At 41.5% G+C, this 144179-nt stretch overlaps 1 protein-coding gene and 1 long non-coding RNA gene across 2 annotated transcripts; one reads left to right on the top strand and one right to left on the bottom strand.

Annotated features, from left to right (window-relative positions):
• Positions 1-28161: 28161 nt before the first annotated feature.
• LOC127584106 (uncharacterized) lies at positions 28162-30675 on the bottom strand. Its single transcript, XR_007958345.1, has 2 exons — positions 30643-30675; positions 28162-28451 (listed from the first exon to the last, which is right to left on the bottom strand). It is a non-coding gene; the product is annotated as an uncharacterized LOC127584106 (long non-coding RNA).
• LOC127584105 (hepatoma-derived growth factor-related protein 3-like) lies at positions 29996-134310 on the top strand. The gene is made up of 6 exons (XM_052040675.1): positions 29996-30446; positions 90675-90751; positions 98148-98286; positions 117544-117702; positions 126546-126701; positions 133817-134310. The coding sequence occupies exons 1-6, from the start codon at positions 30363-30365 to the stop codon at positions 133829-133831; spliced, it is 630 nt and encodes a 209-aa protein (XP_051896635.1). The 5' UTR covers positions 29996-30362; the 3' UTR covers positions 133832-134310.
• The last annotated feature ends 9869 nt before the right edge of the window (positions 134311-144179 follow it).

The raw sequence follows: 144179 nt of genomic DNA, 5'->3' as shown, positions 1-144179 counted from the left end.
AAGTTCAAAGATAAAGCATGATTATACTGGCCATGGCATCATCAGGCACTTTTGACAGGAGGGAAGACTGAACATTTGGCTTTTCAACTTGCTTTCAATCTGACAAATGTGGAGACTCCAACATTGGTCATTGGTCAGCAAATTACAAAGGAAAACAATTCTAAAAGATTTTAAGCTTATTGTCTGAGATGGATGTATAATTATAAGATATCTTTATTAGTCACATGTACATTGAAACACAAAGTGAAATGCACCTTTTGCGTAGAGTGTTCTTGGGGCAGCCCGCAAGTGTCACCACACTTCCAGTGCCAACATAGCATGCCCACAACTTCCTAACCCATACGTCTTTGGAATGTGGGAGGAAACCAGAGCACCCGGAGGAAACCCACACAGTCACGGGGAGAATGTACAAACTCCTTACAGACAGTGGCCGGAATTGAACCCGGGTTGCTGGCGCTGTAATAGCGTTACGCTAACCGCTACACTACTGGGTCTGCCTGTGCAATTCTGTGTCTTTGGGTAAGTTTGTAAATAAGAAACAGGAATCGTCCAATGATTGATCCTTGGACAGCACTCGTAACTGTGTGGAAGCTGGAAGAGAACCCAATGCTTAGTTTTTCTATGAGCATTAACAAGGCACAAGGACAACCACTAAAAGTTGTTGACAATAATCTCAACACTCAATGCGTTTCCCATGGTCAGATGTATGTTGGTTGCTCCAGAGTTGGAGATAATAATAATCTATATATGTTTACACTGGATTCAAAAGAAAGAAATACAGTGTATTTTGAACCACTTCAACATAGGTACATGACTACTTAAAGGGAGGTATATTAAATGCAATTTTTGTGTGTATATATATATATATATATATATATATATATATAGTAATTTTCAGTGTGTATTTTTATTAGTAATAATTAAACGACATAATTTTAACTGCTTAATTACATTATTCATAGAGTTGTATTTAAGTTAGATTTTATTTTATTTATAAGGAGTGTTATAAAACCTGATTAAGTGGAAATAAGTGCAAATATCGTGATTGCCAGCATAATGACCCAAGCAATGCCGGGTAAAGTGGCTCGTTACTTAATAAGAACATAAGAGAATAGGAGCAGGAGGAGACAACTTGGTCCCTCAAGCCTGCCCCACCATTCAGTATGAAGACAGCTGACAGGGTGCAGGCTCCATCTCTTCTGTGCCAGTTCCCCATAGCCCTCAATTCCCCGATTGCTCAAAAGTTTAGCTTCCTTCTCTTTAAATACCCCTTATAATCTAGGAAGGCATCCAAAACTTTACCACCCCTATTCTAACTCACAGCATGCTCTTTGCTTTAATGCTTTAATTTTAAAATTCTTCTTGTTTTCAGAACCCATTATGGTTCCCCGTCCCCATCTCCATAAATCTCTCCATCCCCACAACTCTCAAGATGTCTTCACTGTGTAGTTTTTGCCTCCACCTTTCAAGGCTCCACTGTTCATGGCTGTACCTTCAGCTGCCAAGAACTAAGACCTGGAATTTTGTCCCGAAATCTCCACCTCCATATCTCTCCCTCCTCCTGGTAGACATCCTGAAAATCCTTCAATTCATCCAAGCTTCCAGTCATTCATATCATATTTGGTAGCTTGGTGTCAAAACCTGTCAGCTAATTCTATTGGGAAATTCTTTGACATATACAACATTAGAGTCAGACAGAAATACAGCAACAGGAACAGGCCCTTTGGCCCACTGAGTCTGTGCTGACCGTCAACCACCCACTTACACAAATCCTTCGTTAATCCCATTCCATATACTTCTACGTCCTCATCAACTTCCCCAAACCACCACCCCCCCCACCCCCCACCAAACCCAGATTCTACCACTCACCTACACTTTGGGCAATTTGCAGTGGCTAATTAACCTACCAACCTGCACGTCTTTGGGATGTGGTAGGAAACCAGAGCACCCAGAGGAAGCCAACATGGTAAGATAAGGTATCTTTATTAGTCACTTGCACATCAAAACACACAGTGAAATGCATCCTTTGCGTAGAGAGTTCTGGGGGCAGCCCACAAGTGCCGCCATGCTTCCGGTGCCAACATAGCATGCCCACAACTTCCTAACCCGTATGTCTTTGGAATGTGGGAGGAAACCAGAGCACCTGGAGGAAACCCACGCAGACACTGGGAGAACATACATATTCCTTACAGACAGTGGCTGGAATTGAACCTGGGTTGCTGGCACTGTAATAGCATTACTAACCACTACACTACCATGCCTGCATCACAGGGAGTTTCCAAAATCCACACAGACAGCACCCAACATTGGGATTGAACCCAGATCTCTGGAGCTGTGAGGCAGCAGCGCTACTAGCTGTGGCCAAAGCTAGGTTGTTGTTGATGCAGTCAGCATGCCAAACTCCATCTGGAGAAATCCAGAGGACAAAGTTCAACCAGCAATGGGTGTTAAAGTGGATGGAAGAGTCTACCCAAGCCTCAACCCTGTACCCCTCCCCGTCAACAGCCATTCCTCATCCCTTCCTATGGCCTCACTCGTTACTGAGGCCTCAGGTTCCACCTTCACCTGTCACAATGATCCATGATATGCTTTGGATGGATTCATTCTATAGACACTCAATGGGTTCCTGTCCGCCTTCCTCAGACAGATGGACTCAGGCAGCAGGTATAGTTCATGTGAGCTTGGAATGGGGAATTCACTCCAACAAGGAGCGGTTGAGGAGAGAAGTATAGGTGCACTTGAGATCAAGTGAGATAGAGAGATGGAGAAGAATGGAATCAAGGTTATGTCAATCGTTGTTTGAAGAGAAGTGAAAGGAGGCTTGTATGGAACATTACTGATGCCATGGCCTTACAGCCAATGTCATAAATATAGATCCTGATTGCTTAAAAAATTTTTCTCAATCAGCAGCGTGTACATAGTACAGGCAAGCATTCAGCTCCGTTTCCAAAATGTTCTTAAAGTCAGTGGAACTGAACTTTGGAGACTACCTACTTCCAATACTACATAGTGCATTTGGAGCAACTGACCATGGATGACTTCCTAGGCAGATGTGGCCACAGTGGTGGTGCTGAGGACCATGATGCAGATGAGGAGACCTAGTATAGGCAGCAATGGTTGATTCCAGAGACTCAGGAAGGGAAACCATTGAAGGAGATTCACCAGGTGTCACTTGACCAATAGGAAAGGAACCAATCAAGGCAACAGGATGGCATGATGTTGTCAATGGTGCTAAAGGCTGCAGACACGTCAGGAAATATGATAAAAGTTAGTTTAGTACATTCACATTGGATATCCTTTGTGATTTTGATGAAATATTTTGATTTTGTGGTGGGCAGTAAGTTGATTGGAGGGGATAAAGCACGACAGTGGAAGAAAATGAATGTGAATTTGGGATTCAACGACACATTCAATGACTTTGTAGAGGAAAGAGAGGCTGAAAGTGGAGTAGTTAACAGCGATAGAATAGATAGCTGTGTGTACTTTTTAGGTCATGACAATAGATTTGAAGGAGAGGAGGGAAGTCCCTTTGGGGAGAAAAACATTAACACTATTGCTTAACATGCAAACCAGGAAAGAAAGTTTATAAAATGTAATGAATTATAAAATATTAAAATAGCATTTAGTCCTTTTTATTTTACTATTTATACTGTGTCAAGGCCATATCAACCAAAGATTAGTTCATTTGGTCTTTTTATGTGGCTGTGACTAATATTTATGAAATCTTTCTTTAATCAGACTGTAAAAACACTATAAAATTGTCAAATATCATTAAACCAAGCTATACATTGACAGTGCAGATAGTTTATAGTGCATAATTAAAGATTATAGGGTGAGGTCGTTGTGTAATGACTGAATCAGCAATTGCATTATGCTAGAGTAAGTAGCCACTTCTTAACTATTTCCACCTTACCCTCCACTGCTACAGGCTAGAAGACCATAAAACTAGTTGGGGAAAGGGATCTGTTTGGCCTCTGAAATGAATTTGAAACAATGCTTAGGAAACTCCTGCTGTTTAATCTAAACCAAAACAGCCTTTGCAGTTTCCGAGAACAAGCTGGCCACATTTCTGGTTAGTGCCTCCTAATTTGAGAGGTCCAGGATCTCTATTGGCTATCAAAAATATGAGCAGCAGCCAATCAGAAATGGACATTAAGCGGCACTTCCAGTTTAAATGCTGTATCATTTCTGAATTGGAACTGAAGTGGGTTTCTTGGTTAATTGTAGCTTTGCTCAAAGTTAGAGGAAGTCCATGGGATTGTTTAAAAGGAAAGGGAAAACTGTTTCTGTTTAACGATAAACGTAGCATGATTAAGGACATGATGGTTTTGCAGCCTCACTTCCTGAGCAGTAAAGGAAACCTGTCAGCTAGTATACACATGGATAAATTGTACAGTAGATTTCAATAAAAAAAACTATTGCTTTGTTAATTATTGTTCAAGTTAAATCTACTCATCCATTACTTTCATTAACAATTAAATTGATTACTATGCTTCAAACTTGATAAACAAAATAGGAATCACTATCAAAATCAAGCAGTGGAATCATTTATAATTCTTTTAATCATTCCATGAAATCACAAGTTATGTTGATATTTTTATCTTGCTGTCAATTTTTCCATATTACTATATCTGTAAAGAATCCGTTGTTTTGATTAAAGGTCATTAAACTGTTAGATTATTGCAGAATATGAATGCCAGTGCTAGCAGAACTGATCTGAAATGCTCCTTGCCATTTGACGTCTTTGCTCTGTAGAGGTCTTGTAGTTCATGCAACGATGAAGACAAATCTTTGCAATCTAAGACAGTCATTCCATTTTATTTTTATTTTGATCAGAATTTAAAGGAGTTTCCTAGGTAAAGTACTGAAGTGAAACAGTATCACTTTTCACCAAAGCTGAAGTTATGACCTAATGGCAGTCCAAATCCAAGATGAAGGTTCATACAAGAGAGAGAAAGGCATTGCAGGATTCTGTGCAAGAGGGAGTCTCACCCTGGAGTCACTTTGGACTTGCAAATCTAATTCACAATCCAAATCTATTTAGTGTAGTGGTTAGTGTAACGTTATTACAGTGCAGCGACCCGGGTTCAATTCCGGCCGCTGTCTGTAAGGAATTTGTACGTTCTCCCCGTGTCTGCGTGGGTTTCCTCCGGGTGCTCCAGTTTCCTCCCACATTCCAAAAGACGTACGGGTTAGAAAGTTGTGGGCATGCTATGTTGGTGTCGGGAGCGTGGCGACACTTGCGGGCTGCCCCCAGAACACTCTACGCAAAAAGATGCATTTCACTGTGTGTTTCGATGTACATGTGACTAATAAAGATATTTTATCCATGTTAGGGACCAAGGCCAGTTTTCTCTGCTTGTCCTTGATGGTGAGCTGACTTCTTGAAACACTACAGACCCTCTGATGAAGGTGCTTCCACAGTCTGTCTGGGAGGGAGTTGCAGCATTTAGACCCAGTGACGATGAAGGACAAGCGATATATTTCCAACAGAAGATGACGTGTAACTTGGATGGAATCCTGCAGGTGGCGGTGTTCCCATGTGCCTGCTGCCTTCTTTCTTTGCGAGAGAGGTCATAGTTTTGGGAAGTACTCTGAGGGCAGCCTGGACAAGTAACTGCGTCCATTTTGTAGATGGTCCCACTTGCAGCCATTGTTTGCCAGTGGTGGAGGGAATGAATGTGTAGCGTGGTGGATTAGGCTCCACTCAAGCAGGCTGCATTATCCTGGATGGTGTTGGGTTTCTTGAGAGTTGTTGATGCTGCACTCATCCAGGCAAGTGGGAGTTAACAGGTGAATGATACATAAGTTCATATACTCTGCATCTGAATATCCAAATGCACTTTAGTATCACTGTAAAGCAATGTTGTTTTTGACCAGATATTATGCTTATGAGGTGTGCTCCTTCCATGTTGTAAGAAAATGTGAGAAATTTCCATAGTTTACTATTTTTAAAAGGTTTTGAAAGCTTTTTAGCAGTTTTTATTTGTCAATTTTATACTTACATTTTCTCATTAACTATTATTATACTCAATGTAATTTGACTTTGAATTCCTAATATCCTGAATTCACTTAGAGTCCCATTGCAACTCTACCAGAAAATCAACTAAACCTCAGAGAAACTATAAACCACTCACATTTACCCCATTCACCTGGAGCATTTTGCAGGAAATCAACTGAAGCCTGCAAAAGATCAGGCCCTTGATCTTTTAGCTGTCTGGAGTACCACATTTTGTGATGAGGGTGCACAAGATGACCAAAGTAATACAGAAAGGATTAGCCAGTTACCAATAATACCTGCAGGTCTTGGCAGGCCAACTATCCATTGTTTCAGCTTGTCTGGTTCAGCAAGGTGAAGTTGCTCAGTGTGGTATACAGCATGGAAGAGCTTGAAATGGCAATCGCTGTTTCAGCTGTTGTGCCTGTTCCGTGAGTCTGCCTGCATTGGTACATCAAAGGGTATGGTCTCCACACATGGGTTAAACAGGTGGCAAATACGTACATTTGTAGAGCCTGTATTTGAATATCCAAACACACTTAATATGAGAACTGCTCAGTGTTTGTAATGCATTTTCCATGGTATTAGGTGAGTTTAATAAATCTTATCAAGTAACTGCTCTGTTGAGAGTAAGTGGCAAGGTTTGTCCTTCTGTATTCATGGGATCTATTGATATTGTACATATTGTATCTTGCTTCAGAGCTGAGGAATAGATAATACATGAGATGCAATTACATAGTTGTACAGACACTTCAGAGGTTTGCATGAACCAGCAGTAAAATGGAAAGGGTATTCTACGTGGCTTGACGCCTTGGGTTATCTCCCTAGTGCATGGTAATATTAGGTGTTCTTACATTGCTTAAACTAAATTATTTGCCCCCACACCTGTAGTTAACATGGAGTCAGCCATCACTTCCAGCCAAGAAAAGGAGCTATTATTCTCAGGACAGAGTGCAGTACACTAAATTCGAAGAAGTGGAAGTGAAGCACTGCTTCACCTGGGAGGAGTGTTTGGGTCCTTGAATGGTGAGAATGGAAGTGGTAAAATAGCAGGTGTTGCATCTCCTTTGGTTCTATGGGAAGGTGTGGTCAGAAGGGGAGCGGTGTTGGCAGAGATGGAGAAGTAAACCAGGGGGCTGCAGAAGAAAGGCTGAAAAGGGAAACAAAGCTACATCCAGTGGTGGCATTTCATCGAAGATGAAGGATTGAATATGGAGGAGATGATGAGGAAGGCAAACACAAGGTGAAAGCTCTCCTTGCTCTGGATGGAAGGGTGGGGGGGGGGGGGGGTTGGGAGTGGGAGCAGAAGTGCAGGGGATGCAACAGAATCAGTTGAGAAACCTGTCAAGTATGGTGGAGGGGAAGCCATGGTCATGGAAAAAGGAAGACATCTCAGAAACACATCAGAACAAATGCAATGGATTCAGAGAAACTGGGAAAACAGAATGGAGTCCTTACAGGAAGCAAGGTGGGAAAAGGTGTTGCTAAAATATTTGTGGGAGACTTTGGCCTGTAGGAGATATTGGTTGCTAATCCTTTGAGATGGAGAAATCAAGAAGGGGAAAGAAAGGGTCAGGGATGTGAAAGTGAATCCGAAGTGGGAATGAGGTGGAGAATTAAAGTGTCAGGCAAGCAGAGGTTCAGCTTCACACATCTTATGAATCATGTGATCCTGGTCTGTCTTATTCTTCTTCTTAGTAAGTGAAGATGCTGCTCTATATAATTTTAATTCTAATAGGACTGCAAAGGACTTTCTTGTAAAGAGTATAGGGCCCTTTAAATGCAAGACAAGGTTGTCAACATATTTTCCTCCCAAAATACTAGCAATCTAATCCAGAAGTGCTGTCTCCACACTAGATCACATTTTTTTTTCAGAGATCCTTTCTTGAATCATGTCTTGTGGCTTCAGTTGCCCTGGGATGTTTATGATCATCTTACTTAATCTGAAAATTAGTTTAATCTCTATCACACAGTAAAATTCATAATGTACAAATAATAATACTTACCATTAGTGGTTCTGCTTATTAAATGAACTGGGTCTTCTGGTGAATCAGTTACATGGTACTCATGTAAGTTCTACACTACAGAAGCTCTTTGTGTTGTCTTTCCAATGATGCCCTTTCCTCATGTCTAGTTGTTTAATTTATTACATTCAACACTTACCCTGTGCTGCTTTCATTCAAATGTTTATAAAGGCTTTCCAATATTAAGCTGTCAATGGCATGACCTGCCACCACTTGCTAGCGCCTTAGTCAACCTTCCTGTCTATCCATTGCCATGCACTAAAGGGAAAGAGGACCCTGTGTTGCACAAAAGTGTCCACCAACTCTTCAGATGACATCATATGATACTGCCATCATTACTGCTGACTGACATAACCCTCTCTGTGAAACTTCAGCCTCCCCTTCTCTCATCCTGGACTGTAGCATCACATTTCCTTTTTAAGGAACATAGAACATAGAACACTACAGCACAGTACAGGCCCTTCAGCCCACAATGTTGTGCAGACGTTTTATCCTGCTCTAAGATCTATCTAACCCTTCCCTCCCATATAGCCCCCTATTTTTCTATCATTCATGTGTCCATCTTTTTCATATTTCCATTTTTTGTTTCAATGTTAGAACAACATTTTTGCTCTTTGTACCTTTGCCAGGAATATTCTTATCCAATGTAGTGAATAGATCAGGGACAAAAGCTATCTCTTGACCCACGATGAGAAAACAGTTAATAGTCTGCATTAATGAAGCCTGTTCAACCAGGAGGAAGGTGATTGTCCCCTGAGAAAAGATTGTGTAGGACGGACTGATACTCTGGAGGTTATCGGAGTGAGAAGTGATCTCACTTAAAGATAACATCATCAGAGACACTTTGATAGACTGGATGTTGGAAGGTTGTTTTGAATGGCTGGGGTGCCTCTGGTTAGGGAGCAGAACAGGAGGTCAGAAACTTGGAACTGAAGCTGGGAGAAATTTCTTTACCAGTAAGGTTGTGAATCATTGGAGTTCTATCACCCAGGGGATAATTGACACCCAATCACTGAGCATGCTCAAGGCAGAGAGTGACTTCATTTTAAAGGGATATGGGGATCAGGCAAGAAATTGGACTTGGAGTTGAAGTCAGTATTTAATATAATAAATTGAACAGCTTGGTGTGAGTAAAAGGCATCATTGGAAAGACAACACAAAGCACTTCTGTAGTACAGAAATTACAGGAGTACTGTGTGCCTGATTTACCAAAACAGCTCGGTGCATTTTATAAAGAGAACAATAGCTTTGCCGCCAATGACAAGTACGATTATTTGTGCATTATGAATTCTACTGTGTGATAGAGACTAAGCTCACTTTCACTAGAATGGCAGAGCAGGTCCAAGCAACATGTGTTCAACTACTGCTCCTATTTCTTAAGCTCTTATGCAGAACAGGGGTGCATGCAAGAATTTAAGTTTGGCTACGTTTGGCAGCTTAAACATATTATACGCGTAAGCTCACACATACACATTCTTAACTTTCTTAATGGCTGTTGGAACTGTGTACCTCTGCTGCCCATCCTACCCAATACCATCACCACCACTGTGCATGTCCCTGGTACAGGAAAGGGGCAAGAAAAGCAGCAACAACAAAAAAAAGCAAGAACTTAAATACCTTTAAATCTTCTGCATGGAAACTAATCACAGGCAGCAGAGAATCATTCAGTCATCAGAAAAGGAGGAGAGTTTGGAGGCAGAAATTGATAAACATTGAAAAATTATCATCCTGGTGCTGATGATAATGAAATGAAGATAAATCTGTTTGAGTCTATAGCTAAGGGAAATAATGAAGGTGAGAGTCCTCATGTAGATAAAGAAGGAGAACGAGGAAGAGCAACAAAATACAAAAGATGGAAGTGAGCCAATGCATGTTTCTATTGAGAAAATCCTTCTGTTGTTTCACCTATCTACTAGAATGACAAAGAAAGGGTTGTGCTTCATAAAATTCCATCTAAAGAGTGATATGAAAGGAAATGTGCTTCCTCTTGTAGTTTTCTGCAAAACTCCTCCAAGTGAAGAGAAAATTGAATGTGACCGGACAACAGCCAGACAGCTCTTTATTGGGTCCCATGTCAAGGTTTCCAGCAGGATCCAGCAATTCAAAATTTTCATCCAACCTTAGCCTTAGCAATCCAATGGATTGCAGGTGACAACCAGCAGTGGCTGAGTAACAAAATCCATGACCAGTGACAAAGTAATTCACCCAAGAAATATTGTATAAAATTGTTTGATGCAAGAGGAGGATTAAATTGTGATAAAAACTTTAAGTTCTTAATTTCTCAAGATACTCACAGGTAAGAACTCAGTCCTGTTATTGTTTTAGAGATTGAGGATTATTGGTATTGGTATTGGTTTATTATTGTCACTTGTACCGAGGTACAGTGAAAAATTTGTCTTGCATACCAATCATACAGGTCAATTCATTACACAGTGCAGTGGATTAGCTTCACGTGCAAAAGCTTGAAACTCAATATTGAAAGTATCTTACCTTTTATTGAGCCATTAACCAATTGTGATGAATGACCACATTATTCATGTGAAAGAGATATTCCTGCTACCCCATTAATGTCAGCCAAAGGCTAGTATACAGGTACAGTAAAGCCAACAGACTATGGTCATTTGTTCCAATGGGAATGAAATACAAAGGAGGCTCTGCTTCAGTTACACATGGTATTGGTACAGTCTACAGTATTGGTCCCCTTACTTAATGAAGGTTGTGAATACATGGGAAGCAATTCAATGAAAGTTTACGAGACAAATACCTGGAATGGAGAGGTTATTTTCTGAGGAGGGGTTTGACAAGCCAGGCTTGTATCCACTGGAGTTTAGAAGAGTGAGATGGTTTTTGTTGACATATATGAGAACCCGAAGAGTCTTGGCAGGGTAGATGTGAAGTGTGGGAGAACTTAGAACTAAGGATCACTGTTTAAAACTAAAGAGTTACCCACTTCAGGCAGAGATGAGGCTTTATTTTCTCTCAGGGAATCGTGAATCTTTGAAAATCTCTTCCTCAAGAAGCAGTAGAAGCAGAGTCTTTCAATATTTAAAGGCAGAGATAGATAGATAAGCAAAGGGGTGAAAGATGACCACAGGTAGACGGGAATGTAGAGATAAAGCTTATTAAAACTTTGAGATATCTTATTAAATGGTGGAGAAGGATGAAGGGCCACGTAGCCTTGCCCTGCTCTGAATTCGTATGTTCACATATCTGAAGGTCAGGCCAAGGTGGTGCAGTCTCTAGCCTCGTTGCTGTCTGCAGTCATCCACCAAGGTAAACTGTAATCTGCTCAGATGAGGCTCAGCACCCTCTCACCCTCTGAAAACGTACCTTAAAAGGAATGATTGGGAGAGGGAAAGGAAAACAAAAGGTGAAGAGAATGAGTAAGAATGAAATGTCTGATGTCAAGTTAACCAAATTATTATTTTGGTAACATACGAATGAATTTTGATTTTGGATTTTATGTCTGCAATCTTATTAGGGAGATTAAGAAATGCATTGACATGAAGAGGAAAATGCAATGATATGGTCATTGAAAAGGATAGGTGAGTGACAGGGGGAGGTTATTTGAAGATCATAACGTTTGTTTGAGATCGACAGCGGTGCCCTGCCAAATAGAATCTGCCGGGGTGGATGCATCTTTCTTCCCCTCTCTCTTCATACTCATCTCTTCATTTTCTTAAAGAGGAAGACCACTGTTAAAGTAATGAAAATGATGAAAGGATTGCAGGGGCATAATTACGAAGCAATAGTACAGGAAACTGGTGGACAGCTGTTGTGATTCCTATATTAAAATAGAAAGTTTGAAACAATCCAAGGAACAATTGACCGATTAGCTTAATATGGGTAGAAGGAAAGATCATGTAATCTTTAAAATCAAATCAACATATAACTAGAAAGATCTCAAAAGGGAGGATCATACTAAGCCAAACTCACCAACTTCTTTAAAAGAAGCAATAGAAAGAGTAGATAAGGACAAGGCAGTCGTGTAACATTTTCAAGAGGTATTTAAGAAGTTGCCAAAAAGCAAAGGATACAAAGTATTTTGTAAGTGGCAGAGTGGAAGGCAAGAATCAGAAAGATTTTGCTTTGGGTGAGTACAAAGAGGAGATAGGATTGGGAAATTATGTCTCTCATGGGTACTGGGATTATTTTTGTTCACTGTCCACATCAACATTTTTGACTCAGTGTTAGAAGAACAAAGGTAAAATTTGTAGATGACTCCAGATTGAGAGATTAATACAGTGGAAAGGTAAGTCAAAATATGGAAGATATAAATAAACTTGTAGTATGTACGTGTTACTGTTAAATGAATTTCAATATAAATATATGAGGGGTGTATTTTAGAAGGAAGAATGGAAAGCCATATACTCATTGAGAAAAAATAGGATAAAATAGCAGAGAATTGTAGGAGTACAGGTATGCAAATCACTGGAAGTAGCAACACAAGTTAGGAAGACCACGGGAATGCAAACGCAGAGAAATAAAGGACTGCAGATGCTGGAATCTAGATGAAAAATACTATGATGCTGGAGGAACTCAGCAGGCCGGGCAGCATCCGTGAAGAAAAGCAGGCGGTCAACGTTTCGGGTCAGGACCCTTCGTCAGGACTGAAGATAGGAAAAGGGGAAGCCCGATATATAGAAGGAAAAAGCAGAGCAGTGATAGGTGGACAAAAGAGGGGGTGGGGTGGGGTGGGCACAGTGTGGTCATAGGTAGATGCAGGTAAGCAATAATGATAGCAGGTGCAGGGAGGAGGGGAGAGCAGATCCACCGGGGGGTGGGTCAAAGGTAAGGGGAGAGGAAAAAAAAGTAAAGTAGAAAAAAAGAGGCTAGGAAAGGGAAGAAGAGAAGAAGCAAGCTGTGGGGTGGGGGGGGTGTTTGTGGGGAAGTGGGGTGGGGATTACCTAATGTGGGAGAATTCAGTATTCATGCCGTTAGGCTGCAAGATTCCAAGATGGAAAATGAGGTGCTGTTCCTCCAGCTTGCACTTGGAATTCTCCCGGCAGTGGAGGAGGCCGAGGACTGACATATCTGTGGTAGTGTGGGGGGGGGGGGGGGGGGGAGTTGAAGTGTGGCCATGGGGAGAGGCAGGTCGCGGTTACGGACAGAGCGCAGGTGTTCTGCGAAATGGTCACCTAGTCTGTTAGGTGACCATTTTGCAGAACAAACGCAGACTAGGTGACCATTTCACAGAACACCTGCACTCGGTCCGTAACCGCGATCTGCATCTCCCCATTGCCAGTCACTTCAACTCCCCCTCCCACACTATCACTGATATGTCAGTCCTCGGCCTCCTCCACTGCCGGGAGAATTCCAAGTGCAAGCTGGAGGAACAGCACCTCATTTTCCATCTTGGAACCTTGCAGCCTAACGGCATGAATACTGAATTCTCCCACATTAGGTAATCCCCACCCCACTTCCCCACAAACACTTCACCCCCCACCATGCTTCTCTTCTTCCCTTTCCTAGCCTCTTTTTTTCTACTTTACTTTTTATTTCCTCTCTCCTGAGCTTTGACCCATCCCCCGGTGGATCTGCTCTCCCCTCCCCCTCACCTGCCCATCACTATCTCTTACCTGCATCTACCTATCACCGCCTTGTGCCCACCCCGCCTCCCCTCTTTTGTCCACCTATCACTGCTCTGCTTTTCCCTCCTATATATTGGGCTTCCCCTTTCCCTATCTTCAGTCCTGAAGAAGGGTCCTGACCTGAAACGTTGACCGCCTGCTTTTCTCCTTGGAATGCAAATACAAACCTGCAGTTAACTTTCTAAGGGATAGAAGTGAAATGCAAAGAAGTCCAAGTAACTTAGAACCTTGGTTAGATCTGCAGGCTGGTCTGACTTCAATATTATAAGGAAGCTATTAAAAAACTGGGTAAGATGCATAAAGATTTAGAAGGATTTTACCACAACTTAGAGACTACACTAGTTAGGAAAGTTTGAACAACATGCATTGTAGTCAATAGAAATGAGGTGGCTGAGAATTAGAATATAAGAACAGAAGGAACAGGAGCTGGGGCAAGCCGGACAGTCCCTCCAGCTATCTCTGTCATTCAGTAATATCATGTTTGTTCTAATCTTCACCTCAAAACCAAGTTTCCACCCTTCCCACATACCCTTGACTCCCTTGTAGTTTAAATGCATTCAATGATTCTGCCTCCACACTTCTCAGGGGCAATTAGGCCTTGCCAGTGATAGTCAGATCCCAAAAATGGATAAACAAAGAAAAAAGTCAATCTTACATTATATCAACAGACCAGAAATGATAGCTTTGGCACCTGGTGAGGAAGAGGAAGAATATCCTCCTATGGAGTGTGTACAACAAAAGAAGGAAGGGATGGAGAGCAAAAGGGACCGCCAGGTGGAAGATGGTGAGACAAAACAGAGTCTTAATAAAACTAAAAGATCTCAGCCTGCAAAATGCAACTGAAAAGCCAAGGAAAGAGGTTTTATCTCCCTTAACACTGTGAGCTATAAAAGGACAGAAAAGGAAGAACTTTTGGGAGTTTGTAAGAACTTGCAGTGAGCAAATTGATTACCATGTTTTAGAACATAAGAAACAAAGGAAACAGGAGCAGGAGCATTCAATAAGATCATGCCTGATCTAGCCTTGTTATCAACACTATTTTCCTGCTCTTTCCCCATTCTCCTTTATTCCCATGCAGTTAAAATGCTTGTCAATGTCCACCTTGAATATTTTTACTGACTCTCCCTCTACAACTGTCTAGGGTAGAGAATTCCAAAGGTTCAAAACCCTCTGGGAGAAGAAATTTGTCCTTATGTCCACGCTAAAAAGACAAACCCTTTTTCTGAAACTGTATATCCAAACAGTGCTGTGTTGTAGGTTTCTTCCCAAATAGTCCAAGACTTGTTTGTGGATACCATTCCTTTGTTCATTGACTTTCCTTATGGCAACATTACACTTACTGTATTCTAATTGGGTACATGTCCACACATTGCTGAATGGAATCTGGAGAGAGTAACCCCTGTCACCAATTAGATGGTCTCCAAAGTGAAATAAACTAGGGAGCAGATGACTGATGGACAACAGAGGAACGTTGACTACTGACAGCACACTGAATATGGACAGGCAATTTGCACTATGTTCACATGCTGACTGAACACTGAGAGAGAAGAATCACTTTCCATTGAGTAAGATTTCAGGGCTTGGATGAGGTGCACACAAGGCAATGCACATGCAGTCAGTCAATTGCACCCTCTACCATTGGGAAATTTACTATGCAGATGAAACTTCTTGCACACTCTTCCCGCTTCTCTCTGGCATTTTGGAATGCATTATAGGGATTTAATTTGGAGTGGTTCAGCAAGCTGACTAATACAACTGTGCACTACAGACAAGGAGATGTTACTTCCAAAATAAGCCCACTCCATATAAATTTAAAGCACCTATAACTTTTCTGGTTCTGGACTTGTCCTTACTCTGCTTTAAGTCTGCTTCTGTAACTACAGCAACTGACATATCACAGTTAAAACCCATATGACAAAGCAAAGGCACTTCATGCATTGATCTACACTGAGGCTGAGGGAGGATAATTGTTCTTTAAAGATCTTCTGTGGAGATGTGGCTTGAGTGCCCTCCCCTTACGTCTTCCTGTACCACTCTGCTATGTCCTCCTGCATGCTTTCAGCCTTCATCCACCAGGCTCCCTGCAACCATATTGTTGAATAATAGATAAGGTCCTCAGGTCTATCAGAACAAGACCACTCCCTATATCATTAATTGCTGAAACTTCCAACAACTCTGGTGGTCATCCAAACATGACTGCTAGCCAAGAAGCAGCCAGAAATAATAAACACATAACTGACTGTGATCCATTTAAATGCCTGGCAAGGGAATTCTTCCAGCCATTTTACAATATGTTCAGCTTTCTGAGGTTAAGACAGAGGATTGACTGGTGTGTGGGATGCCATATGGAGCTTCAAATCAGCACTATGCACTTACATATCAGGGAAGCAGGGAATACTTCAGTATGATAGAGATAACATATGAAAGTTCCAAGATGTTGTCCGACTGGGAGATGCTTGGTGAGATATTTTTTTAAAGAGATAGGTTTTAAGGAGCACCTTAAAATGGGAGATAGAGTTGGAGAGGCTAAGGGAGGGAATTCCAGAGCCCAGCATTCAGCAGCTGAAAGCATGCCAGCCAGTGCCAGGGAAATTAAAACTGGAAAAGTGTAAGGAGTTTTAAATGGAAGTGCAAAGATATTTCAAAGGACTGGGGGAGATAATTAGGAGAGGAGGGAGTGGAACTGTGATTGGTTTTAAAAGAAGAATTGGAAGCTTTGAAGGCAAGATGGTGGTTGACTTAAAACCCAACTAGATTCTAAGTAGGCAGAACACAGGGGTGAGAGGTGAATGGGATTTGATGTGACTTAGGAGACAAAGAACAAAGTTTCTGGTGATCTTGAGTTTACTGAGGTGAAAATAAGGGTCTTTGAGGGTTGAAATGGGCAATGCCTTCCATATGCCTTCTCTATGACCATCTAATGGCCCAAAGTGTTGGGCACACTTCTAACAGGAACTGTTCAGGATGCTATTTTGATGAAGGAGTTAATGTGCACATTCATTGACCAATGACAGAACTCAGAGCAGTAAGATCATGACACCCAGCATAAAGTTTGTCAAAATAAAACCTCCAAGATTTATTCTCTAGTTTACTTCAAATAATTTTGAAAACAAAATGAACAGATATTGCTGAAAGCTGAAGAGAAACCTTCCAACAGATTGTCTGTTGATACATTTTGGAAAATGGAACATGAGCCTCCAACTGGTCATTGACAAAATAACAAATCCAAACCCAAGCTTTTGGGAGGAATTTGAGTAAAAGTTTAGTGAAAGCAATTGAAAAAGAAATATGAATTGCATGGACTATTCAAGTCAGTAGTATCATTGTACAACAGTTGAGGCATTTTAAATACTACAGTGACGCTCCTTGACTCTGCCTTATGCTTGGCCAGTATTGTTAACTCAAGTCTCCAGCCAATCCAAGGTGAGTTATGTCCTGTAACTTTGCCTCATTGGTAATTCTTTAGGCAGAGTGACCTCGTGGTGTCCATCTTTTCAGGTAAGATTGGCCATTGGCTCACAGGGATCTGATCCACCCATTTCACAAGTTTTGTTTCTAACATTGTTGGATTTCCATGAACATGATGAGTTCAGGTTGGGCTACCGGTTCAGCCAATGACAACCCAACCTATGGAGCAGACTGTACAGGTTTATGGGATACCAGATAGTAGACTGAAGGGCCTGGCCTGAGCAAGAAGCAATTATCAGTGTTATAATTTTGCTTAAGATTTTAACTTGCACATTTAAACGTCATTTACTGGGGGAAAGCTGTCGGCATCTTCTGTTCAAAACCCCTTTGCGTGAGACATTTGACGTTCTCAAATGAATTGTTGATGAGAGTTTCCTAATGTTATTTGGGATAAGTATTTTCATAAGCTTCTGAGGGTTTCCTCGTTTAGTTTTATAGAAGTTTTCCCTGGAGTTCAGTCATCACTTCCCTTTCTCAGTCAGGACTAGAATTACTTCTTTTGTTCTGGGAGGAAAGGTATCACAAAACGAATGAAGAAAGAACAATTAAAAGTCAGGATCAATGTTAAAACCAAGGACACTGGAGGAAGTGTGCTTATGGATGAGGAGGAAGTTTGGATTAGGACATCTGAAAAAGAACTGGAAAGAACAGTTAACCTCACTACCAAAGAAATCCTCCCATTGTGCCTACTTGTCCAACATTTCTTTTCACAACACCATATCTCCACCTCCTTCTCCACATCCCACAGTCATGTAAAACATGAGGAGGGGATAGTCAGAGAGGAATTTCATCGAATTTTTGTTGAAGAGTGAACAGTGGACAAGTCTTTCCACACACCACAAACAATCAAGCAAAGGCCACGGTCCCTGATACAGGAACCACGAACAACCTAGCTTCTATAAATATAAATATCTTCAACTCACAGACACCTGTCCAGGTACTTTATTATTATTTGCAATATTTTGACTCTCACTGCAGAAATCGGTAACTTGTTCCATGAAGCAGTAACGTCCTGATGTTTAACCTAACCCTATGCTTTTGTAGTTCTTCTCCTTTGCCACCTAAACCAAGTAAATGAGTCAATTGGACAGAATCAATTCCCCTCTTATTTTAAAGACCCCAGTAATATCTCTTGAAGCCTCAATATTCCCACCCATCTTCCCACTACATGAAGAGACCACAGTACTGTCAAGTATTTTAGTGGCTGCCGAACCAAAGGCTTCTATAGTGTGCTCCAGTACCTCCTATCTTTATTTGTCCCATGACACACCATGACACCAGTTTGCTTTCCCAACAGCATCAAAGTATTGGTCATAGAGCTTCAATGTCTCAATGTAACTTCAAGATTGTTTTCCTCCTCAGCTACCTTAGGTAGCTTGTTTGGGTAATAAAGAGCACAAATCCCCATGAGACATCACCACTGAATCACAAGGAAGAGGCTGTATTAGATTTTTAAAGGCTTTGCTAACTTTCACAATATCTGGAATAAACAACCCAAGGCACTTCACAAGAGTATTTATGAAAAAAATTAAAATCTGATCCGCACAGAGAAGTGCTAGGACAGATAACCCAAAAGCTTGGTCAAAGGTATTGGTTTTTAAGGAGCTTCTTAAAGAAAAAGAATGTCAGTGAGGCAGGGAAGTTTGGGAAGGGAATTCTAGAGCTTGGGCTTGGAACGAGTGAAAGCACAGCTGCTTATGGTGAAGTAATTTAATTTGAAGATTCTGAAGAAACCATAATTGGAGGAATACAGGTATCTCAGAGGACTGCGGGAGGTAGGTGAGACAAGGTTATGAAGGGATTTGATTCAACGATAAGTATTTTTAAAACAAGAGTGGTACAGTGGCACAGCCGGTATAGCTGCTGCCTCATAGCTCCAGCAACCATTTTCAATTCCATTCTCTGGCGCCGTCTGTATGAAGATGAGGCTTTTCCATTCCAGGACACCTGAAATGTCCTCCTTCAGGAAACGTGGCTTTCCTCTACTGTGATTGATGGTCCTCACCCATACCTCCTCTATTACCCTCACTTCTGCTCTTACCCTGCCTCCCCACAGGACACAACAAAGATAGAGTTCCTCTGGTCCTTACCTTTCACCCTATCAGCACATCATTCTTTATCACTTCCGCCAGGTGCTACACAATCCCGCCAACAATCACATCCTCCTCTCCTATCTCTTCCTGCTTTCCACAGGGACCCTCTCTTGGTGAATCCCTGGTTTGCTCGTCCCTCCCCACCCACCCTTCCCTGTCTTCTGGCACCTTCGCATGTAACTGTAGGAGTTTCAGCACATGTTCCTACACCTCCTCCCCCACCCACCATCCAGGGACCTAAACAGCCCTTCCAGGTGAGGCAGAGTTTCACATGCATCGACGTAACTTTATCTATTTGCATTTGATGCTCTTGACATGGCCTCCTCTACATTGGCAAGACCAAACATAGTCTAGGTGATTGCTTTGGTGAGCACCTGCTCTCTGTTCATGATGGGCATCGTGAGGTCCTGGTTGCATGTTACTTCAACTCCCCTCTCCATTTCCACACCGCCCTGTCTGTTCTCGGCCTTCTTAACTGCCAGGGCAAGGCCAAATGCAAACTAGAGGAACAGTGTCTTATATTGCACTTAGACAGTCTACAACACAATAGTATAAACATTGAATTTTCCATTTTCAGGTAAGCCGCACCATCTCTGTTCATTTCTCTCTCCCTCTAATCCACCTAGGTTCTCTCAACCTTTCCAACCCCTCCCCCCAGCCTTCCTGCCCAGTTTCTCTCTCTCTCCCCATCTGGTTCCATTTGCCAATCACCCACACACTTAACCCACTGGGCCTCCTGTTCCCTTCCCCACCAGTTCCATCTGCCCATCATCCCTCCCTTATCGGGTTTCCACATCACCTTCCTACTTATCAGATTCCAGAATCTGCAACCTTTTGTTGTCTCCACTTATCCCTTCCGGGCCTCTGTTGCTACCAACTCCGTCCCCTCCCCTACCTGGGTCCTTCTGTCCATCATCTCCCTCCTCATCTACTTCCACCTATCGCCTGGCAGCTCCTGCTTCACCACTCCCCCTCACCTCTTTATACTGGCAATCTCCACTCCACAGTGTCCGTCCTGATGCAGGGTCCTGACCCGAAATGTCAGCTATCCCTCTGTCTCCACAGATGCTGCTGACCTGCTGAGTTCCTCCAGTAGTTTGTTTTTTGTCCCACATTCCAGCATCTGCAGTCTTATGTCCACATTTACTGGCAGCCCGTGAATGTGGCTGATCCCTGGTGTGGAGTTGGTTAGGTTTTGTTATAGCTATTCTGGTAAAAATATGTTGTCTTTTCTGATGAAGATCTTTTAAACTTGTATCTGCCTTTTGTCTTTCAGTATAGATGGATCTCAGATCATAAGGGTCGGTTATTTTATCCTTCTTGTAGTTCTAAGCAACTCCTTTCAGTCTCACAATTGGGAGTTGCATTCCCTCACTGTCAGTGCCATGTATGAACCTTAGGGTTCAATGAGGAGGGGTTGCCTTTAATCCTGAAGCCACTGTGAATATCGGAGTACCTTCAATGCCACAACAACTCTCCTCCTCTGCACCCGGCGCTCAGCATCTTTGTATACCTAGTCAGTTGAACCCCTATGTATTCATTGATACTAGTTCTCCAACCCTGCTTGGGTCTGCCTCCTCTCCTTACCTCGACAGCTTCTTGTATTATGGATTTGGTAGAGGTGGCCGTGCTTCACATGAAATCTGCAAGGCATAGTCACTTCATTCATTGCACAATCTTGAAGGACAGTTTTCATGTTCAAGTTGGTTAAATGATTTGCTGCATGTCAGACTCAGTGATCCAGTGCTCAGCATACAACACATTCAACAGCTTTCTGAAGCAACACATTTCAAATGCCTCACTTCTGTTTTCCAGCCTTTGGTCAAGTGTCCATGCCCCAAATCCATAAAACATTGTAGAAGTAACCACAGTAGAGAGGACACGTAATTTAGTGTTCAGTACAATATTGCTATTGTCCAGATTTTCATTGACCTGTTAATCGGCTGATAGTGATGGTCTCAATTCCTTCCTCAGATGTCTTCTGTGATGGTAGCCCCCAGATAATTAAAATTTGTTACTCTCTTTTAGATCTTTATGGTTCACCTTCATATCAACATGCTCTTCAGAAGGCATCATCACTGCCTTTCTCAATACTTTTATTCATTTCTGTAGCTCCTTGTAGTTTTGTTTAGCATTTCTATAAGTCCAGTCCAACAAACTTATGAGAACCTATGAGTTTCTCTAATTTTACCCCCTTGAATCTCAACCACTCTCTTCATTGGCTGCCATGTTTTCAGCTTTGTCCAATGTCTAGAATTCATTGCTTAAATATCTATGGCTCTCTATCCTCTTTAAGATTCTTCTTAAACTTACTTCTTTGACCAAGCTTTAAATCACCTATCATTTAATAACTACTTTTTTCAGGGGGATGACAAGTTTGTTTGATTATGCCTGAGTGAAATGCTCTGGGGTGATTTACAATGTTAACACTATATTGATATATGTTGTTATTGTAATGTTAACACATCTATGTAAGTAATAGAAATTTTGAATCTGTGCAAAAACATGCCTATCTATAAGTTTTCAACTTTATTCCCTCTATAAAAGTTAGGAATGCAGCAGAAGTTAGTTTTAGCTTCCAATAAAGTCAAAGTCGAGTTTATTGTCATATGCACAAGTACATGTGTGCACAGGTGCAATGAAAAGCTTTACTTGCAGCAGCATCACAGGCACAGAGCATCAGATACACAACATTCACAAGAAGAGCATAAATGAACAATATAAATTATACAAAATTACATAAGAAAGAATAATTAGGACAAAAAAAAAGAAAACAATGTTCCATTGGGTGCAATGTGGTCAAACTGGTCATAGTGTTGCTATACTGAGGTAGTGATTAGGGTTGTGCAGGTTGGTTCAAGAACCGAATGGTTGAAAGGCAGTAGCTGTTCTTATCCCTGGTGGTGTGGGACTCCAGACCTCCTGCCTGATGGTAGCCTCGAGAAGATGGCATGGCCTGGATGGTGGGGATCTTTGACGATAAAGGGAGGTTGAGGAATTTTTAACCAGACAGCTCCCTACGGTCCAGGTCCAGTTTTTGGGATAATTATACTACATAGGACAAATGGAACATCTTTGAGGGTGAGGTAAAGATTGTCATGGGGATAATTTATGGGTTAATGGGGGCAGTTTGAGAGAGAAAGAGAGGGACAGAGAAAGAGAGGGACAGAGAAAGAGAGGGACAGAGAAAGAGAGGGACAAATAAAGGGGGGGAGAAAAATGAACAGTAAGTACAAAGTGAGAGTGAGAAACACAAAGAGATGTAAACGTTGGGAAATGCGGGGCAGTGGGAAATGCCGAGCAGGGCTGGCTGTGCTAATGAGGAGATAAAAACTGAGCCAATGTCACATCTGGATGTCTCACAGTGGATGCAGTCAGTTCTAACGCAAACAGAAAAAGCAAATAACCTGAAGTTGTAGGAGTTGATAGTTGAGTCCAGGAGGCTGCAATATGTCATGACAGAAAATCAAGTACTGTTCCTCCAGTTTACTGTTGGCCTCATTATAACAGTGCAGAAGGAAACAGACAGATAGGTCAGCGAGAGTGGGATGGAGAATTAAAGAGGCAGGCTGAATCACCCATGTGAACTGAATGCAGGTGTTCCACAAAGTGGTTGACAAAGTGGTCTGCATTTGGTTTCTCCAATATAGAAGAGACCACATCGTACATAAGATTGGAAGAAGAGCAATAGAATTGCTGTCTCACTTGGGTCTCCGGATAGTGGGAAGGGAAGAAGTAAAAAGATGGGTGTTGCAACTCCTGTGGTTACATGGGAAAAGGCAGTAAGACAGGGAGTGACTGTTAGGGACAGAAGAGCAGACCAGGAACCGTAAAGGGAATGATCCCTTTGAAATACTGAAAGAGGAGGGGAGGGAGCAATATGTTTGGTGGTGGGATCTTGTTGGAGCTGGCAGAAATTGCAAAGGATGATCTGTTGAATGCAGAGACTGGTGTGGTGGAAGGTGAGGAACAGGGGTACTCTATCTTTCCATTATCCAGGAGGAGAGAGGACGGGAGCAGAGGTGCAGAAAATAGATGAGATAGGGTGAAGAGCTTTGTCAACAATGGTAGTGGGGAAGCTGTTTCAGGATGAAAGAAGACACTTCAGAAGCCCCTGTCTGGAAAGTCTCCTTGGAGGTAATAGAATTAAGACAGAGCAACTGAGAGATTGCATGGAATCCTTTGAGGAGGCAGAGAGGGAGGAAATATAACTGAGATAGCTGTAGGCTTCTAATGGATGTTTGTCACTAGCCTACCCCTGAGATGGAGACAGAGACAACCAGGCAGGCACAGGACACTTAGAAATGGACCACATCAAGGTGAGAGCTGTGTGAAAACTGGCAGCAATAACAGAATTCTATGATCAAATTTCATTGTTCCTTTAAGAATTCTTTTACAATTCTAAGTGTGTTAACCCGGCATAGTTTTATTATGCAGTTATTGTTAAAAATATGTAGTTTTAATAAGGCTGTCAAGTCCACTACCTTTGAGTAACCTAATTTACAATCATCGAAAATATTTTTTGAAGTACTGCACATTTATTTTAGTATTTTGATTGCTGTGTAGTTGAGAGTTGAGATATATTTTGATACAAAAAATATACCTTACAAAGTGCATATTGGTGCCTATGTAGATAAGAAAATCAGTACAATTTGAGGAATCCTTCTGAACCAATGATATTGGCAGATTCTCACAGTTTCAATCTGGGGGTGTGGCCAGTTCTGTAGGCAAGGCAAACTGAATCCTGAACCTGTGTAGTAGGTTGTAACTCACTTGCATTTAAGATTTTCCTGTAGCGATGGGCTACGCACTGAGCTAGGAATAACAACACGTAGTCAGTGGGTTGAACTCAAGACTGGTTTATTTGAATCTTGCCGCGCTGGCTTTTAAGCAGTTAAGTTTCCGCGCTCAACGCGCTGGCAATGATGTCAGAGGTGCGCCAACCGAAATCCTCTTCCCGCGTGCAGGCTTTCTCCCCTCGCTGTTGAAGAAGGCGGCCCAGCGCATTTTGTGGCTGGCCTGTCTGCCGACGCGAGCGCTGACTTTGGAGCCAGTTCGCTTGTGTTGAAGGTGGATCACCACATGACTCCCCCCCCCCCCCCCCCCCCCCCCCCACCCCACCCCCCCCCCCCCCCCCCCCCCCCCCCCCCCCCCCCCCCAGAACCGGCGATAAACCCCCAAGGTCCCACAGCCTGGATCAGTCGCTGTTTGGGCGGTCTGCCTCTGCACCGCAGAGCCTGAACCTCGACCAGCTGCGCCAAGTCCACATGGGCCGGTTTGAGCCGGTCCACCGTGAAGACCTCCTCTTTCCCCCAGTGTCTAGAACGTACGTGTGGACCCATGTTCCTGAGTACCTTGAATGGCCCCTCGTACGGCTGCTGTAGCGGTTGTCCAGTGTGCGCCCATCTGTACAAATACAACTTACAGTCCTGCAGATCTTTGGGTATGCAGGTGGGGATCTGTCCGTGCCGTGAAGTCGGTACGGGGGCCAGATTGCCGAGCCTCTCGTGTAGTCTGTCCAGGACTGCTGCGGGTTCTTCCTCTTGCCCCCTTGGGGCTGGTAGGAACTCTCCTGGGACGACCAGGGGTGCGGCATACACCAGCTCGGCCGACGAGGTATGCAGGTCCTCTTTGGGTGCTGTGTGGATTCTGAGCAGGACCCAGGGGAGCTCGTCCACCCAGTTAGGCCCTTTCAGGCGAGCCATGAGAGCCAATTTCAAGTGACGGTGGAGACATTCCACTAGTCCATTCGACTGTGGGTGGTAGGCAGTAGTGTGGTGTAACCGTGCTCCCAACAGGCTGGCTGCGGCTGACCACAAGCTGGAGGTGAACTGGGCACCTCTGTCGGAGGTAATGTGGGCCGTAACCTGAAGCGTGCTACCCAGGTTACGATCAGCGCTCGGGCGCAGGAATCAGCGGAGGTGTCAGTGAGCAGGGCCGCCTCTGGCCATCTCGTGAACTGGTCTACCATAGTTAGGAGGTACTGCGCTCCTCTTGACACTGGCAGGGGCCCCACGATATCCACATGAATGTGATCAAACCTCCGGTTGGTGGGTTCGAACTGCTGCGGCGGGGCTTTGGTGTGCCACTGCACCTTGGCTGCTTGACACTGCACACACGTTTTGGCCCATTCACTGACCTGTCTGCGAAGGCCGTGCCACACGAACCTGCTGAAGACCATCCGGATGGTTGTCCTGATGGATGGGTGCGCCAAACCGTGTATGGAGTCGAAAACTCGCCGTCGCCAGGCTGCTGGGACGATGGAGCAAGGTTGGCCGGTAGCCACGGCACACAGGAGGGTCCTCCGACCTGGGCCTACTAGGAAGTCCTGCAGCTGCAAACCCGAGACTGCGGTCCTGTAGCTGGGCAACTCGTCGTCTGCCTGCTGCACCTCCACCAGTGCTGCCTAGTCCACCCCCTGGGACAGGGCCTGGGTAGTTGGTCTGGAGAGTGCGTCCGCCATGATGTTGTCCCTTTCCCAAGACATGCTGGATGTCCGTCGTTGTACTAGGAGATGTAGGACAGATGTTGCTGCTGACGGGCCGACCAGGGATCGGACACCTTCGTGAATGCGAAGGTCAACCGTTTGTGGTCCATGAACAGGGTGAACGGCCTCTGCCCTCTAAGAAATACCTGAAATGTCGGATGGCCAGATATAGTGCTAACAGCTCCTGGTCGAAAACACTGTACTTGAGTTCAGGTTGCCGCAGGTGCCTGCTGAAGAACGCCGGGGGTTGCCAGCGCCCCTCGATGAGTTGCTCCAGCAGCCCACTGACTGCCGTGTTGGATGCGTCCACTGTGAGGGCGGTTGGAACGTCCATTCTGGGGTGCAACAGCATCGCAGCATCTGCCAAGGCTTCCTTGGCTTTGACGAAAGCGGCCGTGGCCTCTTCGTTCCAAGTAATGTCCTTGTCTTTACCCGACATCAGGGTGAACAAAGGACGTATGACACAGGCTGCTGAGAGGAGGAAATGGCGGTAGAAGTTGACCATACCAATGAACTCCTGCAAGCCTTTGACTGTGTCGGGCTGGGCGAAGTGGCGGATCGCGTCTACCTTGGCAGGCAGAGGCATTGCCAGTCTTTGGTAATCCTGTGGCCCAGGAAGTCGATGATGTTGAGTCCGAACTGGCATTTGGCCGGGTTGATTATGAGGCCAAAACACTCAGGCAGGAGTAGAGCTGGCAGAGGTAAGACAGACACTCCTGACGATTTCTGCTGGCTATGAGGATGTCGTCCAAGTAGATGAACGTGAAGTCCAGGTCCCGTCCCACCGCATCCATTAGCCACTGGAACGTCTGTGTGGCGTTCTTCAGGCCGAACAGCATTCGGAAGAACTCGAACAGGCCTAATAGGGTAATAAGTGTGTCTTGGGGATGCCTTCAGGGTGTACCAGGATTTGATGGTATCCCCGGACGAGGTCCACCTGGGAAAAGACGGTTGCCCCATGCAGGTTTGCTGCAAAGTCGTGTATGTGCAGCATGGGGTAGCAGTCTGGGGTTGTAGCCTCATTCAGTCGACGGTAGTCGCCGCATGGTCTCCAGCCCCTGGCTGCTTTGGGCACCATGTATAGGGGGAAGCCCATGGGCTATCTGACCTCCGTACAATCCCCAATTCCTCCATCCTCTTGAACTCCTCCTTCGCCAGGCGGAGCTTGTCCGGGGGAAGCCGTCATGTGAGGGCGTGGAGGGGTGTCCCTTGGTTGGAATGTGATGCTGTACTCCCGTGTCTGGGTATGGCTGCCGTGAACTGTGGTGCCAGAAACCGATGGAAGTCCGCCAGATTCTGGTGAATTCGTCGTCTGACAGCGTGACGGAGTCCAGGTGTGAGGCCGGCCAACTTGGCTTTGCCCAAAGAGAACGTGTGGAAAGTCTTGGCATGGACCAGCCTTCTCCCATGCAAGTCGACCAGTAGGCTGTGAGCTCGCAAGAAGTCTGCCCCCAGGAGTGGTTGGGCCACGGCAGCCAGTGTGAAGTCCCACGTGAACCGGCTGGCACCGAACTGCAGCTTCACTGTGTGGATGCCGTTAGGTTCGTATCGTGCTACCATCTGCAGGCCTCAGGGTGGGTCCCAGCTCCCCTGTTGCGGGTGTCATACCCTGTCGGGGGTAAGACGCTAATTTCTGCTCCAGTGTCGACCAAGAAGCAGCGTCCCGACTGTTTTGTCCAAGACGTACAAGAGGCTGTCATGGTGGTCAGCTGCCATAGCCATTAGCGGCAGCTGGCCTTGGCGTTTCCTGAGAACTCGCAGGGCGGGCGACCACCGGCGGGCTTCTGCGCCCCACTGTGGTGGCAGAAACACCACTGTACAGTGGCTTCCTCACTCCTGCCTCTGGGTTGTGTGCGCTCTGTTGCCGGGCCTGGTCTGGCCTGGCGTTGGGCACGTGGCTTGGTAATCTGGCCAACAGACGCCCTGCTTTCCTTCTTGGCCTTCCACAGCACGTCTGCCCAGGCCGCTACCTTCCGGGGGTCACTGAAATCTGCGTCAGCCAGTAGCAGGTGTATGTCCTCGGGCAGTTGCTCTAGGAACGCCTGCTCGAACATGAGGCAGGGCTTGTGTCCATCAGCCAGGGCCAGCATCTCATTCATTAATGCTGACGGCGGCCGGTCCACCAAACCGTCCAGGTGCAGCAAGCGGGCACCGCGCTCCCGTCGTGAGAGGCCGAAGGTCCGTATGAGCAGCGCTTTGAATGCTGTATACTTGCCTTCCTCCGGGGGCGACTGGGCGGCTGTCTCCTGGTCAAGGGAGCTCACCAACGTAATAGTAACACGTGGAATCAGAAGATATCTGCCGAATCTGGAACTGGGCCTCTGCTTGGTCAAACCACAAGTGTGGTCGCAGCATCCAGAAGGGTGGCAGTTTCAGCGAAACTACGTGAACGGATGAAGAGTTGATCATCTTCGGTCCAAATCCCGTTTGGACCGCCGGGGTCACCAATGTAACGATGGACTACGCACTGAGCTAGGAATAACGACACATAGTCGGTGGGTTGAACTTGAGACTGGTTTATTTGAATCTTGCCGCACTGGTTTTTAAGCCGTTAAGTTCCTGCGCTTGATGCGTGGCGATGACGTCAGAGGTGCGCCAACCGAACCTCTTCCCGCATGCGGGTTTTCTCCCCTCGTTGTTGAAGAAGGCCCAGCGCCATTTTGTGGCTGGCCTGTCTGCCGACTCGCACACCAACTTCGGAGCCGGTTCGCTTGCATCGAAGGTGGGTCGCCACACCCCAACTTTATCACTGTTTGGCACATTCGGGCTAAATTGTATGGATCAGACCAGCTGAAAGAAATGGAAACTTTATCACAATGGATTCTCTCCTTTGTTTGTTGAGGAGAAAGCAGAGTGAGGAAAATAGTGTAGAATGTTAACTGCATGTTATAATTTTCATATTTATGACAGGATAAGGTCAAAGCACTACTCCTGTTTCTCTACTCCTTATTCTTAGAAGGGTGAAGAAAATTTATATTTTTCAGATTAATTACAAAATATTAAGTGTTTAGCTGATTGAAAGGGTTGTGCCAGATTTGAATTTCTTGATTCATTGCTATCAGTGTACTTTATTCTACATAAAATATTATTTATTTCAATTAATGTTCAGAATCATATGAATAAAAATTGGCAACATTTTCTGGCTGGTCAAATACTTAAAAACAGTCTGAAGTCATATCTGTGTGTGCAATCAGGAAGGCTCCAAACTTCGTTCATTAATTAAGATGCTGAATATTAATACCATAAATTATAAATTGGCATGATATTGGACATGATTACCATGATAAGGCATTGATTATTCAAAATGGAGCAGCACTAAATACACAAGATCATTTTCATATTACAGCAGCTCTCTGCTTTTCCTGTGTGACAACATTATGGTGTTTCCCTCCTACTCTGATGTATAATTTAACTTTGCCAAGTTACAGCAAAGATTCGACATATAAGCAAATGAGTTGATAGCAACATGTAACAAAATATTGTGCAGGAATTATGCAAAGATTGAAAGCAAAAATATTCCAACTGGTGGAACCACAAAAAAAAACACAAAATACTGTAAACGTTCATACCAGGTAGCATCTGAGAAAGAGGCATGAAGTTGACGTTACTGGAAAATGACCTTTCATCAGAACTGGTTTTTACTATGTTTTATATTTTTGATTCAAATTGTCGGATAATTAATGTCGACACAAAGTTCCCACTTTCTATTATTCATTTTACTTAATTCAAATGATTGGATAATTCAAATGACCTCAGTGCAAACAAAAATGAGTTGGAATTGCCAGGATTTTGCCGTATTTGTGAGACATGTACTTCGTTCAATTACACCCCTGGAAGAGCAGGATTAAATGGATTATCCTGATCCTTGAGTCCTTAACCACGAGCGTTGCCTGCGCTGCCTTTTTATTAATTGCAATGCTTGTGTAAACATCGGTCGTTGGATCGTCAAACATGAACAAACAATGTTTGTTTTTCTGCAAACACAAACGTCCCCCTTTCCTGCTTCCTCCCCGGTTATTACGAATGCGTTCCACGAAAGATTTCTACGTAAGGGGTGGGATAAGGGGGAAAAAAATAATCCCCCACCTCTTCGCAGTTGAACAGTCACCATTATTTTTAGGACAGTGAGTAAACTTCCTGGGGGTGGGGTAGAAATGGCAACATTGTAACCAAATAGACGTGTTGCAAATAAAAGTAACTTTGCCTCGGTTACTTATTCTCTGTGTGAATTGCATTTGATGCACTTAATAAAAAAAAACGTGAAATTAAAGGCTGGCGTTTGAACTGTTTGCAAGCGAGAGGGAGAGACAGCGATTTCCGACCGCCTGTGCGTTGGGTTAAAGTGTGCTAGCGCCGACTTGGAACAGTTCGCCGCCAAGGGCACCGAGACCGCGGGAGCTTTCCGCATTCCGGGGGGTGGGGGGAGGAGGGTTCGTTTCGCTTTGCTTTCGGGGCGGAAATCAAGAAGTGGAGGAAGAACTTGTGTGATAATTTATATAAAAAAACAAATAAGGTGGAAGGGAGGTGTTCAGTCCGGGGCCTGCCTTCCTGCCCCCTCCCTCTCACTGCCCTTCTCCCCCCTCCCCAATCCTCCTCATCCCGCCGGCTTGGAGGTGGTTCTCGGTTCGTTTGAAGCCTGGTTTTTCCAGTCGGAGGTGGTCGGGGGCTGGGGAGGGGGCAGAGGCAGACGGAGAGGCAGCGATGGCTCGACCGAGGCCGAGAGACTACAAGGCTGGCGATCTGGTGTTCGCCAAGATGAAAGGCTACCCGCACTGGCCGGCGAGGGTGAGTGGAGCCCGGGACGGAGGACGGACGGACGCGGGGGCGGCGAGCGATGCCGCCGGGCACCGAGGCTCGGCCGGGAGGAAAGGCGGCGCCAGCTGCCCGCTTCCCCCGGGCCGCCGCTTGACATGTTTTTGGTGTGTGTGTGTGTGTGTGTGTGTGTTAATGCCATGAAACAAAACAAAAAGCGGGCGAGTACCTGAGATGTGTAGAACATGGAAGGGCCGCTTCCAAAGGATTATATAAACCCTCCCCCCCCCCCCCCCCCCCCCCCCGCATCTGTAGGGAATGATTGCCCGCCACAAGAAGGAAAGGCCGATTGAAAGGTTTCGCCGCCGATAAACTGCTTTATTTTTAATATAGATTCTAGAATCGTAGCTGGGGAATCTTAAGGGAGGGGGAGGGGGAGGGGGTGGTAAAGGGACCCCAGAATACAGCCATCGATGTATGTGGCTCAGTCCCACATGGGTTGACTAAGAGCACCGAGGCGGTAAATGAAACGATCCAGGAAACCTCCAGTTAAGGGTTTGTTGGTAGTTACTGTTCCCAGTTAGGGACTATGTCTTGGCAGCCTTCTTGTGGTTGGCAAGTCTTTTCATTGATCCGAGGGAAAAAGAAAGATGGTGATTACACGTTACAGCTGTGGTTTGGTGTGTGGAAGTGCATTGTTTGTAATTTGCTTGCTTTATGACAAGTGGTAAACAAAAAGCAGGGAATGATGCTCGGCATTCTTAAATCAATATCACGTTACTCTGACTCATGTAAGTCAGGTGTTGTTGACAAGGTGGCTCTGAAACGTGTTGCCTTTGAATGAATAATCAACGTCAACTAGCAGACACTTTTTGAGGCCAGATCTAGCCGATGTGGAAGGAGGCTTCCAATAGCATTGATCATGCGATGTGCCAGAACATTGTACCTCTCGCACTCCGTGCCGAGTCTAACTATGCGCCACGGAATTTAGGAGGCAGCTTTCTCACTGCTGTGTAACATTGTCACATAAAATGTGTGCACGCTTGCTTATGTACAATTAATTCATATCAGTATGTTGACAAGTATTATTTCCAGAATTTGATCATTCATCTCAGCTAATATTTAATTCGTGACCATTTTGAATGGGTGGAGAGACCAGTTTAATTTGTACAGGTTAGGAAGAGTTCTTAAATCAATATTAATATTTAAGTTAACTTACAATTGTGTCTTAATGTGAGCTAATCACTGTTATGCTTGAGATGGTATAGAATGAATACCCACCCAATCATTATGCCCAAGTTTATTTGTTGGTTGTGATGTCTATCTGACAGTGATAATACCATTGCCTCCATATGTGCTTGGGTAGTGCAGAGCAGTTGAAGAATTATTCCATTCCCTGTGAGGATTTCAGCAGATATTATGGACAACTTCCTGGTGAACAAATTTTAAGGCCATTAAATCCTTCCAACTGACAGAGTACATGACCAACGTTACACAACTTGGTATAACATTGACAGTCTTGAGCCTATTGTTTCACTACTGAATACCAAAAGGACTGTGTTGCTGCCCAATTCTATCACATTCTTGTGCTGGCTGCAGACAAAAGCAGACTGCAACAAACAGAATTATTAAAGAGCTTATCAGTAGCATCTTGAAATTGTACTTTGGATACTTTAGCACTGAAGGGTCTTCTGTCATATAATCCCTAATGATGATCTCCAAGGATGTCATAAAACACAGCAGGAGGCCAATTGGACCATCACGGCTGTGTCAGGGCTTTGAAGCAGTTATGTGTGCAGAAAAAATTCTCCAGGATGTTGCCGGGGTGAAGCATTTCAATTATGAGGAGAGACTGGAAAGGCTGGGTCCGTACTCCATTGTCTGGAGGAGATTAAGGGAGGAGATTAAGAGAGGACATTAGTGAAGCATATAAAATTATGAGAGTTATAGATGGGGTAGATTGCAGGAAACTATCCCATATCAGAGGTAGACCAAACAGGTTTAGGATAAGGTGAAAGTGATTCAGATAAGGTGGATCTGAGGGGACCTTTTTCACCCAGAGAGTGGTGAATGCCTGGAATGCACTGCCCAAGAGAATGGTTGAAGCCTGGTCACTGACAGCATTTAAGAAGCCTCTAGATGAGGACTTGAATTGCATAGGCATAGAAGAGTATGGGCCAAATGCTGAGAGATGGGATCAGTGCGGATGGATGCTCACTGGTCAGCAGGGATGTGGTGGGCCGAAAAGCCTGCTTCCCGGCTGTATGACTCTATCGAATTAGTCCCACTCACCTGCTCGACCCCATGGCCCTGCAGGTGTTTGCTTCTTAGGTATACATCCTGTTAGCCTTTAATCAACTGGTATGCAACTTTCCAGTACAGAGAGAACTAAGCATGGAATTTATAAACAAATCTACAGAGAACTTAAAAACTTTCATTTATATAATGCCTTTCATGACCTGAACATCTTAAAATGCTTTCTGTTGCAATAAAGTGTATTGACAGTTGAAATGTAGGATGCACTTGCTTAAAGGATGTTCCTTGAGGAATATCAATTATACCACGTGTTTGTAGAAGTGAAATTTCAGCCTTCATTTTGCAATAAAGTGGCCCAAACCACCAGCATCAACATTGTTGTTTATCTGTTTGAGTTATTGCAGATGTTGCATTTTGATATATTGTTACTTTATTCTGCAACATCATAAAGATTTTCCATGCATTTATTCCTCTTCTTTTAGTGCTTGTATGCAAATTCACTACTTTGTGCTTCTGTTTAATGTCTTATTAATTCTGTTATATTGCTACTTATTAGTACTTGCCTAATGGTGCAGTTTGTGAGGTAACTGGCAGCAGGAAATGAATAGGAGCTCCTTTGGATTTGGGTGTCTCTAGCTCCTCATGTGGCATCATCTTTATGGCCCTTAGTTGATGGAACCCCAGATATTATTGAGATCGGTGTCTGATCCTACCTGAATTCCTGTGCACCCATTCTCATTTCAGTGGCAGGGGAAAAGGAGACCAAAGGGACATTGAGGGTGCTGTTGGAGAGAATGTCCCCGCATTTCTGCCAACCCCTATTAATGCTGGACGCGGCCTTGGGGTATCCAGTGATCAGTGTGGTAGGAGCCCAGGGGATGGAGTAATGGCATGATATACTGTTCAGTAAATAGAATACGATCAAAATTCTCAAGTGGGTTACCCAAAGAAGAACAAATATGTTGCATGCCCACTCATTTAATATGATGTGCCATGGTGTTATTTTTGAGGTCCTGTTTTTGAAATAGCAAATGAATAAGTAAGGACAAGTAGAGGAGATAAAAGCAAGGTTGGCTCTGGCCCCTTGCTTCTTACAACCTACTGTCTTTAGGTTCTCTGAACTAGAGAGTGCCCTCCTCGAACAGAATCAACAGCTTGAAATTTTTGGGGCTGCCTTCTCTGTGTTCACACTCGTCGACTTTCATTGCAGGTCAGATAATTTTCTTGAGATGTTCTGAGTCGTGTTGTGACCTCCAAGTGCCCATCCTGCATCACAACATGCATAAACCAAACAACAGGGATGTTGCTGCTAAGTTGTCATAAAAGCATGATGTGGAGAATTCTTCAGTGTTACTATTGTTCCACTTGTGAGTGTAATGTGTAATATTTTGTTCAGATGACCTTGCTGAGTAAGTAGTGTAGAAATGTAAGGTTAATTTGATTGCTTAGGACAGGTCATTCTATAATATGTTGCAAAGAGACAACATGTGGTTTATGCAGTTTGCTCATCTTCTACATGGAAATGTTGACATGTTTGCATCATTTAGATTTAATGTTTGACATAGGAATATTTGTCCTCTCAAGCTTTGTGCTATTCAGAGCATGGATGATCTGTGACCCAACTCTAAGTACTTTTTTCTTGATGTCTTTGGTGAGCAATAACCTATCAGCCCTACATTTAAAATGATGACTGACCCAGCAACAGCTGTTGTTTCAGGAGAGAACTCCAAGCTTCTTTTATCTCTTTGTTAAGAATTGTTTCCTAATTTCATTCCCAAAAGACCTCACTGATTTTTTTAGGTGATGTTCTGCAGTTCAAGTTTTCAAAACCAGCAGGAATACTTTCTGTCTGCTCCATCAGCTCCCTGCAATCTTATGAAATCCAGGGGATATAACCCTAGTTTGAATATTTTTTTCCTTATACCCTAATCCTTCAGTCCTAACATTCTTCTGGTAAATAATGCTGCATTCCCTCCCAAGATGAATACAACTTCCCTGAGGTGTTATGAACAGCTCACCACAGTTCTTTGGAAATCATCGAACCACTTCTGTGAAACTGCAGAACACCATCCAGCTTCTTTTCTTGTTTTGTAGATATGAAGTCCAGCCTTCCATAAGACTCTCTGATCATTTTCTATACCTGTACATTACATTTTAATAGTCTACCTAGCCCCAAGTCAATTTGGATTTAATTATTTTCCATCTTTTCACAGACTTGAAAGTATTCTGATCCTCTTTGAGGTCCAAATATGTTAAATCCTCAATTGCTTACATTGAAATTGAGTTGCTGCAGGTTAGTCCATTTATTTAGTCAAGTAATCTTATTCATCCATCTACACTGGAAAGAAAGAAAGAGATTTGCATTTCTATTGCCCCATTCTCAATCCATTGATATCCCAATTCTCTTTACGGTTGGTGATGAACTTTTGTGGCATAGTCACTGCTTTAATGCAGGAAATATGGCAGCCAACTTTCATAAATAAACAGCAATGTAAAAGTAATCAGATAATTTATTTTAGTGTAGTTACATGAAGGATAACTATTGGCTAAAATACTAGGAACAACCTCCCTGCTGTTTTTCATTATTTTTTTTCATCTGAACTTGAGGGGGTGGATGGAGCCTTGGTTTAATATCTCATCCAAAGGATGGCATCTCTGACCTGCAGCACTCTCCCACCGCTGACTGAGGCAAGGGTGCTACAAATTGGGCCAAACCTGATAAACTGCTTACAGTGTTGCTCATTATTATGACATCTGCAAATTCGGACATATGGCGCTCTATCTTATCATCTAAATCATTAATAAATATAATGAGTAGTAGCTGTGCCGACACAAATCACTGTGGGACACCACTGGTGGCATTCTGCCAATTACAGTACCTGACCATTATCTCTATTTCCTGTCTCCTGCTGCTTGCTAATCTTCTAACCAGGTCTAGAATTTGTTCTTAATTCCATTAGCTTCAGCTTTAGCTAACTGTCTTTTATGAGGGACTTCATTAAATGTCTTTTGAAGTTCATATACATAACATTCACAGGCATTCCCCTGAGCTGTATCTACTTGAAAAAATTCAAAATGTTTTGTCAGACATGGTGGAACTCTGCATATTTATAATGGGGCTCTCTGATTAGCTGAGAAGTTTTATGATCCTTAATTATAGTCTTTAGTGATTTCTCAACAATTGATGTTACACTAATTGGTCTGTAATGGACTGCTTTCCCATGCTCACCTTTCTCAAGAAGCAGAGTGTATTACTCAGTCTAAAGGAACAGAACCTGAATTGAAAGAACTTCAGAAGATCATGGTTAGGGCACTTAGATTGTTCTCATCTACTTCCTGTAAATACGTGGGAAGATAACCCTCTAAAAATGTCACGCTTAATTGTCTTTTTTTTCCACTGATATTATTTGCATATGTTGTTTGCAGTGAATCCTCAACCTTGATTCAGTATTTGTTCCCTTGGAAAGCCCATCCTCTCGTCTGTTGTAGTTATTTCAATAATTGTTTTCGATTTCTGCCTCTTCATCAATTTTGTTTATTCGATCATACATAAGATTATCTAGGGGGACCACACTATAGTTCACTATCCTAACTCACCTGACATTGTAAAGTTTTTAGTGTTGGTTTTGCTATCCCTTGTAAACAATAACATAAGAACAGAAACAGCAGTATACCATTTAACCCCTTGTAACCGCTCCACCTTTCTGTAAGAATGTGTTGACCTTTTACCTCAGAACTGCATTCCTTTTACCTCAGAACACATATCCATTGATTTTCTCAACATCCATAAACCTGTCAAAGTGGAGTTTATTGTCATATGCACAAGTACATGTACACACAGGTGCAGTGAAAAACTTACTTTCAGCAGCATCACAGGCGCATTCACAAGAAAAACGTAAACATAGATTATACATTTTTACAATAAGAAACACAAGAACAAAAAAGGTCCATTTTAAAAGTGATCAGAGTGGTCATAGTGTTGCTAAACTGTAGTGGTGATCCCAGCAACTGAGCCTCAGCAATCCTCTTGAGCTGAAAAATCCAAATAGATTCAGTACCCTCTGGATGAAGAAATCTTTTCTCAACTCATTCTTGAAAACCAACCCCCTAATTTCAAAACTGATCCCTCTGCTTGTTCTAGGCACCCCCAGCTAGTGGAAGCACCAACCTGCATTTACCCAATAGGATTTCAATGAGTTCACCTCTTATCCTTATAATTACAGAGAGTAAAGTGGAAACACAAGAGACTGCAGATGCTGGAATCTGGAACGAAAATGTCTACTACATTTATGTTCCTGATGTGGCCTCCTCTACATCAGCAAGACCAAGCACAGACTAGGTGGCCGATTTGCAGAGCACCCATGCCTTGTCCGCAATGGGCATCCTGAGCTCCCAGTTGCATACCATTCCAGCTCCCCTTCCTTTTCCCCCCCTGACCTGTCCGTCCTCAACCTTCTCCACTGCCAGGGTGAGGCTCAATGCAAACTAGAGGGACAACACCTCATATTCCACCTGGGTAGTCTACAATCCATTGGTATGAACAATGACTTTTTCAATTTCAGCCTAACCCTTAGCCCCTGTGTTACCCCCTCTCTCTCTTTCCAATCCACCTCTGGTCCTCCTATTTTGTCCCCTTTCCCATACCCCCCTCCCCCAGCCCCTCATCATCCATTTTCACCCCCTCCCCCCCTTCTGGTTTGATCCATGTACTATCACATGTTTCACCCACCAGATCCTCTTCCCTATCTGGTTCCACTGCCATACATCTTTCCCCTCGTGGTTCCCATTATCACCTTCCTTATTTATCAGATTTCACTGGTAGCCTTTGTGTTCCCTCTTATTACCCCTCAGCAGCTGTTTCTATCCTCCCAACCACCCCCCCCCCCGCCCCCACCGGCCTGGCTCCTCCTGCCCATCATCCTTCACCTATCCTCAGTACACCAATCACCTTCTGGCCCCTGTCTCACCCCTCCCCTCTACTCTTTATACTGGCTATCTTCCCTCTCCATTCTCAGTCCTGATGCTGGGTCTACACCGGAAACGTCAACAATTCCTTTCAACCTCCAGCAGTTTGTTTTTTGCTGTAGAGAGTAAAGGCCCAGTCTGCTTAATCACCCCTCCTCACTCCCCCTCCCCCCCCCTCAAATGCCAGAAATTATTTGGTGAATGCTTATTGCACCCCCTGTATCCCAAGTATATCATTCCTTACATCGGGAGGATATATTCCAGGTGTGGACTCACCAGAGCCCTTTAATTGTGGTAATACATACTTGATCCTCCCTTATTTCTTGCTGTACCTGCACATTAACAATTCTTATATACAGAGACCCAGGTCCCTCTGAACATAAACACAGTTAAGTTTCTCAACATTTGAAAAATATTTTGCTGTTCTGTTTTTTTTTTCCCCAAAGTGGATGACCTCCCATTTTTCCTCATTACATTTCATCCGTCATGTTCTTGCCCATTCACGTGACCTGTTTATATCCCTCTTTGCAGCCTCCTCACCCCAGTGCCATCTGACTATCCTCAACTAAAGATATTGATTGCAAACAACTGGGGCCCAGGCACTGATCCTTATGGCAGCACATCAGTCACACCCTCTCAACCAGAAAGTGATCAGTTTAATCCTATTTGTACTAATATTTGTACTTGTACTTGTTGTGCTTATACAATTTGTACTTGTATTTTTAGGGCAGGCACAGTAGTGTAGTGGTTAGCATAATGCTATTACGGCGCTAGCGACCAGGGTTCAATTCCGGCCACTGTCTGTAAGGAGTTTGTACATTCTCTCTGTGTCTGTGTGAGTTTCCTCCGGGTGCTGCGGTATCCTCCCACATTCCAAAGATGTATGGGTTAGGAAGTTGTGGGCATGCTATGTTGGCACCGGAAGCGTGGCGACACTTGCGGGCTGCTGCCGGAATACTCTACGCAAAAGATGTATTTCACTGTGTGTTTCAATGAAAACATGTGACTACTAAAGTCATGTTATCTAATAAGGCAGAATCTTTAATTAAGGAAGTGATAATAGGGACACTTAGAAAATAATAGGATTTGGCAATCAAGGAAGAGGGAAATCATGATTGACAAATCTGTTAAGTTTCTGAGGTTGAAACTAACTGTGAATAGGTAAGGGAGAATTGGTGGATCTGGTATTTTTTGACTTTCAGGAGACCTTCAATAAGGTGCGACACAAAAGGCTACTAAACAAAATTAGAGCACATGGGATAATATACTGGTGTGGATTGAGAATTGATTAATGAACAGAACATCTAATGTCTGATTTTCTTCCTCACAAGTTTTTTAAATATTGCGGTTACATTTGCCACCTTCCAATCTGTGAGAACCATTCCAGAATCATGAAATTTTGGAAGATATTAACCAGTTCATCTATAATCTACACGGCCACCTTTCTTAAAGCCATTGAGATGCAGGTCATCGACTCCTGTGGATTTTTCACCTTTTAGCCCCATTAGTTTCTCCAATACTTTTTTTTTAACTATTGCCTATTTTTTTTCATTTCTTACTCACTCTAGACCAGTTGCTCTCCTCTATTTCTGGGAGGCTGTCTTCCATGAAGACAGATACTAAATTTTCATTTTATTTCTCTGGCATTTCCTCACTTCCTAATATAATTTCTCCTCTCTCAATCTGCATTATAACAGATCTGCAGAAGCTTTTGCAGTATGTTTTAATGTTTATGACAACTTACTTTCATTTTCTGTTTTGTCTTTCCTTATCATTTTATTGGTCCTTCTCTGCTAAATTCTGAAATTTCTCCAATCCTTAGGCTTACCAATCTTTTTAGCATCATTATAGCCACAGTTGGACCATCTTTTCCCAGTTTGTGCCTTAAATTAATATGTACTTTTTGTAAATGATGTATTAATTCAATATTATTCTGTACTCATTTTTTGTGGCTCCTATTAACTTCTTAATCATTAGCATTTCTGTCCAATTGGCTTGGAGTTAAGCTACTTTTTGCCATTTTTAGTTTTATTATGTTTTTACCCCTTTGTTCATCATTCCTTTCTTGCAAGTGAACATTTGCCCATGGGGGTAAAAACTGGTTCTTTTTTGTATTGAGCTTCTTTTGAAACATTTCCCATTGGCCTCTTGTCATTTTAGCCATTAACAGTTTATTCTGGGCAATCTTTGTCTCATCACATTGCAGTCAATCTTATCCAAACATGGAATCTTAATAACAGAATCCACAGTTCCACTTCATCCTTTCCCATATCTGACTCTTCAACCAAAAGTTCTTTTTTCCTTTACTTCCCTCACAAACCTTCCCAAACATCTCTCTACCTCTCCCTTCCTCTGGAAAATTTTGATTTCTAAATTTTGTAAATCTGGTGAAAGTTCATCAACCTGAAATATTTCTCTTTCTCTCTCCAAAGATTCTGCCTTGGAGTGATTTTGTTATAGAATCTTAGTAACTTTTTTTGCAATTGTATCTTTCACGTACAACATTGGAGTCATTATATCGGTTATTATACGTTGTTAAGTGGTTAACTGAATCTGGTTCCTGAACTTTTTACGGCTGATCACTGAGACTGCTTTGAAGGATCCTAGGACTTGATTACCGAGATGATCTAGGCAGTTCTGACTATGGCCAATTTATCTGTTCCTTAAACAGCTTCACTAGAAATAGATACTCTGATCATAAATACTATTCATCTTCTGGGAAATTGCTGTGTGCTACTTGGCAGCTGTGTTTCCTCCATCCTATCAATGACTACGCTAAAAAAAACTTCACTGGTTGTAAAGCATCTTGATGTCACAAGAGGGAAGTATATGTGCATGTGTTTTTATATGATATTTAGATCTGTAAAATGTTTTGTTCCTGTGTTTCTTGGATGGTGCAGTTGGCATTTACTTTTGACACATTTTCCTCCTGTCTTGATGTTCTGATCTCCCAAAAGGTGGGTCTAATAAGATGGCAAACTGTCTATTTCAACTTTCAGGTCAACACTGGATATAGTCTTGGTTTCAACATTAGTGAGCTTTCTCTAAATAGCTTCCATGCTTCCAGTGGTTACAAGTTTTAGAATGCTCCCTGTTTCCACTCCCTTAAGGACTGGTCTGGCTGGACCATGTAAATCCCTGTCAGATCCTGCTGCCAAGCTGTTCCCAACTCCTGTATCATCTTGGAGTGCAACGTTAACCAATGGCTCCTTTGCTCCACAGTCAATCATCCTCTTAAAATCCCCCCCCCCCCCCCCCCCCCACCACACCTCTCTATCCTCAATCTGTGAGGAGCTCGAGGGCTTCTTTAGGGGAAATTATAAACCCTCATTTCGGTTGGATGGAAAAAACTTACCTTGTTACACACTATTGAATTATATAATAATTTAACTAAATTTCAACTTGTGCATATAGTGACGTTGCACATGCTCTGCTACAACTATTCTACCTTTTGAGAAATGATCTGGATCAATGTTTCTGGTAATACAGAATTTTGAATGTAAATTTAGCAACTCCAGTTTTGCATATTTCTGGCAAGATGTTCTTGCGGCACAGTGACACAGCTAGTAGAGCTGCTGCTTCTCAGCTCCAGTGACCTGGTTCAATTCTGACCTCTGGTTCTGTCCGTGTGACTCCGTAGGTTCCCTCCCCCCACCATTCCTCCCAAATCCCAAAAATGTGTGGGTTGGGAAGTTAATTAGCCACTGTAAATTGCCACGGTGTGTCGGTAAATGGTAGAGATCTTGGGGGAGTCAGTGGGAATGTGAGGAGAATAAAATGCAGTTTGTTTAGAATTAGTGTAAATGGTGCCTGATGGTCAGTGTGGACTTGGTGGGCTGAAGAACCTGTTTCCGTGCAGTACGACTCTGTGACGAAGGGTATGAGCGTAGAACAGTGCAGCACAGGAACATTCAGCCCACAATGTATGTGCCGACCATAATGCCAAATTAAACTAATCCTATCTGCCTGCATGTGATCCAATTCCTCCATTCGCTGCATGTTCATGTGCCTGTCTAAATGCCTCTTGAATGCCACTATCGTGTCTGCTTCCATAATACCACCGGCAGAGCAGTCCAGGTACTTACCACTGTGTGAGAAAAGAACTTGCCCTACACATCTCCTTTGGCGATGGTGGCAACGTGATTAGTTATGTGGAATTGTCTGGATATGTGACCCTGACCAAAGGTTCAAATCCCACTATGGCAGTTGGGGTATATATATAGTATATATCTGGAATTTAAAGAAAAAGCTAGTATCAGCATTTTTGACCATGACCATAGTGCTGGATTTTTGTAAACATCTATCAGGTTCTCTGATGTCATTCAGGGAGGGAAATATGCCAAACCAGCCCTCTTGAATAGTCTGCTAAGAGGGCAATGAAAAGAGATTTCAAATAAAACTGCAGATACTGGAAATCTGGAACAAAATTTGGAGGCACTCAGTATGTCAGTGGAAAGACAAACAGAATTAATGTTTTGAATTGCAGACCCTTCATCAGCCAGTATACACCTGGCTTGATATTCAGTTCTACACATTATAGATGTAGTGGCATCTATAATGTGTAGAACTGAAGAGCAGAAGAACAGCAATAACAACATCCATTTCAAAAAAAGTTGCCACCTGACAACTGTATGTGTTATCAGTTCTCAGATGATGGTAAAGGGGGGAAAAGAGGTTTTTTTTGACACAATGATACCTGCTCTGGACAGATGTGTGCACCCAGCTGTATTTAAGGAAATGAAGGAAATAAATTGATGACTAAAGGTGAACCTTGGGAAAGTTGGCTGATGTTATTCAGATCAACCAACTGGGAAAAGCACCAAATGTACAAACTATATTAAACACATGCAAATATATTGATCAGGGTAAATGCACAGAATGCAGCCTTGACTGAGATGACAGCTAATCAGTATCTCAAGCTCAATGTCTCTTTGCAATGAACATGATTACAATGAGGCCAAAAATAAATTAGCACAATAGAATGATGGAATTTTTGCCTTTTTGTCTTTTGTATCCATTCTTGAATTCCACCATCAATGTGGAAGGGATGTTCTTGAAGCTGCTGCTTTCTATCAGTTATTCAATTATCTGCTGCCTGTAATAACTGGATCTGATAAGACTGCAGAAATTTCATCTGATATTTGATGGCAGAATCTCTTGCCCATACTATTGTTACTTTTGCTAGTTATTGTGCAGCCAGCCCTTCACCAGGTTGGCATCTCATTTTGAGGTATAGTTTAGTGATGCCCTGAAGACAGAAGCACAGTTTCTTGAATTTGATCCATCAGAAGAAAGGAAGCAAAAGGGGAAAAAGAATAAATATTCAAGAACTCGTCACCTTTCAATATCTCAAAACCTTGCTGATTTATGACATTGAGCCCCTCAGCAATATCTGCCAGAATATCTGAGAACTTCCAGGATTGCTCTGTTCAATTCACTGACTGTCCTGCTTTAAGCAAGTAACTGAGTTCAGGATTGCTCACCACTGTACCCTTTCATGGCTGCTGATGTAGTGTTTTTCTATGGGAGTAATCAGAGTAAGCACCCCTACGCCTATGGCTGTGTCTTTTCACAACTTAGAGGCTTGATGTTCTCAATTGGAAAATTAAAAATGAGAAACCTTAGCCAAGAAATTATTGATGTCATGGCTTTGATCCCTTGCACTGATCACCTATCAAAGCATGATGCATAGAGCCTTTTACTTTCATATACTGCAAAATTCACTTTGATTGAGGTGGCTTTTATAAGCTGCAATGGTGAAGAGATTAATAGAAATTGAAATCCCAAAACATTATGTAATAGACTATCTAACTTGTTTTGTCTCTTCCCCAGCTGCGATGAAGGATCTTCAACCTGAAATGTTAACTCTATTACGGATGTTGACTATCCACTCTATCTATGCCTTATATACTTCTGTCAGGTCACTCCTCGGCCTCTTTTACTCCAGGGAAAATCAGTCCAGCCCATCAAAGCTCTCCCCACAACTTAAGTCCTCCAATCCAGGGACCATCTTAGTGAATCTTGTCTGCACTCTCTCCAGCGCAATCGAGTCTTATAGTGTGGCGACCAGAACTGCACACAATACTCCCAAGTGTGGCCTAACCAGTGTTTTGTCATGTTGCAACATCACATACCAACTCTTATATTCTACACCTGATTTATGAAGGAAAGTATGTCACATGCCTTTTTCACCATCCTATTGACCCATGTTGCTACCACCAGGGAACCACAGACTTGGACCCTGAGGGCTCACCGTTCATCACATTTATTAGTGCCCCACTGTTTACCGTATATGTTCTATCCCTATTTGATTTCCCAAAATACCTCATCTCACTCTTGTCGGGATTGCATGCCACCTGCCAATGCTTCATCCAAGTTTCCATCTGATCCACATCCTGCTGTAGCCTTAAACAATCTTCATCGCTATCCACAACACTGCCAATTTTCATGTCACCTGCAAACTTACTAATCATACCTCCTCCATTCACATCCAAGCCGTTAATATATACCACAAAAAGCTAATGTCCCAGCACCAATCCCTGTATTATACAACTAGTCATAGACTTCAAATCATAAAAACATCCCTCCACCTTCCACCACCAAGCCAATTTTGGATCCAATTAGCCAGCTCGCCTTGGATCCCACTTGCCTCAACTCCTGTGGACCTGCATACCATGGCGGGCCCTGTCAAATGTCCCACTAAAGATCAACGTCTATCACGGTGCCTTCATTAATATCCTTCAGTCCCCCCCCCCCCCCCCCCCCCCCAATATACACAAATCCCTTTCCCTAGAACCTTCTCCAACAATTTCCCCACCACTGCCATATGGCACACCAGTCCACAGCTGCCCTGCTCATCCTTGCTGCCCCTCTCAAATAAAGGAACAACATTAGCCATTCTCCAATCTTCTGGTAACCTGCCTGTGTCTAATGCAATTACAAAAGTCTCCACCGGGGCCCCAGAGATCTCCTCCCCTGTCTCCCACAGCACCCTGGGACAGATCTCACCAGGAAACCCATCCACCCAGTGCTCCAAGATGTCCTACACTTCTACCTCCCTAACACTGACGTGCTCCAGACCACCAACACATCTCTCCCTGAATTCACCACTCTCTATGCCCCCTCCTTGGTGAATACAGACAAGAAGTACCCATTTAGGATGTCACCCACATCCCCCAGCTCCACACATAGATTACCCGTTTGACCCCTAAGGGACCCACTCTTTCCTTACCTACTCTCTTGCTCCTAATGTGCTTATAGAATGACTTTTTTTCTTTATTCACATCAACTGCACAATACTGAAATACACTGCATTCACAGAGTCCATTTAATGCTGTGATTGGGTGGGCTGATGATCGTAAAGCAGCATATTATAAGGTACAATATTGCTCAGGGGCAATGGCTGTGCATTTGTGTTCTTCCACTCCTGAGAGGAGAGAAGCAAAATGTCCCAATGCTAATCATCATAAAGCATCTGCCTTTGCTGTCTTCTGCTTTCCATTATCTTGAAGGTGACTGCTCATTGCTGCCAAAAAGTTCTATTTTAACTTCATCAATCTACAGAACTTGTTTCCAAAATGCATCAGGCTTGTTTAGATGTTCCTTTGCAAACTTCTGATGCTGAATTTTGTGGTGAAGATGCAGGAAAGTTTGGAGAAAAAAGGGTGCAGAATTTCATGAAAAGAACACCTCTCCAACTGTTAAGCACGCGGGTGGATCGATCATGCTTTGGGCTTGTGTTGCAGCCAGTGGCACGGGGAACATTTCACTGGTAGAGGGAAGAATGAATTCAATTAAATACCAGCAAATTCTGGAAGCAAACATTACACCGTCTGTAAAACAAAAATGAAGATGAAGAGGATGGCTTCTACAACAGGATAACAGTCCTAAACACACCTCAAAATCCACAATGGACTACCTCAAGAGGCACAAGATGAAGGTTTTGCCATGGCCTCATAGTCCCCTAACCAAAACATTGTCGAAAATCTGTGGATAGACCTCAAAAGAGCAGTGCATGCAAGATGGCCCAAGAATCTCACAGAACTAGAAGACTTTTGCAAGGAAGAATAGGTGAAAATCCCCCAAACAAGAATTGAAAGACTCCTAGCTGGCTGCAGAAAGCGTTTACAAGCTGTGATACTTGCCAAAGGGGGTGTTACTAAGTACTGAGCATGCAGGGTACCCAAACTTTTGCTTCAGGCCCTTTTTTCTTTTTTGTTATTTTGAAACTATAAAAGATGGAAATAAAAAAGTAAGCTTGCTTAAAATATCGTCTTTAACTTTATGCCTTTTGGAAATCAGGTCATCTTTTACTCGCTTAGCTATTCACAGTAACAGAAATCTTGACCAGCAGTGCCCAAACCTTTGCATGCCACTGTAGCTACATTGTAGGTATGTGAATCATGAATAATTCTTATTTTACTAGTGTGCATTAAGTCTTGCCATGTGCTAGACTCCCCTACAGGTCTTGTATGCAGAAGGTAGTATTGGCTTATCTGTTATTTCTCTGGTTCCTGACTCTCAATTCCTGTCGCTAAATCCAGTTTTCTGTTAACAGAAAGGCTCCATCGTAATAGAGCATTGTCAGGTGAACAGCTAACTTGGTTACCCCTTCCTTTTTAAAGGGGGCTAAATAGTTTCGTATAGAGCTATCAGCAGATGTAGACCTGAAGTATTGTGTCTGCTACTGCATTGCCTGCTTTATGAGTGATAATGCACATGTTGTTATTGTTCAGCGAGGGTTTAAATGAAGGATTAATGAGCATCCTTAATACAAAGATTCATCAGTACTCAGTGCCTCAGAATGGCAATAGTTTCTCGGCATTTAATTTAGTCTTGTGACTGAAATGCAAAGCTATCATAAACATTGCAGTGGCATCATTGCAACAGCACTGCTGTCTGATCACTGGGTTAGATTTCCTCATGTGAGAGCTAAATACTCAATGAGTATTGGCAGACTACTTCAACGCAAGGCGAATCAGCAAATCAGTCTGTCCTCGCATGCTGTGTACATTCCAGAAAGTGGTTGCAAATAGACTTGGCAGATTATTGCCCTAGTTCATTTCAGGATCATAGAGATAAATTTCCAGTGCTAGCTGCAATATTCCAGATAAAATCATTAGCAGTTTTACAAAATAACATGATTGCCATGATAACCATGAGGAAGAATAGCTTCATAACAGTGTCATAATATTTAAGTTATTTGTTCATTGAAAATCTTACGTATTGTTAAGATCACATTATCTTAAAATCGAAAGGACATTATGCTTGTAATTTTGACAGCCAGAGCTGTGTTTTGAACCTATAAAACTTGCTTTTTTAATGGTCAAAACATAGGTGTTCTTTGCCACTATGTCATTTTGCCATCTTAAATTAAATTTTCTTGATGACAAAAACAGCTCTTTTTAAAAAAAACAATATAAACGTTCCAAAGGCAAAATATTCAGTGAATGAATTTTTAAGTTTTTCTGCAAACAATGTAGGAAAATTGATGGTAGGTGGGATTACCTTGTCCACATCCTCTGCTGTTGTTCCCCACCATAGCCCATCCCATTTGGAATATTTTGCAACAGGACAATAGTAGAGTGATTATTATGAGGATGCCTTTCTTCAAGCCCCTGATAATTTGTAAGATATCCATTAGTTTCATGGCTTTTCAAGTTGGTGCCTTGATCTTGTTTAAAGCTGCATGGTGCCAAATAATGAAAATCAAAGAAAATTGAATTGAAAGAAAGTTTGCATTTATAGAGCATTATTCATGGCCCTAGGATATCCCAAAATGCTTCTCAGTTAATTCTTCAGAAGTGTAGTCACTATTGTAATGTAGGAAGTGTGTGTTGCTGCAAGGTCCTATCATACCAATGCAATGCTTCCAGAATCTGGATATCTAATTTTTAGCAATATAAACTGGGGAATAATTATTGGCTTAGATTCTGGGGGAAAAAAATTGCTCTCCTCAGAGTCACAGAAGGAATGAGGCCATTTGGCCCACTGAGTCCATACTATCTGTTTGCATGAACAATCCACATCGCATTCCTCTGCCCTCTTCAACAACGTCATTACGTCCTTTATCTTCTATTGACGTAAGCACGCCCCACACACATATACACACACTCTCTATCTTAAAGGGACTTTCACTGAGTCCGTAACTGATTACTAAGCGGAGGAAAAGAAACTAACAAGGATTCCCTCAGTAACTGCGAGTGAAGAGGGAAGAGCCCAGCGCCGAATCCCCGGCCGCTTGGCGGTCGCGGGAACTGTGGCGTATAGAAGACCTCCTTTCTCCGACGACGCTCAGGGGGCCCAAGTCCTTCTGATCGAGGCCTAGCCTGTGGACGGTGTGAGGCCGGTAGCGGCCCCTGGCTCGTCGGGATGGAGTCTTCTCGGAGTCGGGTTGCTTGTGAATGCAGCCCAAAGCGGGTGGTAAACTCCATCTAAGGTTAAATACCGGCACGAGACCGATAGTCAACAAGTACCGTAAGGGAAAGTTGAAAAGAAGAGAGAGAGAGAGAGAGAAGGGAGAGAGACACCAGCCTGCTTGTTTTCTCTATCGATGGATGAGAAACAATAACTGTGTTTGCCACTGAAATCCATGTATGGAAGTTGGAAGTAATCCGGTGGAGTTCACTTTGTTGCTGACCTGTAGAAGGAAACAGGTATTTGTGTGTGGACGACCACGGTTCGGATGCTTTTCGGGGTGAGGAAGTCACTACCGAGTAAACACTGAAGTGTCGTTTGGGTTCCATCGTGGAACATTTGGATTTCGTATGTACTCTCTCTATGTTTTTCTACATCTACATCTTATCTTTGCCTCCACTACTACCTCAGACAGTGCACTTCAGACCCTAACCACTCGCTGTGTAAAGTAATTCTTCCTCATGTCATTTTTGATTTTCTTTTTTGCCAATCACCTTTATTCTATGTCCCATAGTCCTTGATCCTTTTATTAATGGGAACAGCTTTTCTTCTCTTTTATCTGTATGCTTCACTATTTTGAATACTTCTATCTGTTCTCTGACAAACATCCCTGTGTTCCAAGGAGAATAACCCCAACTTCTCCTCCTATGGAAGTCCATATATGCCATATCGAGGCATATGCCATGTTGAGTTGATAGTAAGGAAGGCAAATGCAATATTAGCATTCATTTCGAGAGGACTAGAATATAAAAGCAAGGATGTAATACAGAGGCTTTATTAGGTGTTGGTCAGACTACATTTGGAGTATTGTGAGCAGTTTTGGGCCCCATATCTAAGGAGGGATGTGCTGGCATTGGAGAGGGTCCAGAGGAGGTTTACAAGAATGATCCCTGGAATGAAAGGGTTAACATATGAGGAGCATTTGATGGCTCTGGAGTTTAGAAGCATAAGGGGGGATCTCATTGAAACCTACCGAATATTGAAAAGACTGGATAGAGTGGACGTGGAGAGGATATTTCCAGTAGTGGGAGAGTCTTAAGACCAGAGGGCACAGCCTCAGAATAGAAGAGCGTTCCTTTAGAACAGAGATGGGGAGAAATTTCTTTAGCCAGAGGGTGGTGAGTCTGTGGAATTCATTGCCACAGACGGCTGTGGAGGCCAAGTCATTGGATATATTTAAAGCGGAGATTGAAAGGTTCTTGATTAGTAAGGGCATCAAAGGTAACGGGGAGAAGGCAGGAGAATGGGGTTGAGAGGGAAAAATAAATCCGCCATGATTGAATGGCGGAACAGACTCGATGGGCCAAATGGCCTAATTCTGCTCCTGTGTCTGATGATCTGATATCAATTGCATTTTCTTCATCAATCCTGTCCATTGCTTCATTAAAACATTTTATCTAGTTAGGCAAAATTTGCCTTTCAATCCACACTTACCCAAATGACTGTTAATTCAGTCACTGATTATTGTTTCTAGAACTTTCCTCACCAGAGATGTTAAATTAATTTGTCTATAGTCACTGAGTTTATCCCTACACCCTTAATCTGTGGATGTTTAGAAGGTTATGACCAGGATCACTGCAATTTTTCCCTTGCTTCCGTCAGCATTCTAGGGTCCATCTCATCTGGAGCAGGTGACTTATTCACAGTAAGTGCAGCTAATCTTTCTGGAACCTGCTCTCTATCAATTTTTATCTCACCCAAATTCTTAACCACTTCTTTGTTTTCTGAGATTCCAGGAGCGCCATCTTCCTAAGTGAAGATGCATTTACTATTTTGGATGTGCCCTCTGTCTCTATAAGTAAATACTCATTTTGGTCTTTGTCTTACAACCTTTTTCCTGTTCCAATGCCTATAGAATAGTATTCCACTTTATGTTTGATGCCAGATGTTTTTCATGCTCTCTCTTTGCCTCTATTATCTCACTTCTTCTCTGAACTTTTTGTAATCAGCCTGTTTTTCACTTGTGTTAACAACCTGCCTTTTATCTTATGCTCCTGTTATCTGCTCTATTTTGCTCTCTATCATTTTGATCATGCATAGACCTCTGGCTTTAACTTCCCTACTCTTCTCCCCCCTGGGAGTGTACTTGGATTGCAGCTGAAATATCTCCACGTTTCATTGTTCAATTACATTTCTGTCTGCCAAGTTTTGATTCCAATTTACCTGATCCAGATGTGTTCACATCCAACTGAGATTGGCCCTTCTCCAGTTGACAAATTTTACTTAGGAGTGGTCTATAAATGTTTCCATAATTGTTTCTAATCTTTCTCAAAATAGTTCCATAGGACATTTTACATCCACCTGATAGATGAGATGGAGAATTGACAATGCGTTATCTGAAAGATGGAACTTCAGATATGTACTGTTTTCTCAGGACTACATTGGAGCAGTTGCCTTGAATTTTTATGCAATATCTGATCTGAGACTTGGATCAAATCAATTTCAATCAACAAGCTGCACAGAATAAATTTGAAAAGCAAGTTATCAGGACAAGAACAAACCCTTCAGAAAATGTGCATATTTTTAGGCGGTTGGAGTACCTGCCAACTATCAAGCCATCTACTGGAGCTTTGCTGATGTGACTGCATCTTTGTGAATCTGAAACACTGAAAGCTGTGGGCAAAGTTTTTCCCTTATCAGGCAACAGGAACGATACCAAAATCAAACTGGTGCTGTATATGAACATTACTAGGCTTCAGTTTAGTGGAGTTGCAAAGTCAGTTTGGAACGCCACCCAACATCTCTATATTGTTTGACCCATGGATCAAGGTTAACCTAACTTGCCAGGATTGGATATAATGCCAACCTCCATCCAGCCCAATATTGCTGTCTGTTCACTTCAGTGGAGGGTTAAATCAGCCTTTCATGCATCTCCTGCCATTTCCCCAACTGGCTATTGAGTTTAAAGTAGTCCATTTGGCCATTTCACTTTAATCTGAGGCAGCTTCATTTAAATTAGCTAACCATTAAAATATTCCTAGCACAAATATGTTTTTGGCTGGTGCTATCTCAGCACTGTATTTATAGCCTGTTATTTCTATGGTCAATAGATAGTCAGCCTTTAAAGCATCTCCACAGCCTTGGTGGGTGATGACGGTTTAACAAGTAGTGCACAAAATGCCATTGCTCCCACTGTCCACAAGATGCCATAGCCTTACTCTCTGGATAATGAAACATCTGAGTCTTCCTGTAGCCCTGCAGTGAGATGGGGTGTGAAACACATGAAGTCAGACAGGTAAAGAACAAAGTTAGGAGGTCTGGAGCTGTTTCCATCTGTGCTGTGGTTAAAAGAGCAAGAAACGCAGCCTAGATTTTCAATTAGTAGCACTGTGTATTCCAGTGCAACCTGATATAAAATAGACCTGTACTGGAATGAAATGTGAAATGGTCATGAGTCCATCACTGCTGAAATTCAATGGGCATTTCCTGCTATGAATTGAGCTTGTACATTCTGATGCAACTTCGTCATCGGATGTGCATCAGATGTCATCAATTCCTGTGCAAAGCAACTTGTGGAGAGTTTCTGGGGAAATTAGGTCACATTGTCTCAGGAAAGACAGTTGTTGGTCATTGACAGGACCATGCGTTTTCAAAGCACAGTCCATGATGTGTACCCCATTAAGGTAGCCCTAAACTTACCTTCTACTCTTCAGTCATCATCACCCCCCCCCCCCCCCGCACCCCCCAGCCCTACTCCATCATGGTACCAACCCCCTACCCACTTGTAGATCTCTACTTTCTCCTTAACCCTCCAAAGCCTGTGATAATGACCTGATCCTGATCCCAGCCGTGATCCCAGACAACACATGGATGGCACAGTGGCATAGCTGGTAGAACGACTGCCTCACAGTGCCATGGACCCATCAACCCTGACCTCAGTTGCTGTCTGTGTGGAGTTTGCGCATTCTTCCTGTGACTACTTAGCTTTCCTGAGTTCTCTGGTTTCCTCCCACGTCCCAAAGATGTGCTTAGTAGGTTAATTGACCGCTGTAAATTACCACTAGTGTGTAGTTGAGTGGTAGAATGTGGGGATTAAGGCAAGATTTGTATAAATGGCTGGATGATGATTAGCTTGGATTTGATGGGCTGAAGGGTCTGTTTCTGTGCTGAATCTCTCCATGACATGTTCCTTCAGATCATCCACACACTACAGAGTTGCATCCAAGCTACTGAAATGTAGCATGCTGGAACCAAAACCAAAGTGGTCAAGGGCACATTGGCCATCTTATGCATTCATACTGCTGGACTGCATGTTTCTAGGTCAGAGTTTTCTTCTTTAGGAAAGGTTACCAACCCGTTGTAATTCTTAAATATATTCAAAACAGAAAAGTTCTTCATCCTCCTGAGTATTGATGTATATGTCTGTACATGGAAAAAGTGTTTTGCTGCCTCATTTATTTCTGTGTCTCACTATGACAGCAGTACCTACAGAATTCTTTTATTCCAGTTCATATTTTTGTTCCACAGCTGCTTTTATTTTTGGTTTAGAAGTTATTTTGTAATGGTATATGTTGTTGTCTTCTGACAATGTTTATTCTTCAATGTAATTACTTTTAAGCTGAAAATCTCACGAGTGGCTTGCTTTATTGACAAAGGCCTAGAAACTGGACCCATTCATGCCTTGTTCAATATTATAAATGGCACAAATAAAATGCTTGACGTGTGTTTTGCCATCCATTTCCCGTTGAAGGCCCATCCACTGGAAAATTGGATTGGGCATTTCCTTTCACAGTTCGCCCTAGCACTGATGTCATCTCCCTGTTCTATTTTGCACACATGATGGTGTCATCAATGTGTGAGGTGCCCAGCAATGAATTGGATCCATAACCTTTGTGATAACGTTCATTCAAACAAAGTGTACATCATGCTGAAAATTGTGTGATTTAAAGTGTTCCTATTGGGACATTGTTTCTCGATTTTATAAATCTTATCAGTCGCTTCAATATATTAAGAACCTCATTGCTAGCAGCACTAAGCACAGATGGAAATATCTGAGCACTGATATCTTCAGGTGACCGATACCTCAATCTGTGGCCCCAATTCGCCATTCCTTGCTTCAATTAGAGATTCCCATCTGGAGATCCATATACTGTTACCCCACTCCCATCCTCCACATTATCCCCCTTTGCCTCCTGTTTCTCACAATGCCCCCACCTATGGCTGCTATGGAGAAGGAGTTCATGACTAGAGTTAATGCAGTTGCCATGAGTCAGTGTGAATGCCACAGCTACTGTCGACTTAATTGCACAGGTCGTGTTTTAATGCTTTTCAAATGGGGGAAAGCCACAATAACGACTTTTTAAATCTTTTGGGCAACAGCCGATTTGGCTTTTGGGCTGAACATTGGGACCATTTAATGCACTAAAGACGTGTGAGATCCAACTTCTAAGCCAAGGTTTCCTACCCAAGTTAGTTATTTGTGCAAAATCCTCAAAGTGGTAATGTTACATTTATCGTAAATCTTTGATTACCCTGAAGAGTTACTGTTGGGGTCTTCTTGTACACTGCTGTAGTCCTTGGGCTGATAGACTCCTGAATGGTGTTAAGTTAGGAATTCCAGGAATTTAACCTAGTACCAATGAAGAAATAACAAATTCACAAGAGTGTATGAATTGGAGGAGTATATGATCCTGGTGCACTTGGCTTTTTTATGCCAGGGTTCAGGCCTTAGGAAGATATTGTTAAAGCAAGATCGTACCTTCATGCTCGTTCATGCTGAAACCAGAGGGACAGGTGCCAAAAGAGGGCAGACAATGAGTTCAGTGGTGGGCATGTCAGAATCAGGTTTATTATCACTGACGTGTGTCGTGAAATTTGTTGTTTTGTGGCTGCAGTATAGTGCAAGACATAAAAGTTACTATAAGTTACAAAAATAAATAAATAGTGCAAACAAAGAATAACAAGGTAGTGTTCATGGATCATTCAGAAATCTGATAACAGAGGAAGAAGCTGTTCCTGAAGCTGTTCAGGCTCCTGTACCACCACCTCGATGGTAGTAATGTGAAGAGGGCATGTCTTAATGTAGTGAGGGTCCTTAATGACGCCACCTTCTTGAGGCACCGCCTCTTGAAGACGTCCTCGATGGCGGGGAGGGTTTTGCCCATGATGGAGCTAACTGAGTCGACTGCCTCTTTTGATCCTGCACATTGGAGCCTCCATACCAGGCAGTGATGCAACCGGTCAGAATGCTCTCCACTGTACATCTGTGGAAATTTGCAAGAGTCTTTGGTGACAGACCAAATCTCCTCAAGCTCCTAATGAAGTAAAAATGTTACGTAAAACATGGAGCATTATGCTCCGTTTTAAAAAAAAAATCTGTTTAAAATCTAATGATGTTCTGGTAATTAGCTTCATTGTATAAGTTATTGAAGAGTATTGTTTGTACTTTTGTGTGTAGGTAATTTGATTTGACAATCTTTTTTAAACATGATGTTAAACATGAAGGGTAAAAGCTGCATTTACTTGCAATGATATATATGCATTGTACTCTGCTTCAATGGAATTTAAGGAGTACAATCATATTTGTCTGTAATTGGATGTTTGGTGTTTCCAACTGAGGATGAATTTCTACCCCGAGTTCTCTAGAAGTAGTAAAGCAAAATATAATGGATACTGAGACTCTCCAATAGAATTTTTGTTTTCTCTCAACTATCTTGTCTGGCATTCTTTCCCCAGATATTACTTCTTGGTGAATAGCAGCACAATTTCTTAACATTGCAGTCAGTTCATATAAAGGTTTCAGAAAAACTTTTAGTGTAAAGAAATAATACTTCTAGCAGTTGTGGTGGCAATCTGAACTTTAAGGATTAAGCTTTATCATCTTAATCCTGACATGTGTTACATTGACTTGGAATAAATAACATATTGTCTGATTCTCTATAATATAATGCCATTGATCATAGTAAGTTGGATAATGTCTTGCTTTGTAAGAACTACTTTACAGCGTTTAATGTAAACTATGTAACTCCGTTGGTGTGGTGAAACCACGTCAGAACATGCCATCGAGATAGATTGTACTGAGGTCTTAGAAAAGATCCAGTGGAGGGCCAATAGATTGATGTCATAAATATTGCGATTACCAGTGTAAATTTCAAGAGCTGTGCCTTTTTATTCATGAAAAACATGGACATAATGGAAATCCAATTGAGAACTTTAAAATGATAAAGAACTAGACTGTGTCCCCAAGGATAAGCAATTTTAATTAGATTAGCTAAAAAGAACAAGTGAACGTCATTTCATCAGATACGTCTGCTTAGAACTAGATTAGAAGTCAGAAGGTTTTCCTTTTTGCAGAGAATCATCAATCTTTGAAGCACGTTGCCAGCTAATGTAATGAGTCGGAATTCATTGCAAGTATTCAGAAAGGACTTTGATGAGTTCCAGGCTCTGGCTGATATCACAGCGAACAAAAGCTGGTGACGAGTAAACAGCATGGTCAGTGGTCATTGTGGTCACCAGAAACAAAACAAAATACTGCAGATGTTGGAAAACTAAAATCTGCATGGTGTTGCTAAATTTGTTTCAAATGATTTTTTTCTTTTTTTCTCTGTCGGGGGTAACTGGTCAGCTGGTGAGTATGGATATATCAGGGATTACAATGCTTGCTTGCACTGTTGAAATCAATGGAATACATTTTATAGGTAGGGCATAACATACTGATGCAACTGCTCAGCATTTCAGTGCCACTAACCAGGACTTGCATTTTTAAATTTATTTGTGTTTTGAGACGTGGGCATGGCTGGCAAGGCCAGCATTTACTGCCACTTGCTAATTGCCCGGAGAAAGCGGTGGTATGCCATTGCCTTTAACTGCTGGTGAAAGTACTTCCACAGTGTTTTGGGGAGGGGGTTCCAGGATTTAGATCCAGTGATAATAAAGGAATATTAATGGTTTCTGATTTGTGGTGGTGTGCAACTTGCAGAGGAACCTGCTGGTAATGTGCTCACCTACACCTGCTGCTGTTGTCCTTTGTGGTTGTGGAGCTTGTGGGTCGGGTAGTGCTGTTGGAGTATCTTAGGTGAAAAGTGCAGTATATTTTGTAGATGGCATGGTGGTGCAGGAAATTAATATTTATTTGTTTGTTCCAGTACCATGTCGGCTACTTTGTTCGGCTACTTTGTCCCAGACAGTGTTGAGCTTCTTGAGTGCTGTTGGAACTGCGCTCATCCATGCAAATGGAGAGTATCCCATTACAGTCTTAACATACATTGTAGATAGTAGAAAGAATTTTGTGATGTCAAGAGATTCTGGTCTTCCCCTTCATTCTCATTCTTCCTTTCCTTTAAGATAATAATTGATAATGCTATTATGGAAATACTAGATCAGTCAATTGCACCTAAGGTTGTTAATGCTGGTGTTTGGTTTGCAAACTTTCCTTCTCCAGTAATGATTTTTCAACATGCGACTAACAGGAAATTTGTGTTAGTTTACCCTTTCTATGATGTTGTAGATAACAGTATATTTTACTCAATAACAGCATATTTTAATGACTCTCCCTGGCGTTGCTAACTGGAAATCAGATGACCTGGTGGCTTTTATAGGCAGGATGCCATGTATTGCTCCCCCTCTGTGATCTCTGCTGCTCTCCAGTGTTCTGTGATGCCATATATTGTTCTGCTGCTAAGGTTGAATTGTGTTCTTCTGAGATCAAAAAAATAACTGTGTGAGGGAAAACATCTGCTCAATGTCTAATTGAGGAGGGAGGATAACGTTAATCAAACACAAGTTTCTTTTCTGAATACAAGTCATGGCACTGGATATAATGTGTAGCTTTACTTGTCTTGTTGTAAGTGCTAAAACCATTCTGACTATTGTGTTTAAGGAAAAGCCCAATACTTGGTGATGGGTTGGAGATGGGTTTCCTTGTATTTGAAGTGATTGGCACACCTATAATCTGAATGACCTTCTGTTGGGTTGCATATATTGTCTTATAGTTTTCTTTTGGTTTGAATTTCTGTAGCAAATTATACAAGAGCTAGGGAGATAAAAAAAACTTGCCTTCCTCCTGCCTGCACTTCCCACAGTGTATTTTGGAACAAACATGATAGCACTAAAGCACAAGATTTTCACTGACATATCCATTAGGGTAAAAGGACAGATAGAATTTGAATTGAGAGTGTTTAACATTTGGCAACAATTGCTCATGGGATGGAAAGAAGTTTCAGAAGAAGCACTGAAGAATCTTTTATTGGAACATTCACAAATATGTATTTTGGATTTTTTTTGTCCACATGAATTATTTACAGCATTTAATTAAGAAATTTGGAAAGCAAGCAAATAATTTAGAAATTGGTAAATTAATCAGGGTTTAGTTCTGAAAACGTGATATAGACATTTTGTTCTCTAGGTGGTGAATTGTAAGGAAGAGTATTTTAGCAAATAAAGGTGAATAGGTCTATGATCACAAAAATTTGCAGAGACATCAGAGATTCATAGTTTGTGAGGAGGCCAGTTCCCTATCACATACTTCCACTCACATGGGGTTACAATTTCTTTGTACCCATTAGCTTAACCATTATTAACATGTGGCCCTGCAAGATGCAGTGCAAATACTTCATGGAAGTTAGCAGTGGAAATGGACCATTGGCCAGGAAACTAGCTTTGGTAAATTATGTCCAAGTTTTGTTTTAAAAAGTTGAGTAAGATGCTTTTCAAACCCTCTTGATTAGCTAACGCCCCTTAAGAGGTTAAGTAGATATTTAAGCAAGAAGATGGTTATCGTGGTGTGTCCATGAGCTAAAAGGTTGAGCTTGCTATCTATCTTCTTACAATTGGAGGGGTGAGTTAGGAAATATACCGGTGTTGATGATTGATTTTAGAGGTATTCTCTTGCCCCTAAAGTCAATTATATAAGCAGGCAGTGCAGAGCAGATTCCAGGACCACAGAGGTAACTGTGTGGAACTCCTTGAAATGGATCTAATGCCATTCTGTACCTATTTTGGCTTAAAACCTTGATTAATTCAAGAAAATGACCAAAGAGAAGACCCTCCTGCTTGCTGTCAGAATTGAACTATGTAATCTCACTGTTGCTTCCTTGCCTGATGAACTAAGCCAACATCAGTTACCAGTTGCATATTCATTCTGTGTGCCTTGCACATCAGGTATTATAAAAATTGTGGCAACTGTTGTTTCGTTGTGAGCCAACTAAACAGAATATTATGCAGCCCGTTCTACGTTAGCTGTATTGAGAGTAAATGCCTTCTAGGTTCCAACCTGCCTCAGTAGCAAAACAATTCTGATCAAATGACATCCTTTGTAACTCTTACAAAGGCAAGCTATTTTTCCTCATTCTTCTTGAATTGCTGGCAGCCTTTGGCATGGTTGACCACACCCTAATCCTCCAATACCCCTCCAGCATTGTCTGGCTGCTGCCAATGTACTCATCTGGGTTCATTCTTGCCTATCCCATCATAACCAGAGAATTATCTGCATTGGGTTCTCTTCCAGCTTCCAAACAGTTACTAGTGTTGTCCAAGGATCAACCATTGGACGATTCCTGTTTCTTATTTACAAACTTAACCAAAGACACAGAATTAGTGTCCACATGCACACAGGTAACTCCCAACTCTACCTCACCACCAACTCTCTTGATGCCAACACCACCTCAGATCTGTCAGAATGCTTGTCTGACAATAAGTAGTAGATGAGCAGACGTTTCATCTCTCTAAATATTGGGTGCATAGCCATTGTCTTTGATTCCTGACATAAGCCCAAAAGCAACACTATCCTTCTACCTGACAACTGCCTGATGTTGGACGAGACTTTTCACAACCCCAGTGTTGTGGTCTTCTCAGGATGAGGTTTGCACAGATGCTCGATATGCACACTAATGGCTACTTAAATTTCCAGAAGTGATTTGATGAGGTACCATAGCAAAGGCTATTATGGAAAATAGAAGCTCATGATATAGAATGGAACTTATTTATTTGGAAGATTGGCTAGCTAAACATGAAACAGAGAAGAGGTATAAATGGGTCTTTTCCGCTTGGCAGGATGTTACAAGTCATGTGCCACAGGAATTGTTGCTGCACCCTCAACTTTTTACAATTATATAAATGCCTTGGATGGAGGGACCAAATATATGCTTGCTAAATTTACTCTTTACACAAAGATAGGAAGGTTTTTTACACAGACAGTGGTGGGTGCGTGGAATGCACTGCCAGGTGTGCTGGTGGAGGCAGATACAGTTTAAGAGGCTTTTAGATGGGCACATGAATATGCAAATTACAGAGGGATATGGATCATGTGCAGGCAGAAGGGATTAGTTTAATTAGGCATCATTAGCTTAATTAGTTTGGCACAACATTGTGGGCTGAAGGGCCTTTTCCTGTGCTGTACTGTTCTATGTTTTCGAAACTGCTACAAAGGGATATAGATAGGTTATGTGAGTGGGTAAAGATCTGGAAAATGGAGTATAATGTGGGAAAATATGAAACTGTCCATTTTGGCAGGAAAAATAATAGAAGTACCTACTCTCTAACTGGTGGGAGAATGTAGAGAGTTCGGGGAGCCCAAGTGCATGTTTCACAGAAGGTGATGGGCGTTGGTCATACTTACTTGCTTTTAGTTCTCTGGGTTTTGGGTGGAGTCCAGTGAAAATATCAGCACGAGCTCCTGCAGTTATTTGAACAGATTTGTTCTGAAATGGGATGAGCGTTGTCAGAGCCAGAAGCCTGTGCTTCAATAACCTCCCCAGTACGTTCTCTGCATTCACATTTAAACTGCATCTCCTTTCCGAGGAATTCCCCTCCTTCCCACTCTCCCACCACCACATTATTTCTTTTGGGAATACCTTTGAAAAATTAATAGCTGGATCTTTTGTAGTTTTTCTATCTTAGAATACAACTTCTACTTTGTTAGGATTCAGTGGGTTAATTCCTCTGTGCTCTCTTTGTTCACTGCTGACATTCTAGAAGAATGCTGTTCTGTTCTGCTTTAAGTCTAGAGCTATGTCTTCTGTGCTAACCTCCATATTTGTAAGCAAGTAGACATTTGGGACTAGCAAATATGCTGTATTCCATTTGTTGCAGCAATATAAAATGGCATTTGATGAGTGCAATCTATAACACATGCCTCATGGATAAACTGCATGATTTATTTTCCCTATTTCTCATATCTTTGCTGTTTGCCAGTAAAAGGAGATTAGGATTAACGTAGCATTTGAGAGCAGTTTAAATGATGGGTGCTAATTATGATTTTAGAGTCACAGAGTACTGCAGCACAGAAACAGGCCCTTCGGTCCATCTAGTCCATGCCGACCTGATCTTCTGCCTAGCCCCATCTACCTGCACCCGAACCATATCCCTGCAAATCCCTCCCATCCATGTACCTATCCAGACTTCTCCTAAATGTTACAATTGGATCTACATCTACCACTTTGGCCCAATCTTCTTTTGATTTCAACAGATCTTTACAAAAGTTGGAATTATGTCAAACGATAACACAGATATAGTTAACGTAAATAGAAACTCAATCTTGCAAGCAACAAAGATATATAAATTAAGTAGAAATAATGGCATTGGCACCATCTAGAATTTGGACAGCTTGCTCAGCCAGATGTTTTAACAATTTTAAGAGGTCAACACTTTTTCCTTAACCAAAATCAATTGGTCTTAATCACATGGTTATGGCCAGCATGGTATCCCTCTTGCTAATGAACAACACTTGCTATAGTTTAAGTGAAATTGTGCAGAAATTCACTTAAACTATGTTAATTGAGAGACATAATGTGCTAAATAATTACAAATCTCATATTTCCCCAGAGAATGTTAACTATTTTGATATTATGGCATTGAGCCAAAAACTACTTCGATTCTTCGGTGCAATTTTCAAAATACTGCTGAAAGAAGGGTACTGATCTTCTTGTTATGTGTATCAACATATTAAGACATTTAAAAGCATTTTAGAACTTTGGGTATATTTGCAATGTTGTTGAAAATACCAGTTAAAGAAATTTCATTGTGAATGTACTTATTTCATGCTTATTACGTCATTACATGCTTCAAAGTATTCCTTGCCTTGCAAAATTTTATTTTGCTTGATGTACTCTTGCAATTAATTTCTTCAGATTAGTATTGTCAATATCTTTTCAGTAAATTGGAAGTAATTGAAGTGGAATAAACATATTGATCTAGTACTAAAGATTTGGATTATATATCCTGCATTTTGGTCATTTTGCACTTAGATTAATGACTGCTGCCATATACCCACTGAAAATACACAAACCATTCATCCTGGACAGTCTTTCATTTTGTCCATTCTTTGGTAAATTTGGTTTATTATTGTCACATGTACCAAGGTACAATGATAAACTTTGTTTTGCATGCCATCTGTACAGATCGTTTCATCACATCAGTGCATTGAGGTAGTACAAGGGGAAAACAATAACAGAATGCAGAATAAAATGTTACGGTGTTTGATTGTAGTCACAAGGAAATGAGGAGCCAGATCTTTGGACCAATGTAGTTCACTTTGGCCAAGATTAGGAATGTTGTCTAATGAGGAAAAAGAGGAAATTGTACACTAGCAGATTTTTCAATAGCCTGTGATTAATTATTGAATTTATTCATGACTTTTGTTCTGATTCTGCATGTTAACAATGGTCTTGAATATGTTTAATGTTTACCTGTCAACTCTTGTTGCATGTACTCCTAGTGTGGTTAGGACTGGGTTACAGTGGTCACTAATACCTTTCACTTTAGGAATTCAGCCATTGATTGTTATTGTTTATGCTGCTGCTGCTATGCAGAGGAATGTATTAAAGTAGTTGTATATTTAAACATGCCATGAGTCACATTCGTGATAGCATGCTGGATTATAAATTGATTGAAGTCAAAAATATCCTGGAAATGCACTGGAAAGGCCCTGATAGCTCCAGGTATCAGCAAGTGCTATTCTAATAGTGGGATAAGCCTATAGCCCTTTCTTCAACTTATCAACCAAGTATTGTATCTCAAAATTTGTACAGTTGAACTTGGATAATTAGCTATGCCTCTGTGTTGAGAGTGCTTTGTTATATTGTGAAACCCCATGTATCTGCCTCTTCAAATAAATGTTAAAGACCTTATCTCACTATTTGAAGAAACTAACGTTTCTCCCTCCTATAAGTGGCTCTATTCTTGAACTGTCGGTTTACTCAGTGTCAATATTTCTTTGCGATTGCAATAGCTTTCTCCCAAACCATCTCATAACCCTCCACCATGCTGATTGAATAAAATAGTTGTTGAGCTCTATGTATCATCTGCACTACCAACTTGCACAAATCTAGTTGCAGAATCTGAAGTAAAGTCAAGAATCACAAACAAGTCTTGGGTTCTGTAAATTGAGTATGAAAGTCCAAAGGGAGGATTGCCCCTCTGAGGAGTCCATGCTGTGGTTTCCAGACAGGTATCAGCTCTAGATTCAAGTGCCTTTTACTCTCTAACAGCACAATTGATGCAGCACAAAATGACTTTGCCATTGAAACCATAATTATAGTATGAATATGTCCTTCAATAGAATTTCATCCCAGTTACCCAAATATCTACTTGAAGTTCTATTGGTACAGAAGCAAATGGCATTTCAATAATTGAATAAAACCAGTAGGAAAATATATTTGTCATTCATTTTAATTTAGAGCTGTAGAAAATGTGCAAACAATGATATGTCTATTAATGGTTATTATAGCCTTACCATTGCACACATTTTCTGCATTACCTTAAAAAGCAATGAGAAAAGAAAACTTCAGTCACATTATTCTGTCGGTCAAAATTAATAGTCTTTCTTTGGTGAGTGTAGTGGGATCAAGTTCAATATTTAAATTGCAATGATTAGACAGTAACTATGTTATCACGGTGACATGAACTATCAGGATGGGGAAGGCAAACCAAATGGACCATGATCTTTATTCATCCAGCAGTTCCAATGTTGTACAGCGATAGTCACCTGAAAAGGCGATCATGAACTAGTTCCTAGGGAGATAAGTAATGCCTCAGTATGGCATGATGTGACTGTTTAAAGCTTCTCCTCTTTCCTTGAAGGGAAAGTATCACTGGATCTGTCCAGATGGCTGAGACTCAGGATTGGTTCTACACTGCATCTGTCGTGAATCACGTCTGTAGCCATAGCTGATGCATCAAGTTGTAACATTGCCGTTTCTGCTTAGTAACTTGTTTTCACCAAGTGACGGCTGCAATCTTTGGCCCCCAAATGTAGCTCATTGACAGCGGAGAGGAGGAGCATAAAGAGCATCACCATCAATTTATAAATGTGTACCAATCCAAGCTAGAGTAATAAGTGCAGCAAATAATAATCAAGAAAGCCAGAGTAAACCTATGCATCATATAATGCTCCCATAAAGGGGAATACATCTTTACTGCATGCAGCTGAATATCACAGGATTACATCCTCAGTATCTCTAAGATAACAAAGTGACTTTTGGCACAAATGAGGAGGAGCAACTGGGGCTTCAAGAGTTGAAAAAATATCAAATGCGAATTCTAGAGGACAACGGTATGATAACCTGCAGGTTCAGATACCAGTAGTAAAATGAATGCCATTGGAAACAGTACACTACAACAACAACCTTTTGTTTATGTAGCATTTTTAATAGAGCAACACATCACAGCATGCTTCTGAGAACTGATACTTAACCATTTATTGAAATATATTAAGGCAAATGATCAAAGGATTGGTCAAAGAGGCAGGTTTAATGAGGAGAAAAAGCCAGAGAGTTAAGTCAGAACATTCCAGGCCTTGGTGGCCAAAGATATGGCTGCCAATGGTTGGCAGTTAAATTTGATCAAGACACCAGCAGTCAAAGAGGGCAGATATTTCAGAGATGGTGGAGTCAGAGGAGATTAGAAAGATGGGAAAGGGTGAGACCACAGACCATCGGACAACAGGAGTGAAGATGTAAAACTGAGACATTGTGTAATGGGGAACCAATATGATTACTGGATAGCAGACACACATAGAAGAGTTTTAGGATGATCTCAACTTTATGTAGGATGATGGAGGCCAGTCAGAAGCATAATACTTGTCAAGTCAAAAAGTAACAGAGTCCTGGGTTTTCTGCAGCAGGTGAGTTGAAGCATGGGCAATCAAGCCATCTACTGAGTGAAAGTAGGTCGTCTTGGCAATGGTGCTGAAATACTGTACAAAATTCATGTCTGAGTCCAGTGCAACACCAAGGTGTGAACTATCTGGTTCAATTTCAAATTGGGAGGAGGGATGAATTCGGTGACTCTGAATTAGAGTTTGTTGATAGGACCAAAGAAAATGACTTCAATCTTCATCATATTTAGTTGGTGGAAATTTATACTCAGTGCTAAAGGAGGATATACTAGAAAGTGGGTAGATCCCCTGATCCAGATGGAATGCATCCTGGGTATTGAAGGAAGGGAGAAAGTTGCAGAGGTCATGGAGTTATACAGCCTGGAAAACAGGCCCTTCAGCCCAACTCATCCATTCCAACCAAGGTGCCTACCTGAGCTGGTCCTGTTTGCCTACATTTGGTCCATATTCTTCAAAACTTTTCCTATCGATATACATGTCTAAATGTCTTTTAAACATTGTACCTTCCTATGCCACTTCCTCTGACAGCTCATCCACATACCCACCACCCTCTGTGTGGAAAAAGTTGCCCCTCAGATTCCCCTTTAAATCTTCTCCCTCTCAACTTAAACCTATGCCCTCTAGTTTTAGACCTCCCCTATCCTGGAAGAAAGACTGTGACCATCTACCTTGTCTATGCCCCTCATGATTTTATAAACCTCTGGAAGGTCACCGCTCAGCCTCCTATGCTCCAGGGAAAACAGTCCCAGTTTATCCAGTCTCTTCTTGTAACGTAAGCCCTCCAGTCCGAGCAACATCCTGGGATACACCTGGTCATTCTTGGTCAGCTGTGGATGGCTCATTTTGTTTGGAGTAAATTTTTATTTATTTATTTATTTTTCTTTTCTGGTAGTTTCTGGCAAGACCAGCGTTTCTTGTTTGTACATGGTAGGACAATAACCATCAGTAAAGATGATGTTGGTCACATTCTTGAACCAGTGCAGTCCTTAAATAGTCTGACAAGTTGTACACAACGGAGTGAGATGGTGGTGACTGTAGCTAGATATGATCTGGGTATATGTGCAAACGGTACTGTGTTTTCAGGTGATGTTGCTGAGGAGCAATATGTAAATAAGAAACAGGAGGGCCCCATAAGTAGATCCTTGGACAACACTAGAATTATTGGTGGGAGTCTGATTTTATACTCAGGAATGTTACACTCAAACTCAGCATGAAATTGTAACATACGATTACTTTCCCTGTGTTCTTCAACCATTACTCTTGTGTGCATAGATAATAGGAATATGGGAAGAGAAGCCATTGCAAGTGATTCTTGCTATAGATTTGCTGCAGGAAGTAGAGAAAGGTGCAAATTCAGAGCCAGAGTTGGGGAAACCTCAGAAGTTGGCCTGCAGGACTAGAGGAAGGGAGGTAAGAAGCAGAGGCAGCACAGACCATAATGTCTGTCTTGGTGACATTGACCTCCATTAATTACTTGTACTAGTATTTTTGATGGAGGTGATTGTAAAGAGAAGAGGGTGATGAGTTTCAGAAGATTACTTGCTGTGAAGAAGTTGGGGTTAGATTTGCATTCCAGAATGAGCCTGGAGCAGCTTTGGGACACGAGGGTAATGGTGAAAGAGCTTCTAGGACAAACGACTCAGAATTTCATGCTATGTTCGTGAGGGACCTTCTGTAGTATAGAATGAGACTCTTAAACTTATCTAAAAATATTCACGTGGAAGAAGAATGAGCAAACTAACGTAAATTGCAAAGTTAGATTGGAAGATTTGACAGTGGTAGAACAATAGTATATTGCAAAAGTCTAAATTTTCAACAAAGTTAAATTCCATTGTGAGAAAGCTCCACGGTAACTTATAGAGAAAGAAACTTATAATGTTTCAAAGAAGAATAGTAAGCCAAAGGATCGGAAGAATTTAAAATTAAAAGAATGACTGAAATGAAAATGATGCAAATGAATGAGAATAACTAGCAAAAATATAAAAGATTATAAAAGCTTTGAAAAAGTATTTACAAAGGAAACGAGCAGTGCACATGAGCATGGATTCCTCAGGGACTGAGGCAGGTGAAACTGTGGGGAAATGAAAATGTGGCTGAGAGATACAATAAGTACTCTGTATCTGTCTTCATGGTAGAAGATGCAAAAAGCCTTCCAGATGTAATGGGGAATGAAAGGACTAATAAGTGTGAGGAACTTAACGTAATTCATCTCAGTGTGGCGGCATGGTAGCGTAGCGGTTAGCACGATGCTATTACAGCGCCAGCGATTGGGTTTCAATTCCCGTCGCTGTCTGTGAGGAGTTTGTACGTTCTCCCATGTCTGCGTGGCTTTCCTCCAGGTGCTGCGGTTTCCTCCCACATTCTAAAGACGTACGGGTAGGTTAATATGGGAGTTTAAAATGGGCGGCACAGACTCGTTGGGCCGGAAGGGCCTGTTACCACGCTGTAAATAAAATTTTTAAAAAATTTTTTTAAAATAACAGGCACACTAAAGAAACTAGTGGAATTTAAAGCTAATATATTGCCAGCATCTAAAATATCCGGACTGGAAAGAGTGGGTCCATTGGATGTGATCTACCAGAATTTCCTAGATTCTATGATGGTCTTAACAGTGGAAAATAAAAGGTGGGATAAGAAAGAAGTGGTGTGAATTATTATTTTAAAAATATTACTTAATTCATTAGAAATCTACATAGCCAGAATCTATGGAGTCATTATTTCAATGCAAACCACATTATTCCATCTACATTGCAGAGCATGACATTAGTCCTTCCTTCTTATATAGTATTTCTACATGGGTTTCAGCCCCTCATTTTGCAACTGTGGCCTTTCCTCATTGCAATAGCTGCACCAAGCTTCAGCATGTCCCTCAATTGACAGTCCTTGCCCTCAGAGTGCACTAGTCAAAGACAGCTCCTTACATTGGAAGACCAATGAATTGCGGCAGACCTGAGGGTGTCTTTCACTGAGTTGATTGTCTTCCACCAGTGGATGATATTTGTCAGGTGGAGTATAATGTGGGTCAATATGAGATTATTCACTTCAGTTGGAAGCACAACAAAGTTATTTTTTAAATGGGGAGCATCATTTAAGTGTCTATTTTCTTTTAAAACTGCAGATGCTGGGAAGTCCAAAATAAAAATACAAAATGCTGAAGTAGTCAACAGGTCAGACAGGTTAGAGAAAAAGAGTAAACATTTCAGGTCAAAGACCCTGTATCACCAGTTAAGTATTGACATTCAGAGAGGTGTCCCCATGCAAACAGCCAAAGGAAGTTAGTATACAGTTGAGCAAGCAATTAGAAAGGTATACAACATGTTAGGTTTTACACAGGGTGTGGGGTGGGGGGCTTGTAGTGCAAGATTAAAGAAACCTTGCTACACCAGTACAGGGCTTTGGTAAGAGTGCTGTGCATGGTTATGTCTCCTTATCTTGAGAAGGTTGTTCTTTTTGTTGCAGTGCATCAAAATCTCACTAGATTAATACCTGAGATGAGGTTTCCCACTGAGGAAGGGTTGAGAGGAATGGGCCTTTATTTTCTGGTATGATGGAAAAATAAAAGATTATTTCAGGATCCTGAAGGAGCCGATGGATTGAATGGCAAAAGGTCGTTTCCCATGTCTGGAGAGTCTAGAATCATGCAACATAGCCTCAGGTCAAGGATCAGTCACTGAGGATTGAAGTCAGGAGGGATTTCTTCCCTCAAAGGCTGTGAATATTTGGAATTCTCTACCACAGAGACCCTGGATGCTCAGTCATTGCACACGTCGGAAGGAAATTGATTTATATAGAGGTCAGGAAAGTGGAGCTGTGGTAGAAGTTCAGCCATTACCATGTTGTAAAGTAAAGCAGTCTCATGGGAGGTTGGGCTGGAGCTTATTGTCTATTCTTGCTTTGATTTCTTACATAAGAACAGAAGCAGAATGCTTTAGTGAGATCTGATAATGATACAAGACTGAACTTGTTTTCCATCGTATTTGTTCAAACCTATGTACTCTGGGCATGAAGGAATGGAGATGTGATAAGAGATGATATCTTTATTAGTCACATGTACATCGAAACGCACAGTGAAATACGTCTTTTGCGTAGAGTGTTCTAGTGGCAGTCCGCAAGTGTCGCCAAGCTTCTGGCGCCAACATAGCATGCCCACAACTTCCTAACCTGTACGTCTTTGGAATGTGGGAGGAAACCGGAGCACCCGGAGGAAACCCATGCAGACATGGGGAGGACGCACAAACTCCTTATAGACAGCGGCTGGAATTGAAGCCGGGTCACTGGCGCTGTAAAGTATTACACTAACCGCTACACTACCGTGCCTGCCCAATTATTAGGGTATGAGGGGAGTAATGGTTTCAAATGGGACTGGGATATTAAAGTTGCAGGTAAGGATGTGGTTGGGTCAGAACAAATGGCTAGGCAATGAAGATCAGAGCAGAAAGTATTGAAATGACCTGAAACGTTTACACTTTCGCTTTCTCCATAGTTGCTTCCAGATTGGCTGAGTACTTAAAACATTCTGTTTTGATTTTGACCGTCTTGCCTTTGGCAGACAGGAACAGCCGTAGATGAGCAGTTGATATTAAATGTTCATCAATTAATGTTATTCCTGAAATCTATTCAAGCTTGATTTTGTTTTAAAGTTTATTCATGAGATGTGGGCATAACATGACCAATCTGGACAAGCACTTGAATCATCCAGGCAGAGAAGGCTACGGACCAAGGGCTGGCAGATGGGATTTATGTGGATGGTGCCCACTGGCCAGTGTGGACATGGTGGGCCCAATGGCTCTATCGCTCTAACATTTATTGTCTGCCCTTAATTAACCTTGAACTTCATGGATGCTAGGTCCCTTTAGTTAAGAACTAACTGCCTTGCTGAGGTTCTGGAGTTGCACATAAGCAAGACGGGGTAAGAGTTGCAAATTTCCTTCCTTAAAAGACATTAATAAACCAGCTGGGATTTTATGACTATTCAGTCATTATGTGGTTGTCATTACTGATGCCAGTTTTTTTAATTCCAAGTTTACTTAATTAACTGAACTTAAAGTCTCTAGCAGGCATGGATGGCTGGATTGCTACTCCAGCAGCATATTCACAATGCTCTAAGTTGCTACTTATTTTTTTTAATAAACTGAGTATCTGGTATTTACCAGCATTCTGCTATTGCCCATTGTTTCTAGTTAGCTTTATTTATAAATCTGATTCATGTTCTATAACCTGATATTTGTGGAATGTTTAAGCATTATTTGTTCGTCAGTTGTTAATCTCTGGTGTAATTATTTGTGTTAGTTATCACTGTTTGCTATCCTATCATAGAATTGTTGAGAAGGGACTCTGATATGATAAGGTTTTAAGGCTTTTCATTGCCCAGATTCATTCATATAGTGCCAACCTTTACTTTTCTAAGACCTATGATATGAAAGTAGTTGATTTTGGTTTGAAATACTGTTTGCAATTTATGATGTCTCTTCTACTACACTATTTTAGTCTCTGTTTCCTCAAGTTAACATAAAAGATCTCACATCATTATTGAAAATGAGAGGGAGTTCCCGCCCGCCCCCTCCTCCCCCAAAAAAAAACAACCACTACCACCTCCAGAGCGTCCTGGACAATATTTATCTGTCAACAAACACACTGGACTGCACAGCAGTTCAACGAGGCTGCTCACCACCATCTCCTCCAAGGCAGATGGAACAGACAATAAATGTCAATTTCCTGAAAATTAAGTTAAAAATACATTGATGAAGCAAAAAAGCTGCATCTGCTGGAAATCTGAAACATAAACAGAAAATTTCAGTAACACTCAGCAGGTCAGACAGTATCTGTGTAGAGAGAAACAGAGTGAATACTTTAAAGCAGATGATCTGGTCTTTATTCTGATTTGCTGTTTGCAAGAGCTTGCTCTATCTTTTTTCTGATTAATTTAGTGAACGTGTGTATTGCAGGAAAACCTTCAATACCAATCATTAATTGCCCCTGAGAAGGTGGTGGTGAGTTGCTGTTTTGAACCTAACGTGAAGGCATTCCACCAGAGCTATTGGGGAGAGAGTTCCAGAATTTAGACCCATTAGTGGTGAAGGAATAGTGAAATGATTCCCAGTCTGGATGTTGTGCATCTTGGAAAGGAAACTGCTGCTGATGGTTTTCCCAAGTGCCTGCTGTCCTTGACCTTGGTCATGGAGGTCACAGATTTCGGAGGTTCAGTTGGAGAAGACTTGGCATGTAGCTGCAGTACATTTTGAAGAAGGAATGCACTGCAGCTACACTGTCCCTGGTGGTGGAGGCAGGGAGTGTTTAGGATGGTGGATGGGGTGGCAAGCAAGCAGACTCTTTTGTCCTAAAAAGGTGTCAAGCTTATTGACTCTTATAATTGCAATCATGTAGGCAAGTATAATTGCAATTACAGTTATACTTGAGAGCATTTGATTACACGCTTGACTTGTGCCTTGCAGATGGTCGAAAGGCATTGGTATATCAGGAGGTGAGTCATTCAACAGAGGTTATCTAGCCTCTGACTTGCTCACGTGGCCACAGTATTTATGTTCCTGGTCCAATTAAGCTTTGGGTCAGTGGTGATATCCTCCATGACAAGATGGTCATTGCTGCCGCTGATGTGGTGCGAAGGTTACTTCCTTTTTATTGGCTCATGCCTTAGTGTTTGTGAGGTCTTGCTTTAAGATTGTTTCATTGTCTGCAGAGTTGCAAATAGAATTGAACATTGTGCAGTCATTAACTCCTCCAGACTAATGATAGAAGGAAGATTATTGAGGAAGTATTTGAAGACCATTGCAAATATTTGGAAATTGGTTGCAGTGTTTTTTTTAGATTTTCACTAGATTTACGAAGTAAGTCATAAAGATTTTCTGGCATCTGTATATAAATGCTGGTGTTTCTTTCTCAGATCACTTTATGCACACTGTAATGTTTTCATTCAAAGGAGGCTTGAAATGTGGCATTTTACACAAGAATATCTACCTGTCAGTGCATAAGTTGTATCCTATCATGTGTGGTATTTACATTCTTGGATCTCAACAAAAGAATACATTTTATAATGCTAATAAGGCTTTGGGGTTGTTTAAGGTTCTTAAGCCATAATTTTCTCTATTCACTGATTTTAGTAAATAGCATAAATGCAATGTGATAGTCTCCTTCTTTGCATTTACTTGTATGTCTAATTTTCCACTAACTTTCATAAACTGAGAAGGTTTGAGTCCCCATTTCGTGATGGATTGTTTAGCCTTGAGATAAATGATCATTTAATGTTGTAGATATGTTTAATCGTGCTTCAGCACAGGAATCGGAAGCAATGACAAATTATACTTTCCCGGTGTATTTTAGATTCCCATTTGAACCTTGTGTGTAAAGTATTTTGAAATGACTGAGTTTTCAGAATTCATACTTTTGACTGGAGAAAGCTTCAGACTCGTACCATTAAGTGAAATGTAGCTGGGAACTATAGTGTGCCACGGCAAAGAAAATCCAACTTGTTTGCCCTTAAGCTATTAAGAAATTAAAACCATAAAAAATAGGAGTAGGATTAGGCCAGCCAGCCCCTTGAGCACGCTGTGCCATTCATCAAGTTCATGGCTGATCTTCTGCCTCAGCATAATTTTCCATTACTGTCTCTATATCCCTCGATTTCTTTAATATCCAGAAATCTGTTGATTATTGTTTTCAATGAATGCAGCGATTGAGCTTCCATGGGCCTCTGGGATCAAGAACTCAACCGGTTCACCACCCTCTGAGTGAAGAAGTTTCTCCTTATCTCAGTCCTAAACAACCTATCCCCTTTTCTGAAACTCTGCCCCCCCCTAGTCCTAGACTTCTCAGGCAGAGGAAGCATTCTTTCTGGATCCAGCTTGTCGAGTCCTTGATGAATTTTATATGTGTTAATGAGATCTCGTCTTATTCTTCTGAACTCTATACAGTCCCAGCCTACTCAATCTTCCCACAAATGTCACATCCATCATCCCTGGAACCAATCTAGTGAATCTTCCCTGCACTTCTTCTATGGCAAGTACATGTTTTCTTAGATAAGGAGACTATAACTTAGCAATCTTCCAGGTGCTGTCTCACTGAGGCCTCACATAATTGCACAAGCCTTCCTTACTCCAGTGTTCAAATCCTCTCATAATAAAAGCTTTCAGAAAGTGTGTACAAGCTCACCTGTTAACAGATTGATGATTGAAATTATGTGGATACCCACAGCTTGTTGATGTCAGAGGCAAATGTGTAGAGCTTTTGGCCTGATAATAAGAAAATGATCAAAGACATGTTTTGCTTCCTTCCCTACCATAAATTTATTTTATGCTGACTCTGTGTGATTGCCTTTCTTTGGACCCCACCACAAACTGAGCTCCCTCTTCCCAGACTCCATTGGTGTCTATGGCAACTGTCTGAGACTCAAGCAGGCTGTCTCAGTGCCAGTGTCCACTTTGACTTTGAGCTAAGCCTCTAACGCTGATGCTTGCCTATCAACAAGACTGCATACTTCTATTTCAGTAATGCTGCCTATTTCCGTCAATGCCTTGGTTATCTGTTGTTGAAAACCATGTTTTTAACACTTCCAGATGTAAACGGACACAACCTATGCACTGCCAGCCAGCCTTGCACCTTCCACCATCCATAAACTTCAGCTTTCCTGAATCTTTGCTGTCAAGTCCCATTTACCCACCACCTTTGTTTGCAGACCTGCATTGGCTTTTGGTCAGGCACTGCTCGTCCTTGTATTTATTTGGCATTGTGACTGTGAGCTTTCCTTTCCCTGCAACCTCCTCAATCCCTCAACCCTCTGAGGGTTCTACATTCTTCAATTCTCGTGAATGCACATCCCAACATCCACTTGCAATTAGTGTTTTCCTACCTAGGCACTGATCTCTGGAATTGTCTCCCTTCTGCCTCGACCTCTCTCCCTCTTTTAGGATTCCCTTTAAACTTGCTTCTTTGAACAAGCTTTACGTCATCTCTTTTTGTAGCTCAGTCCTGGTGATTTTTCTCTTGCAGAATGCCTTGGGATATTTTTACCAGATTAAAGGCTCTCGATAAATACAAGTAAATGGGTAGAGGGAGAAAAGTAGCCTTGGTAATTAAGGATAAAGTCACATCATTGAATGGGATAATGAGAGGTGAGCAACCAGGGGAGCTTTAAGCAATGGAAAAGGATTCAACTCTCATGGGAACTGTGTATTTTGTTCCCAGCAATTCTGAAAGTGGAAGATTGTGCAGAGACAGAAATAGGTAAGAATGCAGCAAAACACGCATGATTTTAGCTTTCATATATAATGGCATTAACAAATGGGCTCTTGCCTTGAAAAGTAGTAAATCTCTGGAGTGTTTTCTGTAACAAAATGTCCCAGCACTAGTAAGGAGCAAGTCATATTCGATTTTGTGCCGAGTATTGAACGTCACAAGTTAAAACCCTGATGATGCATTGCCACTTAGCATGGATGTTTATCTAAAAGCCATCATAATATGATCAGAGTTCAATGTAGTGTTTGAAAGGAGAAGCACGGTACAGCTTCTATGATTTTAGATTTGTGCAAAGCTGACTTCAGTGCTTTGAGTCGGGCATCATCCATTGTAAACTAGCCTAATGTGCTAATTTGTAAAGCCACAATAGGGCAGTATATAGTAGCTCTAGGAGCCAAAATAAAACTTGGAGCCTTAGATGACTATAGAGGAAAGGAACAACACAAAGTATCTAACATCTGTTGTCAGCATATTTTAAAAAAAAACAAAGACCAGTGAAGATCCTAGTGTCTGGGAGAGATGCGGCGTGACAGGAGATGATGAAATGGATAGAAAGAACTTCATCAAAATAGCATGAAATGAAGCTTGCAAGGGAAATTAAAATGAATGTAAGCGAATCTTAACAATTATGTGAAGAAGAAGGATTGTCATGAACAACGTGGTCATATTGTAAATGAAATTTTTATGAATGGCAGGCAGATTAAAAAATTATTTAGTATCAATATTTACAGTAGAGGAAGAGGATGGTACTCCAACATTACAAAAAAACTAGTATGGAACCAGGGGCAGTAACCCACTGTAATTAATTAAACAAAATAACAGTAATAAGGAAACAATGGCACCAAGACTGACAAATCCCTAGACAAGAGCGTTTCCACTTCAGGGTGTGAAGGAAGTAGATAAGGACATGTGGTTTTTCTAAATATAATTTCTCAAAGGTCTCTTGATTCGGGAACTATCTCCAAAGAAGGGAAAATCGTGCTTATTGCTCTGCTATATAAGAAAATGTGAGGGTACGAAGCTGGTGACTGTAAGCCAGTTGGACTGACATTTGGTGTCAGTATGGTAAGGTCTACAATTACAGATTGGGTGACTGAACACATTGGCAATCCTCAGTAATGAGAGACCTGGTATAGATTAGTAAAGGCTACTTCAGGGCAGAAAAACCTTGTTGAATGCAGGCCGTCCCTAGCTTACGAACACCCAACTTATGGACACCCATACATATGAATGAGCTCCCAAAGTATTATTAAATTCAAAAGTCTGACATTTGTGCATATATTCATTTTTATCAACATCAGAACTCTCTCCACTTTTAGAAATTGTTCTTTCAAATCATTCTTGCGTGTTTTTGATGCCATTCATTATAATACTGTGGAGGTATGATTACCATATCGAGTGATTTTAGTGTATTTTCTGACATGGACAAAATCAGCTTCTGGTTATCTGTAAAAACGGAACGTGTCCATTACCTGGGGATGACCTGTATATTGAAGGGTGACTAAATTAGTGGACAGAGGAACGTCCCTTTGTGTTATTTAAATTGACTTTCAGAAGAATGCCATCCCCACCACCACCATTATAAGACAACATTAGCTAAAGTTGTAACTCATGGAATTGAAGACCTTCTATTGATCTGGTTAAGAAAATGGCAGAACAGCCAACAGTGGAGAGTAGGGAAAGGGGTCAAATTGGCAGGATGTGACTGGTGGGTCTCAACACATATTGGGACTGAAGCTGGTCGATATTTTTATAAATGACTTAAGACAGAAAGCCACTTATGCAGGTTTACCAATGACATAAAAGTAAGTTACATTGTAAGTAGCATAGATTAAACTATGTAGAGATATTGACAGTTTGAGCAAATGGGCAAAATTGTGGTACATGGCATAGGTAAGTGATACAAAATGGTGAAAAGCTAGAAAAAAAAATAGGGGTTCATGCACATTGTTCAGTAAAATGTCATGCACAAATACAAAAAGTGATCAAAAAGTTAATGGAATGCTGGCCTTTACACCTAATAGATGCAAATACACAGGGCTGTACAAAGCCCCAGTTGGACCATACCTGGAATCTTGAAGCACTTCTGGCCACCGCATCTTATTGGCCTTGGATTGAGTGCCTCAAAACTCCAAAGGTTAAATGACAAGGAGAGAATCAAGAATTATATTCCCTGGACCTTAGATGGTTAAAGGGTTAAATGATTGAAGTTTTCGAGATAGGAAGGGGAATTGATCAGATAGATGGTGATACCACACGTGGAGAACTGTGTGCAGTTTTGGTTTCTTTACCTAAGAAAGGATATACTTGCCATAGAGGGAGTGTAACAAGGTTCACCAAACTGATTCCTGAGATGGCAGAACTGTCATATGAGGAGAGATTGGGTAAACCAAGTTAGCATTCACTACAGCTTAGAAGAATGAGAGGCAATCTCATTGAAATGTATGACGTTCCTCTTGGTGGAGTCTCTGGAATCATGGGTCATAGTCTCAGGGTATGGACTCAATCAACAGATTTCCAGTATCTACAGTGTTTTGCTTTAGAATTATGTTAGATATGTGACCTCCATAAACCAGCCTTCTACCATTATGGCTTAGAACATTTGGTTATCAAAAATCTATCAACCTCAGACTTAAAATTAACAATTGACCAAACATCAATGGCCATTTGCAGAGAGTTCCAAATATCTACCAGCCTTTGTGTAGAATTCTGTTCCACAGAGGCCATGGAGAATGAACATATTCAAGAACGAGGTGGATAGAATGTAGTCACAAAAGACATAAAAGGGAATGAGTGTGATATGATGTTGAGATTGAGAATCAGCCATGATTGGGCAGCAGGACAGAGAGTAGAATTAAAGGGCTGAATTGTCTTCTCCTGCTCCTATCTTCTATATTTTTTTAAACTATAAATGCTAGGTGTGGGTGGTTCAGTTTAGGAGGTACAGTTTAAGAATTAAAGACAGACATTTCAGGAGTGGAGTTAAAAAGCACTGCTTTAGACAGAGGATGGTAGATGGTAGTTATTTGGAACACTCCACAAACAACAATTGATGTTTGGTCAAATGTTAATAGATTTTTGATAACCAACGTGCTAACCAAATGCTATAATGGTGGAAGCTAGTTTATGGAGGTCACACATCTACCACTGTTTTAAAGCAAAATATCACAGGTATTGGAAATCTATTGATTGACCTGAAGCATTAACGATATTTCTCTCCAGATTATTTTGAAATTTCAGTTATGACCTGTTGATTGGAGGTGCAACTTAGATTAATCAACAATTCCTGTTCCCTTGACTTGTTGTTAGTCTAAATCAAAATATATTTAAGACATGTTGCCAACTTGCCATTGCCCATTTTTCACTATTGGAAAGTCTAGATGTATCCCCGCTGCCTTTCATTTCTACTGTACAGCTCCAATGACCTGGGTTCAATCCCAACCTCCAGTCAAAATCGAGTTTATTGTCATATGCACAAGTACATGTATTCACAAGTGCAATGAAAAACTTACTTGCAGCAGCATCACAGGCACATAGCATCAGAGACACATTTACAGGAAAAACATAAACCAAATATAAATTATACAAAATTATACAAGAAAGAATTGGAATTGGTTTATTATTGTCACATGTACCAAGGTACAGTGAAAAACTTGTCTTGCATACCGTTCATACAGATCAATTCATTACACAGTGCATTGAGGTAGAACAAGGTAAAACAATAACAATAAAGTGTAACAGCTACAGAGAGAGTGCAGTGGAGGTAGACAATAAGGTACAAAATCATAAGGTAGATTGTGAGGTCAAGAGTCCACCTTTTTGTACTAGGGAACTATTCAATAGTCTTATAACAGTGGGATAGAAGCTGTCCTTGAGCCTGGTGGTACGTGCTTTCAGGCTTTTTTATCTTCTGCCCGATGGGAGAGGGGAGAAGAGAGAATGTTCAGCGAGGATGGGATCTTTGATTATGCTGGCTGCTTTACCAAGGCAACGAGAAGTATAGACAGAGTCCATGGAGGGGAGGCTGGTTTCCATGATATGCTGAGCTGTGGCCATAACTCTCTGCAGTTTCTTGCGGTCACAGGCAGAGCAGTTGCCATACCAAGCCTTGATGCATCCAGATAGGATGCTTTCTGTGGTGCATCAATAAAAAATGGTAAGGGTCAATGGAGACATGCCAAATTTCTTCAGCCTCCTGAGGAAGTAGAGGCGATGGTGAGCTTTCTTGGACATGACGTCTACATGGTTGACCAGGACAGGCTATTGGTGATGTTCACTCCTAGCAACTTGAAGCTCTCAGCCCTCTCGACCTCAGCACCGTTGATGTAAACAGGAGCATGTGCACTGCCCCCCTTCCTGAAGTCAATGACCAGCTCTTTTGTTTTGCTGACACTGAGGGAACCCAATTAGTGTCCATTGTAGTACAATGTGGTCATAGCATTGCTATACTGAGGTAGTGATTAGGGTTGTGCAGGTTGGTTCAAGAACCTGATGGTTGAAGGGAAGTAGCTGTTCTTGAACCTAGTGGTGTGGGACTTCAGGCTTCTCTACCTCCTGTCCGATGGTAGCTGCGAGAAGGTGGTATGGCCTGGATAGTGGGGATCATTGATGATGGATATTGCCTTCTTGAGGCAGCGTCTCATGTAGATACTTCCGATGGTGGGAAGGGATGTGCCAGTGATGTATTGGGCTGAGTTCATTACTCTGTGCAGCTTCTTACATTCCTGCACATTTGAATTACCGTATCAGACCATGATGCAACCAATCAAGATGCTTCCAACTTATACAGATGTACTGTTGGTTATAGTGTTCATTGTCATGCAAACCTCCTTAACCTTCGAAGAAAGTAACGACTCTGGCTCACCTTCCTTGTGATTGCATCTGTGTGCTGGGCTCCAGTGGTGATTGTGTCAAGTTTGCATGTTCTCCCTGTGACTGCATGGATTGTGCTCAGGTTTCCTCCCATCTCCCAAAGATGTACTGGTAGGTTAAATGGCCATTGTAAATTGACTCAAGTGAGGGTAGGATTGGGGATTTGATGAGCATGTCGAAGGGAATATGCAAAAGGGAAATAAATGACGGAGTGGGATTAATGGGAATGCTCTGGGAGCCAGCAAAGATTCGATGAGCCGCCTCCTATGTTATTGGAAAATATACAGTAAAAATCCAATAATCTGGCATCCTCAGGACTTTCTTGTCAGACTGGCAGATTTTCCGGACTATTGGATGATATTCTATTAATACTCCAGCACACTTCTTATTGACTTTTTTAGATGTTACACTGCAGCATGATAGATCTTCCAGTGAACCTGATAAGTTTAAAGGAAGCTAGTGAGTTTAAAGGGAGCACTGGAAGTGGGACAGATGAGCTTAAAGGAGTGCAGGAAACAGGTCCCCAGAGTGTTTAAAGGGAGCATGGGAAATGAGGTCTCAGTGAGTTTGAAGTGAGGGCAGGAACCAGGGCTCAGTGAGTTTAAATGGCATGCGGGAAACAGGGCCTGCTGAGTCTAAAGGGAGCTTAGGAAATGGTGCCCTGGTGAGTTTAAAGGGAGGCTCGAAACAGCAACCATTGAGTTTAAATGGAGCATGAGAAATGTGTCCCGGTGTGTTTAAAACAAGTGTTGGAAACAGCCAGGTGAGTTTAGAGGAAGTGCAGGAAGCTGGGCTTTGGTGAGTTGAAAAGAAGCACAGAACCAGCATGCAGTAGGCCACATTTCGGAACATTGGGATTTCCAAACAGTTGGCTAGTAGATTATCAGAATTTTATGTAACATGAGAAATTTCTTCTCTCCTATAGATATAAAGGGATCCAGATGTTTTATTGGTTCTTTCACATCATTGATACCATACATGAGGGAACATGACATAATATATTTTATTGCACACTACCTTTAAACATCCCTCCTGCTTGCTGTAGGTAATTTCAGTAAATCTGCTGTTTAAAAAACACACAGCAGGTCTGCTGTCATGATTCTTGGAAGGGCCACTGAGAATGATGTCAGGCACCTCTGCTTGTTTGTATCTTCACTGAGTTGAATTAATTCTTAAGGATATTTTTCCTCAAGCTTTATGGATGAATAAACAGAATCCAGAACAGTGCAGTGCAGTTGTGCAGATGCATTTGTTTTTGCTAAATGTCACACTGGCCAGTTTTGAATAGCATATAAAAGATATTGAAAGGACAGCACCCTGATATGATCAACAGGAAAATAAAAATAATATCTGTTGCAACTTTCAACAAAGGATTGAAATTCTACTTGGAAGTTATTGCAGAATTGTAGGCTAATAATTGATAATGCAACCTAAAAGGTGGATCAGTCAGCACTCAACTTTTAAAGCAAAAATGATGCAAAAATCTATTTTGTCCAGAATAGATTGAGTCAGCCATTATTTCTGGATGGAATTGTGGCCTTTGTGAAATTGGATCAAGTACTTCCAGTTGCAATGCACACTAGCATGACTGACTTCTATCCAGTGACAGACATGCATGAAGTGACAACTCCTCATGGGGATTGCACATTTAACCTTCTTCTGACTGGAAATGGAGCTCTGACTTCGATTAAAATTGGCACAAATAAACAAGGAGGACCATTGCAGTGTGATCACCTTGCAGCAAATTAAAGGCTCTCTGTTCTGACTTCATTGCCTTGATCACAACATTTGATGCATTCCAATGGTCAAAGTATTTTTACAATCATTTTCTTTGCCTGGTCATTGATATCACCCTTTTTATTTTGTGCATCCCAGTACCATATACTGTGATCTCTGCCTTACTGATTATCCTGAACCCACAGCACTGGGCACAGGACTTCATCAGGGCAGTTCATTGCATGGGGTGGTCCACGTGCACAAAAGACCACTTTGCCTCCATCCCCCCCCCCCAAACAGACACATTCCCTCCCCATCCCACCCCCACACAGTTTCCATCACTCCCCATCCCTGCAATTTCCCTCGTATGGTAGCCTTTTATGCAGCTTGTCTGTGGCTGCCACCTGGGTCCTTTATGGTTTGATGCCCTTCCCTGCATACAGCTCAGCAATGTTGTTGCAATTGTGATGATTCTACGCAGCTCTCCTTGTAAAATGCACAAATACTGTTTTTGTTTGCATACCCAGGTGTGAACCATCCAGGCACTGCTTGAAGCATCTTTTTGACCAATTTCACAATTATTTGTAGATGACCCAAATTGGAGTTAGCACTAAACAGAAAAAAGGCTTAATATACCAACAATAATCAGGAGTGAAAGATGTGATGCAAGCAAAGTGGTGTCAATTCAAGTGCATCTGACATTGTGAAGAGATCAAAAGTGGATCAAGAATAGATGTACCTGGTCCAATTTCTGGGCATTAAAGTTTTTAAGACATTTTTTTTAAAACGTTCATCATATATTTCCTTTTGCTTAAACTTCCCACCTTCAGACCAAACTACAAGGCAATACTTGGAAAAGCTTGTTACACAGGAAACAAAAGGATGCAAACTTACTTAGTGGAAAATTAGTTGAAGAGACAGCGGACAAAAAAATTCCTTTGTGCAATCCCCGCAAAAAATGGCATTGTGCAGTTGAAAATTGTCTTAACCTGGAGCAGAGGGTTCATTTCTGGGTGTCAAAGTGCCCCACGTGAAATTTGACTGCTGATTTTTGTATTTTTTCTTCTCCAGTGTTAAATTCTGCCAGATGGTGTCAACAGTAATGCTAGATACAAAATCAATCTGTAGTGTGACTTTTTCAGTGTAATTTGTTTGAAAAACAACAGTTCTTTTTTACTCACAGAATGACCAGGTTTTCCTGATCTTATTTCTCCTGAAACCATGCCATTTAACAGGCCAACACTCAAGTGGTAATCAGTGTCCTCACCCCTTGCAACTTCAAATACAGGCTCACACAGTTGACTAGACTGCTTTGCTTGTGGAGATCAGGGTCACAGTCATTCTCAGTTTGCAAGATCACAAGACAAGACACAGGAGCAGAAGTAGGCCATTCGGCCCATCGAGTCTGCTCCATAATCATGATCATTCCAGCTGCCTCTGGTGATCTCTACAACATGCACACACAGTTTGCTTTTCATTGTTCATTAGGCAGACAATCCATATTCAAGTTGAGGAGATGTCATCTACTTTAGCTTCAGTCCAAGGGAGGCGGGTACAATTACAACATTTGAAAGGCATTTGGATAGTTACGTGGATAGGAAAGGTTTAGATGCATATGGGCCAAATAGGCAAATTGGACTACTTCAGTTAGGCAACTTGGGTCCGCATAGATGAGTTGGGCTGAAGGGTCTGTTTCCATGCTGTATAGCTCTATGTCTCTGTGCAGAGAAAGCACAGGTGGTGGAAATCTTCAGAAAAGGCAAAATGTATTGCATTTATGTCTCAGCCATCAACATCTATAAAACCCAAGGCCAAGTTAATCCTCTTTTTCTCTAAATCTCGAGAAGCAGAAGTTTATTTTTCTCTATAATGTTGCCTGTGCCAGTGCTCACTGCCAACTGATGATGATATAAGTATATATGCAAGTTGGCAGGGTACTTAGAAGCTTCAAAAAAATTTTCCTACACTACCATCCAGTGGCCAGGACAATCATTGATATTCTAAACTGAAAGGGAATAGTTAACATAAAAATTTACATCAGTAAATGTTGTCACGAACCATGACCAAAGGTTGGCACAACTAGGAGTGACAAGTTGAAAGTGTGTACTGTAAACAACATTTTTAATTTCCCAACACTATTTCTCTCCTGGGGTTGTATATGGTAACTCAAGAATGTTAGTTGTTGTGATAAAATTGGAGGGAGGGATCATGACATAGGGTGTAATTTGACCAAAATACATTAATGTTACCCACTCCTATTCTTAAAGTCATATGTTCTGCCCTTAATTTTATATAAAACAATCATTTTATATTACTAATTAAATGGCTATACCTTTACCTAATTTGGCAACTAGATTTGTTTGAAGCACAGAATTTCTTGACAATAGATGAATCATTCCTGTGAGAACCAAGCTGAATATACAAGTATTCCTCAGTTTATGAATGAGCCATTTACAAATTTTTGCTGTAACACTGTTGACTCCCTAGGGTATGTTTTGGTAATTGATAATCAGTTTATTATTATCACATGTACTGAGATACAGTGAAAACTTTTGTTTGCATGCCATCCAGGCAGATCATTCCATACGTATGTACATCAAAGTAGTAAAAAAGGAAAAACCATAACAATGCAGAATATAGTGTTACAGTTACAGAGAAAGTGCAGTGCAGGTAGAGAAATAAGGTGCAAGGGCCATGATAAGGTAGATTGAGAGATCAAGAGTTCATCTTTATTGTACAAGAGGTCCATTCAAGAGTCTTATAACAATCTTAGCATGCCCCTTTCTACACATAGGAAACTCTGTACTGAGATTTACCAGGGATAGTAGTGGAAGCAGGCAGTTTGGTGGAGTTTAAGAGGCTTTTACACATGAATATTGAAGGAGATGGAGGGATATGGATGATACACAGGAGGAGCACATTTAGTATAAATTGGCATCAAGATTGGCACAACATGGTGCACTGAATGGCCTGTCCAGTGCTGCACTGCTCTATGTTCTAAACACCCATGACGCATTTTGCCCAGCCTTTTTCCAGGAGCAAATTCCTTTCATAAGTTGAGGAGTGGCTATAGTAAGCTGAGAGAGGAAGTCAAAAGGTAAGAGAGAGCAACGAAAGAGTATGAGAAGAGAATGCAATTAACATAAAAGGCAAGCCAAAGGCCTTTTCTAGATGTGCAAACAATAAGCAGGTAGTGGAGCAGGGGTAGGTCTGGCTGGTGATTTCTGCCAAGAGATATGGTCATGCTGAAATACATTGAATATATTGCACCAAGGAAGAGGATACTGTTGAATCCCAGTAGAAGGAGAAATGATGAATGGGGTGAAAATTGTTAAGGAGGACGTATGACAAATAGGTACTATTTAGCACAATGCAATACATCCTACATTGCAAAGGGAGGCAGGAGTAGAGATTGCAGAATATTATGATAAGATAATAGAGAAGGTTGGTGAAGGAAATTCAGTCAATGTCACGTACATGAATTTTACGAAAATATTAAAACCCCACACATAAGAGTGGATGGCAAATTAGAGAACTCTGGAATTAGAGGGTTAGCAGAGTAGTTGTCAATGGTTAGTTTTCATATTGGAGGAGAGTAGTGTTCACCAAGAGTCACTGCAGGGTAGTTTCCAAATCTTCAGCTGGCACTAAGCTTGATGGTGTGATAAGCAGCGAGGAGGACAGTAATAGACTGGGGGAAGATGGATAGACTTGGTGAATGGGCAGATGAGGTTATGGTGAAATTTAATGCAGAGAAGTGTGAAGTGAAACACCTTGACAGAACAAAAAGGGAGACAATTTTGGTCAATGGCACAGTTCTTAAGGGTTTGGAGAACTAGAAGGGGCCAGGTGTACATGTACAGAAATCATTGAATGTGGCAGGGCACATTAAGAGAATGGTGAGTAAAACACATGGGGTCCTGGAATTCATAAGTAAGGACACAAGATACAGAAGCTGGAACTTATATCAAAAAACTGATTAGGCTTTAACTGGAGTAATGGTCCCAATGCTGATGAGTACTCTTCAGGAATGATGTGAAGGTCTTGTAGGGTACAAGAAAGATTTACTAAAATGGTGCCATGGAAGAGGGATTTCAGCTGTATAACTAAACACAGAAGCTGAGTTTGTTCTTCTTGGAATAAGGAGGTTTGAGAGGAGATTTGATCGTTTAGAGAGAACTCTTTTCCCATTAGCAAATGGTTTAAGGACCAATGGACACAGGTCAAATTTTAGACCAAAGGTTAGTGGGGCTAGAATCCACTGCCAGTGGGGAAACAGATTCAGTGCCTTTAAAAAGATATGGATAAACATTTAGAATCATAATTCAAAATTTTCATGACTCACTAAACTCCAGGAGAGTACCAGAAGATTGGCAAACAGCCATTGTAACTGCCTTGTTCAAAAGAAGTCAGAAGGCAGGGAACTAATGGCCAGTTAGTTTAACAGCTACTATTGGCAAGATGCTAGAGTCAATAATCAGAGGAAATAGCTAATCATTTAGTAAAGCTGAATATAATTAAACCAAGTTAACATGGTTTTATGAAAGATTCATAATATGTGACAAATTTGCTTGAATTCTTTGAGAATGTAACAGGGGAAGTTGACAGGAGAACCTGTAGATGTGGTGTATTTAGATTTCCAAAAGGCATTTGACAAGGTACCACATAGGAGGCTGTTTAAATTAAATAAAATAAAAAGCATAAAGTAAAACCCCATGTTATTGGAGGAAGTGTGTTATAATGAATTGAAAACTGGATGTCTCATAGAAAGCAGAGAGTTGGAATAAATGGGTCCTTTTCAGACTGGAAGGAGGTAACTAGTGGAATACCACTATCTTGGCCTGTAATTGTTCACTATTTACATTAGTGACCTGGAGGAAGGAACTGTATTTAAGGTTTCCAAGTTTGCTGATGATATGAAAACAGGTGGAAGTGCATCATGTGATACAGATTCTGTGGTTCTGCAGCAGAATATATATAGATTGAATGAGTGGGCAAAAGACTGGCAAATGGAGTTTAATGTGGAGAACTGTGAGGTCATGCATTTTGGTAAGAGAAATCAAAAGGCATATTATTATCTAATGGAGAGAGACTGCTAATGAGTGAAGTACAGAGGGATCTAGGTGTTCTAGTGCATGAATCACAAAAAGCTAGCAGGCAGATCCAGCAAGTTGCTAAGAAGGCAAACAGCATTTCAGCATTCATTCCAAAGAGGTTGAAGCTAAAAATAGGGAGATGCTGTTGCTTTTGTACGAGGTGTTGGTGAGGCTGCACCTGGAATACTGCATATAGCTTTGGAACCCTTACGTAAAAAAAGATATTGGAAGCAATACAGAGGAGATTCATCAGGCTAATTTTTGGGATGAGGAGGTTGTCTTGCTAAGAGAGACTAAATAGTTTGAGCCTATATTCCCTGGAGTTTAGAAAAATAAGGGTGACCTTATTCAATCATACAAGATCCTAAGGGAGGTTGATAGGGTAGATGCTGCGGTGTTTTCACTAGTGGGAGAGTCATGAACAAGGGGACATAACTGGAAGATAAGTTAAAACTGAGGTATGCAGAGTAGGGGGTGATGAATCTTTGGTATTCTCTGTCCCAGTGGGTGGTGGAAGAAATATTTAAAGTGGAGATGGATAGATATTTGATAGATTGAAAAGCTGAGGGGTACAAAGAAATGTCACAGAAGAGGAATTGCCTGACCACCTAGTTTTCATCTCCCTTTGCTCATCCCTCCCCCATCTGCTCCCATCTGCCCATCATCCCCTCCCCATCTGACTCCACCAATCACCAACCAGCCTCTGTCCCATACCCCTCCCCCCCATCTGGTTCCACCTACCCATCATCCCCTCTGCATCTGGTTCTGCCTATCACCTACCAGTCTCGGTCCCAACCCCTGCGTACTGACGTGTATTGGCAATCTTTCCCGATTCCTCTCAGTCCTGATGCAGGGTCTTGACCCAGAACGTTGACCCTCACATTTTGCCTCCACAGATGCTGCTTGACCCTCTGAGCTCTTCCTTCGATCTGTTATTGATCTAGATCCCAGCATCTGCTTTCTCTTTTGACTTTGGTCCTTCGTATTTGTTTTGTTGCGACCCCTTGTGCTTTTGTACAATTTTTTGCTTTTTGACAAGTTGCTGTTTCTCAGTTACCCTTGCATTTCTGTATTCTGAAACTGCCTGAAGTCAGATTCTCTTGATTATTAAGGTAACCAGTAATATAACAACCACATCCCATCTTCATTTATTAGTGCCCCCCTCATTTCCTCTGACACCAAAATTTCTTTCAGATTATTCACCTCCTTCAGGCCATGAGTACCAGACCTTTACCACTGTCTGGGTGGTAGAGTTTTTACAATAATCCTGTGCAGAAATTGAGCACTAATGTGGAGTAGGTTGCAGAATTCACAATAGCGAATGGTGGCTTGAGAGATATTAATTTGACAGGCTATGATGAAGGGAAGAAAGCGAGTGATAGGGTTGCTTAACCAGGAACTAGCACAGACTCAGCAGGCTGAATAGCCTCCTGTAACAACAGTTTTGTGATTCTGCAGCTTGAAGAGCAATGTGATGTTATGTTGACAGTTAATATTGTCGTTAATGACAGAGGTGTTTGCAGGAGTGATTGCAATATGACAGTCCACACAGATCCGATAGCAATGTTGCACAGTTCTTATTATGTACCAAAACATTTTAAGTTCTAAATCCAATTTATATAGCCTGTAATTGCAAGCAACTATTCAACCATTTAAATTAAATACAGGGTATAAAGGAAGAGCAACAATTAAGGCATTTTCTATCTCTGTAATGTCCTGTATACCCCTAATGCTGATCCCTTATGCATCCTTGATTTCCATTATAGCTGCATTGACAGTTGTGCCTCCATCTTTCAAAGTCCAAAGTTCTGCAATTTGATCCTTAAATTTCTGTGGTGCTGAATTTTTCTCTGCTCTTTTGGACAAGTTTGTGGTTATTTATCCAAATGTTTTTGTTGTGGCTCATTGACAACTCCTGTGAAATGACTTTGGACATTTTATTACATCAGAAGTTCTAGGTAAATTCAAGTTGTTGCCGTTTAAGAGCTCTGTGGCATTGGTACAAGACATAAAGCAGCTTTTCTGCTAGTCCTTAAAGGAACCAGCGGGAACCGTTCCCTCAAATGTAAGATTCTGTTTTTTTTGAAGGCCAAGACTGTTCCTCCTTATCCCAAATTACTCTTCCCACCTGCTTTTGATGTTTGCACCCTGCCTTATGTGTTTTTACCTGTACTACCTCAATGCACTCTAGACTAACTCAATGTAACTACACTGTGTAATGGATTGATCTGTACAATCGGTATGCAAGACAAGTTTTTCCACTGTACCTCAGTACAAGTGACAATAATAAACCAATACCAATACCAATGAACAGATAAGAACCACTTCCTTTCTGCAAATGGATCTTTTATGGAATTAAAATCAGACAGTTTTTAAAAAAAGGGTAATCTCCAGCATATCAGCACCTACATGGAGGATACAGAGATGGACCTCGTATCTTCTCTCTGTAACTGATTGGCCTTGTTGTCTTTTGGTGAATGACGTGAAAATAGACCTTAGAATGGAGATAAACAATACAGCCTGGTCAAAGTGATGGTGTAGTTGGAACGCTTGGCAGCAACAGTATCCATAGATTGAAAGCTATTGAGCCACATTCTAATAATAATGGTTAGATATCAGAATGAGTTAGATCTCACTGGTAAAGTACTAGCATTTAATCAGTGAAGCAGTTGAGGCCATGAGTACTTGATGAACCAAACACAGATTCAGAAGCAAAGGGAAAGGTACATATTTAATTAGTTATTTCACTTTAGTTTAATGTTTTAAATTAATTATTGGGTGTTTTACTTAAACTTAATTATTGTTTGCCAGAGCTATTTTAAAAATTATAAAATTACCCCTGGAACTTTGACAGCTGGCAAATCAGGGGATAGGATTTTGCTGGGTGTCAAGGGTTTCTGGATAGCGCTGCTTCACTCTGCTGACATAGACCTTGTTGCTCACATCTTTCTCTTGGAGTCAGTCTCATGATAGCGTCTGCACATCCAACCAAGGTACATAGGGGTGTGGGAATACAGCAAGCAGAGTGACTGAGCCAGTTAGATCCAACCCATAGCTTTCTCTTAAAGAAGCTCCCAACAATGGAGTATAGAGTCTAACAGTATTCCGACCAAAAGATCTTGAGCCCCCCTAAGTCCACCAATATTCAAGCTTGGTTATTCAGACAATTTAATCCATTTAATTTATAAAAAAGAAAATCTCACACGAAAACCAGTTTGAAAAGGTAATTTGTCTTTGTTAAATTGCTGTACTCATTAAAATGTGGTTTAATATTATGATCTGAGCGTAGGAGTAGTTTTACAGACCACATATGGTAAGATTACCATGGATTCTATGGATTTGATAAATTGAGAGAATGGCCTTGCATGGAATTGCCTGCATTTAGTGTTAATTGGGAGTCTGTTGTAACTGAGTACTCTTTTTACAATGCTGCTTTTATATTTTATGCTTGCAAATTAGACCCAATGAGTATGCATGTAATACTGCTTTGCATATGAATCTAATTCAGTAATACATAATGATCGTAGGTTCACAGGATTGGTAATTTATCAAATAAAGTCTCACACTATATTTTCTTTTATAATGTGATTCTTGCCACTTGCTTAAACTCATGTTTTGCAACTTTATTTCCATATTAATTGCTGGCAGACTTGACTGCACTCATAAGGTTCCAATAGTAAGAATGGTGGGGGTGGGGGGCAGTTTGCTAGACAGAAGTAAGCACTTGGGGTTGTGCTAACTTCCAGAGCTGAGAAAGTGCTGGTGGAACTGTATCAAGCAATCAGTGTGGGCTGTGGGGAGGAGCGCAAGGGTCATGTTTGGAGGAGGTATGTCTCGCATGTCCAACTGCCTCCTCCATCCCATCCCTCAGAATTTCTTTTGGAAAAAGGCACCTTTGCTTAATAGAACTGGGAAACAAAGGGAATTGTTCACTGGGAGATCAGGAATAGTAGTCAAATTATTGACTATATCCACATTTAAATTTGAGTTTTTTCCAAAAAATGGCCTGTTTTATCTTTTCATTTGCTTTGTCTCAGTTTGGAAGATGATGAGATAGGATATTAATCTGGTTCATATCCTACCTGGGATTACTCTCAACAGTAGTTAGTAATGTAATATTGGATGCACTAAAACACCGGTGTTCTACCCAGTCCCATATGTTTAACATCCAGTGAGTCAGAATAAGATTGCACTACATTTGACCATTTGAACCGCAGCAAAAAATTTCTCCTTGATAGTTTTGAAGTGATATTATTTTAGTTGGTTTGGGAAACTTACATTTAAAAAGATGCATCGCACACATTGCAAATAATGTGATGATTTTCAGTGATTGATGGTGTATACGTGTATGTGTATATGATGGTGTTCAGAGTGGTGACCTGCACTTTAGTGTCCTTTGGAAAATGTGAGAATGACAGTAAATTTTGGTCTTTAATGGAGTGTGGGGGGGGGGAAGCAAGTTTTGGTTTGATTACTTATGCAGGATAATGTTGAATGGACACGTTTGGAAGGAAGTTGAATATTAACAGGAGTAAAAATTTGTAGAGAGCTCTGAGGTAGCATGAGATGCATTATATTATAAATACAAGCACCAGCTGATGGGACCACACTGGTCTTCTCAAGTCCTGTTTGTGTTTCTGCTTCTGCTTCTTTTCTGTTCTACCATTTCTCAGTGAGGTATTTGATGAATCCTGGCTGAGACTTTCACTTAATATTTATCAGGTAGTTGGTGGCTGTGTTGACTGTAAATACCAGCCATGTCTTTGAATTCCCAGTGCTCGGCAAACCCATTAGCTGAAGGCAAACTAGAAAGACCAAGTTCAAACCCCAACCCAAAATACAATACCTCTGATACTCGGGAGCCGACATCCCAGGTGGAGGCTGGAGGTAGATAAACCCAGTGCTGGAAGCCTAGGAAAAGAAGCTCCTGAGCAGATAAGAAAGGAAAGGGCGTTCGGCAGAGGATTAGGAAAGGGAGCCTAGGTACTCTCTCTTGGCAGGTAGGAGCTCTTTCTTCAAGCACATAAGAAATTTTGGAAATTTTTTAAAATAGCTTAAATTGGACCTCCTATTGACATGTTCCTGGCTCTGAGGATCTTGTCAACAGGAGGTACAATTAAGTTATTTTTGTTTAATTATTTTTAAAAAAATAATAACAGGAAGGGGTGGCACAGTGCCACAAGTAATAGAGCTGCTTCCTCATGGTGACCCAGGTTTAATCCTGACCTCCAGTGCTGTCTGTGTGGTGTTTGCATGTTCTCCCTGTGACTGTGACACCCAGTGGCTGCATAGTTTCTTCCGGGTGCTCCAGTTTCTGCCCACATCCCAAAGCTGTATTGGTTGGTAGGTTAATTGACTCTCCTTCCAAATCCTCTGCTCAACTGGGGAGTAAAATTGATGGGAATGTGGGAAGAATAGGTTACAGGGAAAATCAGTAGGGAATGGGTTTGCTCTGTGAGTGGGCACAGACTTGATGGGCCAAATGGCCTCCTGTGTTGTAAGGAATTATGGATAGATTTGCCTTTTAGTTCCTGTTTGATACCGCAAAAGAGTGCAATGTTGAAGATCCTACATCATCTACTGAAGCTTCCTTTCGTGATAATAATCTTACTTAAATACTCTTCTCTTTTTTAACAGATCGATGAGCTCCCAGAGGGAGCTGTGAAACCACCAGCAAATAAATATCCTATTTTCTTCTTTGGAACTCATGAGACGTAAGTACGCTCAAAATATAAAGGATGGAAGTGGTCAGTGATTTGGTTACAGGGGAAAAATATTGTTAAGAAACTGAATCCTCATGGAGAGTTCTGGAAGTAGGTCTGAAAGAAATCCTTTTGAAGAAATTCCATCCAGATAAACCAAAAAAATGTGCAGCTATGCTTTGTAGATTTTGTATTATATCAATTGAGTCAAGAAAATATCTTTTTTCTAGATGGCTATGGAAAATAGTCCAGATATGGATAAGAATTGTTTGAGCTCTTTGTTAGCTTCAGGATGTGTCATTTACTGTATGTTTACAGCCATCAGGGGTAATTGTACATTTATGTGTTTTACACATACCCATTTTTTAACTTAATCATTTACAAGATATGGACAAGGCCAGCATTTATTCCCTATTCTTAATTTCCCTTGAGAAAATGATGGTGATCTAACTTCTTGAACCACTGCAGTCCCTCTGGTGAAGGTTCTCCCACTGTGTTGCATAGAGAATTTCATCATTTTGAAAACAAACTGGGAATAAAGAGGTCATTTATAGGTTGGCAGGAGATACAACTGGGATGTCACATGGTTCACTATTTGTATAAGAGGCTTTACATGAAAAATTGAATCATAATTTGACAAAATTTGCTGATGATAGAAAGCTGGGTGGGCAAGTGAGCTTTGGGGACCATATTAAGAACGTAATTTAAGCGAGTAGTCAGGAAGGTGGCAGATGGAATATAGTGTAGAAAATACGAGGTTACTCATTTCAGAAGGAAGAATGTTTAAATAATACTTCTAAGTGCTGAGAAACTGGGTAATCTTGGTGTATGGAGGGGGACGTATGTGTGCTGCTTCATGTGACTCATAAAGTAAACATATTACAGAAGGTTGGGGCACAAAGGTAAGAAGGCTTGTTGAAATTGAACAGCATTTTGGTGAGAACTTGTGGAGTACTATGAGCTGTTTAGGTTTTCATACCTAAAGAAGGATGTACATGCCTAGCGGTCAGTGCAATGCAGATACCTGGGATGAGAGGGTTTGTCCTATGATGAGAGCTTTAGTAAGATGCACACATACTCAGTAGAATTTAGACAGATGAGGTAAACAAGATCATAAGAAGGATTGACAGGACATTAATTAACCAGATGGGATTTTGCAACAATCCAATATGGTTCCAAGGTTACCATTGCTGATACAAGGTCTTTGTTCCAGATTTTTTATTTGAATTTAATTTCTGGTTGCCATTGGTGAGGTATGAACTCAGATCTCCAGAAATAATCAAGGCCTTTGGATACTGGTCCAGTAATTTAATCACAAAACTATCATACCACTTGGTAGATTTTTATGCTCAAGAATATGAAATTCGTCTTGAACCCAGAACCTTCTCACTTGGGAGTGGTAACCACTAAGCCTTGAATTCAGCATCTGCTTTCAGTCTGTTTATACAATAACAAGTCAGAGGGGAGAATTATTCAATTTACTTGAGTTGTGAGATCTGGAGATAAAATGGACTGGAGGCACAAGATCATCTGGTGTCATACAAACTTTCCCTCAAGTAATTCCAGCCCTACAATGTCCCTACTCTCCATTCATCTTACTCAGCTCTATCAGGCATCTCTCCTCTATCTTTGCTCCACCTTTGCTTCACCTACTTGGGGTCCATACTGTGGAGTCCCTCATAGAAAATCCCTCCCTCTCCTTAAAACCATCTCTTTGTTCTTAGTAACAACTACTTTTTCATTCACTTTTCCATTAATTTCACTGAAATTCATTGAAGCTTTTTCCCTCTATTAAAGAAGCTGTACGTATAAAAGATGTTCTTCCCCAATAGAGCACTCACTATATCAAGTCTCCACCAAAAACCAAACATGGAACTTTAAATAAATAGCAGAGAATTGGTCTACGGGCGTACAGTTGTTCAACTTGCAGATAATGAGAAATGGCCCCAGCAACCTATTCCTGGTAATGTTCTGCTGACCCATTGATGATGCACAGTCTGTGACAGGAAGGGTAACCTGCAGCATGGTGTTCTCATACACCAGCTGTCCTTGAGCATCTGGATGGCAGAGCACATAGGTTTGAGAGGTGATATTTTAGACAGTGTGCACTCCTTGCTGGTGAGAGTAAAATATTCAGGCTGGAGGATTGGGGGCCAATCAAATAAGATGTTTTGTCCTAGATGGCATCAAGCTTGGGTGTTGTTGGAAATGCATTCATCCAGAAAAATTCAGGGTATTCCATCATAGTTCTGACTTGTGCCTTGTAGGTAGTGGAAATACTTTGGGGAGTCAGGGAAGGAGTCACTCACTGCAGGATGCCTACCTTCTGACCTGCCTTTTCACCATGATATTTACTGTATGTGGCTGGTTCACTTAACCTTTCATCAATGATGAAGCCCCCAAATACCAGTGGTGGAGAACTTTGCAACAATCATGCCATTAAATGTCAAGGGGAAGCAGTTAACCCTTCTCTTGTTGGAGATGATCATTGCCTGGCATTGTGGGGCACAAAAGTTATATACCACTTATTTGTGCATGCCTGATTGTTGTCCAGGCCTTGCTATATCCAGACATGGGCTGCTGCACAGTCTAAGGAGTTGTAAATGGAATTGAACATTCTGCAATCATCAAATATCCTCAAGCCTTACTGTATCAAGGAGGGGAGGAAATTAATAAACCAACTGAAGATGATTGGGCCTGGGAATCTGCCTGAGGAACTCTTGCAGTAATATCCTGGTGCTGGGATGATTAACTTCCAGCCACCATAACCATCTTCCTTTACATCATCTGTGGAGAGTTTTCCCATGATTTTCTTGATCAGGTTTACCAGGGCTGCTTGTTCACAAGGACAATCATCTCTGAAACTCAGCACTTTTATCATGATTGGAGGCCAAGGGGTCCCAGCGAAAACCAAACTCAGTGTCAGTGAGCAGGTAATTGATGGTAAGCGTCACTTGATAGTACTGATGATAATATCTTCCATCACTGTGCTGATGCTTGAAAGTAGACTGATGAGATAGTAATAAGCCAAATGAGGTTGGTCTTGCATTGTGGAGGGCATTATTACACATTGTCAGCTATAACCTGTGTTATAGCTCCACCAGAGCACCTTGGCTTTAAGCATGGCTAGTTCTGGAACATTACAGCCAACATGCTTTTGAGAGCCATGATGTTTTCTGTGTCCTATTTCTTGATATCACAACTAAATTAGCTTAAGACTGGCTTCTGTGATAACGTGGATGTCACAAGGACTCAGAGATTGGCTATTTGTAGTGGCTGAAGATAATTGTGAATTTCCTCTGGGGAGCTGGCACACGAGGAGCTGAAGCCTGGGGCAAGTAAGCCATGGTCATGTTAAATGGCGGGGCAGGCTTGAAGGCAGGTGCTCCTATTTTCTTGTGTTTAAGTTCAACACTCCACTATCATTGAAGATGTCAGTGTTTTTGGAGCTGCACCTTCTTCCATCAGCTGTCGCAGAGCAGAAGAATCACACACACGAGTACGTTTTCAGGTCAGACAGAAGCATGTTTGTTCAATTGATCTTTCACCTGCAGGAAGAGGAGGGATCCAATCGCCTTATAGGTGGGGACACGCACACATTTTCTCTGATTGGACAGAGCATGCATTTTTATACACATTATGGAGATGTACAACAATTCCATAGAATGCAGAAGTTCAGTTATAGTCTTTTAACCAGGAATGATCAGCTATCATCCTTTGCCCAGCATGACCATAATATGCCTTGGAGACTCTTGCCTCCAGTCGCTATCCAATCATAGCAAGTTATTCTTTTGATTGAATCAATCAGTGCTAGATTACCAACCACATCTTTTCAAAAGGCCATCTGTAATCAACAGGCCTGTTATCCCTAACCACATTCCCTCTGATGATCATCTACTTCCAACAAATGCCACCTCTCCTTGCTTCTCTGCAGAGGTTAATTGTCTCAGGAACAAGCCTGTGCCCATTTTAAAACATTGGTCCTTTAGTATTGGGAGTGCAAAAAAACCAAGTAAATAAGCCCTGTGTCATGGAGAGATACAGCACAGAAACAGGTCCTTCGGCCCAGCGAGTCTGCACCAACGATCAACCATATATTTTAAACTAATCCTACATTAATCTCATTTTTTTTTTATTTTCCCCACTTTCTCTTTGACTTCCCCAGATTCTACCACTCACTTACACACCTGAGGCAATTTACGGTGGCCAATTAACCTACCAACCCAGTTGTCTTTGGGATGTGGGAGGAAACCGGAGTACCCTAAGAGTCAAGAAAAGAACAGTGAATAGGCAGGACATCATGGGCTTGAATTTGCAATAATTAATGTGGGTGATATATCTTTAAATTAAGTCCCTTTTAGAGTAATGAAAAACACGATAATGCTGGAGGAACTCAGCAGGCCAGGCAGCATCTGTGGAGAAAAGCAGGCGGTCATCAGATGCTGCTTGACCTGCTGAGTTACTCCAGCTTCATTGTGTTTTTCATCTAGATTCCAGCATCTGCAGTCCTTTGTTTCCCTTTAGAGTAATCTTGTCCTCATCAATATAGTATCTGCAAAACCTTTTTACTGGAATTATCTGAAGATTATTACTAATTAGAATTGGAGAATGTTACAGAATATGTTACAGTTTATTATGTTTATGGAATAAACTAACTTGCATTGTATTGTTGAAATTCTATTTCAGTCGTCAAATAGTTAAAACTATCTTTAAAACCAGCAATCTCTTGCCAGATCTGTTATCAAACTCAGAACAGCTAGTGACAAGAGTTCAGCAATAAAATCTAACCTTTTTCCTAAAATATGTGTGAAGTACTCATTTTCATACTGCAAATCCAATAATAATACTTTTGTAACTAAATATAATGTGGAATGATTAATGACTAGGAGAAAAAGGTTTAGAGATCACCTTGTCCACAGAGATCATGCCCTTATCCTCAAGCCTAAACTTGAATCACTGTAATATTTAAGTGTACAAATACTCAGAATGTCAAGATGAAGTTATATTTCCTCCACTTTAAGGCAATGTAAACTGCTTAACACAAACAGATTAGTGCCCTATTTATATAGGGGACTATACTCGACTATTAATAATGTGTTTAACATAAACAGCATAGATTAATTCTAGAATATATGTTTCTGTAGTGTGCTTGAATTTCCTCTTTAGTTATTGATTCATGTATTGCTTTAAAGTTCTAAATTAGGCTTGCATCATTGAGTCAATTCATTTAATGAATGGTTAAATGTATCACTAACTTATACAAACAGGGTAGGTCTCAGCTTTGATCTCCTGTCGCAGGTTAACTGGTCTTGGCAGGGCTGGGAGCATCATAGCTCGAATTGGTCTCAATAGCAAAAGACTTGGATGAAAAAAAAGGTCACTGGTGCCTCCCTTGTTTGCTCTTCTTGATTCCAGCTGAAATATGGTTAATGATTAATGTTTTGTAAGGCCCAATGTGCTGCCAAGCTATGAAGACCAGTAGTTTGTAGTGAAGTGCAAAGGTTGGCTGAATCCTGTGGAACTGAGGTTCAGAATGAAGCAATGATTTCGGAGAGAAGAAATATGGACAAAACACCATGTACCTTCCAAAATTGGACAGAAAAATAATTGTCAAGACTAGCTATATCTAGGAGATCTTTTACTCAACATGTCTATTTAATGTGTGAAGATTGAGACAGAAACCACAAAAAGAAAACGTAAAATTAAATTAAAATTTTAAGGCAATAATTGGAACTCAAAAACTACAACAAATAAAGGCTAGATACAATATTAATGAACAGCTCTTAATGGACAATTCTCTCTGTTTATTACATTAAGAGAAATGTTAAGCCATTTATTTTGAATCAGTTAATGCCTGTTAAAATGGCAGTAGGAAAATGGTTAACAATAGTGTCTATCCTAATTTGTTTAATTAGCTGTGAATTATTTTTGGATCTCCTGCAGATGATTTTATGCATAATGTGTAGTTGTAATAACTTCTGTAATACAGCCTACCTCCACTGCTACCCCTATGCAGTGGCCCATGTGTGCTGAAACTCACCTATCCCTTTGGCACCTCCAGGTTCCACTGTTAATGGCGTGGATCTTCTGTTGGCCTAAAATGTCTAGCAATTGTTCCAGCAAGGCCCCCAGCTCTGTGTTCTGTGGAACACCTCCATGCAGCCCAGCACCACATAGGCCCTGTCTCAGTGCAAGCAGCCAACTGCACGCACACAATGGCACTGACAGCTAGTGAGATCCCACCTCCCAAATACATGGGCTACCATTTTGGTCTGGGCCATTGAATGTGAATGCTGTTGACAGTCACAAACATTCAGTAACACTTGGAACACACAAAAAAAAATTTTTGTTGCATTTCTTTATCTATCTCTAACACCAAAAAATGCACAACCACACATTGAACATCAATTAAAATCATTAAATCCAACTTAAAAACTTAACCGTTTACATTTCTCCTGGGAGCAGTGTCACCTATTTTTTTGAACTGAGGCCACCATTCTTGCACCAGGTTTTACCTGCACAGAACTAGTGGTCAGATTTCCCAGCCTGAGAGGTGGCAGGCCTGATTGAGCTCTTGCTGCTCCATTGGACTTCATGAAGGGTTCACTGAAGCAGTGTAGGATCAGGTGGCTGGGTGGAATAGACACCAGCACTGGAAATCACGACTTCTGTAGGAATACCAGGCATGTCCCACCTTCAGTGTTGGCATAAGGGCAGAAGCTCAGCCCCGATATTCTTTGTTCTGGCTAGATACCCACCATTCTCCATATACTTCATCTTTGCCGAACCTTAGCTACCAAAATACCATCCTGCGCCAACCATGTCCTTGTTGATCTATATTCGTTTAAAGTCCCTTTTTAAAAATTTTCTTAACTTTAAATCCGTCCATGCCCACCGCTCCATATTTCCTCCAAGTTCTTCCAGCCCTATAATCTCCTTCCTCTCCATTCATCTTACCCTGCTCTATCAGGCATCTCTCCTCAATCTTTGTTCCACCATTGAGAGACAAGTCATCACCTGCTTGGGATCCATGCTCTGGAGCCCTCACTGAAATTCCTCCCTCGTTTAAAACCATCTCTTTGCCCTTAGTAACAACTACTTTTCATTCACTTTTCTATTCACTTCACTTAAATTCACTGATGCTCTTTCCCTCTTTTAAAGAAGCTGGAGAAATGAAAGATGTTGCTACCCCAATAGAGCACTCACTGTGTAAAGTCTCCCTGAAAGCCAATCGTGGAACTTTAAATAAATGGCAGGGAAATTGGTCTACAGGCCTACAGTTGTTCAACCTGCAAATGATGAGCAAGGTGTTGCAACCAGTCATCACTGTGTTCTGATGTGTACTTTATTTAACCCATAAAGCTTGAAGAAAATCATTTGAGATCAGTAATTGAGTTTTCTATTCTAGTGCCTTTCTGGGACCAAAAGACCTTTTACCATACCAAGAATATAAAGAAAAATTTGGAAAGTCTAACAAGCGAAAAGGTTTCAACGAAGGTCTGTGGGAGATTGAAAACAACCCTGGTGTCAAGTTCACAGGATATCAGGTAAAGACTGTTTGTGGCTGCCTCAATATTTTAGTAATAAAATGTTAGGCCAACAAAAATTCACTTTGTATCAGCAAATTATAAAAGCTGATATATAATTACAATCGGTGTAACAAGGAACAGTTTACATATATCTACAACGTGCCTTCTTGTGCTTGTGAGTTGGGAGTTGAACTTTACATTTGTGACATGATTCACAGCTGTGCATAATAAACCAAATATTTATTAGTGCTGCTTTCCCAATGAAAATATGGTGGATGTTCTTACAAATAGTGAAATCATTAAACTCATGAAATTAGAAGCTTAATGTTATTCAGCAAAATGGGTCTGTTCTTTTCAGATGCACATACTGTTTTCCCTCTTAAGTATCTACTCTGTCTAGTTCAGCCTTTTAAGGGAGTTAGTTGACTGCTCACCCAAGTTAAACAGAAATAAAAGTTCTGTGAAAGTTAGTGCTGACATTCTGTGACAAATATTCTCAGTTTATGAATTAACACTGGGGCTATTCAATTCTTTTTAATAAAAATTATATTTGCTGACTTATTTCCACAGTAAATTACAGCGAATCTGATCACCTGTTTCCTCACTTAACTTACAATCTTTAGACCACTTCTTAATTAGAAATTCATGTAGGAATTTATAAAAGATCAACTAAACAATGCATTTACCATTTTTACTGGGACCTTACTCCAAAAAGCAGTGACTGAGTGGGAATAACACTTTATCTAAAAGCATGCAAAATTCATAACAAGATTTGCATCAATACAAATAAATGGTTTTCATCTAATAGCAATTACAGAAACCTGATTGCAAAGTGACCAAGGTTGAGAATTAAATATTCTAGGATACTTAACATTTAAGGGGTAAGCATAATGGAGAAAGGTAATTTGATATTAAAGAATGGGATGAAAGGCAGCAGGGAGGAAGGATCTTAGCTCAGAAAACCAAGGGGAGTCAGTTTTGGTGGAACTAGGGAAAAGTAAGGAGCAAAAGACATTAGTGAGAGTTGTACCTAAGTCCCAAACAGAAATAGCAATGTAATGCATCATATAAATCAGAAATGAAATCAGAAAACAATGGATATACCCAGCAGTGTCAGTGGATGAGGTAGAGACTTAATGTTCCAGATCAATGAACTTCCATTAGAATTGTCATCACCTTCAATTTTCTCTCCCCGCCCCCCTCCCCTTCCCCCCCCACACCCCCCCCTCCCCTTCCCCCCCCCCACACCCCCCCCTCCCCTTCCCCCCCCCCCACACCCCCCCCTCCCCTTCCCCCCCCCACACCCCCCCCTCCCTTCTCCAAATGCTGCATCACTCACCAAGTATTTCAGGGAAATTAGACAAGCATGGGCAATACGTAATCATGAGAACTATAATCTACACATAGACTCAGAAAATCACACTAATAGTGATAATGAGGAAGGTGAATTGAAGGGGTATATAATAGAGAGTTTTCTAAATCAGTCTGTTGACGAATCAGCGAGGCAACAGACTATTTTGCATTTCATATTGCTTAATGAGAAGTGATTAATTGATGATCTGATAGTTAAGAGGTCTTTAGGGAACAGTGATCATAACATGAAAATTGAATGTGGTTCAGTTCCGTCAGGAATCTGAATAAAGCACAAGTTGGCTGTGGTAGATTGGAATAGCAAACAAGCAATAGATAACATTTGAAGAATTAATACATAATATACAAGAAAGATGTATATCTCTCCAAAAACCCATGAGGGAAAAGGTCACCAAAGGAGATTTGATAAAGAGAAAGCAGATTACAAGAAGGATAGCCAAAAACCCAAGAGCTTCTGCAGATATGTCGAATGGAAAAGATTAGTTTAAGTTAATGTGTGTCCCTTACTGACTGAGATAGAAGAAATTATGCTGGGGAATAAGAAATTGTGAGAGAAAGTAAACAAATATTTTACATCTGTCTTCAAAGAAAAAGATGCAGAAAACCTTCTGGAAATAATGGATGACTATCTTTCAAGAGTGAATGAGGAACACAACAGGAATAGGACAGTATCTTCACAGGGGTGGGTTGCTTGTACTGTTGGGGAACGTTTAACCTAATTTGTCAGGGACATGGGAAATTGAGAGTAAAATCATAAGGAGAAAAGTTAGCCTGGAAATATGGGAGGTTTCAGGTGAGGAGGTATTATAGAAAGGCAAAGAGAAAGAAGAGATGATAGTACAGGGCAGTGAGGGGCTAATGATGATCAGAGTGTATCAGGAAGGGGTGGATCACATGCTTAAAAAGTACGTTAGCAAATGTAGTTAGAGTAAATAAAATGATGAGATAAAATTAAATGTTGTTTATATTCTCAATCAGATAAATGTGAAGGTACAAACGAACATAAATAGTTATGATCTGATTACCGTTACAGAGACATGGTGGCAAGGTGACTAGGACTGAGAACTGAATGTTTGGGAGTATTTTAGCTTTCAGGGGGATGCGTAGAAAGGAAAATGAGGAGGAGTGGCTTTGTTAATGAAGAACAAGACCACTGCAGTGATGCAAAGATGATATTGGCTCAGAAGCTCAAGATGTAGAATTAAAAACAGAAAATGCTGGAAGCACTGAGTAGGTCAGGCAGCATCTATGGAGGAAGAAGCAGTTAACGTCTCTGACCAAGGGCTTGGGACCTGAAATGTAAACTGTTTTTCCTTCCACGGATGCTGCCTGACCTGCTGAGTGTTTCTAGCATTTTCTGATTTTATTTTTGATTTCCAGCATCTGTAGTTTTTATTTTATTTTCTTCAGCTCAAGATGTGGAGTCATATTGGGTGGAGATGAGAAATAGAAGTATAGGAGGGAATAGTGTCTAGCCCCTAAAGTAACTAAACTGTAGGACAAAGTATGAATCAAGTAATATTTGGGGCTTGTAAGAAATTACTGCAATAATCATAGGGTCATACAGGAGGGAAAATAGGCCCTTTGGCCCAACTTGTCCAAGATTCCTATCTAAGCTAGTCCCACTTGCCTATGTTTGGCCCATATCCCTCTCAACCTTTCTTATCCATGTACCTGTCCAAGTGCCTTTTAAATGTTGTTAATGTACCTGCCTCAACCACTTCCTCTGGCAGTTTATTCTGTATACTGACCACATGCTGGGTAAAAAAGTTGCCACTCGGGTTCCTATTAAGTCGCTCCCCCCTTACCTCAAACCTATGTCCTCCAGTTCTTGATACCCCAAACCTGGGGAAAAGACTGTGTGCATTGACCATTTCTATGCCCCTCATGATTTTATACACCTCTATAAGATCACCCCTCATTCTCCTACGCTCCAAAAAAATAAAGCTCCAATGAATAAAATCATGTATGATTTTAATTATCATATAGATTGGACAAGTGAAATTGGTGAGGGTATCTGGAGGACAAATTCATTGAGTGCATTTGGGATAGTTTCTTAGAGCATTACATAAAAGGACCAAATAAGGAGCAGGCTATTTTGGGTCTGGAAGCAGGATTGATTATTACTCTCTTAGCAAAGGATTCCATAGGAAAGAATACTCATAGCTGGTAGAATATCAAATTCATATTGAAGATAAGAAACTTAGACCTGAAATTAGTGCCTTATACTTAAAGGCAATTACATTGGTATGAGGGCAGAAATGGGTAAAGTGGCTGGGAAAATAGGTTAGAAGGTAAGACGGTAGATCAGCTATAGCAGACATTTAAGGAGATGTTCCATAAATGTCAGCAGGTGTATATTCCAGTGAGGAAGAAATACTCTATGAGAAGGATAAACCTTCTGTGGCTGACTAAGGGAATCATTGATGGTATCAAATTGAAAGAAAAGGTATACAGTGTTGTGAAGACTACAGGTGGACTAGAGGATTGGAAAAAATTTAGAAACCAACAAAGGATGACTAAAAACTGTATAAAGAAGAAGATAGAGTATGAGAGTAAATTAGCAAATAACATAAAATCAGACAGTAAAAGTTTCTACAACTTATGAGAAGAAAGTGACTCACTTAAGTAAACATTGGTCCTTTAGAGAATGAGACTGGGAAATTATTCTGGGAAATAGAGAAATGGCAGTCATTATAAATAATTGTTTTGGATCAGTCGTCATGGCAGAATTCATAAAAGCATTTTAATCATAATAGATAATCAAGGGGCTATAGGGATGGAAGAAACTAGGAGAAAGGGTCAGACTAACCAAGGGGGCTAAAGGTGGACAAGTCCCCTGGATCTGATGGCCACATCAGGGGGTCTTACAGAAAGTAGCTACAGAGATAGTGGATACCTTGGTGGTAATGTACCAACCTTCATTGGCTTCTGAATAGGATTGGAAAAATTTATATGTAATTCCATTATTCTAGAAAGGATTGAGACTGAAAGCAGGAACCTATAGGTCACCTAGTCTAACATCTGTCATTGTGAAGCACTGAAATCATTATTAAGAAGGTACAAGCAGGACATATAGAAAATCACCAGACAATCAAGTGGAGTTGATACAATTTTATGAAAGGAAAATCATGTTGACAAGTTTGCTAAAGATTTTGCCAACAGGATAAATAAAGAAGAATCAGTTGATATGGTGTATTTGGGTTTCTAGAAGCATTTGATAAGGTAGCACATATAGGGTTACTACATAAGATAAGAACGCATAGGTTTGGAGTTGATTGTCACCATGTTTACTTGCCATATTCAAGCCAGCTGTCTCTCTAGTTAATTAACTTGCTACTGTGAGTTTTATATGGTTAACAGTCTCCTAAATAGGACCCTATTAGATAGATTCTTAAATCTGAAAACCTGCTTTGTTTACTTCAGTAAAGGAGTACATCAAAGTTAGTCTTGCTGTTTCTGCAGGGGATCATCATTGGGCTGGGAAATTATTGTCACAAGAATCCACTGGGTTTTTACAGTTATCACAAATGCAGAGTGCTATGTGAACTGAGTTAATGAGTTTAAATGGCTGTATTTGAAATGCAGCCCAATAAACATCTGTTTTTGTAGAAAAATACTGCTTCCCCTATTGGAAAAGGTTAATAACCTTGGTTTTCTTCTGGGAATCAAAAGAAACAACTGATTTTTTTTCTGCATGGAATTTTGTAAAGACGGAAAAGCTTCTTGAGAAACTATGGAAGTTATGATAATAAGGTTTCTATAAGTTGCCTGAAATCTCTCAAATTGCTACTAACTATATATCTAATAAAAATGTTCATCTAGATAAGGAGTCCATATTAAATATATATCAAGGCTCCACAAAACTGGCTTTAAAATAGTTTACCCACACGATCCCATCGGACCCTATTTGGCCAATTCTACTCTGAGAATTTAAAAATGGTAAGTCTTTCCAGTTTTTACATTTAAATTATGCAGAGCTTATTTAGCTGCTACCAAGTGCTTTCATTTGAATTGAAGTTGGCAAACAAATATAAACAAGTCGTGCTGCCATTCAGTTTTCCCTTTCTCCCAGTGTCAATCACTGTCCCTCTTTTTTGTTGTCATCGAGACAAATATTTAAAGAACAAAAACAATGTTCTATCTCCATCAGGGAAAAGGTCATGCAAATGCTTACAATCATCAAGCAACCTGTAGCATCTGGAGAGTTTCAATAGTTTTGAAAGGAATATAAATTAATCCACCTGTGATAACAATGGTACCAATCAACACACTCTGACCAAACATTTTTGATTGACTAAAATTACTGGCACATCTCTAGCTGTCCTAATTCATATTAATGGTCACCATCTAACTATAAAGTCAGTTCAGCAGTAATAAGCAAATGTGTTCCTGGGTCTCATGTGATCAGGAGCACATGGCTAAATGCATTCATAAAGACAGGACACTCTGAGTTTTGCAACCTCATCTTGTTGATGCAAAGTCAATATCTTCCATTTGCATCAAAATACACAAAGAGTTTCACTTCATGTCTCTCTTTCTTAGTTTTTTTTTTGCCTAAAATATCATGCTGCTTATATCTCAGCTCATGGAACAGGTGAACAGGCCTAGGAACACGTGGAGATTTTACCATAAGTCAGGAAACTGTTGTCCCATGATTTTACCCAAAGGCACACAACTCAGAACTGGAATGTAATCCTTATTGTGAAAAGTAAAGAAAGACCTGCATTTATATAGCCTCTTTCAGGACCACGGTGTATTATCAGCATAAATAAATTTTTATCCGAAGTGCAGACACTGTTATAATGTTGAAAATGTGACAGCAGATTACTACGCAGCTAGCCTCCACAAACTGCAAAGTGACGAGGCCAGATAATCTGTTGTAGTGACATTGATAGAGGGATAATTATTGGTGAGAATTTACAGAGTAGTAGGTTTATATGTCTCTTGTATAAAATAATGTTGAAAGTCTTGACAGTTAATTAATTGCCTGTAGTGCAGAGTCAGCTCCATCAATTCCGGCACACACTGGATCATTTCTGATTTATGTTGAATTTGTTGTCCCCTGGAGAAATCCTCAAACGTATGCAAAGCAGCAATGTTTAACATTAATGACAACACATTACGACTTCTTTGGCAGATTGATATTGATTAGGTTTTCAGCTTCATTCTCTGGAGTCTAATCTGGAGAGTGCAGAGGTTAGGGATGGGGGAGGACCAGCTACCATTCAGAGAACCACCTGATCTTCCATAATATCAGCTGAGCAGAACAAGCTTTCCAGAGATGGAGATGAAAACATCCAGTGCTTGTTGTTGTCCCCTTGTGGCAAGTTTCGAAGTAATCTTCATGTCAGGTGATAAGTCCATTAGAACTGGTGTCAGATAGGGTTCTGGTTGGTGTGAGTGGCAAGAGAGCTGGAGGAGAGAAGTGTCAGTTTTATGAGTGAATGTAAGGTGGGTTCTATATGAGTCTATGTCTGACAGTGTAAACAGTATTCTACCCTCAGTATTATGGGCACTGCCCACTCGTCTAGGATGCTGGAGTAACAATCTTTGCTGGAGTAACAATTGTTCTCACTTTGGGAAATCAGACCACCAGGCTGTGCTCCTTCTCCCTGCATACAGACAGAAACTGAAACGGGAGGATCCGGTAGAGAGAGTCGTGCAGTGCTGAGCTCCTACGTGACTGCTTTGAGACAGTGGACTGGTCCATGTTCAAAGACTCAGCTGCCAGCCTTGATGAGTATGCCACCACCATCACAGACTTTATCAGCAAGTGTGTGGAGGACTGTGTACCAAAGAAGACAATATGGGTGTTCCCAAACAGAAAACCATGGATGAACCGGGAGATCCGCTCCCTGCTGAAGGTGAGGACTGCTGCACACAAATCTGGGGATCCTGATCTGTACAAGAAATCGAGGTATGACCTTCGGGAAAGCTATCAGGGATGCCAAGAGGCAATACCAACTCAAAATAGAGTCCCTGACCAGCCGTCGGCTATGGCAGGGCTTATATGACATAACAGGATACAAGACGAAGTTGGACTGCATAGTTAATAACAGCGCATCCCTTCCTAATGAACTTTGTGCATTCCATGTGTGTTTTGAACAGAAGGGGAGTGGATTGTCACCATCCACCCTGACAGCTTCCAATGCAGCTGAACCTGTGATCACAGTGGAGTACGTAAGATCAATCTTACGGAGAGTGAACACGAGGAAAGCACCTGGCCCAGATGGTGTCCCTGGCCGTGTGCTCAGATCTTGTGCTGATCAGTTGGCAGAAGTATTTGCAGACATATTCAACCTCTTGCTGCTTCAGTCTCAGGTTCCCATTTGTTTTAAGAAGACCACTATCATCCCGGTACTGAAGAAAAGCAAGGTAACATGCCTCAATGACTACCAACCAGTGGCTCTGACATCCACTATCATGAAGTGCTTTGAGAGGTTGGTCATGGCACGCATTAAATCCAGCCTCCCAGACAATCTCAACCGACTGCAATTTACCTCTAGCCGAAACAGGTCTACAGCAGATGCCATCTCCCTGGCCCTACACTCAGCTTTAGAGCATCTGGACAGTAAAGACACCTACGTTGGACTTTGTTTATTGACTACAGCTCTGCCTTCAATGCAATAATCGCAAGCAATCTTGTCACCAAACTCCGAGACATAGGACTCAACACCTCCCTCTGTAACTGGATCCTTGACTTTCTAACAGACAGACCGCAATCAGTGAGCATAGGCAGCAATACCTCCGGCATGATTATTCTCAACACTGGTGCCCCACAAGGCTGCATCCTCAGCCCTCTACTCCCTATACACTCATGACTGTGTGGCCAGATTCTGCTCTAACTCCATCTACAAGTTTGCAGATGATACCACAGTTGTAGGCTGTATCTCAAACAGTGAAGAGTCGGAGTACAGGAAGGAGATAGAGAGCTTAGTGGAATGGTGTCATGACAACAACCTTTCCCTCAATGTCAACAAAACAAAAGAGCTGGTCATTGACTTCAGGAAAGGGGGCAGTGTACATGCACCTGTCTACATCAATGGTGCTGAGGTTGAGAGTGTTGACAGCTTCAAGTTCCTGGGAGTGAACATCACCAACAGCCTGTCCTGGTCAAATCACGTAGATGCCACAGCCAAGAAAGCTCACCAGTGCCTCTACTTCCTCGGGAGGCTAAAGAAGTTTGGTTCGTCCCCTTTGACTCTCACCAACTTTTACCGATGCACCATAGAAAGCATCCTATCTGGATGTATCACAGCTTGGTATGGCAACAGCTCTGCCCAGGACCACAAGAAACTGCAGGGAGTTGTGGACACAGCCCAACGCATCACGGACACCAGCCTCCCCTCCTTCAACTGTGTCTTTACCTCTCATTGTCTTGGCAAAACAGCCAGCATAATCAAAGACCCCACCTACCCAGACATTCTCTCTTCTCTCCTCTTCCATCAGGTAGAAGGTACAGGAGTCTGAGGGCACGTACCACCAGACTTAAGGACAGCTTCTACCCCACTGTGATAAGACTATTGAACGGTTCCCTTATACAATGAGATGGACTATGACTTCACGATCTACCTTGTTGTGACCTTGCACCTTATTGCACTGCAGTTTCTCTGTAGCTGTGACACTTTACTCTGTACTGTTATTGTTTTTACCTGTACTACATCAATGCACTCTGTACTAACTCAATGTAACTGCTCTGTGTAATGAATTGACCTGTACAATCGGTATGCAAGACAAGTTTTTCACTGTACCTCGGTACAAGTGACAATAATATACCAATACCAATCAGCTGGATGTTTCGGGTCGAAATGTCGACGATTCCTTTCCTCCTACAGATGCTGCCTGATCTGCTGAGTTCTTCCAGCAGATTGCATGTTGCTTCAGAATCCAGTCTTTTGTGTCTCCTGTATGATGCTGGTTTGGCGAATGCTCAATGAGAAGAAATGGATCGCTTACCTACTCAATTTTCTGAATGCTTTGAGAGTTATTCATTTTCTACATCCTCTCTTATCCATCCATGCAGAATTCTAACAATTTATTGAAGGGAGAACTATTGTAGATCAGCTAATAGTAAGTTTCTATTTATGACAGATCAAATTGAATGATCACTACAGTCCTCTACTTTTATAGAACACAGGAGTTGAACAAATGGTCAGAACTTAATGGCACTGTTGCAAAAGCTTTGAGGAAAATTGCAGAAGGTTACTTATCTGTTGCTTTCTACTGTTTACTTGGCCATATATAAAAAAAAGTTTAATTGTACCAAAGTTTTCATGAAATCTGTGCCCCGATTTAAATATGGTATTGTTGCAATGCCCAGAAAGAAAATTAATTGCAAACTCTCCAACTTCATTTCACCTGTGTCAATTCTCTATCTTCATCTCACATGCAATATTCAACCTGCAATAAATTTTCTGAACCCACTCTTCCCTGTAGCTTCTAGGATGGGCTGTTGCTTAGAATTTCCTGTCATCCTTGAGACCATATGCTAATATCTTCACATGGTAGGTGGTGTGGTGTTTGTTTCAACCAAAGTACAGAAACATTTCCTGCCCAAAGCACAGGTCCAGGAATGCAAAGTCATCTCTTTTGGGGCTTAGAATCAGGGAGGTGTGAGGAAGGCCAGGGATTTGGGTGAGTTGATCATGTCACTCCAGCAGCTCCACTCATTAAGGAAGCCAACCTAAACGTGCTTTGAGTCTGAGGTTTGGAGTGCAGTGTCCTTGTAGATGAGAGATGAGGATCACTTTGCTTATTTGGTCTACAACAAAATTAGCTCATGATTAACAACTAATCTGGTGGCTCTGGGGATTGGTGAAGTGTCTGGAGAAGGTCAAGCTTCTGACTGGATGATTTCATGGAGAGGATGGAAAACAGAACTGTAGGAAAAGCTGACTTCCCTCTCGGTTTGTCTGGACTTGCAACTTCAATCTACTTAAAAATCAATGTGCAGGTCCATCTCCTAGCAAGGCTATGATGAGGAAGGCCTGTTGCTTTTGGAAGCGTCTAAACCCATGATCAAGGTGTCCCTGTTACCAGAAGAAAAAAAAGGCTTCCATTTGATCCCAAACCTGATGGGTCTCCAAGGAGCAAAAAGGACGTGCCTTTATTCATGATGGCTGCTACTTTCCATCAAAGATGAGCTGTGTACTGAAGTGTAGAGATACTTTTCCCGTTTGCCCGTTCAATGGGCACTAGTTAGCAAACAGTGAAGAAAATAATGAAGGGACCAAGACTACTTCCTACTGCCTAAACTAATCTCCCTGTGCTGTATTACCACTACCTCCTACCATCTACTCGCCCTCTCAGTTTCTACCTCCCTTTCTCTATTCTTCCATGGGAAAAATGCTAGAAATGTCAGACTAGTATAATGGGGTGGACAGTCCCTGTTACAACTCTCCACCCAGTTTCCCCTGTTAGCCACCTGGTAGTTGAGAGATTCCCAGCAGCTAATCCCAATAAAGTCTATCAACCCTATCAATTTGACTGTGATCATTTCCAGGTGACTAAACATTGCTAGTGGATTGCAAAGCGCAAAATCCACCACACCTTTTTCATTCTATTTTTTTAAGACCAGTCATGTTACCTCCAATACATCAGCAGCTTCTCTTGTACCTTTCAATTGTCACAATATTCCTGATAGTAGTGCTGGTGTTGTGAAGGTTTTGAGATATCAGGAAACACAAAGTTATTATATTTGTGTGTCCACAGTCCCCCACTCCCACCCAGTAACTATCTGTATTTCCTAACATTAATTTACTACTTGGGCATAAAAATTGAAATCAATGTCATAATACAGTGGGAAGTATTGATAATACCAGAAGTGCTTCATCACCGTGTAACTTACTAGGGTCATTGGTGGTTTGAACATTTTCAGTGAGTGCTACCCACGTTATTGTTAATCCACTCCAATAGTGGGAATTTTAACCTAACACACCCAGTGAGAATGGATCAGATTCAAGTTGCTTGAATTTATTTACGGTTTATTACTATCGATTGAATTATAAAATCGAGTGAACTGTACAACAAATGTCCAATGCAAACCTAGCTTGTTCACACTGGTCACAGTGGAACATTGTATTAAAATTTCATCCAGTGTGATCCCACAGATGTTTTCGAAGAATTAATTGAATGTTTTTCCCTGAACTGTGCATAGCATTTTCAGCCTTTAAACCTATGTAGGGTTTTTAAACACTCCATTTCTGCAGATGGCAATTTTTAAAAGTTGCAATTCTTTTGCTTTTATCAACAGTTGACGTTCCTGTTGTCCAATTTTTGCATTATTATTTTCATCCTAGCTATTGTCCCCTGATTAAATTAATTCTTATAATTATTTTATTAATTATGATTTTTCTGATTCCTTGCCCAGTTACACCTGTGTTTCCTTTACTCTTTTACCAAAGTGCTTCTTCCACCTCCCTTCTTGGTGATTTTATGAATGTATTAATTGTAATAAAAGGAAAATTTCCTGTCAATTATCTGCATCACTCACACCTGACTCACTCCTTGGAAACAGGAAATTCGAAAGTCTGTCCTTTGAAACATTCGTAACGTCTTCCATTTATATTTCTTGTTTCGCTCCAAGTGTCTTCTGGAATATCTTTTCCTGGCCTCTAAAGACTTTCAACCACAGCACCCACGGGCCTTCGTGTTCATACATAAGTTGAGTTATTTTTGGCCGTGGCTTTTTGCTCCAGTCAGATTTAATTCAGTAAGTGATCGTTTTCAGATATTCGAGTACAGTACTGAAGAATTCAAAATCTACCATGCTTCTTCCTTAATTTCCTGCTTCACATTGTTGGCTCCAGTCACTCATTACCTCTAATACTTCACTTGAACCTCTGTTGTGCCTAGCAGTTATAGCAATATTCCTATTTTTTCTCATGAATCTTGCAATGTTCTGGGCTGTCAGAATCTCTCTTACTAGCTGTCTTTATTTGGAGCTTGAAGAGAATAGTGGGAATCTGAAGTGAAAAGTGGAATGTGTATCAGTGGGACGGTTTGCACCTGAACTGGAGGGGGACCAATATCCTTGCGGGAAGGTTTGCTGGTGCTGCTCCGGGGTGGGGGGTGTGGGGGAGGTTAAAGTAGAATTGCAGGGGGGTGGGAACCAGAGTGGCAGGGCAGCAAGTGGAGAGGCTGTGGGGAAAGTAGATGTTAAGACTACAAGCAAAGATGGAAACAGAAAGGTTGAGTGGTGGGGCTAATGTTCTGAGTTGCGTCTATTTCAATGCAAGCAGTATTGTAGGTAAGGCAAGTGAACTTAGAGCATGGAATTATGATGTAGCCATTAGCAAGACTTGGTTGCAGGAGGGGCAGGGCTGGCAGGTCAATGTTCCGGGATTCCGTTGTTTTAGACATGATAGGGGGGAGGGGTGGCATTACTCATCAGGGAAAATGTCACGGCAGTGCTCAGAGAGGACATACTGGAGAGCTTGACTACCGAGGCAACTTGGGTGGAACTGAGGAATAAAAAAAGGGATGACCACATTAATGGGACTATATTATAGACCTCCCAATAGTCAGCAGGATTTAGAGGAGCAAATTTGTAGAGAGACAGCAGACAGTTGCAGGAAATATAAAGTTATGATAGTAGGTGATTTTAACTTCCCACGTATTGACTGGAATTCCCATACTGTCAAAGGACTGGACGGGATCAAGTTTGTCAAATGTATTCAGGAAAGTTTCCTTAATCGATGTGTCGAGGTCCCAACTAGAGAGAATGCAATACTGGATCTCCTCTTAGGGAATGAGTGCAGGGCAGATGATAGTAGTGAGTGCAGAGGAACACTTCGGATCTGGTGATTGTTATTCCATTAGTTTCAAGATAATTATGGAAAAGGATAGGACTGGTCCTAGGGTTAAGATTCTAAACTGGAGGGAGGCCAATTTTGGTGGCATCAGAAGGGATCTGGCAAGCGTGGATTGGGAAAGATTGCTTTCCAGCAAAGAGATGCTTGGTAAGTGGGAGGCCTTCAAGAGTGAAGTATTGAGAGTACAGAATCTATATGGCAAGGCTAACAGATTTAGGGGACCTTGGATATCGAGGGATTTTGAGGCCCTGGTAAAGAAAAAAAGGAGGTGCATTATCAGGTACAGGCAGTTAGGATCAAATGAGGTGTTTGAGGAATATAAGAAATGCAAAAGAACACTTGAGAAAGAAATCAGGAGGGCTAAAAGAGGACATGAGGTTGCTCTGGCAGACAAGGTGAAAGAGAATCCAAAGGGTTTCCAATAGCTATATTAAGAGCAAAAGGATAGCAAGGGACAAAATTGGTCCTCTTGAAGATCAGCGTGGTCATCTATGCATGAAGCCAAAAGAGATGGGGAAGATTTTAAATGGATTTTTTGCATCTGTGTTTACTCGGGAGACAAACACAGAGTCTATAGAACTGAGGGAAAAGAGTAGTGAGGTCATGGACCATATCCGGATTACGGAAGAGGAGGTGCTGGCTGTCTTGAGGCGAATAAGGGTGGATAAATCCCCAGGGCCTGACGATGTGTCCCCTCAGGCCTTATGGGAGGCTAGTGCAGAAATTGCAGGGGCCCTGGCAGAGATATTTAAAACATCCTTAGCCACAGGTGAGGTGCCAGAGGACTAGAGGATAGCTAATGTTGTTCCATTGTTTAAGAAAGGCTCTAAGAATAAACTGGGAAATTATAGGCCAGTGAGCCTGACGTCAATTGTGGGTAAATTATTGGAAGGTATTCTGAGGGACAGAATATATAAGTATTTGGATAGACAGGGCCTGATTAGGGATAGTCAACGTGGTTTTGTGCATGGCAGGTCATGTCTAACGAATCTTATAGAGTTTTTCGAGGAGGTTACCAGGAAGGTTGATGAAGGGAAGGCGGTGGACGTTGTCTACATGGACTTTAGCAAGGCCTTTGACAAAGTCCCCCATGGGAGGCTGCTCCAGAAGGTTAAGTCGCTTGGCATTCAGAATGAATCAGTCAATTGGATTCAATGTTGGCTTAGCGGGAGAAACCAGAGAGTGGTTTTGTCTCTGATTGGAGGTCTGTGACTAGTGGTGTGCCGCAGGGATCGGTGCTGGGTCCGTTGTCGTTTATCATCTATATTAATGATTTAAATGATAATGTGGTAAACTGGATCAACAAATTTGTGGATGACACCAAGACTGGGGGCGTGGTGGACGGCGAGGAAGGCTATCAAAGCTTGCAAAGTGATCTGGACCAGCTGGGAAAATGAGCTGAAAAATGGCAGATGGAATTTAATGTGGACAAGTGTGAGGTGATGCACTTTGGGAGGATAAACCAGGGTAAGACTTGCACAGTGAATGGTGGGGCACTGAGGTGTGCGGTAGAACAAAAGGACCTGGGAATACAGATCCATAATTCCTTCAAAGTGGCATTGCAAGTAGATAGGGTGGTAAAGAGAGCTTTTGGCACATTGGCCTTCATAAATCAGGGCATTGAGTACAGGATTTGGGATGTTATGTTGAAGTTGTATAAGAGGCCAAATTTAGAGTATTGTGCGCAGTTTTGGTCACCTACCTACAGGAAAGATATCAATAAGCTTGAAAGAGTGCAGAGAAAATTTACGCAGATATTGCCAGGATTTGAGGAGGTTGAATAGGTTTGGACTTTATTCCCTGGAGTGCAGGAGAATGAGGGGAGATCATTTAGAGGTATACAAAATTATGAGGGGAAAAGATAAGGTGAATGCAATGCAGGCCTTTTCCTCTCAGGTTGGGTGAGACTAGAACTAGAGGTCATAGATTTAGGGTGAAAGGTGAAATATTTGAGGGGGAACTACTTCACAGAGGATGGTGCGAGTGTGGAATGAGCTGCCAGTGGAAGTGGTGGATATGGGTTCAATTGTAACATTTAAGAGAAGTTTGGACAGGTACATGAATGAGAGAGGTATGGAGGGCTGTGGTCCATGTGCAGATAGATGGGACTAGGCAGAAAACCAGGCTGGCGTGGACTAGATGGGCCGAAGGGCCTGTTTCTGTGCTGTAGTGCTCTATGACTCTAATAGCAGTAGTGGATTGCTTCCTATTCCTGAACTGATGAAACATTAACTTCTGCTTCTCTCTCCTGACGTGTTGCCTGGCCTGCTGAGTATTTCTGGGATTCTCTGTAATCCTATCAATCATCTGCTTTCACTGTTATCTGCACCATGCCTGTTGTTATTTAACTGCCCTTTACCAAGTTGTCACTTTTCTGCTGGCTGTAGTTTTGAAGGCGATTAAATTCTCTCTGCCTCATGATTGCCACTCCATTAAACACCCAAAACATCCATCCCCTCCATCACTGGCACAGAGTGTCTGCAGTGAATACAATCTGCAAAATGCACTGCAGTTACGTGCCCAGGCGACTCTGACAACACTTCCAATCCTGTAACCTCAACCACCAAGAAGGAAAAGGACAGCAATGAGATGGGAACTCCACCGTCTGCAGATTCGCCTCCAAGTCACACACCATTCTCAGTTGGAGATATCACCCATCCTTCTTCACTGCTGGGTTTAAATGCTGGAAATCCCTAGTCAATAATACTCTGGGAACACCTTCACCAGAAAGACTCTAACAGTTCAACCACATGGTTCATACCACCTTCCTAAGGGCAATGAAGTGCAGGTAATAGATGCTGGTCTTGCCTGTGACACCCAGATCTCGAAAATTAATATCAAAACAAAATGTGCCTGCATTTTCTTCTTATGTCAGAAAGATTTAGATAAGATATGATATCTTTATTAGTCACCTGTACATTGAAACACACAGTCAAATGCATCTTTTTCCGTAGAGTGTTCTGGGGGCAGCCCGCAAGTATGAGGCAGACTGTAATTGAGCCAAAGTACTTTTCATTTGGGACAAAGCCTGATTGGACAGAAGGACTTTGCAAGCAAGCACTCCACACTGTTGAGTCTGCTTTCATTTCATGGTGTAGTATCACAAAGGCATGGAATTTTAATGCAATAACCACCTCAAAAATTTCTTTGAGAATTTGCATTTCTATAGCAATAGTTTTGTTATGTTGGTTAAACTCTTGAAGGATGCAAGTGCAACAAGCTGTGTTGCCTGCAATTAAAATATGTCCAGCTAAAGGTAGCCATGACCTGCGAGTAAAGAACCAGGACTTGGCCTGGATGAGCAACGAAAGTAGAACAGGGTTGGAATGTGCCCCGAGGCTAACCATCTGCTGCATTTATAATGATGTGTAATTGGGGTTGTCCTGGACAATTTCCAAGCCCCTTTAGGTACTATACATATGTTTCCAACAAAGGGTTTAGAAATGAGGGACATTGATTTAGAAATTAAAACATTAAGATGCAATGGAAGAGCCAGACAGAACATTCACCCACAAGTGGAGAAATTCATCTTTGGTCGCTCGCAATAAATTCTAGCAAGTTCATTGACTGCCTTTGCAGTTCCCTCCACACACTGATTGTTCTCAGTTAAAGGATGTAAGTGTGCGGAGAAGTGTGAGTATAACCAGTGGTCAGTACTACTGTACACATCTAACACTAGCAACTAAAGACATTTCTCCTCAGACAAAACAGGTCATATGAAATAAGTTATTAGAGAATGCTGTTGAACTAAACTATCAAGTGCATCTAAAAAAGCCTGCTTAGGTGCATTTAACTGAATATCTTCCATCTGCACTATATCAGTCCATGATTTTATGAGAATCAGTGTCAAACACTCAGATAGCGTATTTCCTCCTAAGTGGATTTTATTTGAGGATTTTATTTGGCATGTTTGCAGGAATATGTACTTGCTCCATGCATGGCAGCAAGAGTGAGTGTGTGTGTGTGTGTGTGTGTGTGTGTGTGTGTGTTGCAGCGAATGGACAGCTGAGCAAGACATGGAACAGGATGAACCAGCCGTACAGCCATAATGTTGCATGATTGGTGTTTGATTCAAAGCCTATGTAAATTGATCATTTGGAGAGCAAAGAAGGTGCTCGAGGTAATAGCCGCATGGTAAGCTCCTTCCAGATCTTAGTAGGTGACATGGAGAGACTTCAGAATGACCTTGTTGGGGCGAAAGGGCAACCAGAAACGTGATGAGAAGTCAAAGGAAGTGAAGGTCAGGATGAATGTTTAAAATGGTGTTGTCTGGATCACTTAATTTCTCTGTTTCACTTAATTTCTCTGTTTCACAAAGCTCTTTGGAGACTGTGTATTAGTCTTAAGGGAAGAATCTTCAAGACAAACTGCAGCTTTGACATTTCCTGCTTTACTCTGTAACTCGCAGTTAAAACTCCCCCATTGACGTTTCAATGATGTTGGTTAGATTAGACATCAGAAACATACCCCTACCACGTACTTGCTCGTCACAATAATGTAAACTTGAAACTAGCTATTCCAGTACTTCTGAAAGTATAATTTGCTGCAACTTAAATAATAATGCTTTAATTTTTAATATAAACTATTTTGCATTAAAGTTGTTTAAATTGTAAATACTTTTTTGGCACAATTTATTCCTTACTAATTTAGTGCCTGTACTCACTATCATCAATCATGTTCCTCAGTAAGAAACACATGCTCACTTCCAATTGCATTTCTTTTTTTTTGTATTCTGAGTCTGGCATTGTGACTTCACTTGATCCACTGCCACATTTGTTGCTGTCAGCTGGGAAAAGTTAAAAGCTCCAGTTTGCTACAACAAAAATGTTAGAAGCTAATACTATTGGCCATATCTGATTACGCCACTATTGTGCCAATCATTTTGAAACAAAAATAAATGAAGTAATCCAAACAGTGCAGGAGAAGCTATTCAGAGACTGTCAGAGGTTGTGCTGTTAGTACTGAAGGGAACATTTGTAAAAATATTGTGAGTGTACAAATAAATGTACCTGATAAATTCAGCATTTAACACCCTAATAAGACAGAGATACAGATTTTTAAATTGTAGTTATTTTAAGCATAACCTAAATTGGTTGTCAACAGATAAAATGCTCATTTAAAAAATTAATGATAAAAATAAATACAATGTTCATTAAATGGTAATGATAAAAAATATAGTTAATGCTTGCATGTTTCTAATTCTAGATTAACTTTTCTGTGACATTCTGAGGCCGTTCTGCAGTGTGGAGGTGCTGATTTTTATTTTGGATTTTAAATCATGGTCAAGGGTAACATAACAGATAGCATATTCCCCCATATAGAAATTCCAATGGACAATTTAAAAAGCAGGGCAGTAAGGAATCCTGGCCAATATTTATCCATCAGCTAACATAATTAAAATAGATTATCTAGTTACTATCACTTGTGGGATCTTGCTGTGTGTCGGTTGGCTGCTGCATTTGCTGCATCACAACAGTGCGACAGATGAGAATTACTTCACTGGCAGTAAATACTGTGGGTGACCCAGGAGTTTCTCAAGGAGGTACATAAGTACAAAGTATTACAGATGCCAGTGAAGTGGTGCCAGGGTGTGAGGCATAACCACAAGAGGTTAAAGTTGAAGCAGGAAGCTACTATGAGATTATCCTGACTGGAAATCATACAGATATCCTGGATTATCTGACCTTAACACTATTCCCCATGAATATTCACAATGCTGCCCATTATTGATATGTATGCAGGCACACTTATTTAACGTATTATTTAAATTCATAATAATCTCAAAATAATATTTCTCCAGGGAGGCATTACTGATGCAAGCAAGACTCACTATTCAAGGAGAAAACTAGCTCGATGGGATTACCCTTGCACCTTTTCACAGGGTCTTCTTGGATTCAGAAGTACACTTACAATGTCCCCTTCATAAAGAGCTCACTTTAGCAAAAATAGAGCATAGGTCCACCAAGTTGAAAAGAACATAGATTTTGGGTGTTCATATTGAACCTCTAATGGACGGTTATTTTTAAGCATATTCATTTTGTTAGCATTTGTAATTTTTTTTTGCTACCTTGCTGTGTCTTTGTTTCAGGCGATACAGCAACAGAGTTCTTCAGAGACAGAAGGAGAAGGGGGAAATACAGCAGATGCCAGCAGTGAAGGTGAAGGGGCAGAGATAATGGATGAGGAGGGTAAAGCTAAGAGCAAAAATGAAAAAGCAGGTTCAAAACGGAAAAAAGCTGCTTTTAAGGTAAAAGAATTGACTATTTCTGTATTCTCTAAATATAGCATCAAGTGCATGTTCCAATGTTATCTCTGGATATTTTGAAAACCCTCTTAAAATTATTTCTTGTTTGCAAGAAAATTGCATGGAATCAATCTTCAGAAATTGATCTTACCCAGAATATTGAATATTTAAATAGTTTTGTGGCAAATCTTTGGAACAACTTAATTGAAGTTCTTGGAACTACTGTTGGGGGTCATATCAGTCTGTCAAGTCATGACAGCAAATCAAATGGGCCTTTATCATCTGTCGCATTTTTTGTCGGTAATTTGCATTTCTCCATTGGTTCCCTTTATGTGCTGTCCGAGTTGCCTTCAGAACTCCTGTTCATGTAACAATAGCACATCATCTCATTTAAAATTCCCCTCCATTTTAAGTGGTGAGTTTCAAAGAGGATTGTAAAACATTTGTCCCTAGTATTGCCTTAACATAGTGTTTCCTTTTCCTGAATAACACTGTTCTATGTCTTTTCATTTGGTGAGCTTCATAGTAAGTCAGAGAATTTATTGTTTTATGACTTAAAGGAGGAGAAGTGGAAGAGTTAAGAGAGCAAGTTCAAGCAGGTAGGACTTATCCATCTGTCTAGCTGAGGAAACAGCTCTTTAACGCTTGCAGAAATTCAGAAAACTTAGAGCAACAAACAAAATGCTTGAGGAACTCAGCAGGTCAGGCAGCATCTGTGGAGTGAAATGGACAGTTGATGATTCGGGTCAAGACCCTTCACCTGGACCAGATGAAGGGTTTTGATCTGAAACGTCACCTGTCCATTTCCCTCCACAGACACTGCCTAACCCACTAAGTTCCTCCAGCACTTTGCAGATGCTGGAATCTGGAGCAACACACCGTCTCTTGTGTGCTCAGAAAACTTGGAATAGCAGAGTATGGGCATTTCAGTACATCAGACAGGGAAGGTGGAGGACTTGGGTAGATCAATAAAACAAGGTTGGTGGAGGAGGAGAGGCTGGGAAAAGATCAGTAGAAATGGGATGGTGGGGGTGGGGTTGGGGTTGGGTAGACCCATGATAAGGGGCTGGAAGAGGAGAGGAAACTGGAGTTAAGTAAAGTTAGGGTCAAATATCATGGCCAGTTTCAGGTCATGTGCTCTTGTTGGAGTCACTATTTTTCATGCTTTATCACAAGTCACATGGAACAAGGTAATTTTTTATCACCCCTCTCACCTGGATCCACCTATCACCTGCCAGCTCTTCTTCCACCCCCTCCCTCCACCTTTTTATACTAGCTATCTCCCCTCTTTCTTTCAGGCCAGATGAAGGGTCTCGACCCGAAACCTCGACTGTCCATTTCCCTCAATAGATGCTGCTCGACCCACTGAGTTCCTCTAGCGCGTTGCGTGTCACTCCAGATTCCAGCATCTGCAGTCTCCTGTGTCTCCAAGATAATTTTTGTCATTGGGTATGGCAGCGAAATAGTTGACACAGTGTGCCAGCAGTTAGTGCTGCTATCACACATCACCACCTACCCGGAATCGATCCTGACCTCTGGTCTGCGTGGAGTCTGCATGTTCTTCCTCCCACATCCCAAAGACGTGCTGGTTGGTTAATTGGCTATTTAAATGACCCCAAGTATAGATGGATGATAGGAGAATCAGGGAGAGTTGATAGGTGTGAAAGAAAGGAATAGATTACAGGAAAGTGGAGGAATGGAATTGATGGGAATGCCCTGAGAGCTGGCACAGACTCAACAGGCCAAATGGCCTCCTCCTACGTTGTAAGGAAGTATGTGAAGTATGACTTTCTGCTGGAGATAAATTACAAATCTTTATTTCTGTATAAGCAATGTACATGATGGAGCAATACTTTGCATAACTGCCTGAAGTGACATACACATGAGCCTCCAAAAATAGCCCACCAAATGTTCCTGCGAGACTCTCATGCCCTCAATAACATTTACATAAAATCAAGAATCAAAATTCAAATCGCTGCTGAGAATCTCTAATCATCCAACCCAGACTGTTACATTCCTGAAGAAATCACTGATTTGAAACAAGTTTTCAAAGTTGCTATGTTACTAATCAGATCTTTCCAAAGTGAGCGCTCCTCTTTTTACATTAAATATTGAATGCAACACAACTCCTGCGTGGATGAACTGCCAACAAATTTTGGAAAATATTAACTCAGGGTTCAGTAATTTTGAAATCCACAGCACCTAAACAACTCCTAACCTCTGAATCCAAATAGAAAGCAACTTTTTTTTAATCAAACTTCCAACACATAGTTGGAAACAAGCCATTTAAACTACTGTTTACAATGGACAGCATATAGTGTTCATTATCCTTGGTGACAGAGCCGAAGGAAAACTAAACTGTTTTATCTGGGAGACACTCACTTTGTAAGACAGTGTTTGTCAAATAATATCTATTCATTAAGTAGCCCAGAATTCATTGTCAAAGCAACAGCAGCTTAGTTGAAAACAAAACTGCAGATGGTGGGAATCTGAAATGAAAGCAGAAAATACTCAGGACACAACCGAGGAGAGATGGGCAGAGTTCTGACGAAGGGCCTTAGACCTGAAATGTTACATAGAAACATAGAAAACCTACAGCACAATTCAGGCTCTTCGGCCCACAAGGCTGTGCCGAACATGTCCCTACCTTAGAAATTACTAGGCTTACCCATAGCCCTCTATTTTTCTCAGCTCCATGTACCTACCCAAAAGTCTCTTAAAAGACCCTATCGTATCCACCTCCACCACCGTTGCTGGCAGCCCATTCCACGCACTCACCACCCTCTAAGTAAAAAACTTACCCCTGACATCTCCTCTATACCTACTCCCCAGCACCTTAAACCTATGTCCTCTTGCAGCAACCATTTCAGCCCTGGGAAAAAGCCTCTGACTATCCACACGATCAATGCTTCTCATCATCTTATACACCTCTATCAGGTCCCCCCTCATCCTCCGTCGCTCCAAGGAGAAAAGGCCGAGTTCCCTCAACCTGCTTTCATAAGGCATGCTCCCCAATCCAGGCAGCATCCTTGTAAATCTCCTCTGCACCCTTTCTATGGCTTCCACATCCTTCCTGTAGTGAGGCGACCAGAACTGAGCACAGTACTCCAAGTGTGGTCTGACCAGGGTCCTATATAGCTGCAACATTACCTCTCAGTGACCAGGGTCCTAGATAGCTGCAACATTACCTCTTGGTTTCTCCCAATACAGATGCTGCCTAACCTGCTGAGTATTTTCAGCATTTTCTTTTCTTAGGCCTGTTCAATTACAACTAGCTTTGTTAGTGTACAAATAATCCAGCAAAGCTTGGCAAAGAAGTTACCTCGAATAGTTGATGAACAACATGTGCCCTTCTGCTGTCGGCTTTGTGAGATCAGCAGCTTGCCTTCAACCTCCACATGAATGTCATTAAGTAACAGCATCTGCACGCGTGATCCACCCTGTTAACTCAGCCCAGTAAATTAGAGCTGCTCTTTAGGAGCATAAATACCTTCTTAATGAAGAGATTTATGCTTTTACAATGTCAATCAACCTCTCCATTCCAGAAAGGGAGAAATTAAACAATGAACTCTCAATTTCAAGCACAGAACAGTAAGAGGTGATAAATTGCTATTGGAGAGTTAAACTTTTTTTTTAATTTCAAATTTTCTTTCTGTGTAATTTCTCCATTCATCAAACCTTTCTATAACACTCTCTCTCTGTATATGATTAGACTCTGATTTGCACTCCATCATTACTCTTTTCCCCCAGCACTTAAATCACACTGTATCTGGAGGTGGATTGTCAGATCTGTCATCCACAAAAGTCCCAGGTGTCACAGTTCTCAGCTTATCCCTGTAACTTCTGGGCAAAAAAAAATTAAGCTAAGGAGTGATGGCTGCAGTCTAACAAGATGCTTCTTTCCAGGAAACACTGGGTCATTATTTACAATGGAGATGTACAATAGTGCTGCCACCTGCTGACAACCTCAGTGCAGTACGATTAAGCATTCTTTTCTTTGTCCCCAGCCTGTGGAAGGGTAAAATAAACCAGCAAATTAGCAGGTCTTCAGAGAGACAGAGACATCTTGTGCGACAGTACGCAGCTACTATAATTTATAAATTGATAATGCTTGATGTGTGCCTCTGGTTTCTGAAGGTGATGTCTGAATTTACTGCATATTAAGTAGGCTTGCAGCATAATGGTAAACATCATAAACAGAAATCAGCAGACATTTTGGGCTCAGTTTGCATGGATTGCTGCAGATTCAAAATGGTTACTTGTAACTTTTAGTGTGTAAATTTCATTGAACAAATAAAAAGGTTTCCCCTGAAAGAAACTTTGAAATGGGCTAGATCTCTGGCTATTTTCTGCAGTTCTGAACAGAACTGTCAGCATTTAGTCATTTAAATGCATTGCCTGTCAAGTGCAGAAATCAAGGGCTTACTGATAGATTTAGAACATCAAACCTGCTCACTCTGTCACTGGGATTCGCACAGTGTTAAGCAGCAAGCCCATTCTTGCTGAAATTCCCAGTCTTAATAGGGAAGATCACCTCTCACATCCAACATCCCATCAATTTCAAAAGGAATTTCAGGATAGAAAAGATGAGCCACTTTAACTTATCTCACTTTATGTTAGTTTTTGCAATCAGAAATGTTACTTATTACCCTATTTTATTTATTTTTAGTAAGTTTAGATTTTTAACTTATCTGCTTCAATTTTAATAGTTTTTACAAGTCTCTGAATGATAGAAATATTGGGGAACTATTAAAGTGTGCCATTAATAGAGAGCAAAGCTGCTTTTTCATTTGTCACGAGATGTCAGGGACATTTGGGGGTGGGGCTTCCCCATTGTGCTCCCACTGGCCCTATCATTGCTCAGACCATATGATCAGGAGGCAAAGGGCCAATAAGATTGTTCCCTTCCCATTCAATTGGGTAGTTATGGCACGGGGACAATAATTCTGGGTAGGGAAGCAGCCAGCAGGTTCTGTTCCAGTTTTTATATTGTGACACAGGAACAGGAAGCCCTAACCATCATCTGCTATTAAATTAAATGCTGCCCCTCAATTTCATTCGTATTTGCTTCCAGGGTTCTGAGTACCATAATCACAAGGGAGGCCCCATATCTGAATGGGAAAAACTGCTGCCCTGTACGCAGTCAGCTCAGGATGCTTTTGCAGCTCATAGAATTTTCCAACCCCAACCCTCAAAAGATCTAATCTGAGTTTCACCTCAAACTGAACGGCTCTGGGACACTGTTGGTCTCCGTGCCTTCTGACTGCTGCAGTGGCAAGCACCACAGGGAAGACTTCTTAATGGAAAAGCAAAATAATGCACAAACTTTGTCAGCTGGCAATCCATGCCCCCATTTGTCAAAGTTGTTATAAACCACAGAGGGCTTCTCAATATTTTAAGTTTGTGTCTTTGTACTTTTTTTAAATAACAAGCAGTATCTGAGCTGCATTTAACTCTTGACAGAGACCTGCCAACAGCAGCACCAACAACATCCAGTCCCTAATTTTTGAATTCCAGTGTTGATAACCTTATTCACTCTATATCCCTTGATACCCTGACCAATAAAGATCTGTCAACCTCACCACAGCAAGTCACTGTAGATATGGGAAATCTGAAATAAAAATGGAAACTGGCAGATGGTCAGTGGGTGAGGGAACATTGGGGGAGGAGGGGGAGAGGGATTATTTAAAATTGAAGACCGCTGATGTCATGGACTTGAAGCCATTCTAATTCTCACTCTGCAGATAGTCCCTAATCTGCAAAGTATTTACAGCATTTCCTGTAAATTTTCAGACTTGAAAACACCAGATGGCCCAGAGGAAGGCACAGTGGCAAACAGTTAGTGCTGCTGCCTCTTAGCTCCAGCAACCCGGGTTCAATCCTGATCTCGGGTGCTGTCCTTGGGAGCTTGTATGTTTTCGTTATGAACACGGATTCTACTGGGTGCTCCAGTTTCCTGCCACATCCCAAAGATGTGCTGTTCAGGGTAATCAGTCACTATGAACTGCCTCTAATGTTGATGGGAGGTTCAAGAATCAGAGTGGAGTTGATTGGTATGAGAGAGAGATTTGGTTGCAGGCAAATGTGGAGGAACAGGACTGATGAGAGTGTTCTGAGAGCTGACATAGACTTGATGGGTTGAATGGCCTTCTTCTGTGTTAAAGGAAAATATGGGAATATAAACATTAACCTAATGTCTTTTGAAGGAAAGAATTTCAGAGTTCCATGACCTTGCATCTGAAAATGTCCTTATTGATATTACTTTTAAATTCTCCAACCCTGATTGTAAGTTTACTCCCTCTTGTTCTGGATTCCCCAATCAGTGGGATTGATCCTCAATATTTACCCCATCAAGATCCTTCATTATTTGAAGAGCATTGACCCTTCAAGCTTCAGGGGAATACAGTTCTGTGCAAATAAAAACAGACAATGCTGAGGAAATAGGTAGCATCTGTGGAAAGAGATAAAGTTAATGTTTCAAGTTGATGACCTTCCATCAGAACCTACATATCTATACAACCTATCTTCATAATTTAACTCTTTAAGCACTGGTATTGTTCTTGTGAATCTGTGGTGCACCTACTCATGAGGATCAAAATGATTTGTTGATTATAGCGATTCTCTATCAATGCTTCCTCGGGTACATTTGAAGATGAGCGAAGCAAATGGGCCCACCCATGCGAGATGCTATGTGATTATAAGCCAAAATTCTTCAAGTGGCCAGAAAGGCCTTATTGTTAATCTGTTCGGGACTGACAAATGATCCACTTGATGCTAACTAAATACTCCCATCAATTTTACCTTGACTTGGTACTAAATGGTTGAAGTTGCACACAAGACTGCAGAGGTTTCAAAGAAACGGCATAAACCATTTGTACCATTTTGCAAATAGTTTGTGGAAGGCACCAAAAATGAAGAGGCATCTGCAAACCTTTGCCTACAACAGATAAAACATTATCTGGTGCAGGGAATGGAGAACTGCTTAACTCCCTCAATGGTCAGAATGGACTTCATTAATACCATTAGCACTGAATCGCTGCCCTATCATTTGTCCCGTAACAGGCCTTTTGTTGGAACCTCTGCCCACTCTACTTAAAAAGGATCATTCTCATGAATAATGTTGACAAAGCCATATTTATCATTCATCTCTCCAAGCTCATTGGAAGCATTGATGAGTTTGCTCTAGAACTAGTGCAGCATTTGTATTGTTGGTGTGATGATGGTAACTGTCCAAGAGAGAATACTTCAGTTCTACTGAGATATGGGAGTGTGCCAGAGGACTTGAGGTGTGCGGATGTTATACCCCTGTTCGAAAAAGGAAGACAGGAATAAACTGTAAGTACAGGCTGGTCAGTCTAACAATGGCAGTGAGGAAACTTGTAGAAACAGTAAGCCAAACTCACATTAGTTGTGGTTTGGAAGAATAAGGGTTAATCAATAAGAGTTGGCACTTTTTAGTTGCTAGCAAATTATGTTTGACTAACACAGTTGGTAACCTTGACGAAGTGACTGAGAGAGTGGATAAAGGTAGTTTGGTTGATTTGTATATTAATTCCCCAAAAACATTACATGACTTGCTAGCTTAATTGAAGCAATGAAGGGACTGTAGATACAAAATTGGCTAAAGGAGAGAAGGAAGTGGATAGTCCCAAGCAGTTGTTCTTCAGCTTGTTGAGAAGTTTGGTCTGGATCAGCTTTGGACTACTGTAATTTTTTTATATATATCTTGGACATTTACTCACACACATTCACATGAAGATTGGAAAAGTGTTAAATCGTGAGAAAACAGCAGTGGACTTCAAGAGAACAAAGGCAGACTGGGAAAAGTATTGTTAAATTAATGTGCAAAGTGATTGCAGTTGGACAGGAAAATGAAGAGAGGAAGAATAAACTAAAAGTGCAATTTCAAAGTGAAGGCAGGAACAAAGAACCCTTGAGGTGCACATTTGCAGAAATCTGGGGAGGTACTAAGGCTGTTAAAAATGAATACAGGATGACCTTGAATAGGTGACATGGAGGGGACTTATTCCTCTCTTGGTGATAGAGATCATGAGCAGTAGATACAATTGTCCCAGAATAGTTACTAGTATACGAGGAATCCAAATTGAAAGCCAAGTTGCAGTTTTGAGGTTGTTCTGAGAGTTTGATTGTTTAAAGCTGGCACATGGTTTGCCATATATCTTGTCTTAGTTAAGAGCTGTTCAACCTTGATAGCCTCCAGCCCTGACAAATGAGAAATGATTCACCCTGTGTCTATATAATTACCACTGAAGGATAAGCATTCTGAGCCATGTTGTAAACTATATCTCTAGCTCTAGCCATTTAAATCTGATGATCAAGAGAGACAATTGGATTTCTAGTGCTGGACGATGCCTGCCTATAAAGTTTGATTATGTTTTCTCATTGAAGTTGGTTGCTTCAGAATTTAAGCCAACCACTACACTTAAAATCACATTGTAATTACTACATTACATGGCAAATGAATTCATGAGGAGGAGTTTGGGAACCACATTGTGACTTCTCACTGATTCTTATGGCAACTGAGGCTTGATTTTTTAGGGATTTACTTCTGTTTGCTAAACAAGAATAAACATGTAGCATTGATTTATATTCAAAAACTGACGTCAGAAAATAGACCAGAGAATAAGTTTACCCCCATCTTATTTTATCAATTGGACCAAAAAGTGAACCAACAAACCTGCTCAGAAGCTGAGGTTGCTGTTTTGTTTGATCCTGGGATGTCTCCAGATTCTTCAATGTAACTTTGTTGCGTTTCCACAATGGGGACTTGGGACAAACAATCTCTTTCCTCCGATCATTTCAATTGCTGAGATTGTGTTTTCCAGAAATCTGCGAAGCAGTTGCGGAAATCCTCTGACCAGGAAGGCAAAGACGAAGGTGATAAGGATATCAAGGAGGAAGAAGATAAGAGTGGCTCAGAAACAGGAGAGGCAGATGGCGATGCAAAAAATGCTGCTGAATATCAGCAAATGAATGAGGAGGTAACAGAGATCTGCAGAAGTGGAATGCTTTAGAATATTCAATGAGATTTTTCTGCAGTTTTGGAGGTGGTGTTAGAGTAGGACATTGGTGGTTACTGCACACATTGGCACCATTAATTGAATGAGACAGGCTTTAGGGGTCTATTTATTTTTCTCACCCACGCAGTTTCTTAGCACTAAAAGAGGCCATTCAACCATCACACCTGTGCCTGCTCTTTGAAAGAGCTGTCCAGTAATTTCCCTTCCCTGCAACATCTCTGTAGTTCTGAATGATTTTCCCCTTCAAGTACATGTCAAATCCCCTTTAAAGTTTTATTGAATCAATCTCCACCACCCTGTTTGGCAGTGTGGGCTATATAACAATATATGATCACAGCATATCATGGTTATGTTTTTGTGTTGTGTGCACGAAAGTTCACGCAAGATACTGCTTCATAAAATGCACATTTCTTATAAAGGTGTTCGATGGCTCAGTCAGTGGAATATAGCAAGCATCTGAAGATCAATCCCAAAATCCAATGCAGAATCATCAGCCCTGACTTCCTCTAACTTCAGTGATCAGTTCTACCCACACTTAAGTTTATCAAAACTAACCCTAACATATCCTGACATATCCCTTAGTCTTGGTCATTCTTTGGTGTGGCCTTCACTTTGTCCAATTTCAGGAACATCTTTAAGATCTGGAACATAGGAACTTGTATATTACTTAATAGAAATAGACCAGGATTCACCAATGTCAAATGTTCCAAGCTGCGAGAGCTGGTGATGAGGAGTTGTTGAGAGCAATCCACCTCTATCCATTAATTTATCTGCAAAGATATTGTATGTAGAACCTAATTTGAATGTGTTTGTACTTCTGTGAAAGAAACTGAAGAGGACTGCAAAAGAATACTGTTTCAGGATGTAATAGCTGATGCCTTTAGATGAAACTTAAAGCAGAAAATAGTGTAAATATTCAGAGAGTCGGGAGGTATCTGTGGCTAGAGAAACAAAATTAACGTCAGATTGATGACCATCAGAACCTGAAACATGAACTGTCTCCTCTCTCCACAGTTATTGCTACATCTGCTGAGCATTTCCACAATTTTCTGTTTTTTTATTTCAGATTTCCAATATTTGCATTGTTTTACTTTTGGAGTCTTAATGGAACTGATGTTCCTTATATTTTTTTGCTCTTCTGGTAGAGTGTGTGGCAGGAAAGCAGGTTATGTTTAGATGAAATTAGAACATAGAACAGCACAGGAACAGGCCCTTTGGCTTGTGATGTCCGTGCCGACCATAATGCCAATCTAAACTAACCCCATCTGCCTACACATGGTCTATATCCCTCCATCTTCTGCTTGTTCATGTGCCTATCTTAATGCATCTTAAATGTTGCTATTCTATCTGTTTCTACCACTTCCCTTGGCAGCGTGTTCCAGGCAACTACACTCTCTGTAAAGAAAACTCAAATTTCCTCTAAACTTTTCTCCCTCACCTTAAACCTATTGACATTTCCACCCCGGAAAAAGACTCTGACTATCTTACCTATCTAAGCCTCTCATAATTTTACATACTTCCGTCAGGTCATCTGTCGGCCTCCGATGTTCCAGAGAAAATGGTCCAAGTTAGGTTTGAGCAGAAACCCATATACTAGCCCAAACTCTGCCATCTTCAACCAGCTCACCGGTCCCCTAGACTACACTGGTGCACAAAGATTGGTTGCTGGAGCCCATGAACCCATGTCCCACCACTAGATGGCACCTCCAAAAATGAAGAGGGAAATTGGAGAAGGAGAAACCATTAATCTGAAGTGAAGTCCTATAGTGATATTAAGAAGTGTCTATATTCCAATGGCCAATGACAAAATGACAAGACTGTGCTCACTATCACACAGTCACAAGATCTTCCTTGGCTGCAACAGAGAAACAATCGAGAGAAACTGTTTAACTTTGGAATTGAGATGACGAGTGAAATTATGCTCGTGTAACAAAGGAATAACTTCTTGAAAATTATAATGACACATAGAAAAGAAAATAATGAATGGGGATGAACTCAAAAGAACAAAGAACACCACACACACACACACCAAAGAAAGATATTTAATTTAGTTTGTTCATCCTTGACATTTAGGATCAGTCAAAGAATGACAAAAATATAAATTAATATTGGGACCTGACAAACCAATGTTATATTGTTTAGAGATTTATTCAATGATATGTGGAAATTTGGGGATCAGCGTTTGAAGGGGATAAATCGTAATCTGTTTGAACTTTCTTCTTCAAAGAACTATTGGCTGTCTTTATAGAAAAAGGAAAAGTGCCAATTGTGCTGTACTGATGATTCATTAACATGTGAGGAATTTGTCTAATGTTAATTACTTCTGGTAATTCAGAGCCAATTTTTGGTTTCATTTTTTTGAATTACACTAAGTCCTTCGCATCCACAAGAGATAGGGACATGGACTTCCCACCGATAACAAAAGAAAGATACCACTAATGCCATTGGCAATGATATTGAGGCTGCAATATGTAAGTTTCAGCACATATGTATATCAAATCAATCCATCTCATGGCAAACAGGATTCACCGACACCACAGAAGGAGGCTGTGGAGCAACACGCTATATTTACCAACACTCCAAATAATACATGGCTGACCTCACAAGAATGTGGATCTGCGGATAGTTAAGCAGTGGATCACAAGGACTTAGTGTATTTATATTTTGAAATAAACAACAATGGCACAAAATGGAAAAATTGCCATGAAATTATCTATCAATTTAAATTCAGCACAGATTGACATGTTTTTAAAAGATACATGCTTTAAAGCTTGTTTTATCTGAAATAATTAGTTTTAATTTTTTTTTAAATGATTGAAGCACACAGCAGGCCAGACAGCATCTATGGTGAAAGAAGGAGAATTAATGTTTTGGGTTGACCTCTCATCAATGAAACAATGCAACAGATTATATTGTCAGGGTGAACTGAGTGTGCTCGTCACTGACCTCAATAAAATGTATGCACTTACCCACAGATTTTTAGATCTAAGGAGAATCCAGGGGCATGGGGTTGGTTATTTTATATCCATAACCTCTAGTCCTCAATCCTTCCACAAACAGAACAACCTCCCACTCTCCACTGTGTCCAGAACCCTCATCATTTTATATACCATCACATTTTCCCTCAGCCTTCTCTTCTCTCAAAAAAAGACAAACCCCAACCTCTAATCTATCCTTGCAGTGGTAGTCCCTCATCCCAGGAATCTTTATTTTCTGGACTTTCTCTAATACCTTCACATCCTTTCTATAATGAGGTGACCAGAATTGAACAGAAAACTGCTCAATGCTGAGGTCACAACGGAATCTTAGATCAACTGGGAAACTGGGCAAAGGAACGGCAGATGGAATTTAGCTCAGACAAGTGCAAAGTGATGCATTTTGGGAAGTTAAACCGGGACAGGACCTACATGGTGAATTACAGAGCCCTGGGGAGTGTTGTAGAACAGAGAGACCTTAGGATACAAGTACATAGTTCCCTGAAAGTGCGACATAGGTAGACAAGGTGGTGACACGAGATTCTACAGATGCTGGAATCTGGAGCAACACACACTAAATGCTAGAGGAACTCAGCAGGTCGGGCAACATCTATGGAGGGAAACAAATAGTCGACGTTTCAGGACTTCATCGGGACTGGAAAGGAAGAGGGCAGAATAAGATGGTAGGGGGAGGGAGAGGAGCACAGGCTGGCAGGTGTCAGGTGAGTCCAGGTGAGGGGGGAAGGTAGGTAGATGGGGGAGGGGGGATGAAAGGGAATGATGTGAGAAGGTGGGAGGTGATAGGCAGAAGAGGCAAAGGGCTGAAGAAGAAGGAATCCAATAGGAGAGGATAGTAGACCATGGAATAAAGGGAAGGAGGTAGGGAACCAGAGGGAAGTGATGGGCAGGTCATGAAGGTGGGGGAGGGGAAAGAGAAGGGGTGAGGGGGCCACAGGATTGAAGGAAAACAAAAGGGGGAGAAAAGGGGGAAACAGAGAGGAAGGGTTACCAGAAGTTAGAGAAATTGATGTTGATGTCGTCAGGTTGGAGGCTACCAAAACTGCCATCAGGTTGGGGACTACCAACACTATCAACATCGATTTCTCTAACTTCCAGCTTCATTCTTGAGACAAGGTGGTGAAGAAGGAATATGGTATGTTTGCCTTCATCTGATGGCGCATTGAGTACAAGAATTGGGATGTCATGTTACAGCTGAATTGAAAGGCCTGGATAGAGTGGATGTGGAGAAGATGTTTCCAGTAGTGGGAGAGTCTAGGACCAGAGGGCACAGACTCAGAATAGAAGGACATCCCTTTAGAATTTCTTTAGCCAGAGGGTGATGAATGTGTGGAATACATTGCCACAGACAGCTGTGGAGGCCAAGTCATTGGGTATATTTAAAGCAGAGGTTGATAGGTTCTTGATTAGTAAGGACATCAAAGGTTACGGGGAGAAGGCAGGAGAATGGGGTTGAGAGGAAAAAATAAATCAGCCATGATCAAATGGCAGAGCAGACTCGATGGGCCAAATGGACGTTGGTGAGATCGCAGCTACAATATTGTGTACAGTTCTGGTCACCGTAGGATGGATGGAATTAAGCTAAAGAAGATGTAGAAAAGCTTCACACGGATATTGCTGGGACTGCAGGGCTTGAGTTACAAGGAGAGACTGGCTAGGCTGGAACATTTTTCCCTAGAGTGAAGGAGGCTGAGGGGTGACCTTATACAGGTTCATTAAATCACGAGGGACAGAGATAAGGTGAATGGTCACAGTCTTTTTCCCAGGGTCGGGGAGTCTAAAACTGGAGGGCAGAGGTTTAAGGTGAGAGGGGAAGGATTTAAAGGCCACCTGAGGGATGAGTTTTTCACATAGAGGGTGGTGGGGATACGGAACAAGCTGCCAGGTGGGTACAATTACCACATTTAAAAGACATTTGGACAGTTCATGAACAGGAAAGGTTTGGAGTGATATGGGCCAAATGCAGGCAAGTGGGACTAGCTCAGGAAGCCATCTTGGTTGGCATGGATGAGTTGGGCCGAAGGGCCTGTTTCAATGCTGTATTGCTCTGATTCTTTGACTCCAATGAGGCTAGACCAGTGTCTTATAAAGGTTTGGCATGACTTCCCTGCTTTTACACTCCATGCCTCTGTCAATAAAACCTAGAATTGTGTAAGCCTTTTGAACAGCTTTCTCAACCTGCTCAGTCACTTTCAATGATCTTTACACCCATATCTCCAGGTTCCTCTGCTCCTGCACCCCTTTTAGAACAGTCTTTATATTGCCTCTCCTCATTCCTCCTACCAAATTACATCACCTTACATTTCTTTGCATTGGGCAATCATCTGCCCATTCAGTCTGCCTGTTTATGTCCTGCTACAGTTTATCCCAGTCCTCCTTGCAGTTCACACTACTGCCATGTTTTATGCCCTCTGCAAGTTTTGAAATTGTGGCTTGCAATGTTAATAACCTAAACCCATGTTTAAGTTATTAAAATAGATCAAATAAAGCAACGGCCTCAACACCAGTCCCTGGGAACACCTTTCTCCAGTCTGCAAAAACAATCATTCACCATGACTCTCTGTTTTCTGTTACTTTGCAACTTCGTATCCATGCCATCATTGTCCCTTTTATGCCACGTGTTTCAACATTGCTGATTAGCCAGTAATGCGGCACCTTATCGAACATTATGTCCAACAACTGCAGGTCCTGGACACCACATCAACTACATTACCCTCATCAACTCCGTAGCCTCTTCAAAAAATTCTGTCAAATTGGTTAAACACAATTTGCCCTTAAAAAATCCATTCTAGCTTGCCTTAATCCATTTTCAACTGAGTAATGTTTAATCCAAACATGGATCGAAGTTTCTAAAAGGTTTCCCACCACTGAGATTAAATTGACTCATCTGCAGTTACTGGGCTCCTTCTTCTTTTGTGAACAAGGCATAAAATTCACCACTTTCCTGTCCTCAGGCACCATCCCCATATCGAAAAATTATAGTCAGCGCTCCCTTGATTTCCTCCCGTACTTCCCTCAACATCCGTGGTATGTCCTTCAACACCATAATATCTTAATAGCTTAAAGACATCAAGTGGGACTGATGAGCCTAGCCCCACCCAGAAACCTGCCCCCCAAAAAAGTGATTCAGCTAAGTCATGCCCCAGCCATAACTGGAAGTCTTCAAACAAAAAAAATTAAACAACTCCAAAACATTTAAAATACTTTTAAACACTTCAGAAAACAACTAATTACCTAAGGAAAAAGAGCAAGGAACTCAGCAGGTCAGGCAGCATCTGTGGATAGTCAACATTTCAGGACGAGACTCTGCATCAGAACTAAGGGAAGACAGCCAGTATAAAGAGGTGAGGGGGAGGGGTGAGGCAGGAGCTGGCAAGCAATGGGTGGATCCAGGTGAGGAGGGGTTGATGGGCAGATGGAGCCAGGTTGGGGAGGGAGGGGTGGAGATTATGACAGAGGCTGGGAGGTGATTAGTGGAGACGACAAAGGGCTACAGATTATGGAATCTGAGTTTCTGCAGCCAGCACCCTGCATCTGCTCTCTCATGTAACCAATTAACTGGATTTCTTTTAGTTTAAATAAATTGACCTTGGGAAAGTCTTCTTAAATTTACAAATGATTACCTGAGTCTCTCAAAACCATTAAAATCTTTGGGTAAACACTCCTTGCAACTACTCAGATCTGACACACAATCTTCTTGTAAATTCTTCTGCAAGTGTTGGGCAATAGGCTTAAGATCTCAGTCCTCTGTTGAAATTGGATGCACAGCAGGCAGGATTGCATCAAATCCCTGGTAATTAGTTCCAGATTTCCACACACAGATTCAAACATGGTAAAATCCTCTGTTTCGGTGAATAATGAAGGTGAAATCTGATATGTACATCATCACTCCCATTGCAAGTTCCAAGGCCATTAACTCTGGTTCTCTTTCCAAAGTTGCTGCCTGACCTGCAGAGTGTATCCAGCATTTTCTGTTTTTAACACTGTTTCTCTTTCCACAAGTTTGGGATGTTTCGGATTTTTTGTTTCAAGTTTCCAGCCTCTGCAGGTGTTGTTTTAACTGCTCTGAATCCTTCATTTCAGACTTCGATCATCTGAATTCTGGCCACGAGAGACGGAGGACCAGGTCTCAGCTGTCCACGACCGGACATTTTACATACAATCATTCCTTCTGACACTGTCGACATCAGCAGTTTGTGCAGGCTTTCCTTCATTGTGCTACCGACTATAATTTTGCGCACATGCCAGTCAGTAAAACACCAAGAAAACATCATGTATTTTATATTCTCCCTCTTCTGGAATGTTATGAGCAGCATTCCATCCACCCTTTACAGTACTTCATTCTTATAACCGCCTAGCTGTTCTGTTACTGAGAGAGGATACAATATTTATTTTTGATGCTTGCTTTAAATGTGAAAAATAAACTTTTTTTCTTGTACTCAGCTTAGTTTTATTCTTCTCTGTGCCATCTGTCTTATGGGATTTTTTAAGCATTTATTTAGTATCTTTACACAAAAATGTCTGTTCTACTGCTGTTCAGAAATGACTGTCTGGTAGAATAAAATTAATGGAATGCATGAACGTTGGTGTTACTTATTTTAAAGCCGATAAGAGTGCTAAAGACTTTGGGACAGGACTTGGCATGACTGTATGAGTTGATTTCTTGGGCGGATCCACCCAACCAATGTAATAGTGAAGTTACCATCATGCTGGAATCAAACAGTGCCGACAGTGTAGATGTTGCAATCCGTTTTCTTATGAAATGCTGCAATTAGAGTCACGTCTGGGTAATTGCAACACTGTCGCTTTGTGTGAAATCAGCTGGCTGTAGCGGTTGCTACCGCGGAATAAAACAAGACTCTACTCGGAGGATTGCTAAACAGAACTGGTTTATTTTCCCGCCTTGTGCGGGCCCTTTAAGGGAGAAAAACTCCCGCCCAAAAAAACCAGCAATGACGTAAGTCCTACGTCATCAGGACTTTCCCGCGCGCGGGTTCTCCCCGTCGCTCGGAAAGACGAGGCCCGCCGCCATCTTGGGCCTCGTCGCTCCGACGCCGCGCGACCCGACTGCCGAGCCGGTTCGCCCGACTAGACGGTGAGTCGCCACATGGCCTTCATTATATTAAAGACCACAGCTAGGTCAGTGCTGCAGGGTTGAGGTGCAACAATTGGAGTGACTGTCCATTAACTATCCTTTACCACCATCTCTACTGTACCCAGAAATCTTAATTACAGTGTGCTTGAATATGCACAGTCACTTGTGCCTCTCTGAAGAAATAATGCCCTTAAACCTCATTCAGTGCTAGTCTATTCAGGGTTTACTTAATTACATAGTTCATTCACATCTTCCTCAAACTCAGTGCTTCTAAGGCACTTACAACCAGTTATGAACTCAATATGTCTCATAAAACATGTTAATTCCTAACCCATTCCCCCCTTTTCATATCATTAACGCAACCTAAGTCTCTTGCCTTCATTTCTTCCCCTCCAGGTTTGGATTGCCGTTGCTGGAAGTGAAATCATCACTTAAAGAAATTAACACTAATAGGCTGTCGAACATGTTCCAAAGCCCAGTGTTGCAGCTAATTGGAGCCCAGACCAATGGACTTTAACACAACCTCCTCGCCTCAGACTCTATATCACCAATCAACAACATGCATTCATCGACTGTTTTAAACATAACGTATCCCAAGGGGAATTATCAAATGAAAACTGATACCAAGACAAAGATGATGACAAAAGAAGCATCAGTTGGGCGCAGGCCTTAAGGCGCATCTTGAAGATGAAGGGCGGTTTACAGAGAAAATTCCAGAACTTAAGGCCTGAGAAGGGTGACGGAAAGTTACCAGTGGTGGAGTGAGAAATAAACAGGACTAGAGTTCGAGCATTACTCTTGTTAATGGATTGTAGGGCTGGAGGAGGTGACAGGAAGTGAAGGGGATTTACCTATTAATTATGACAAAGAAGGAGGCCACTTGGCCCATCTGGACCTTGCCACCTCCCAGCAAAGCCATCCTCTCAGTCCTAGTTCACTGTTGCTTCATTTTCTCTCACTTGCCCAGTAACTCCCCTTTGGTTCTTTTGCCACATACTTTTAGTAAGGGGTAACTTACAATGGGCAATTTATCTACCAGTATGTCCTTGGATGTGGAAGAAAAGTACACATGGCTGCGGCGAGAATGTACAAAGTCCACATATACAGACACCCATGTATATGTACTGGGCAGTGTAGAGGAGCAGAGGGATCTGGGAGTTCACATCCACAGATCACTGAAAGTTGCCATACAGGTGGATAAGGTAGTTAAGAAGGCTTATGGGATGTTAGCTTTCATAAGTCATGGGATCGAGTTTAAGAGCCGCAAAGTAATGATGCAGCTCTACAAAACTCTGGTTAGACCACACTTAGAGTACTGTGTCCAGTTCTGGTTGCCTCATTATAGGAAGGATGTGGAGGCATTGGAGAGGGTGCAGAGAAGATTTACCAGGATGCTGCCTGGATTAGAGAGTATGGATTATGAGGAGAGACTAAAGGAGCTAGGGCTTTACTCATTGGAGAGAAGGAAGATGAGAGGAGACGTGATAGAGGTATACAAAATATTAAGAGGAATAGATAGAGTGGACAGCCAGCGCCTCTTTCCCAGGGCACCAATGCTCAATACAAGAGGACATGGCTTTAAGGTAATGGGTGGGAAGTTCAAGGGAGACGTCAGAGGGAGGTTTTTCACCCAGACGGTGGTTGGTGCATGGAATGCGCTGCTTGGGGTGGTGGTGGAGGCTGATACGTTGATCAAGTTCAAGAGATTGTTAGATAAGCATATGGAGGAAGTTAAGATATAGAGGGATATGTGGGAGGAAGGGGTTAGATAGTCTTAGGAGTGGTTTTTGAAGGTCGGCACAACATGGTGGGCCGAAGGGCCCGTATTGTGCTGTATTGTTCTATGGTTCTATACACACACACACACACACACACACACACACACAGCACTAGGGATAGGATCAAATGCAGGTCACTGGAACTGTGAGGCAACAGTACTAACTGCTGTGCTACCCTGCATCCCTAGAAGGATTCGAACACAAGGAGAATTTATGCATCAAATGGGGGGGGGGGGGGGTGGGGGGGGGAGGGGAGGGGTCAGAGCGCTCGTGTGGGTCAGAGGCATAAAGGTGAACATGCTGTGGTACAAATTAGGATACAGTTGGCAGGTTTTAGAAGAGCTCACATTTGTAGAAGATGGGAGGATATTGCTGAGTATTGGGATAATTTAGTCGAACAAAGCGTTAATGTGGGATTCAGCTGCAGAAAAGCTGATGGAAATTGTGATCTTTTTAATGGAGGGAGAAAACCATCTGATCCTATAGCAGGGGAGGGATTTGACTTCAGACAGTTAGCATGTATGCCACATCAGGAGTAAAACTGCATCAGGATCAACCCTGCTTCATTGAGGAGGGCAGATGGGAACAGTTCCAGAAATACCGAAAGGTAAGTGTCGCCCTGGTGAAGCTACATCACATTTACCAGGAATACATTCCAACTGCCATTGCTCTGCTTATTTTATCAACTCATCAATTGACCAGAAACTCAAAGAAATTAGCCACTTAAATTCTGTGACTATCAGAGCAGGTCAGAGGATCAGTATCCTGCATCAAGTGAGTTGTCTCCTGACACAACTAGGCCTTTTCTCCCATCAGAGTGTGATGGAACACTCCCCAAATGGCTGAGTGAGTGCAGCTTCAGCAACTCTTAGAGCAACACCATCCAGGATAAAGCAGCCTGCTCGACTGATATCCCATCCTGTATCCTAAACATTCCTTCCCTCCACTACGGTGGCTGTAATAGGTGCAATCTACAAAATGCACTGGAGTTACTTGCCCAGGCTATCCTACAACATCTCCCAAACCTGCAATCTCTGCTGCCAAGAAGGGCAAGGGCATTAGGGGAATTGGGAACAGTATCCAAGCATGTACCATCCTGACTTGGAACATATTGCAGTTCCCTTATCGTGACTGGGTTTAACTCCTGCAACTCCAACCAATAGCACTGTGGGTGGAACCTTCACCAGAAGGGCAGTACTGGTTCAAGAATGTGACCCCCCATCAACTTCAGTGACTGCATTATATACAAACAATAAAAGCTGGCCTTGCCAGCAACTCCCACATCATGAAAAAAATATGAATAAATGAAAAAATAATCCAAGCAAAATGAATCATACACAGCTGACCAAGAATGACCAGGTGTATCTGAGGATGTTGCTGGGACTGGAGGGCTTGAGTTATAAGGAGAGACTGGATAGGCTGGGACTGTTTTCTCTGGAGTGAAGGAGGCTGAGGGGTGACCTTATAGCAGTTTATAAAATCATGAGGGGCATAGAAAAGGTGAATGGTCACAGTCTTTTTTCCAGGGCAGGGATGTCTAAAACTAGTGGGCATAGGTTTAAGGTGAGAGGGGAAAGATTCAAAGGGGACTTGAGGGGCAAGTTTTTCACACAGAGAGTGGTTGGGATATGGAACAAGCAGCCAGAGGAAGTATTTAAAGGTGGGTACAAATACAACATTTAAAAGACATATGGACAGGTACATGGATAGAAAACGTTAGAGGGAAAATGGGCCAAACATAGGCAAATGGGACTAGCTCAGGTAGGCACCTTAGTTGGCATGGATGAGTTGGGCTGAAGGGACTGTTTCCTTGCTGTATAACTCTATGACTCTATAATGAGGGTGTTAATTCTTGCAGTCATACGTTGGGCAGATAATGCACAAGACCTCAAACATTAGCATGGGACTAAGTCATTCAGCCTCCAGAGCTCCCTTCTGTTTTTCCATAAAATCACCGCTCATATTCACTACAGCTTCTTTTACTATGTTCGTTCTTTATTTCTTGATACCTTTCACCTAAAGAAAGAAGTCATGAAATTTTCAATTGACTCAATCCACAGTTTGTTAAGGAAATGACTCCTGATTATATCCCTAACCATGAAGAATTCTTTCCAAAACATCTGGATCTAATTTCCCTATCTAGTTCCTCTATATCTCTCTTACTGCATCCCTTTATCATGTTAAATAGCTAAATTGGATTACTCTCAACTTTCTGAACTCAGTAGACTGCAAGTTAATTCAATGCATTTCTATCCTCATAAATTAGATGTCTAACTTGTGGCATAATTCTGGTGAATACATGTTGCATCACTTCATGACCAATACAATCATTCCAGTATGTTTGACAGTGTTTGTACAAGGTCCTGTACTTCATTATGTCCTCATATTTGTATTCTGGATTCTTTACATCAAAGGTCATTATTACATTAGCCTTTACAATGACCTTGAGTGATCTTATGCTATTTGTCAATGATTTCTAGTCATAGATAACAAAATTCCTTTTCTCCTCCAACACTATTAGTCTCATTAAAAAATGTCTGATTTGTCTCTTCCTGTTTCATGAGATATCAATCTCACCACTCACATTAGCACAATTTAAATAAAATCGTAAATTAATCTGAGAAACTGTAAAAGTTATTGACATTGTGAATTCAGTGTTCACTGAATTGAACTTAATCATGCCATCATAAGACAATACATTTCCATCTCTGTTACATTTATGGGATCCAGGATTCTTAAACGGATGCATGGTGCCAGGAAGGATATGTTGAACCTGTACAAAACATGGTCAGCCACACGGTGTCCAGTTCTGGTCACCACACTTTAGGAAGGATATGAAGGTCTAAAGGTGGTGCAGAAAAGATTTCTTATAATGGTTTCAGAGAAGAGGGACTTCATTACAGTGTTAGACTGGAGACGATGGGGCTGATCTCATTCAGGTAAAGGAGGTTGAGAGCAGATAGGAAGGAGGTGGATAATGAAGATGATGGTAACAGAACCAATCAGAGTTTTTGAAAGGGATTGACATTCGAGGGAAAATAATATGCAAGGTTTGTGGGAAGGAGCAGACAATGGGACTGATGCTCTGCTCCAAGCCCGCATGGACCCAATGGGCTGAACAAACTTCTATGCAGCAATTCTATGACCTTAAGATTCTATGGCTTTAAAATCACTTGACTCCAGTCCATGTCAGTTCACGTTCCACTGAATTCCTCATTCGTGATTGTCTCCTCAATATTTGACTATTCCATTGCAATTCCAGGCTGTGTTTCTTCATTCTGTCCTTCCTACGTTTTGACAACAAAGTTCTGAATAAGGTCATGTCTTAGTTTGCATCAAATGCCATTCACCATTGTCCCTGCTACTCATGGAACAGCACCTTGACTTAACATTCTCAACCTAGTTTTCAATTCCCTCCTTCACTCTGGTCCTTCCAATCTCTGTAACCTCCTCCAGCCTCACAATACTCTAAAATATCTCTACTTCCCTAATTATGGTCAATGGGCTTCATCACTCCATGGTTGGCCAGCATGCCTTCAGCTACCAAGGCACTAAGTCCTAGAATTCATTCCTTACACCTCTCTATCTTTCTCTCTCTATTCCTTAAAAACACTCATTGAGACCTATCTTTTTAAACAAGCTTTTAATCAGCTGCCAAAATATTCCATGTTGCTCAATGTCAAATTGGGCGTTACACTCGCTGCCGTGACTTGGTATCTTTTGTGTTAAAGGCACATTATAAATGCAAGTTGTCTTTGTTTCTTTGAACCACAGGAGGGAGCTGAAGGACATGTTTGTACTGAGACTGATTTCGTCATTGCTTATTGTAAATCTGCCCAGCAAATCAAACAGCATTGCTGGTTTATTTAACTGCATCAGTACCAAATCTTCATACCCTTTATCAAGGACAGGGATATGTCATAGATAAATCTTAGACAAATCATATGATGTGATACTGTAGACATAAACTGAGTAGCTGTCCATGCTCCTTTTCCCCTAAACCCAAATCTAGCAAGCTTCTCTGACTTTAATTAGAACTATCTCTTTAATTTTCCTTAGGTTTGGTCAACATTACAGTGAAAATCAAAAAAAATAAAAATAGAAAATGCTAGAAATACTCAGCAGGTCAGGCCTCACCTGTGGGAAGAGAAACAGAGCTAACATTTAGGTCAAAGACCCTTTATCAAATCGGTCTGACAAAGGGTCTCTGACCTGGAACATTAATTCTGTTTCTCTTCCCACAGATGCGAACTGGATTGCTGAGTATTTTCTGCATTTTCTGTTTTTACCTCAACATTACACTTGGCAGTATTGTGAACTGTGAAGAGGATAGGGATAAGTTACAGCAGGATATAAACAGACTGGTGCAATGGGCAGAAGCGTGGCTGTAAAGATTAATTTGTAAAATTATGAGGTGATGCATTTACCAGGAAGAATGAGGAGAGGAACTATAGATGAAAGGATGCCATTCTAAAAGGAGTGCAGGAGCAGAGAGACTTGGAAGTATGTGTGCAACATCACTAACAGTGGCCAGGCAGGTTGAAAAAGTGGTTAATGAGGGATATGCATTTCTGGGCTTTATCAATAAAGGCATAAGGTATAGATGGAGCAAAGTTATGCTGTACCATTATGAAACATTGGTCTGGCCTCAACAGGAGTATTATGTTCATTTATGGTCACCTCGCTATGGGAAGCATGTGATAAAACCATAGAACCATAGAACAATACAGCACAATATAGGCCCTTCTGCCCACCATGATGTGCTGACCTTCAAACCACGCCTAAGACTATCTAACCCCTTCCTCCCACATATCCCTCTATTTTAAATTCCTCCATAACAATCTCTTGAACTTGACCAATGTATCAGCCTCCACCACCACCCCAGGCAGCGCATTCCATGTACCAACCACTCTCTGGGTGAAAAACCTCCCTCTGATACCTCCCTTGAACTTCCCACCCAGTACCTTAAAGCCATGACATTAGAAGGGGTCTAGAAAAGATTTTGGTATTAGTATTGGTTTACTATTGTCACATGTACAGAGATACAGTGAAAAGCTTTTGTTTTGCATGCCATCCAGACATCATGCCACACATAATTACATAGAGGTAGTGAAAAGAAAACAGAATCTAGAATATAGTGCAGGTAGTCAGATAAAGTGCAAGGGCCATGATGAGGTAGATTAGGAGATCAAGGGTTCTTCATTTAGTGTATGAGAGGTCTGTTCAAGAGTCTGATAACAGTGGGATAGAAGCTGTCCTTGAGTCTAGTAGTTCATGCTCTGAGGCTTTTGTGTCTTCTGCTTCAAGGGAGAAGGGAGAAGAGAGAATGACGAGGATAGATTATATTGCTGCTTTCCCGAGGAAGCTGGGAGTGTAGACAGAGTTAATGGAAGGGAGGATAGTTTACATGAATTTTGAGAATGGCTTACAACAACAAGGATAGATTAGAGAGGTTTGGGACTGTCAATTTGAGGGAAGATAAGGCGAAGTGGAGATTTGATGGAATATATACAATGATCGGTCTGGACAGGGTGGAGAAGGGAGGCTGTTCCCACTGGTGAAATAGTCAAGAACTAGAGGTTAACAGGTATAAAATAAAGGAGAAGAAGATTAAAAGTGGCATGAGGATGATGGAGGCAGGTTCCATCATGGCCTTCAAGAGCGAATTGGAATAATACATGGTGAGTAAAATTTACAAGGGTACAGGGAAGAAGCCGAGGGCTGTAACCAATGAGTTGCTCTGGTCTCTTGGATTCCATGATGCCTTGCTTCCATTCCATTTCTCTGGGTCCTGACGTGGACGGTGAGCCCTATGTGTGACCTGAAGATTTTGACCTGCTTGGTGGAGTGATAGATGGGTAAGTTGGGAGGTGATGTGCTCCATCCACAGTTTCTGCTGGGCTTCCATGTGCTCTGATCAAGATACTCGAGGTTTTCTGCGCCATCCTGGATGTCCCTCCTCATTGCAATCTCGAGCCAGGGATTCCCCTGTGTCAGAGGGGATGTTGCATTTTTCCAAGGGACTGAAGAAGAAGGTGAAGTAACTCTGAATAAACTGTGGGCGATGAGTCCATGTTTAAGGGAAAAGGACATAATTCTGGAACTGCAGGGATCGACATTATCACTAACCTGGTCTTGTCCTGTGATTGCACCCGACTGACCACCTTACAATGAACACACATTATTTGCCTTTACAAAGTTGCCACACAGGCAAAATCAATCCCTAAGATATTTGAAGAAGTAATGGATCACATATTGCAGGGGGTATCCTGTTTCCTGTGCAGTGAGTATCCTGATTGAGGACCAAACCAAAGCACTTGAATGTATTGGAAGAAGTAACCAAGGGCCTCTGAGAACATACGTGAACCTTTTCTTCTCTGTTTCTGGACACTGGTGAATGACATGGCCTGCCCAGCAGAGCTGACTGAGTGTGGTTATAGCTAGGAGGGTTAGCTTGGGAGAAGTCGCTGACTTTGGTTTGCTCAGTTGGGAGTGAACATTATCACTGTACAAACTGCAACGGTTTGTCCAACATTGGGACTGCAAGCACTAGGACTGTGCAGTCACTGTGCTGGACCCTCACCCACAGGCTGGACCCATGGACGTTCTGCATCTTTTTCTGCACCTCTGCTTTAAGGGAAAAGGACATAATTCTGAGCTGGCAATAAATGGGCTTGGCCTCCTGACAGATGCAGATATCATACCCCATGATAACACTGTGTGAATTATTGAACAAACCTAGATAATATGTTAACAATTTGTCCAGCCCTAATTGTGCCAAACTCAGACTGCAGAGGCAGAGTAGAGTAACCATGTTGGCATTGACGAGTTGGACCAAAGGGCCTGTTTCCTTGCTGTAAAACTCTGTGACTCTATAACCATTCTTTATGCAGCAACACTGGTCATTGTGAAGAGGTCACTCCCATCTTTAGCAGCCTAAACTTACTGCCATTATGCAGAGCTACACATTACATTTCACAAAACTTTCTGCCTGAAGATGTCTGCAGTGGGATGTTACTGCAGGTCAGTGGTATCTGGCTGCGTTTCTCCTCATGCCTAGCCTGCCCCATTAACAAGTGATCTGCAACCATGTCACTGGCCATTGTTAATTTGAGACCCTTCAATACAATGGTGGTTTTGAAATTGCAGCAGTTTTCCACTAGGCCACTGTAAGTTGTGTAAATGCCATTTATGATAAGAAGATAAGACCAGATACCAGAGTTCACCAGCCGTGTCTTCTCCATCATTCAACAAGCTCACACCTGAACTTTTACCTGCACCAAATCTACAGAACTTTTGTCTGTACTTTCTGCAATCTTATTGGCTTTGATAAACATATCAAGTCATTGAAGCTAAATGCTTCTTACTTTCTGTCATGTTGACCGAGTTTCCCATCTGTGCTGTTTCTATCGTCTTACCTTGAGCCCCTGCTCACCTGCCACTTTAAGGATTTTGTTGTGCTGTGCTTTCTTAAAGTTACAGACTCACTGTATCACTCTATCAATCCAGACTGTAGGAGACTATTTTCATCGCCATTGTAATGTACTTCTACTGTGATTATATAATTCATTTA

This window comes from Pristis pectinata, chromosome 28 (genome assembly GCF_009764475.1).
Source record: "Pristis pectinata isolate sPriPec2 chromosome 28, sPriPec2.1.pri, whole genome shotgun sequence".
Classification (NCBI taxonomy): Eukaryota; Metazoa; Chordata; class Chondrichthyes; order Rhinopristiformes; family Pristidae; genus Pristis; species Pristis pectinata.
Note: the sequence above shows the minus strand (reverse complement) of the source record. Positions and strands in the feature narration are given on the sequence as shown.

Bases quoted from the DNA above. Each gene is read 5' to 3' on its own strand.
- LOC127584105 (XM_052040675.1), top strand. From the start codon at position 30,363: ATGGCTCGACCGAGGCCGAGAGACTACAAGGCTGGCGATCTGGTGTTC. The intron at 30,447-90,674 runs GTGAGTGGAGCC...CTTTTTTAACAG, and splicing joins ACCCGCACTGGCCGGCGAGG to ATCGATGAGCTCCCAGAGGG. The intron at 117,703-126,545 runs GTAAAAGAATTG...TGTGTTTTCCAG, and splicing joins GGAAAAAAGCTGCTTTTAAG to AAATCTGCGAAGCAGTTGCG.